Source organism: Pinus tabuliformis, chromosome 5_1 (genome assembly GCF_031772625.1).
Source record: "Pinus tabuliformis cultivar Carrire ecotype Pingquan chromosome 5_1, CPIR1, whole genome shotgun sequence".
NCBI classification, from domain to species: domain Eukaryota; kingdom Viridiplantae; phylum Streptophyta; class Pinopsida; order Pinales; family Pinaceae; genus Pinus; species Pinus tabuliformis.
This window is the reverse complement of record NC_142305.1, coordinates 924,189,868-924,334,046: the sequence shown is the minus strand read 5'-3', so window position 1 is coordinate 924,334,046 and position 144,179 is coordinate 924,189,868.

The following is a 144,179-nucleotide window of genomic DNA, read 5'->3' as shown; positions in this document are numbered from 1 at the left end:
CTCTACGTTGATCATCAATATAGCAGCATCAATAACAATAAAACATCAAGAGCATTCACACATTAACACAGTATGTAACCCGGGGAAAGCATCTCGCTAAAAACCCCACACTATCTGTATATTAATGATTGAGACCATGTAACATTACAAAGTACAATGCTTATCACAAGCAATCCAGTACCAACTCCACCTGTTACACACAATATAGCTAAGATCTGATCTCCAAATCTATTCCACTGCTTGCCTGCCTCTCCAGCTCAATCCCTGCTCAAGAACTGATGAGAATGGTTTACCAAACTCATATTTCACCTGCAAAGAATCACTCACACTGTGTTGGACGTGATCATAGGCTACAATTCTTGATATTGGCCAATTCATTGGCATACTCAATCGCTCTGATTGTGCAAATCATCATGCACAACTATAGTCACAACTGATAGCAATCTGATCCTCTAACACTTGTCCCTGTTGAACTGAACATGCACTGACATGCAACTGAGTTAACTGATGAATTCTATAGTTGCATTATGAGTTAATAACTTGTGAATTAATAACTAATTCACCCAACTCATCTCTAGTCTATTTGCCAGTTAGACTAAATACAACCAGTTTAAAAAAGCTAAACTGAACACAACTCCATCAACTGCACCTCTAGTCCACTAAACTCAACTCACTTGAGTTCTAACTGAATTCCTGCATGCAAATATTAGTCATCCCATAGGTAACCATGTATTTCCCTCTGGGATCTGCATGTACCACATCTGTAGCTCATCCTGAAGTGCTCCAAGAGAATAAGATCAAGTTTATAGTCCAAATATTATTATGAGACAATAATATTTGACTTTTCTATTTTTGACAGCCAGTCTAAAAATAGACTTTGATCACTCATACTGTGATCACCCACACTGTGGTCACCCACACTATGATCACTCATACTGTGATCACCCATACTGCGATCATCCCTGCTGGGATCAAAAATAGAACTTGCGCCATAATTTGCCTGCGGGCCCACTTAGTGAAGGCGACTCTTTTCACTAAGCTCCATCATCTTGTTGCAATCTCAACACTCCCTCTCGACAAGATATGGATTATCAGCAACCCCTATCATGCCTCGGTGGTACTCGAATTTGCTCCTGGTGAGAGCCTTCTTCAGAATATCAGCATCCTGATCCTCCGTTGGAATGTATGAAAGCAACATGATCCTCCGCTGCACACAATCTCTGATATGATGGTACTTGATGTCAATATGCTTAGATCTATCATGAAATACATGATTAGCCGAGAGTTTAATGCAACTCTGGTTATCATAGTAAATCATAGTAGGATCCAAATGAGAACCGAACAAACCAACCAGGATCTTCCTCATCCATATAGCCTCGCATGCAGCCAAACTTGCTGCCATATACTTGGCCTCCGCTAAACTGAGTGCCACGGATCTCTGCTTCCTGCTGTACCAAAAAACTACTGTCGATCCAATACTGAAGACCCCTACTGATGTGCTCTTTCTGTCCGTTGGGCTCCCTGCCCAATCTGCATCCGTGAAGCCACATAGCTTCACCTCATCCTCCTGTTTGTACCATAAACCATATCCCAATGTGCCTCTCAAGTAGCGTAATACATGCTTGCCTGCCTTCTAGAAGAGCTTGGTAGGTTTAACCATAGCTTGTGAAAGCTGGTTAACTGCATAGCATATATCGGGTCGTGTATTGACCAAATACATCAGCGACCCCACCAACTGTCGATAAACAGTGGCATCCACTTCTTCTCCTGAATCCTCCTTCCTCCAACCGCCAGAAAGAGGAGTATCAACAGGCTTGCAGCCATGCATGTTGAACTTCTCCAGTATCTCCCGAGCATACTTGCCTTGAGAAACAAACAGTCCACCACTGCGCTGCCATATTTCCAATTCTAGGAAATAGTGAAGGAGGTCCAAATCCTTCATCTCAAACTCTGTAGCAAGATCCTTCTTGCATGACAGTATCAACAGCTCATCACCCGTTAGAATCAAATCATCAACATACAGTACAATGATAAGCAGCTTACCCTCCACCACAATCTGGTATAGGTTAGGATCTGCCTCGCTCTTGGAGAATCCAAGTCCTGTGAAATAGTTGTCTATCCGTGTGTACCAAGCACGTGGTGCTTGCTTCAACCCATACAGCACTCTCTTGAGCCTGCACACATGCGACTCGCTGCTGAAGACCTCAAAGCCTTCGGGTTGCTCAATGTACACCTCCTCCTCAATGACTCCGTTGAGGAACGCAGTCTTCACATCCATCTGATGAATGTGCCATCCCATCTGTGCTGAGAGAGCAAGAATCATCCGTATGGAAGAATACCTTGCGATAGGTGCAAAGGTCTCCTCATAATCGATCCCCTCTATCTGTGAAAAGCCTCGGGCAACAAATCTTGCCTTGTACTTCTCCACACTCCCATCAGCTGCCTGCTTAACTTTGTAGATCCATCTCGAACCCACCACTGATTTCCCTTCCGGTCTAGGAACAATCTCCCATGCACTATTTCTGACAATAGAATCATACTCTTCCACCATGGCGTCTACCCATGCGGGATCCTCCACAACTTCCTCGAAAGAGGATGGCTCAGTCACAACACACTTGCTCATCAGAGCCATGTATCCAGTGTACCGATCAGGTGACTGTCTCTGCCTGCGTTGGGCTGTAGGTGGTCCTACAACTTTCTCTGCATCTTGAGCCAGTTGCTCAGCTTCTATCAAGCGCTTTCGCCCTCTGATGGTTGGTGCTGCATGAGTGGTCTCTTCCACTCCATGAACCTCATCCTGTGGCTAATCCACATCCTGAAGCTCATCCTTAGGAACTAATAGCTCCTCATCTGCATGCAAGTGTAGCTCCCTCTCAAGCGAACACTTCATGGCTTTCTCTTCCTGAAATTTTGTATCCCATCGCACAACAGTTTTACCACTGTCTGGAAAATACACATGATAGTTGTGGGGCGTATCAGTGTACCCCACAAATATCCCAACCTCTATGGTCGGTTCCAACTTCTTCCTGGCATCCTTCGTCACATGCATGTAAACGTTAGCACCAAAAATCCTCAGATGAGAAAGATCAGGCTTCTTACCAGAATAAGTCTCCTCGGGTGTACTCATGCCAAGTATCCTATGAGGACAACGGTTCTGCACATAAACTGTTGTATTGCATGCTTCCGCCCACAAGTGAAGGGGTAGGCCCTGATCATGCAACATTGCCTGTGCAGCACCCACAATCGTTCTATTCTTCCGCTCAGCTGCCCCGTTCTGTTGTGGGTTATGGGGAGCCATGAGCTCTCTACGAATCCCTTCTGCCTTGCAGAAATCCTTGAACTCGTCCGATATGTATTCACCACCATTATCGCTCCTAAGAGCCTTCACCTTCTTCTCCAACTCCTTCTCGACCAATGCTTTGAATTCACAGAACTTTGAATATGTCTCGCTCTTCTTCTGCATGAAGAAGATCCAGCACTTATGAGAGAAATCATCAACAAAAATCACATAATACTTGTGTTTTGTTGTCAAAGCAACTGAGAAAGGTCCACACACGTCTGTGTGAATTCTCTCAAGGATCGTCGTGGCACGACTATCCTTCTCGTGAAAGGTAGCTTTCACAAACTTCCCCAAAGTACACCCCTTGCACTGATCTGACTGCGCAAGTGTGCCTTTAGGAAGCCCTGTAGTGATCTGCTGCAGTAACTTTAAGGCTCCATGGTGAAGGTGACCCAATCTCCTGTGCCACAACTTACCATCATCCCGACTCACCAATCCTTCTGCCTTGCCCGCCATTACTGTGCATCCATCTACATGCAACTGATAAAGGTTCCTCACTCGAACCCCTATCTTTCGGGTCTCACCAGTTGTTTTGCTGCGTAGGAAAGCCTTTCCCTCGCTGAAAACAACATCATACCCCTTGTCTTCTAACATCGCCACTGAGATGAGATTCTTCTTCAATCCTGGAGCATGCATGACTTCCTTCAATACAAAGGGTTTACCAGACTCCCTCTCAAAGGAAATGGTACCGATACCGGTCGCACTGTATCTACCATCATCGCCCATCTCGATGTGCACTCCAAGATCTTTGTCCTCTAGATCAGAGAACAAATCTCTATCTCCCGTCATGTGAAAAGACGCACCACTGTCCAAGAACCACACCGATCCCATCACACTTGAAACCAAGCATGCGATCAATGAAAAATCAAGCTCAAACTGTGAGGCTAGAGCCTCTCCTGCTGAAGATCCAGCACCCTGCTTGTTCTTCTTCTTCTGCGGACAATTAGTGGCATAGTGTCCGTGCTGGTGACAGTGAAAACACTTCACCTTGGACATATCCTGCTTCTTACCTTTCGCACCAGACTGAGAAGCTTTCTTGCTCTTCCCTTTCTTTGCTTTGGCAGCCAAAGCACAATTCTCTTCATCAGCTCCCTTTGACGAAGATCCGTCCCTGGTACTCCGCCTTATCTCCTCCTGCACAAGATCTGACCATAGTCTTTCCCATCCTGGTAATTTCTCCCGACCATTGACATAGTCCTGATAGGAATGCCAACTCTTCGGAGACCAAGGAGAGCCAAGCTCACCAAGTCCTCATCATCGACAGTAACCCCCACACTTCCCAGCTCATCTTGACACTGAGTGAACTTCGTGAGATACTTGGGTATACTGTCACCCTTCTCGCATTTGATGTTTCTAAGTTTATCTTTGAGTGCCAGCTTCCTCTGATCACTCTTGCTTTGGAATAATTCTGTTAATGATTTCCACATCAATTATGGAGTAGCCTTTCCATGGAGGCTGGACACAATGTGATCCTTCACGCCCTCCAACAGAATCCTTCAACATTTTGCGGTCTTCTTTTGCCAAACTTCCACCTCAGCAGCATCAGTAGGCTTTGGGATATCCGTATCTATGAACTCCTTCAGCCCGTTATCATCCAATACTACCTCCATCCTGTCCTTCCATGCAATATAGTTTGAGCTTCCCTCAAGAGCATACTCCAATTGCAATCCGTTGAAAGACATTGTTGTGTTGTCACCAAGAAAACACTACTGCAAATTCGAATTCCACCAACAACCAACTCAACCGTCTCGGATCTAAGATTCGTGAGAACACAATATTTCTCGTACAGAGATTGACTGTATGGGCAGTCACCGGATATCTCACCTTCCAAAGGAAGAATGAATCCAGAGGCTACCTGGCCCAATTACAGACTCTGCCTGAAGAAATAGAATGTAAACACTTCCTGAATAGTAGATCTGATGATCAATCCTCACTTGATATCCTGTAAAAATCTCTTCTACAAATCAAGCAGCTCTGATACCATGTAGAAATTTTGAATAATTTAACACATATTCAACAGAGATTATCCTGATCATGTACTATTGCAGAATACATACACAATACATAAGCTCCTCTACGTTGATCATCAATATAGCAGCATCAATAACAATAAAACATCAAGAGCATTCACACATTAACACAGTATGTAACCCGGGGAAAGCATCCTTCTAAAAACCCCACACTATCTGTATATTAATGATTGAGACCATGTAACATTACAAAGTACAATGCTTATCACAAGAAATCCAGTACCAGCTCCACCTGTTACACACAATACAGCTAAGATCTGATCTCCAAATCTATTCCACTGCTTGCCTGCCTCTCTAGCGCAATCCCTGCTCAAGAACTAATGAGAATGGTTTACCAAACTCGTATTTCACCTACAAAGAATCACTCACACTGTGTTGGACGTGAGCACAGGCTACAATTCTTGATATTGGCCAATTCATTGGCATACTCAATCCCTCTGATTGTGCAAATCATCATGCACAACTATAGTCACAACTAATAGCAATCTGATCCTCTAACACATGTCCCTGCTGAACTGAACATGCACTGACATGCAACTGAGTTAACTGATGAATTCTATAGTTGCATTATGAGTTAATAACTTTTGAATTAATTAATAACTAATTCACCCAACTCATCTCTAGTCTATTTGCTAGTTAGACTAAATACAACCAGTTTAACAAAGCTAAACTGAACACAACTCCATCAACTGCACCTCCAGTCCACTAAACGCAACTCACTTGAGTTCTAACTAAAGTCCTGCATGCAAATATTAGTCATCCCATAGGTAACCACGTATTTCCCTCTGGGATCTGCATGTACCACATCCGTAGCTCATCTTGAAGTGCTCCAAGAGAATAAGATCAAGTTTATAGTCCAAATATTATTATGAGACAATAATATTTGACTTTTCTATTTTTTACAGCCAGTCTAAAAATAGACTTTGATCACTCATACTGTGATCACCCACACTATGGTCACCCACACTGTGGTCACCCACACTGTGATCACTCATACTGTGATCACCCATACTGTGATCATCCCTGCTGGGATCAAAAATAGAACTTGCGCCATAATTTGCCTGCGGGCCCACTTAGTGAAGGCGACTCTTTTCACTAAGCTCCATCATCTTGTTGCAATCTCAACAGTATCATTAATCAATTCAACCAAATTACTTGTGGTTAACTTGCATCTGGAAATTGCTCTCTCTGCCTTCATTAACTGGGACTGCCATTCCATAAATAGGATCTCTTTATGGGATTCTAATATTTTTGGCAAATTAGCTGCCTGTCCCTCATCAGTGTCTTGCCACTCAAGAAAATTGGTCAAGGTCTCATCGGCCTGCTCCAAGCCTGTTCTAGCATCAACCGATTTATCACTTATTGATGTTGTTAAGTCACATAAAGGTTCTGCTTGAGCAATTTTTTGACATAACAGCCTTATTTGTGTTACCAATGCTTTGTTAATCTGTAATGCTTCGGCTCTGAACTCTGCAGGTTGTGGAAGATTCTTGGACTTTTCTATTTGGGCTGATAATTGAGCGATTTGCTCATCTTTAGATTTCCCCATCAGTTCATGCACTGCTTTCAATTTTGCCAGCGCTTCCGACGGCTCCTTCTCCTTTTGAATGGCACTTGAATCAATTCTTTGTTTTTCTTCCTTCAATTGTTTATTCAGTTGATTGTTTATTTGTTGATGTGTAGACAACTGCTGTTCAAGTTTCTCTGCCTTCTGTTGTGCCTCCGATAACTGTACTTGTAGCGAGGCGATTGCTTGGTCCTTTTCTCTTAACAGATTAGTCACTTCTGATGCCTTGTCCATGGTGGCCGCCGAATAGGCTCCAGCATATTGGGACAATTTAGTAAGGTCATCAGAAGGATCAAATTCCTCTTCCAGACCACATTGGCTGTCACCGTTTGTTCAGGGAATAGGGAAGGTTGATCAGTCCTTCTCCTTTTCCACTATCATTTTACTACAGCCCTATGCTTTGGGCTATAAAAGACATCCAATGGAGGTATCTCCTCCACTTGTAAAACGATCTGATCCAAAGGATCCTTGGGAATTATCTATATTCTTCTAGAAAGGGGTAGGCCGCTAGTTCCACTTGGAACCTCTTTAGATGTTGTATCCTGTGTGTTAGCCGCTTTTGATGTATCGGCTTCCTTTTCCGCTGTCGTTTTACTAGAGCCCTGTGCTTTGGGCTGTAAAAGACATCCAATGGAGGTATCTCCTCCACTTGTAAAACGATCTGATTCGAAGGATCCTTGGGAATTACCTTTATTCCTGTAGAAAGGGGTAGGCCGCTGGTTCCACTTGGAACCTCTTTAGATGTTGTATCCTGTGTGTCAGCCGCTTTTGATGTATCGGCTTCCTTTGAGCTCTCAAGATTGCTTATGATTGATTCGAATTGCCGCCATTCCTGGAGCAATTTTGGGTCAATCTGGGCATCTACATTCACATCCGTGCTGCTCTGCTCCTGCTCTTTCCTCTGCACTTCCTCCTGCTCTTTCCTCTACACTTCCTCCTGCTCTCTTCTCTGCACTTCCTCCTACTCTTTTGTTTGGATTTCTCCAGCAATTTCTAATGTAGCAAGAGGTTCATTAGTGAGTCGCTGCTCAGGCTCACTTGATTGTGTCATCTGGGTCGTTGCTAACAGATCTAGAGGCAGAGTTTGCAACCTTTGTTCTCTAAGTCTATTAAATTCAACTAACCCGTCATCATTATATCTCATTCTGGCTAGTGATTTAACCTGGAATAGCGACTCGGCTGAGGAGAACAGGTCATCAAAATCATCATCTTTATGGTCAAATTTAGTTAATTTTGCCTGTTCAAGTGCATTGTAGGCGACTTTGTTTGGATCAAATTGCCTATTAGGAAGAGTAGCGAGATTCAGTGCCTTAATCTTATCTGCTTCTTTCTCTGCATGTTTAAAGTCATGCAGAGCGTAGACACCACATCTTAGGGGAAAAGAAGGCCAAACCTACTTCTTTTTATTCCTTAGAGTCTGTGTAACTCCTTCGGATGTAATCTGATATGCTACCTCTCGGGCTAACAGTTTTTCGGGTATATACAAAGGGAGGACATGAGGCTTGGCCTGGCTGCCGAAAACTCTTACATAGGTGAATTTTTCTTCTCTGAACCATCTCCCTACGGCTGTCAAGTCAATCTCCGCTTGTGAGTAAATCTTAGGAGCAGGTTTGTCAAAAATGGCATAGTGAATGGGTAACATAAAACCATTGCAAACTTGATATAAATGGTGTTTATAGTGGGCTTTCCATAACTTCTGGTGGTATATATGAATGGGAATGGGGTCTTGTGGATTCCATCTCCATCCAAGCACAGGAAATTCGAAATTAAAACAAAGGGTGTCCAGGATGTAGGCACTATAGTAAAATGGGGGAATGAACCTTTCAGTAATGCGGGATTTGTTTCTAAATTCAAGAACTGCGGTTGCTAACTTATCAGACAGTATATTTCCCCAATCCATTATTTCACTATTACATGCTGCCTCCATCAAAGGCACCATCTCTATAGTGAAGTTTGCGGAATCATGTAACCCCCACAATCTACACATCATTACTTCGGCATAACAATAAGGAGAACACAAGGAATCGACATAGTACTTACCCGAAGACTCATGCTTGTTTTTTGCTGGGTTTTGCCTCCAATCCCGTATAGGTTCTGATTCAATGTCATTTTCATTTCTGAATTTCTCCAGGAATGATTTGTTGTACTTCTTCTCCGGTGCAGGCAAATGGTACATTTGCCTCAAATCATCAAGTTGAAACGAGTCGAACACTCTTCCGTCCATGGTGCAAAATGTCCTATTTGTAATTGGGATTTCTTCAATTGCCCATCTCACCACATCTGTATATGGGAGAATTTGTTCTCGGGCCGCTATCCGATGAAGGTAAGAGTCGGCTAAATCCTTTAGAGTAGCATCAGACTTCCGAGTCGTGTCTACTGTGGCTTGCACTGTTGTTATCTCAGGTTCTTCGACCTCAATCAGAATGTAGATGCTCAACCAAGTAGTTTTACCGAGTCCTAGACATGTGGTGTCGGATATCAGTCCTTTTTTTCTTGCTCTTGGATCGGCAATGTGTTGTCCTGTAACTGCCGAAGCGGAAGCTGTTACAGTTTTCTTAGATTTCTTCCCCATTTGGCTTGAATTTGTTGCTTCAGAAGAGTTCTGCACAGGAGAGAAAATGAACGTAATGCGGAGAATTGGTAGCGCAAACCAAAGATGAATGAGATATATTAATCAATGAATAATGGAGGATTTAACTTAAGGTGGCCGCGGATACAATCTCTAAAGAGATTTTAGCCTTACTGTTTCATTAAATGGCCTTTTCAACCTGTCAATCCTTTAAATGCTCATCATATCGTTTATTGGCTAAATGATTCATTTAAGCATGGCTTTGATGTTTTGGCAGTTGAGTGTAAGTGAATCGTTATCGGGAAGAGAAAGGCCTTTAATACTAAATAACCATAATATATCCCGGCTCTATCAATCTTTTTCGAAATCTGCGCTTTAGCTTTATCGCAATCAGCGATCGGGGGAAAGTGTTATGCTCTTAACCTGCAAAATAATACCCAGATACAGAATATGCGAAGAAAAGATACCTAGAACACGGAATATGCGAAGAAAAGATACCCAGAACACAGAATAGCAATGATTTTATTATTCAAAGAGCAATGTTCACATGCCTCTTCGAATGGGTAACCTCCAATAGAGCAGAGCTCGATTACAAAATAAGACACGATGCTCCTCGCAGGGAGTCTCTATCCTTTATATATGACTCATACATGCAATACCATGGGTCAATACCGTGAGTTTTATTAATACCATCTATCTAATACTACGGCTACTGGCCATTTGCAACTAACTGTGGTCCCATCATTAATTTTGGGTTAACCACTTACAAAATATATGGGCTTTATTGACTCTTTGACTATGACGTGATCCCAAGACATAAATAAGGGGGTTAGGGTGGGACCCTAACATGCCCTCCCCCTTAAGACTAGCCTTGTCCTCAAGGCTGAAGCTGCAGAAACTGCTGAAGAATAGTAGCTGGTTCCCAAGTTGCATCTTCCGGAGAGGTGTCTTTCCATTTGACGAGGACTTCCTTAATCATGCGGCCGCGCAGGTGCTTGTCTCTTGTGGCGAGGACCTGTTCGGGTTGAAGCCAGATTGACCCTTCGTCGTCCAGTTCAGATAGACTGGTTTGAACTCGGCAATTGTTCCCAATTACTTTCTTGAGGCATGATACATGGAAAACTGGATGGATTTTTGTAGTAGGTGGCAAAGCCAACTTGTAAGCCACTTCTCCAATGCGCTGAAGTACTTGGTAGGGTCCGTAGAATTTTGGAGATAGCTTCTGACAACCCTTGTATTTTAGTGATGTTTGCTTATATGGTTGCAGCTTCAAAAAGACTTGGTCCCCTTCTTGAAACTGGCGCTCTGAGCGATGCTGGTCAACCTGTTGCTTCATGCGGTTCTGAGCTTGATGAAGATTCTCTCTAAGATGGGCGAGCATGGTGGCGCGGTGTTGTAGGAGTTGATCCACTGCTTGTACTTTGGAGCATCCCTGGAGATAAGAAATAGGGGAAGGAGGAAGTTGACCATATACTGCTTCATAAGGAGTCATTTTAGTAGTGGCATGATAGTTGGTGTTATACCACCATTTCGCCAGTGGTAACCACTGTACCCAAAGGTGTTGCTTTTCTGAAGTGAAACACCTGAGGTAGGTTTCTAGACATTTGTTGACGGCTTCGGTTTGACCATCCGTTTGCGGATGATAGTAAGTGCTGAGTTTGAGTTGAGTGCCCTGTATCCTGAAGAGTTCTTGCCAAAAATTACTGGTGAAGATTGGGTCGCGATCAGACACAATAGAAGTGGGCATGCCATGTAGTTTGAATATCTGATCCATGAAAGTTTGTGCAACCAAAGTTGGTGTAAACGGGTGGGGTAGGGCACAAAAATGAGCATACTTTGACAAACGGTCCACCACCACCATGATGACTGACTTGTTCCCTCATTTGGGAAGACCTGTAATGAAATCCATGGAAACCTCCATCCAAATTGATGTCAGAATGGGCAATGGTTGTAATGTGCCTGGTGTGTTGACGGTTTCTCCTTTGTGGCGTTGACAGACATCACATTCTGCGACAAAAGTAAGGATGTCCTTTTTCATGCCGGTCCAAAAAACTGATCTTCTGGTGTGAGCATAAGTTTTCTTAAAGCCCGAATGTCCTGCAATGGGAGATGAGTGCAATTCGGCCAATATGCGACTTTTGAGGGTTGATGTTGGTGATATTACTACTCTGTCCCGATAGCGAAGAATACCATCCTGCCAGGAGTAGCCCTTGATGGAATTTGGATCGACCTGCAATTGAGAAATGAGTTGGGATAGCCCTGGATGTGAAAACCATTCTCTGTGAGCTTCTTCAATCCATTCTGGAATGGGTAGGGAAATTGCTAGCAGAGTACTTTCTTCCTCAAATTGGCAAGATAATGCATCTGCTACCCTATTGTCTTTCCCTTTCTTGTAAATGATCTCATAATCATATCCCAGCATTTTAGCTAGCCATTTATTTTGTTGTGGGGAAGATAGGCGTTGCTCCAGAAAATATTTAAGACTGTGATGATCTGTGCGGATTTGGAAACGTCGCCCCAATAAGTAAGGGCGCCAGGTGTCGACTGCATGTAAGATGGCCATCATTTCTTTTTCATAGGTAGATTGGCCCAGATTCTTCCCACTTAGTTGTTGGCTTGTGAAGGCCAAGGGTCGCCCTTCCTGTATTAAGACTGCCCCAATACCTGTCCCTGAAGCATCACATTCAATGACAAAAGATTTGTTGAAGTCAGGTAGTGCTAAGACTGGAGTGGAACACATGGCATTTTTGAGGGCTGTAAATGCCTGTTGGGCTTCCTCATTCAGAAAGAAGGAATTTTTCTTTAGGAGTTGAGTGAGGGGCTTTGCTATGCGGCCATAGTTGCGGACAAATTTATGATAATAGCCGGTGAGTCCCAAAAATCCTCTCAAGCTCTTCAAGGTCTTAGGTTGAGGCCATTCTTGCATTGCCTGGATCTTTTTGGGGTCCACCTTGACACCTTCCCGCCCCACAATGTGGCCCAAATACTCAACTTCTTCCATGCCAAACGAACACTTGGACAATTTGACAAATAATTTATGTTGGCGGAGCAGTTGCAAGAGTAGATCTACATGGTGAAGATGTGCAGCCCAAGTGCCACTATAGATGAGGATGTCATTGAAGAAGACCAGGACAAATTTCCTGAGATATGGTTTAAGAAGGTGATTCATAAGGCTTTGAAAAGTAGAAGGGGCATTACAAAGACCAAATGGCATGACCAGGAACTCATAATGGCCTTCATGAGTTCGGAACGCCGTCTTGGGAATGTCGACTTCCTTCATGCGAATTTGGTGGTAGCCTGAGCGAAGATCCAACTTAGTGAAGAATTGAGCCCCATTGAGTTCGTCCAGCAAATCGTCAACCACCGGGATGGGAAATTTATCTTTGACTGTCAACTTATTGAGGGCCCTGAAGTCGGGACACATCCGCCACTCTCCGTCTTTCTTGAGCACCATGACCACTGGGGATGAATAAGGACTAACGCTGGGACGAATGACACCTGCTTCCAAAAGTTCCTTGATTATCTTTTCTATTTCATTCTTTTGGGTGAATGGATATCTGTATGGCCGCACGTTTGGGGGTTGGACCCCTGGAACCAATGTGATGCTATGATCATGTTCCCCTCGCGATGGTGGAAGCTCCTTAGGCTTGTCAAAGACCTGCCGATGTTTATTTAAAATTTGTTGCATCTCAGGATGAATTTGCAAGGACTAGGTTTCAACGACCTAGATGGCATTGAATTGAGCTACCACGCCATGATTGCCCTTTTTAAACAATTTTTCCATCCTATGCGAGCTAATGATCAAGGGGGCTCTCGCCTGGAGGCCACAGAGGGTATATGTGTAGTTGTTTTTCTTAAAACTCATATATAACTCCTGGAAATCCATTGTGATTGGCCCAAGAGTGCGAAGCCATTCAGCGCCGAGGACAATGTCACATCCGCCCATGTGGATGGCAAACATGTGTGTTTTCAACTGATAATCCCCCATTTGAAGTTTGACATTTTCGCAGCGGCCTTCACATTTCATTGTGCCCCATCCGCGATTTGGACTTGGAAGTTAGAGACTGCATGTACAAAACAATGCACTGCATCGGCGACTTTTTGATGGATGAAATTATGGGTACTTCCACTATCAATCAAGACTACTACCGGGCGATGTTTAAGAAAACCCCTGATTTTGAGAGTTTGAGGTGAAGAAATTCCTGCCAACGCATTTAGCGAAATAACTAGTTTGTCAGAGACAATCTCCTTTTGGTTGTCTTCTTCTATCGCCTCAGGTTCCTCAAGTGGTGGATCTTCCTCGGTTGAGCTGTAGTCGGTGGCATCTGTTTGAAAAAACTTGGGCTCCTTGCATTTATGACCAGGGGAATATTTTTCATCACAGTAGTAACATAGTCCTTGCTTCCTTCTTTCGGCCATTTCCTGAGGTGACACCTTTTGGACCTTAAGTGTCTGAGTCGTGTTGTGAGCTTGTGGGGGAGGACTTTTAGTGGGGAAATTGGGGCGGCTGTATTGGGCTGTTATGGCACGTTCCACCTTACGAGCTACCTGGCAAGCCTCCGTCCACGTGGGAGGGTGGTGGAGTAGAACTTGAGCTTTGATGGCTTCTTTAAGACCACTGATAAAACATTCCGTGTAGAACTCATCTGAGAGACTCTGAGTGCGGAAGGCTAAGGCTTCAAAAGCGGTGATATATTCATCCACTGTACCTGTCTGTCGGAGCTTAGTGAGACGTCCCAAAAAGGAGTCTCCCTGTTCATAGCGATCTCGAAGAGCTTTGGTAAATTGGACCCAACTCTGAAAAGGTCCATTACGACGTTGATGCCATTCCGCCCATTGCCATCGTTCATTTTCCAAGTACATGGTCCCCACCATAAGCTTAGTCCAATCATCTAGGAGACGATTCAATTTGAAATACTGGTCCATTTGTGCTAGCCATGCGGATGTGTGAGAACAGTCAAATTTCTGCATATCCAACTTGGGGGGTCGCTGACTGGGTGGTGAATGGGTGTGCCAGACGTGAGGAGAGTGGCTAGACTCACCCTCATGGTGTTCATGGCCATTATACGGTTCCTCGAGGGCTGGCTCCTTGCCCTTATCGAGTGCTTGCCGTACCTGGCTAGTTAGTCCGCTAATCATATTTTTGAGGTCGTTCATATCTGCTTCAATTTTGTCTAGCCTTTCATTGGCCATTGCTTGAGCTCTAGTTTCTACCATACACCAACTGGATGAAAAATTGGGACCGCCAAAAAAAAAATTCTAATAAATTGAATGGTACCACCGTGCTCAGCTCGTCGTCCTGATGCTGATGGGCTAGATCACAAATAAGCACTTCGGAAGATCTCAGACTTTTTTTTTTTTTTTTTTGGAAAACTCCTAACGGAGTTTTACTCCTTCTTCATCAATACTGCAGTCGCCAAATCCTCAAAATGTCAATGCTGCCAAAAGTCCTGCGAAAAGTATACCTCGGCAGAGGAACCCTTCACACAACTCTGATCTGGTGGATCTGAGAGATCTAAATGGTGGAACAACTGCTGCTGCGGATCTGATGGAGCTGCGGGACTGATGTCTGCTGCTGCGGCACGTCTTTGCACACACAGATCTGGAATAGATGATGTGTGATCCCCCAATAGAAAAGGGAACTATGGTCTAGAGGAGTGTCAGGTGCTATAGATCACAATATACATAAGGGTCTGACAGTAGTACTCGGCCCAATGTTTCAGGGCTCTAACTAAGGAGGATCGACCGTACCCTTAGCCGTACAACCCGACTACCCTATCGTACGGGCGAGTAATCTCTCCGAGTGTTGTTCTCGGTGTACTGTAGCCACAAGACGGCCGAAGGTTTATCTATGGCGAGGTTTCAAGGAGCCTAGGGGGCTTCCTATATACCCAGAGGATACGTGGAAGACAGTCCATGCGCGGTTCTGTCTAATGCGCTACTACTCGAAGGGGTACCCACAGGGGTTACAAGGGAGTCCAACAGACGTGACCACCTCTTGTATTTCCTGTGTGCATGCCTCCCAAAATCCGTAGGTTTATGCGCTTAACGACAGATCCCGTGGTTTAAAGACGCCGGAATACGTCTCTAGCCAAAAAAAAAATTTGCTAAAAATTGGAGATCCCACCGAGCCCTGGAAAGTGCTCTGATACCACTTGTTATGCTCTTATCCTGCAAAATAATACCTAGATACAGAATATGCGAAGAAAAGATACCCAGAACACAAAATAGCAATGATTTTATTATTCAAAGAGCAATGTTCACATGCCTCTTCGAGGGGGCAACCTCCAATAGAGCAGAGCTCGATTACAAAATAAGACACGATGCTCCTCGCAGGGAGTCTCTATCCTTTATATATGACTCATACATGCAATACCACGGGTCAATACCGTGAGTTTTATTAATACCATCTATCTAATACTACGGCTACTGCCCATTTGCAACTAACTGTGGTCCCGTCATTAATTTCGGGTTAACCACTTACAAAATATATGGGCTTTATTGACTCTTTGACTATGACGTGATCCCAAGACATAAATAAGGGGGTTAGGGTGGGACCCTAATAGAAAGCCTAAGTTGTTATATTGGTGTTCTTTTGGAATCCCCGATTGCCGATAGCGATATCGCCAATTCGCATCAGGAGTTTTGAACGAGGGCTTAAGACGCATGCATGGTACATCCCCAATCGCCGATAGCAATATCGCATCGGAGCGAGGAGGGGCCTTTTGTTATGATCACTTGCCTTCTCGATATCCGATAGCCATTTGTGCATTGTCGCATCGGGGAAAATCAATGGGTCTTTTAAGTCATGCATCCTTTGTCATTGCGATATGCAATCTTGCGATCGCTTTATCACAATAATAAAAGATTACTCATTCTTTATTATAAGACTGATTAAGTGATTTATCAAAAAGGTTTTATAATGTTTTATTTCTTTTTGGAGCTTTTTGAATAATCATAAGTTGATACCAATTTAAATGAAAAGGGACCCATTTCATATTATAGTTTTGAAAATAAAAATATGTATGAAATGGGGGGTTGTTGTAGAGCACAACACCCCCTTAGTGACAACTTCCTGAACTCCAACCATAAATCGAAGTTTAGTAAACTTCGCCTCTGTGAGAGCCTTTGTAAAGATGTCTGCAACTTGATCATCTGTTGAACAATATTGCACTTCAAGAACATGGTCGTGAATGAGCTTTCTGATGAAGTGCATGTGCAGTTCAATGTGTTTGTTGCACTGATGTTGGACTGGATCTTTGCATAGTTGAATGGCACTTTGATTATCACACCAAAGTGTAGTCGGATGTTGCTGCTGAAAGCCAAACTCTGATAGGATCTAACGGAGCCACAAGGCTTCCTTACTAGCTTCTACGGCACCACGATACTCTTCTTCTACTGAAGAAAGAGAAATGGCACCTTGTTTCTTGCAAGCCCATGTAATAGGTCATGAACCAGGAGTGAACACATAACCTGCAGTAGACTTTCGATCATCAGGGTCACTAGCCCAATCGGAATCAGTGAAACCAACCAATAGAGGAGCTGCTTCAGCACTGTAATGAATCCCAAACTGAACTGTACCTCGAACATAACGAAGTATTCTTTTAGCTGCTTTCCAATGACTTTCATGTGGGTTTTGCATAAACCAAGCAACAAGGCCAACAGCAAAGGAAAGGTCAGGACGAGTATGGGTTAGATACAAAAGTTTTCCTACAAGTTGACGGTATAAGGTAGCATCAACTTCAGGAGAAGTACAAGTGACTGAAAGTTTGACTCCGGACTGAAAGGGAGAAGGGGCTGGCTTACAGTCTTCCATGTGAAAATGGCGTAGAATATCACAGGCATACTTGGACTGGGAAAGGGAAATACCTTCCTTGGATTGCAAGACTTGAAGTCCAAGAAAATAATATAAGTTTCCTAAGTCTGTCATTTCAAACTTCCTTTTAAGGCTAGACTTCACATGGTTTATAAGGTTGGGATCACTACCAGTCAGGATAAGATCATCAACATAAAGAACAAGAATGATAAGTGACTTGCCCACTTTCTTGGTGTAGACAGTATTGTCAGAATGACACCTAGAAAAGCCATTTTCTAAAAGAAAGTTATCCATTTTGGCATACCAAGCTCGAGGAGCTTGCTTGAGACCATAAAGGGATTTCTTAAGCTGACATACAAGGCTGGAGTCTATTTGTATAAAGCCAATAGGTTGTTCCATATAGATTTCTTCATGCAAGTCCCCATGCAAGAAGGCAGATTTAACATCCATCTGATGGACTTCCCATTTGAAAGAGGCAGCAAGGGAAAGAACAAGGTGGATAGAGTTAATTTTGGCAACAGGGGAGAAGGTTTCAATGTAGTCAATGCCTTCAACATGTGAAAAACCCTTAGCAACAAGACGAGCTTTACGTTTATCAACTTTCCCATATGGTCCATACTTGGTTCTATAAACCCATTTGCATCTAACAAGTTTTCGTCCTTTGGTAGAGGAACAAGATCCCATGTATCATTCGCCAATAATGAATGATATTCTTCATTCATAGATCCTTCCCAATCTGGATGGCCTGAAGCTTCTGCAAAGGTGTCAGGATCATAATCCACTGAAGCTTGAGCCAGTAAAGAAGAGGCTCTATCAAACTGAGAACGTGTACGTCGCTGATCTGTAGGATCACCGGCAAGATCACCTGCTGCATCCCGAGTAGCACGGACCCATTTTGGAAGCTAAGGAGCTGAAGGAGGATCCTGAGAAGGTGGGGGAGGATTTTCATCCTCACTTTCATCATCTGAAGAAGAAATATTTTCAAAAGTAAAAGAGATAGGGAGAGGTGGCACATCCGCCAAACTAGGCTCATAGTCTAATATATTTTCAGCAAACTTTACATCTCTTCTAATGATAACATTTTTGGACTTAAGTGGAATAAGTCTATCCTTTGACATCTTCAGAATATCCAACAAAAATACATTTTTCACTCTTAGGTTCTAAATCTTTATGTTTCTCATCTGGAATATGGGCCCATGCTTCACTTCCAAAAACACGAAAGTGACTTACATCTGGTTTAATTGAGCTCCATGCTTCTTCTGGAGTGATATTCTTTAAAACCTTAGTAGGAGTGTGATTTATTATGTAATTTGCACAGTTAATTGCTTCTGCCCAATAATTAAGACTAAGTCCTTTAGACTGAAGCATACAATTAGCCATTTCCTTTAAGGTGCGATTCTTCCTTTCAGCTACACCATTTTGTTGTGGAGTATATGGAACAGTATGTTGCATTTTTCCATTCTCAGTGCAAAAGTTGATGAATTTGTTGTTAACATATTCTCTGCCATTATCAGATCTTAGCTTAAGAATTTGATGTCCAGATTGTTTTTCAACAAAGGCCTTAAAGGCCAAGAACATGTTAAATACTTCACTCTTGAGTTTTAAGAAGTATACCCAAGTGCGTCTGGAGAAATCATCAATGAAAGTTAAGAAATACTTGTAGCCAGAGAATGAAACAACTGGAAGTGGACCACATAAATCACTATGCACGAGCTGTAAAGGGGCTGAGGCATGCCAAGAGACACGTTTTTCAAAACTGTCCCAATGATGTTTTCCGAGTACACATCCGAAACAAACACCATCTCTGCAAGATACCATTGGAAGACCTGTCACCATATTTTCTTTACATAGATTCTAAAGAGAGCGATAGTTTAAGTGACCAAATCGCTCATGCCAAAGTTTGCTCACTTCATCATTATGAGCAACAAATACCGAGGGAAGATTTGATGACCCAAAGTTGTGAAACTTATACAACCTTGTAGAATCATCATCAATGCCAGTAGCTAAAATCTGTCTAGGATCTCTTAGGTCCTTAATTACAACATCGTGAGGTGAAAATTCAACGATTTTACCTTCACCTGAATGAGTTATCTGATCTATAGATAGAAGGTTGCAGGATAAGGTTGGAACACATAATACATCATTAAACTGACCATTGTTTATATGAACAGTTCTAGTCCCTACAACACTAAGAGATCTATCATCACCAACATATATATTTTTGGTGTTACAATCGTTTAAAGAAGAAAACATGGCTTTGTTTTTGGCCATGTGATAAGAAGCTCCAGAATCAATGAGCCACTCATGAGAATGAGAAGAAGAAGATACATTTAGTACATAGCCAGACCGAGATGCTTGACAACCACATGCAGAAAGTGCCATTCCTGAAGATGAAGTTGAAGTTGAAGAGTGCTCCAAATGGATGTTATGCTTCTTCATTGCTGCTTCCAAGGCTTCCATCTTCTTAAAGCATTTGGATTCTAAGTGGCCATCTCGATTACAAAAGTTGCAATGTCTATTAGTTTTCTTCCCTTTGTTTTTATTTGTCTTATCATTTTGTTGAAATGATTTTTCATTTTGAGGCTGAAATTGCTTAGGACCCTTGTTTGGTTTAGGACCATTCCTTTTAGGATACAACTTCTTAGGATTCTTTGGATTTGGTTGCTGTTGGGCAGCTAATGCTTTCTTAGAAGAGTTTCCAAGATTAAGAAGACCAAGGTGTAAGAGTTTTTCTTGTTCTCTTATTAAAGAATCACAAAAAGAATCAAAGGAATGGGACTTGTAGTCTTGTCCTTGAGAAATGAAGGCTTCTCTTGTAGAATGGAAGGTGGAAACAAACACAGAGTAGGCTGGTCCCAACTTAGTAAGAATGGAATAGATAAGGTTACTATCTTCTTTCTTAACCTTAACACCTTCCAAGAGAAGTTTAAGGGTCTTGAACTTGGACAAAAAATCTTCAATGCAAGAAAAATTATTGGGGTCCAATGTAAGCAACTCATTTTCAAGTTGATGGGCTCTAAGTTCATTTTTTATTCCAAAAACTTTAGTAATCTGTTTCAATGCTTCATCAGGAGTATCATTTTCTGCAATATGGAATCTAAGATCTGGAGAAATAGACATCCCTATCAACCCACGTGCTTGATCTTGCCTATTTTCCCATTTAGCTGCCTTATCTTCATCTTTCGGTTTGGTTTCTTGGCCTGAGGCTATTCTGTAGAGATCTTTACTTCTAAGTAAATCCACAATGTAGGACCACCATTGGAAGTAGTTGGTGCTGTCAAGAATAAGTTGGCATGGACTTTCCATTTTAATAGAAACTGAAGCTATAGATGCTAAAACTAAGTGTTCCAATGGAAAGATCTCGAAAAATTAGGCTGTTTCAGAAAAAACGGTTCTGAAAACGGCTTCCGGATGAAGAAGTTATGGCTTTTTGAAGAAAATTTGATGAAGATGCCGACGAAGTGCGGGAATGTGCGGAAATGAAAAATCCGCCCCCACAAAAAGGAGACTTGAACTCAAAACCTCTACTCTCATAAATTAGCTTTGGACCAAGTGAGCTATACAAAAAGTTTGAGAGAGAGAGAGAGGAGGGGGGAAGCTTTGGGTTGCGTGCTTGCTTTGAGAAAGCTCTTTTTCCCTACAAAACAAAAAACACAAAACCCAACACGGACATACAAAAAAAAATGAACCTTGCGGCTCGAAGTTAGCTTTAGCCGGAAACTAAATATTTTCCTCAATGTTTCTGATTTTCTGAGATCACACTAAGGCGCAGCGGAAAAGAGCATACGCATGAGAAAAATCATTCCTTTTTGTTTCTAATTTGCCCAGATCGCACAGAGTCGCAGGGCAAAGAGCATACGCAAAAATGAAAGGTATAGATCCGGTAATAAAAAAGGCTAAATAAACCGAAACCTAAATGAACAGAGAGAAAATAACTGTAAACTGCAAATAAACACTGTATACCTCCAGATCTTAAAAATGACGTAGCTAGGGCTACCGGAAACCTTTTCGCGTGAAACGAAAGGGGTTCCTCACTGGAACAGATGCTCCCAACACAACAGAGCAGTCCTCTTGGCCCGAAAGCAGTCAGAAACAATAGATCTAGGAAACGATAGTCGGATGCAATTCTACCGGCTTCATATTTGGATCACCAACGGACACGGCCCTCAAATAGATCTAATACCATGTAGGAATTTATAGGGTAAGTTCCTCAGACAGAACACCAAAGGACACCGCTCACACACAGATCACAGATCAATACACCAGTATTTTGACGTGGTTAAAACCCTCAAAGAGGGAAACATTCGACGGCCTGAGCCAACGCGGCCACTTCAGGCAATTTATTAATAAAAGAATGAAAATTTACATAAGCTTCTCTCATGAACCGGTTAACCTACAAATGACCCTCCATGCTCTTTAAATAGAGATCATGGACCAATCGGGTGTTAAGCCACGGATCAAGTGTCGGTAATACCGAGGAGAGAATGAACCGTCGGATTGTAAGTTACAAAATGTACATAGTAAAGAAACACACTTTACCTAACTCTATAGTAGACCAAGTTATACTTAACTATTTCCTATGTGTCGGAATATCCTAACACTGCATACTACAACTAGGCAATTCACACTACCTATGTCACTGCAACTACTTTTGCAGCTACCTCTCGGGTACTGAAATTGCTACAATGATATTGTGGGCCCCTATAGCAAAGGTGATGGTCTCACTGCAACAATCTGAAACTGATCTAATTGATCTCCTTGTTGCAACTTTATTGGACCCTACCCATCTCATACACTGGAGCCTCATACTCCTCCCCCGCTTGGATCTGGTGCCTTACTATCTCCTTTTGATCTTGGCCCCTTTCTGGGAAACTTCTTTGCTTTTCAACCCATAGTAGACAACTTGCACTTCCTCTGGGACCTCTCTCCGGCAACTGGAATTCGATCTATTTTCCAGATCAACATTCTGGCTAAGTTGCATGACCTTCTCTAGCAATCCCGTATGGCCATCTCTAGAAAGCTACAAATATGTAAAACTCAAAAATTGGAAAATAAACCCGAAAATATACCTCTTTCTTATTGATCGGTTGTTAGATCTGCTACTCACACTCCCTTATGGAGTGATAATATCTTCTCACAACTACTGCCAATCTGCAATTGGAAAAATTAGATCTCTAAAACTCGAGATCCCCTTAGATAAATTTTCCCTTTGCGTGTTCTTTTCTCTTCCACCCAACATGGATTTTTCTCTAGCAAACTGCTGCAAAACCCTTTGTGCCCAGACAAGAATTATGCTCAATGAAAACCTGAGTTGTTTTTGCTCCCTCTACCTATTGGAATCACTCAATTAGAAAGCCAAATTTTTCTGTCAACCTGCACTGAAAAAAAGAACTTCCCCAAGCAACTCAATTTTCCTGCCTTAGGCTTTGCACACCCTCCAGAAACTCGACATACCGCTCACTTTAAGCAACGAATTTTTTTCTTTGCTTCTGAACTTCCCCATATGATCAATCATTCTCTCATACCATGTGAAAACTTCAAGACTGAAATCCTATTGCAACACCTAGAATCTATTCTTTTAATTGTTAATTAATTTAACAATTTATTTCATACGAAAAATATCAAATTAATCACACTGCAACCTTCACAAATAAAATTTCGGAAATAAAATAGTGCTGGAAACTGAGAAAATACTAGCACACACACACATAAAATGACATCGTTATTTTTGGACAATTGTCCCTGGAAAAACCCAACTTGGGAAAATCGGTGCAATAGCTGAGGGTTTTAATAGTATGCAGCAGTGGGAAATTCTGAATAGACTAATTTGGATGCCAAAATCTAGCTATAAAAATTCTGGCAAAAATACTAAAGGGAAATTACCCTCACTCCGGGCAAATTCTGGCACTGAACTGCTTCTAAAAAGAAACTCATCCAACTGGGCCTGCACATGCTCTACATCAACCTGATGTTGTCTGCTACAAATGCCACCTGAATTGACTATTAGTCTAGTTTTCCTATTTTCTTTTTCCTGGAAAAAGGTCTCTTCAACACTCTGGGACTCCTTCTCGACCTCTAGAACTAAAAAATTCTACCCTCCTTAGCAAATCAAGTTTCCTTCTTCAGGCTTTGCACTGCCTCTGTGCAGCCTCCTAGAGAAATCTCAACCTCTCTACAAATGTACTCATTGGATATGGAAAAACTCCTCCATCCTCACTGTCCCTACCCCTCACTATCTCTACTTCGATCTCTCCCTCTCTGGCAACTGTTGTTGCTCTCTGGATATCGATATGCCAAGGAAATTGAACTCTCTGGTGTGTCCTCTCCAAGAGCCCATCAAATCATTCTTATAATCCTTTGTTGGAGCACGAACGACCAAGATTAAAACTTAATCAAGGGTTAGGACCATATTTGGGTCGATCTGTGTGAGTTTCTAGATGATTTTCACCTTGAATTAATTAATTTTGATTAATTAACCATTTTTCCTAAGTTTAGACTTAGGAAACATTAAAAAATGTGTTAACAATATAATTAACTTATCTCTAGGTGGAATTTAAAAGAAATTTTTGGGTCTTGGATATCTCATGTTTTCTAGCCTCTCCACCAAATTTCGTGGCTAGAACACATCCGAGGCTACAAAAGCTAACAATAGGGACCATACCCCTCAACCCGTCCACACAAAGATAGAACATGCTGAATGTGAAATTGTTGGGGAATGTCATTTTCTAACTGACACGTAGATCTTTATTCATGTGGGTGATTGGGTACCTAACAAGGGTCATACTTGTGGCACGTACAACCAGTATATGTATATTGTTGACATTTATTGACATACTAATATTCTGATGGGAAGAGCTTTACTGGACCACAATGAGAGAAAAGAAGAAATCTTGTTGATGTAGGATGACATGCAAATAACCATGTAGTCTCTAGATCACGGAATTGGCCACATGGAAGCACAATTAAGCATCCCTCTAGACTTTGGTTGCTTACCTCGAAGTAGAAAAAAGCACATTGTATTTGAGGCCTCAGAATTTCATCATTCTAAATGAAGGTCTTCCTTCAAATTCATTTTTTTTATTTTCTAGTTTAGTATATATCTTCCAATCAGATTATGGCCTTTATGGTCCAATTACACAAGCTAATTTATTTTGTAAACTTTTGGACATCAATAAACAAATTAAATGGTTTCTTTTAAAACTTTAGTTCTATATCTATTTTGGTTCCCATAATTATAGGCCAAAAAGGAAATTTTATTGTTTTATGAGCTTTTTCTAAATCAGAAATAGAGAATTTTACCTTACAAAAAGAAAAAGGAAAAAAACCTCTTGTTGAAGTCTTTTATGAACCAGTTCTTTTAATTCAAGGTGATATTTGAAGATATAATATCCTTTGCACATGTATACAAATAATTTAATATACTAACAAACCGGTTACTAAAAGAACTTCAATCATAAGAGGGGACTTGTAATGAATAAGAATTCTAGAAAGGAGTCTCTAGTATCAAACTCAGATTTGGCTTTATTTTAAATAAGAGGACAAAATTTTAACTTAAATGATATTTTCATTTGTATCAAATGTATATGCAACTTTTTAGTGTTGTACCCTATAGGCTAGATGAAGGATTTTTTTACATGGAGATGTAAATATTGCCTCCAAGGATTTAAAAGACTCTTTACAAGTAAAGATAGACTACAATAGAGATAGTTTGAATAAAAACCCTATGAAGGTTTATTTTTTGAGCCTAAAAAGGTAGTACAATGTATATTCCAATTTCACCTTAGAAATATCAAAAGAAAAACTAGAATCATTCTTCATACTGCCATTTGCAAAAATTAGAACATTATCGATAAACAATAGACAATTTTATGGCATTCCTCCAATTTTCACCCCATAAATTAAACATTGCCTTATATCATCCTTTAAATCTCTACCCAACCCTTCTTCTACTACTAGAAGAAAAATAAATGTGCAGAGATGGTATCCCTTCTAAGGTCTATCAAAGGCCTAAAAGAATTAGAAATAGAGTCATTAATAAGCACAACAAAGGACGTTAATGATATGCCCATAATTCATCTTGTCACTAAGATGTTTAATCCCACATGTAGAAGCATCAACCTTAAATATAACCAATTAACATGATCAATGATTGTTGGCCAATTTAACCTTAATACCATTGAATACTACCACTTTGAATTAATTGAACGTAAACCCTCCCACATTTCTCTTATTTCCTCAATTTTTTGTCTTGTAAGAAAACTAAAATGATCTCATGATAACCCTTATGGCTAGTACCTTTGAGATAATATTGTACACATAGTTACACAAATATATTTTCCTAGAATCATCAAAATAATTTGGCTTGTACTTGATGATATTAAACCCATAATATGAAATATACCCACCACAAATATCTTGGAGGAAGCCCACGAATTTTTTGAGTTTGTTTGATTAGTTCATTGTGGTATTTTCACAAACAATTTGCAGATAGTGTATTGTAGGTGATTTTGTGACAAGTTATAACAGAAATATCACAACAATGCTAAACATACATGACAGAAATACTTAGGAACAACTAATATCCACTTTGTGTTAAATTAAAGGACATTAATAGAACTGATAATACATACTCCAACATTAAAAGGAGGAATGAGATCACAAATATCAGTTAATAGAGTACATAAAATGGATGTAGAATATTGTTGTAATGTTGGAATACCACCAGCATTGCAAGATAATATTTCCATAGAGTAACAACATAAATATGTGCATACTCAGTCCCAGCTTTGCAGAGAATAACAAGAGGATTCTAAAGATAACCAACATCTCACATGTCGAACACAATGGTGAAACCCATGGCCCTTTTCCAACACACACATACATAACCTTTGAGAGAAGTTTGGTACATGTAAATATATAACACACAGCCCACATGTGCAATATGTAGATTTGAAGTTTAGAGGTGCAATACACATCCCAATAATGAGGTAACTAATGTCTATGCTTAGACTTCCATCCATAAGGAATAAAAGCAACCCAAAACTCCAGATAAAGGTCCTCTTTTCAATCTTTCAACCCAGTGACCGTGAACAAAACTCGACCGACTGATGAGTATGAAACACACCATCAAAATAATGGCTTTGACCCACAAAAGAGGAAAGGTGATTCGAACTTCTTGCAAAGAGACACTCATGCTACAAAGATTCCAGAACTTGTCCCTCCTCTCCCTTTCAAACTTAGCCTTTATATTAGTGAACTTCTCCATCAAAATGAGGGAGGAACTCGGCCTCTCTTCAACCATAATCTTAGCTCTATCTTTGGCTTGGAATTTCCACCTGTAAGAAGAAATATAGAATACCCAAAAATTAGAAGATAAAATCAATTGATAACACCTTTACCTACATCATCATTTGTAAATCTTCTTCTTTAGTTAAGAACAATGGTGAAATTTGAGTGATCTCACTCTCCAAACCAGCTAGGGTGTATGGTTTCAACATTGAAACTAGAAACTAGACTTAGCGTTTCTCAAACCCTAGACTCTTCTCCAAGAGATCTCCAAAAATATTTTTTCTAAAATGGAAAAAGACTAGAATGAGGAAAAGCTCCTCATTTTCCCCTTTTTACAACTTTCCCACCACTTTTTCCATCTTTTTACCTTTTTATTTTTATAAAGTCATTTTAGTGGATTTATAAATTTATAAATTAAAAGTGACTCTTCATTAGCCTATGACATGTCCCCCTTTTTGTCACTTTAGCATTTATAATGTTTTTCCTAGGCGAATCATGTTCCCTTAGTTGATTTTTCAATCGACCTAGTCTATGGGAACGTTATTAGACTAGAAAAAGTCTCCCATATGTCTCCTAAGCAGTTGGGAACATTATAGTTCTCTCCACCAAAGATTGCTTGTCCTCGAGCACCTTCAGCTAAACATGTTTGAGTACTTTCTCACCCTCCCAAGTTGCATCCTCAATCAGAAAATCCTTCCACTTCACCAAGTACTCCTTCACGGTCCTACTCCTCAACTTCTGCTCCCTTGTTTCCAGAATCGCATTTGGAACTAAGACTAGTTCTCCCTCCTCATCCAAGGGTAGAATCTCAGTAGAAGTAACAGCATGTTTCCCTAGAGCCTTTTTTAGGAACAAAACATGGAAGACATTATGAATTTTACACCCTTCTAAAAGCTTCATCTCGTAGGCCACTTCCTGTTACACAGTATTTTGTCACGCCTCTTGTACTTCCCTATGACATACCCCCAAGTGCCCAACACATGACCATAATGTAGTGTACTCATTCATATATGCAGTACGGATCCTTCCTAAAACATGGATTGGAAAATTCCTTGAGCTTCCCCTAAAGGAAATAGCTCTTAAACCCTAATTTGAGAATCATCGCTCTTATGAGGCTAAAAATTGTGATGGTCACCTGTTGCACTATACCAGACCCATGATGGCATCGTTCTGTTTGCTTGTATACTCACGATGATCCTAAAATGGAAATTTTTCCCAAAGAGGATGAGAAGCTTCCAGAGTGGCAAGTTGGAGGTTGTTCGGCATAGATGAGGTCAAATTCTCCCAACTTCGCCTCTTGGTCTTATCCCTATGAGCTACCTCCTTGAGATGAGGGCCTAATCTTATCTTTGGAGAGGTCCTAACTCCTTTTCCCAACCGATATATTCATCCTCTCCCATTCCCAAATAGTTGCTGGTTAGAGGTTATTTGGTTGGCTGGTCTATGTCTATTTGCACCCTTATTATTGTGCCTATATTCTACTCATTTGGCTTAGAGAAGGAGTGTTTGTAGAGCTTAGCTTGGACTTGGATATTCAATCAAGGAGAGCCTATCAACATCAAGGCTTGGTTGAATGCTTCCCCTTATTTTTTATTAATATACAACTGTTGACTCATTTTCCCTAAATGTGTATGCTCATATATCATTTAGCTTAACATTCCTTGATCATCTAAGTAGGTTGCTTTTAAAAATGATATTTGTATTTGCATGACTTATTGTGTTTTGATCTCTTGTGTGGGTGCATAAATGTTGATAGCAGCAGGAATGAGCCCGTGATGCAAGTGATTCAAGGTCTTCAACAAAGGAGATCGAGATAGCATCAAAACGAGGTAGCCCATCTTCTTTGTCTTTCTTTTCAATTGCAACTTAGGAAAGTGTCTAGTAGATTGTCACTTCAGTTGCTAGACCCGCTCATTGGGCTATCGGGATCTTCTTTTTCCACAGAGAGGATTAACCTAGATAACAGTTCCCTATAACAGCTCTGATTAAAAACTCATGTAAAATATATAAATACTACAGATGATGGGACACATATTCCAAGCTGAATGGTGGGAAATACATCTTAGTGTGTGTTCATTTGGTTGTTTATGTCTAAGTCAATTGGAAAAGGAAATGGCTAAGGCTTTGGAAAGGAAAAATGGCATTTTTGGCACATTTATTTATGAAAATAAAGGAAATTAGGAGAAAAGGAAGGCGAAAGGTCACAGGTTGCATGTGAGGAGAAAATTGAAGGAAAATAATGGAAAATGGAGAAATAGAGTCCTCATTAATAAAAAGGCTTCTGAGGATAGACTTTGTCAGTTTAGTGTTGGAGCTATTTCATTATTCCCTCTCTCTCATACGCTTGGAAACTTAGAGTTTTCTTGGAGCACTTTGGCGTTGGAGCAAGAATGCCAAAGAAGGAAAGAGGAAGCAAAGATCAAGCAGGGGAAGGTAGGATCAAGTAACTACATTAGGCTTGATTATAGGTATCGACTTGCATGTGTCTTTTCCTCACTAGATTTGGCATGCATGGGACTGCATGTGTTTCTTTTCTACCATGGCATGGGTTTTTCCAGGTGTGACAGTATTTTTAGCGTAGCCTTTCCATTTCCTAATATCTTTGATGAGATGGGTTCTCTCATTCAGTTTATGTGGGATGGCCACATTGGATTCGAAGTTGAGTGGGGTGGATCTCTAAATTGACAAACACATGGTGTGTAGTGGTTGTTTGGTCAATTTAGAGTGTCCTAAATTGCTATATTAATTGTCAATCCGGCAGTTGTAAACTGTTGAAGTGTGGCGCACTATATGTGCAAGATAACCTATTCCTTATGTTTTGTCATTTTTGATTTTCATTTTGTTTTATCTTCGTTGATTTCCTAATGTGAGATGGGAATTCTAAAAGTTAATTATGGAAATAAATGTTCAAGGCAATTATGTCCTTTGAAATAATTTCCAAAACTTCAAACTTCAAAAGATCTTAGAGCATGCAATGATGAAATTAACTTCTAAAAGAGAATGAAAATGTGCCACTATTCTAATCAAACAAACAGTGAACTATTGATCATGAAAACATTATACCTGTTGCTCTCTAAATACAAAAGAAACTGTACTCAAATAAATCCAAAAATTACAAGTAAAGTAGAGCTAAAATCAAATTACGTTAATTCATATTCTGACCCCTCACCATTAGTCCCGCTATGGCTTTTGGAGGTAATCATAAACAACTTGAGCAATCTGATATCTAATTTGCAGAAAATAAAACTAATATCAAATTACACACTCATATTTCAATCCCTCACCATTAGTCTCGCTATGGCTTTCGGAGGTAACTGATAATGACATGAGCAATTCAATAACTAACTTGCAGAAAAATAAACTAATATCAAATTACACACTCATACTTCAATCCCTCACCATTAGTCTCGCTATGGCTTTCAGAGGTAACTGATAATGACATGAGCAATTCAATAACTAACTTGCAGAAAAATAAACTAATATCAAATTACACACTCATACTTCAATCCCTCACCATTAGTCTCGCTATGGCTTTCGGAGGTAACTGATAATGACATGAGCAATTCAATATCTAATCTAACTAATAAAGCCAATGAACAGAACTGAAATAAACAAAACAGTGCTGGAATTAAAAACTAAGAAAAATAAATCAGCAGAAAGACAAGACTGATTCCATGTCATTAGTCATTGTGAAAAACTATATGCAAATGCCCGGGCTGCCTACTGTAATCTGGAACAAATACACTGATCAGCATTAGCAATGTAAAGCATGTAAAATCATGGACAAAAATAAAACGTTAGCACCATAAGAAATGCAATATATACAAGTGAATAATTATGGCATAATGAACATAAGAAACACAATGGGAAACTATACAGCAAATAAACAAAACCTCGGCATGTGCAGGGGCCCTCTGCACAACCTCGGGCAACAGCTATCAACCACGAATTGTGCTTATAAACAGAGTCTTCTCATGTATTCAAAACGCATTCATAACAATGAAATAGTGTCACAGCACAGTGGGCTTTCTTAACAGCAAAATTACATTACCAAGACTCACTACTATGCGTATGGAAACGCATTATTTATAGCAAACGTTTACATAACTGGTTTCCTAAAAACTGCGGTGACAAAGGACGCGTGAACAACAACGTCCAGGGATCTAGCATCATGGCTGCCATGATGATTAAATCTATTGAGGGTGGTTGTTGGATTCGCCTTATGGAGCAGTCCACAGGTGTTGATATGTCCCCAGAGATCTAGGAATGGCCACACAAGTCTTCACGTGTTGAAAAACGGAGTCCTGTTGCTGTAGGACTCTTATATTTGACCACCGATTGACCACCTTTGACCACGGCCTTCTTTGATGAATTCAGCTGAGCCAATAGGACTCGGTCCATGTCCACGTCATTTACAACTTGTCCATGTGGCTCGATTTGCCTGAAGACACCTGCAATATAGACTTTAACAAAAAAGCTGCGGAAAGTGACAAGATTCCGCAACTCAATGAGCAAAAATCTAATTCAAACAGTAGACACAGAACATAGTTAGAAAACCACTTTATGTGCTCTTTTAAACTCAATATGCAATGATGTTGATAGCTTAGGAGATCCAGGTAAATGGAAAAATTCTAGAAAGGTGTATAGGAAAGATGCAAGTTTGGGGCTCAACAGTGGTCCCTGAACTAGACTGAGGATGCATGAAGCCACTAGCCTAGTAACCCCTTAACTGGATTGTGGGTTGTGGTAAAGCCATATTATGTGTCTCGGTGGGCATAGGAATCCTTGTCGGTGAATGGCAGGATATACGGTAAAGCCAAGAGGTGATTTTCTTTCGATTTGGCCTAGTGATTATGGGATGGAATGCACAGTAAAGCTTGGAGAGTATGTCTTAGTGTAGGGCCTAGTGATCCCTAGATCGAACTACGGATGCACGTAAAGCCTGAGAGACTAGGAGGCACTCAAATTCCTCACGATGTAGGCAGAGAACTCCAATGGCATCTACATTATTTGGTGAATTTTATGTGTTCTATGAGTCCCACATTCATGCTTCGAATATGGCACGGGGGTGATTGGCTGAAGAGAGACTTGGCTCATCCAATCTATAGTCGAGTGGAACATGGTATTCCCATCTTCGGTTGGTTCATTACCTTGATTAATGAGAAATTCATTCCCTTGATTTTCATGTGCAAATGTACTGATGTATATATGGATTTTGATGGCTGATATGTTTATGGTATTTTTTTTCCTATTATGTTGGTTATATGTACATTTTGTGGCAGTAACTATGTATGGCTCTCAGCATGTTTTGACTTGTATATGAATGGATAATGTATCTATGACCTAATAGATGAATATATAGCAAATTACATGAGGGAATAATGGTTTATAGCGATTCTTAGATAAGTATGAGATCCCTACACTTAATTCTGTTGTTTATACCTGTAGGTTACATGTCGATGATATGTTTGATGAAATGCCCATCGTGGCTAGTAGGGGTCTGGTTAAGGCCTTATTGAGTTTATTGCTTTTGCTTCATTTTTTCCCTATACTTTTATGGATTTCAAGCTATCATTCCATTCTAGGCAGTTACCTAGGCTCTGAGCCTGAAAAAGTGGCTTAAATCTCAAGGTCGTTGGCACAGAACTGGCAACTTTAGTCCATAGTCGTTGGAAAGCAAGCCTATGAGAGCGAATTTAGGTCTTTGGTCATTCCCTTGAACATAGCATGAGAGTGACTATGGCCTCATAGGTCTAGAACAGTAGTAGGACCCAAGGAGAGGCTTTCTGAGTGGCTGACTTATCTTCTAGGGTTATATTGATGATGTTGGATGACTGTTCCATTGATTCCACTCCCTTAAGGTCATCTAGGAGGTCAAATTTGATCATAGTAGCCACTCGTCTCAAGTTTACCCTGGTTGGCATGGTTACTTGGGTGGATGTAGGAGGAGGGTGTTACATTCCCCAACTCACCTCACATTTTTTAAGGCCCATAGAATCTGGGTTTTAGTTTTTCTTGCCCTTTCATTTTGAGTGATGATTACTTATAGGGTTGTAGACGAAGGTGTATACTATGTCTCCCAATTCAAATCTATGCTCTATTTTGTTCATGTTTGCATAGACCTTATGTTGGTTCCACTAGTACAAATGGGGCAAAATCCAACGGCTATTACTCAGATATGTGACTTATTGGCTCAGTTATCCAACACATTGGTGCTTATCAAATCGTTGTTGGAATTTTGTCAAATAGTCAACAGTTTAGTTACTATCAGATAATCGAAGGCACGAATATCGATTATCTGACACATAAAAATTCCTAAATGGTCATTAAAAAATTGACATTTATAAGCTAGTTTTGCAATGCTACGAAGCATCCGATATTTGATAGAAAGAATGTTGAATATCTGGTAGGTCATGCACCAGTGTGCAGTTGGATATTCAACACATAGGTTATTTTGTCTGACATAAGAAACTGACGTTGAGACATTGGGTAATCAACGACATAAGTAAATTGTGTGACAAAAGTGTTGTCACTCCAACACTTTGAAGTCCACAGTGAAGCGTCAAATATAAGATAGATATTTGACACATAGGTCGATTTATCCGACAAAAAAAACCAACGTTGAGGCATTGGATAATCGACAACATATGTAAATTGTGTCATAAAATTTTTGTCACTTTGAAGCTTTCAACCCGATGGTGAAGCATCATATATGCAATGGATATTCGACACATAAGTCATTTTGTCCGATGGAACAAACCGATGTTGAGGCATCGAGAAATCAACGACATAAGTAAATTGTGCACCATAAGTGTTGTTGCTCTGATGCTTTCAAGTAGTTGGTGAAGCGTGGAATATGTGACAGACAGGAGTTTGGTCCAATGGGAGTGTTAAGGTACCAATTCTTCCATCTATCGATTCGGTCGTCGAGTATCCGACGAGTAGTCCGACCAGCAGTCGTCAAATATTCGACGACTTGTCTCTTCCATCAAATATTGGACAGAGATATGCATTTAAAACACAGATATATATATATATATATATATATATATATATATATAATACACAGTACCTTATCCTAGTCTTAGCCTTCCTATGTGTTAGGACTATCCTCTTTCTACTAAGCCACAGAAAGCAAGGATCAGGCTCAAAGCCTTGGTTAAGGGTTCGGGGAGGGCAAAGAAGTCGCAAATTAACCATATAAAAATAGGTCATGAGATAAAAATAAAAAAAATATCCAACATCCTCATAGTTTCAAAAATTGACCACATATCAATCAGATCATCCTTTCAAATACAAGCTCATATTATTATATACTATAGCCCTCCCAAAATGTTAGAAACTACAAATTGCTATCTCAAAAAATATGTAGTCTCTTTTTACCAAGGGTTGATGAATGCCTAGAGATATACATCATAAAAAAAAAAAAAAAAAAAAGATTTGAAAGTTCTCAAATCAAAGAGGACATATGGATCACAGTGCCTTCATGAAATTAATCCATCTTGAGTACACCTTCAACTACTTGTTTCCCCTCTTTGGAAATAAAATTTGCTTCTTGATTCAATTCCTTGAAAACATGGATGAAGGAGATATAGTCAAACGAAGAATAGAATTTCTTTATCAACTCCCCCGTGACCCTAAGATAAACCTTATGTAGATAAAAAACTTCATTCATCCAATTTATAACTGAAGAAGAGTCTTTGAAAACTTGATGTCAATGTATATTTTGTCCAAGGCGCTCTTTTGCAGGACCCTTAATGCAAGAAATTTAGCTTTATTATTTGTGTTTGGGCCTAATACTACCTTAAATTTTAAATTATAATGAGTTTATGAAAAAAATATAACCACCTTAGCACTTACTAGGATCTCATTACATGGAGCCATAAAAAAATACCTAACGATAAGATTTATCTATAGTCATCTCTCCCGCCTATCTAGGTGTTTTGGGTTTACTAGTCGGTTTGAAATTTGCAAGAACAACCCTTGCTTGAGAAATAGTATGAAAATGTGGAATAATATTATCAACAAAAAGTGTGGAGTTATAAAGAAGCCATATATCCTAGCATATTAAACATGGAAGGCCTTTAAGATCCTTTACATCATGATTGTTAAACCATTACTTCAAATATCTCTCAATTATCTCTGCATTCCAAATATTAGGTGTGCCTCTAATTTTTTCTTCTTCCTTCTCAACCTATTGTGAAATGAATAGAAAATAATTAAATGATAAAGATTATTTTCACTCATTTATGCATGAGCAACATATTCCTAGTCTCTGTCTACATCATTTTTAGGAAATATCCCAAGTGAATCACTTGCCCTTTAAGGCTAACCACATTGATAAGCCCTAGAAATGGGTAACTATATGGGCTCATTCTGCTTATTATTTTCATTTAATCCACCATTCTCCATAGTTTTGTGCATGTTTTGCATATATTTATGTCAATAGAGTGAATGGGGATAGTCACTTTGTCACATAGTCTAATGAGTGTTTATTGCAGATTTTTGGACATTTTTGGACAAAGACCAGGCATTTATGAGCAAATTGGCAGCCAAACTCAAGGAAACAAGGCTGAGGACTTATAGGAGGGGTGCCTCCTTCATTAATGACCCCTTCCTCGAGTTCTCCATCAGTAGCTAGGAGTACAAAGGCCCACAATGATGATTCCAAGGGGCAGCCGAGCAAGTCTAGTAAAGTTGTTTTTATCTTCAGTTTTAGGTAGTCAAGTTCCTTAAGTTTAGGAGGATTGTTGGGAGTCCCCACTTGTATAAATAAGAAGACTTCAAGCCTCAGTAGGTTAGCCATTTCATAGTAGATTTTCACACTTTTGTGCAGCTTTTACTCAGCTCATTTTTGAGCTCTTTTTGAAGATAGTTTTGTGATGTAACTGCTACTTTTTGATAAATGAAGATGAATAGTGTTTTGAACAAGCACTGATATTTCCTATAGGGTTGAAGCTCTTGGGTTAGGGCCCAACCCAAGCTGCCCAACACCTCCTTTGTTTATTTATATGCTTTTTCTTGCATTCATGAGATAATTTCTGTTGTTTAGGTTAAATCTTGCTTTGTTAATTACGTTTCTTTTGATGGTTAGAATAGTTGTTCTTTCTTCAGGTTGATTAGATAGTTTGTTGTAGTAACAGAAAAAGATCCAAAAATGCTACCAAGCAGGCCTTGATCTCCTTTAACCCTTCTTGGGACCATGATTTGAGATCAAGGCACTATTGCTGCCACCAAAAACATTATTTTTGCTTTCCCAATGCAATTGCTAGTGTGACATTTCAAGTTCGAGAAGTTGTTATCAGTTGGATTCACATGCTTAGATCCTTTCTTATTCATTTACCATGGCTTTCTTGCATAACTTTCTATCCATAAAGTTATGTTCAGCATTTCTCTGGTTTTAGGTTAGATTTTAGATCAAAATAGGCAAAACTCTGTTTTTCGGTTCTTGCTGGGTCAGTTTTGAAAAGTAAGTGTGTAGCTCACTTGTAGAACATTCCAGCTTATCATTCCTCCATAACACAGCCTGTACTAGTTCATATTTCACTATTTCCCCACTCCTAGCGAAGTTGGCTTAAGTTCCTAGCGAACTTGTGCCAGCTGATCAAGTGACAGCCTGCAGTAAGAGCTAGTACTTGTGCATATAGTACCGTCACTTCCAAGTTTGTTACAAACTACCGGGTTGATAAAAGTAAATTAGGTAGCCCCAGGAGTTGCAACATTATTGCTGCAATACTGGAGTTCACCACACATGCATATCATAATCTTCTTTGAAGTCGTGAATTTTTGTTATGAATTGAACTTAACAATTTCCATATCTTCTCCCACCACTAGTTGTTCTCTTATGGAGTCAAATCACACATAGACAAATAACACAATTGTGAAGTATTAATACCACTAGATTTATTGTATGCCCAAGATATTGTATCATTTTCATCCCTAACTCTTACATGGCCCCTTTTTAATTTTCTTATATAAGATCCCCACAACATTGCATGATCTCCAATCAATTTCAATTCTTGAGCTTATTTCCAATATTAAGTCCATAGGTCTACTCCATATTGGGCTCCCATCTAGTTTAATGTCGAAAATATCCTTTCCTATATGAGCTCAAGTCATATTAATAGGAAATATTAATCTCTCACCACATTAGAGCATAGCAACATTCCATATCCTCACCTACTCACCATTACCAACCCTTCATGCTAAATGTTGAACTATCATAGGGAAAGAAGATATAAGATTCTCACATTGATTTGGAAAAAAAATTAAAGTGTATTCATTCTCTAAATTCTTATTCAATCCATATAAGACCTTGGTTTAAAATACTTCTAATCAATTATATTAATCCATGGATTGTCATAAGAGATGACCTCCCATAGGATTTTAGCTATAAAGAACGAAAATATTTATAATTTTAGGCCTTGGCCCCCATACTCAAGCTTTGCAATCACTAGCAACTTCACCAATGGGAGATTTTATTTCTCCTTATTCCCTTGCTAAAGGAATTTGAAACAACTCTTCCCAATTTTCTCTAGCACACCCTTAGGAATATATAACATGTTGTAACAGAAAACTAAGAAAACTATTATAGCTTCAAGAACTAAATTGACAAGGTTCAACCTTCCACCTATTTGAAACCATATATAACACCATATCTTAATTCTACCCTTAATGTTTTCCATAAACCATCCCCAAACAACCTTTTTGTACCCATTGGGCTTCAAAAAAATATCCTAGACATTTAAAATCATCATTGAAATTAACTCCCAATATAAACTATGGAAATATAAAGAATATTTGAGGACATTTATTTCCTTGCAAGTGTCATGGCAATCCAATTTTAGAATTTCATGTAACTTAGAAGCATCCCTATCAGTTTCTTTTGTGGATTGGAAAGACGGAAAAATAAGGAAATTTTAAAATAAAATGGAATAAAGTGAAAAACTTGAAATAGGTAAGAGGTTGGGGACTAAAATTTGTACATTTATCTAATTAGACTCTTATTGCAAAAACTCTATGGAGACTTTTCTATAATGAAGTTTGTGGGGTAAGGTCATGAAATTCAAATAATTGAGAGGAAAGTATATAATAAAGTAGTTCAAACAAGAGAGGAATAATGCAAGTGTTCAGCCTATATTTTGGAAAGATTTAGTGAAATATTTTCCATTAGTAGGGAAATGGTCACCATGGATGCTTAGGTGAGTAAATATAAAAAGCTTAAGGGAGGACCCTTGCATTGGATGCAAAGGAAGCTTTAGATTGTCTAAATAGTTGCCGAGAGACCTTCACCTTCTAGGAATTTTTTCCTTGGAAGATTCAACATCAAATGATATCAAGAACATGTGGTCTCATGAATGGTAGAAAAATTAAATCTGCATGAGGAAAAATTTAAAGAGTGGAACCCATATGTGAGAAGCCTTTCATCCATTGCTATAAAACTCTTAAATTAGAAGTATATTATTATGTGGTAAAAAAAGGAGGGGGGAGCATGAGAATATACTACAAATTTAGGTTGCAAGGAATTAATGGAAGAGAGGTCTTCGTTGTGGTTCATAGTTTGGAATTCATAATGTCCTTTAAAGGGAAAAAAGTTTCTTTAATGGGCTTGTAGTCAATAAAATTCTAAGATGGGATAATTACCAAAATAGGAATACGCAAGAAGGTTTATTTTATGCAAATTTGATGAGGTCTCTATGGATCATCTATTTATTTGTTGTTCATTTTGTAGAGGTGTATGGTTAAAAATTCTACAGGTTACATGGGAGAGGAAAAATGACAACAACGTACTGGATATTAGATTTATTTTATTCAATTAAATTGCTAATAAGTCGATTAAAGTTTTTAGGGCCCTTACTTGCTATGTGATATAGGGTCTTTGGTTATCAAGAAGAAAAATTATCTTCCAAGGTATGGATTATACTCTAGCACATGTGGTCCATATTATTAGTGTTGGCAATGGGAATTGGTCTTCGAATAAAGAAAAGCTAGTCAAAGAATTAGAGGAACCTGAAATTGATTTTTGCTAGGCTTGGGGTTATTCTAATGGAGCCTATTAAGGTTATCAAGGATGTGTGGGGCTAGAGTAACTTTATTTACGAATCAATTATGGTTTTAAAGCTAAAGTTTGTAGCAAGGGAAAACAATAATAATCAAGCATAGCATTTTACCATGTGGTTGTTACTAAATACAAATTTTAACAAAAAATGTTTTAAAAAATCAAAAGCGTATGGGATTCGAAACTAATGATTGACTTGGAAAATCAGAGGTGTATATTAAATGACCTCTTGTTGAGTCGCCCAAATGGCGTAACAAATGAGGGATAGGTTGGGGGGTGGTTGCCTTGATGCCATCCCACCCTACAATTATGAGATAGGATGTGGCAAGACCACTCCCCACCCCCAAGTGTATTAAATGTTTCACCACCTTGAAACATGATATAAAATGACTACTCAACATTGTTCAACACCAGTTGGCTTGGGACATGGTACAAATTTAATGCATAAATGTTATTAGGTATCTAGAAAATCCATGGTTTGCACTAATACAAAGTTCTAGTTACAGGATAACCCTATCTTGGCCTCCCTCTCCATGCTCTATTATCATTTCATGAGTCTCTCAAAATTCAATTTGGCATAATGGATTCAGTACACATGTGGGATTCAAATTTCTCTCTCTCACATTTCACTCAAATTTTAATTATGAAATTATATGGAGCAATCAAACTTTGTTCGATGTGCTAATGGACATGTATTATTCTGGAAATTCTATCTATTTTTGCACCTCCCTAGGTCGTGTACTATTCATATCCCCACCCCCCAACTATCATCTTAGCTCACTCTTAGTTTTCTAGTTCTTTCCTTCATCCCTCAAAGCCTCTCCTCCCCCAATTTGAATTGTAGCCCCTACTTTCTATCTCTTATCCTCTCACTCCTCTACTTCCATTTTGGTCCCTTCTTGTCTCTCTCTTAAGTCTCTCTTAGTTATTTCTCCTAGTTAATGGTCTTACTCACTCCTTGAGCTCACCATGTTTTGATAACGAGCCTGCATTTGTCACGGTGTTGCTTATATATGTGAAAGGCTCTCTAGATCAAGTGAGAGCTACAAAATCTAACCAACATTATAGGTGTGAAAATTTCAATATTGAAATCCTATTGCAGCAATTGGAATTAATTCTTCTAATTGTTAATTAATTTAACAATTTATTTTCTACAACAAATATCAAATTCATCACACTGCAACCTTCACAATTAAAACCATGGAAATTAAATAGCACTAGAAACTGAGAAAATACTAGCACACACACACATAAAATGACACCATTATTTTCGAACAATTGTCCCTAGAAAAACCCAACCTTGTAAAACCGGTGCACCAGCTAAGAGTTTTATTATTATGTAGCAGTGAGAAATTCTTAGTACACTAATCTGGATCCTAAAAGCTGGCTATCGTATAGTGAAAAATATTGGCAAAAATACTAGAGGGAAATTACCCTCACTTTGGGAAAATTCTAGCACTGAACTACTTCTGAAAATCAAGTTGTCCAATTGGGCATGCGGAGGCTCTGCGTCAACCTAGTGTTGTCTGTTGCAACTGTTGCCCGAACTGACTACTAGTCTAGTCATTCTTCCTGTTGTTGGCTAAAAAAACATCTCTCTGGCACTCGAGGACTCCTTCTTGGCCTCTAGAACTAAAAATGTTTACCCTCTTCAACAAATCGAATTGCCTTCTTGAGTCTCTACACAGCCTCCTCAAGAAATCTTGGCCTCTCTACAAATGTACTCGCTGGAACTGGAAAACTTCCTCTACCCTCACTGTCCCTGCCCGTCACTTTCTCTGCTTCGATATTTGGCTCTATGGCAACTATTGTTGCTCTCTATAAATAGATCTACCAAGGAAATTGAACTCTCTGGTGTGTCCTCTCCAAGAGCCCATTGAGTTCTTCTTATAATCCTCTATTGGAGCACCAACGACCAAGATTAAAACTTAATCAAGGGCCAGGATCATATCAAAGTCGATCTGTGTGACTTTCTAGATGATTTGCACCTTGAATTAATTAATTCTGATTAATTAACTAGTCTTCCTACATTTAGACTCAGGAAACATTAAAAAATAGGTTAATAATATAATTAAGTCAGCTTGATCCAAGTGGATCTCGTCAGATCAGTTGCACAGGTTCATCGTCAGTGTTCAGTGTCATCGTCAACATTCAGTTCAGTGTTGTCAGTTTCGACAATGTTGTTTATGATTCAGGTTGTTCAGGTAATGTCTATGGTTGATATGGTTTAGCACATGGTTGTCGACATGAGTTTGTCGTCAATTCTGCCAGGATATGATTTTCGACGTGGGTTGATCATTCGCCTTTGCAGAGTTTTGTGTTGAGATGTGATTTTCATCTGCCTGTTTACAGGGTTTGGTTGTCATCATCATGAGACAAATGTTACTAATGTCACTTAGGCTTAAAACCCTAAAGCATACAACCCTAAGTCCTAAACCTATCAAACTAGATTACCACCCCTAAATACATTACATACATTACAAACTATGTGTTAAACCTAAGTCTAAACCTATTCGAACCTTATAACATTTCTAAACATATAAAAACATTGCAAAAACAATACCACAGTCCTAAACCACGAACAGATGACCACAGCAGAACCATTGTTCATGTGAACAAGCGGAGGTATCAACCACGACCGTAGTCTCTAACCGCAGGGAGTTAACCGCTCGGAATAGGAGTCATCGTAGACTATCAACTGTAACTGAGCAATGTTAACCATGTGAGCGAAGTAACAGCTACAGTAAGAGGTGGTCAGAGGTTATAGTTAACTACAACATCAACAGTCAACGAAACTATAACAATGTGAACGACTATGCAAACCATGGTGGGGAGACTACATCGAAAACACCAGGATAAGCCGCAACGGTCAGAGGAATGTGGGCACATGCAAACCATCAGAGCGATGTCTACACTGGAACCGCCAGAGATAACTACTAGGTGGCAGCCTATGGTTAGAGCACGGTTGGTCACATGTAACCATCAACCTCCTCCACCCGGTCAGCAAGCCACAACAGTTTTGATTTTAATATAAGGTTATATTTGGGTTTTGTTGTGAAGTTTGTTTAAAAACATTAATTCGAGGACCATGGTGTTATCCTAAGGAGTCAAGACCTAAATGGACCGAGGCCGAAGAACCCTAAAATAGGCCAAATGCATTCCTAAACTCATTGGAGGAAGTTCAAGTGCACCTGATGGGTTTTAAAAGGCATTTTGTTCATTGAAGAAAAGGATGAGTGGTTTTGGATTTTGTATGCAGATTTTGGAAGTGGGAGGTTGTTTTTCTTTCAATGTAACAGTGGCATCAGGAGTCGAAATTGGGAACCGTGACAGGCGTTGGAAATCTGGTTCAGAGAGATTCCTTATGATAGTGATCAGAAGTGCCTGTGTGCATATTCAATTTGGTAAATTCTCTGTGTAATCGACCTCGTTGGTTTCAATCCTAATAAAGCGGTTGCCCATCTTGAAAGCGAACCCGAAGATGTAGTCCATCAGGGAAAAACTCCGTAATCAATCTTGTTGTCTGGTATCACTATGTATTTTCTATTTTAATTACTGTTTTGCATCTTACTTGTGTTTTATCAGCTGTCGTAAATTCTTTCTTCTCAATCAGTTCTCTCAATTTCCGCACTTTCAGTTAACATTCAAATCATTAATGGCTAATCAATTCTACATCAATTTTAACTTATGATCATTTTAGATCATATAATTTGGTATCAGGGCAGGTTGTGTTTGTAGTATTTGACATTGAATGTTAACTAGGTCAAAGTCACAACATGGAGAAGGAATCCTTGAGCAGATTGATCCAGAGATTGGAAAGTGACAATTTGTTCATAAGTCGACCATGACAGGATCTAATGCAGGTGAAAATACTGAATTAAGATGAGTGATGAACAGTTTTAGCAAGCATTTTTTACTATGCAGCAAATGTTGGGAGAACTTTACGAAGACAAGAAGATGAGAGATGTAGCTTCTTCTTCAAAGACATCGAAGAAGGAAAAAGGTAAATGAAAGGTTGATAAACCACCTTCACCTCCATCATCTCCATCATCATCATCATCTTCTTCTTCTTCTTCTTCTTCTTCTTCCAGTGCAGAATCTGAAACAAAAAATAAACCTAAGAAAACATCTCTTTTGGAACTTAATGTAAAATTTGAGTTACCTATTTATGATGGCAAAATGAATCCTGGAAAGCTAGATAACTGGATTAAGCAGTTATAAGTGTATTGTTGTATTTAGAACATTTCTGGTGATAAAACGAAAATTCAACTAGCTACACTTAGAATGGGGGGAACAGCTTTAATCTGGTGGGAACGTAAAACTCAAATAGATGTAAAGCGAAAAGGGAAAGTCATCTCTTCATGGTCTAAGTTTTTAAAAGCTCTTAGGAAACAATTCTATCCTTTAGGATACATGCAACAAGTTGTTATTGATTGGCAGCATCTGAGGCAAGGTATAGGGCAGAGTGTTCAGGATTTTACTCAGGAGTTTAGAAAAAAAGAATTGGTGCTTGGTATTTAATTGGATAAACGTGAAACTTTATTAAAATACATCGGCAGTTTACATTCATATTTGCAGCATACATTATTGATGTTTAATCCTGATTATTTTGATGAAGTGTGTGTTCCAGCCATACATATTGAATCAGGTGGCAAAGAAAGAGTTGGAAATAAAAGATTCCAATGACAGTAAGGGAAGAATAATTTGAAGAGAAAGAAATCAGTGATAGCTTAGAAGGAAATACCTACTTGTTCTCATTGCCAAAGAAATGGTCATGATGAATCTAAGTGTTGGAAACTTCATCAGAACTTAAGCCCAAAATGTTCCTTAAGGAGAAGGATGAAAAGAAGGCAATTGCAGCAGTCCAACAAGATCTAGATTCAGATTCAAGTGATGAAAGGAGGATAACTGTTATGGTTACGACAAGTAAAAATTCTGACACTGGTTCAAGTTCAAATACTATTTCATCTTCATCAAACATAAATCCTTCAAATGAGGATAAAAGATTTGAATTGTTTAACATAAGTATAACTTCTAAGCACACAAAGATACATACAATGTTTGACAGTGGATCACAGGCCAATCTAATATATGAATATTTAGTTAAGATTTTGGGTTTGGAAACACAGAATCATCTAAGACCTTACCTATTAGGATGGCTAAATAAATCAACTCAAATAAAAGTCACCAAACAGTGTCAATTAAGATTTTCCATTACAGCTAAATACATTGATGAACTGGAATTAGATGTGGTTCTAGTAGACATATGTGGAGTTATCTTAGGAAGTCCTTATCTTTAAGATCGTGATGCAGTATTTTACAGAAGGGAGCATAAATATCACCTTAAGAAAGATGGAGTTGAATTTATCGTCAGGGCACATCAAAACAAAAATCACTTGAATATTGTTGCTAATCATATGAAGCAATTAATAAGTTCAAATAAAAGATTTGTAATCATGTGTGTAAAGGAACCACATAAGAAACAACATGATGTGTGTTCAGGTTATGAGACTCATCTTAAAGGTAGTTTGATCAAAGAGATAGAAACTATTACAGTTCTATGTAAAACCAAACATCTTACTCATAAGCAGGGAATACAACATGAATTAAAGTTTGTGCCTAAAGTTCCTCTTCCTAATGTGAGAATGAATCAATTCAGTCCAAGTTTGGAAATTAACAGTTACAGGGATGCAAGTCAATATTGGGGAAAGTCAGTGTTAAATTTCTCTTATATTGTGTCACCATTTCATGTTTCGGACAGTTTGGAAGCCTATTTTCAAGTGGAGAGGAAACATATTTTTTTTCGTATCAAAGCCTTTTCTAAAGCAGTGTCAAAGTATCTAATGGAAACTTATGCATCATGTGAAAGTGCTAATCAATGGAAACATCATTTAATAAAAAGGAAAATGATTCAAACAAATCAACAGCTAATTCAATACTTTCAAAATCAAACTAAGTGGCAACAGTTTTCACCATACAGTTTGATGGGTTTAATGCAGCAAGTTCACTTAGTAATCAGGTAGCAGGAAAGTATGTCAAATCAAGTAGTTAGTTTTATGTCAAAAATTTCTTTGATTACCTCTGTCTTTCCACAAAATAGATTGTTAATACATGTTAATGTTATTGAACAATATCCTGTAGAGATTGTTTTCAAAGATGATTATGAATCACTAAATCATGGTATTTCGTGGAAAGAAATCAATTGCCATGTTCATAACAGGTTGTTTGACCATCTCCGTAAGTTTTTCATACTACAGATGGATGGAACATGTCACCGACTCAAAATGTGCCAGGGTCGGCATCATCAAGGTCATCACTTTCAGGTGGTTGATTGAATGTATTGGTACATCATCAGGCAAGGTGAAAAGTGAGGGAGCTCTACCCCCCCCCCCCCCCCCCCCCCATCGACTCTTTGTTTAGTCAAACTTTTGTGGTCCAAAAGCTTTCAAGTGGAGAGGATTGATCTAGGAGGATCTCGTCAGATCAGTTTCATAGGTTCATCGTCAATGTTCAGTGTCATCATCAGCATTCAGTTCAGTGTCGTCAGTTTCGACAGTGTTGTTTATGATTCAGGTTGTTCAGGTAATGTCTATGGTTGATATGGCTTAGCACCTGGTTGTCAACATGATTTTGTTGTCAATTCCACCAGGATATGATTTTCAACGTGGGTTGATCATTCACCTTTGCATAGTTTTGCGTCGAGATGTGATTGTCATATGTCTTTTAACAGGGTTTGGTTGTCATCGTCATGAGACAAATGTTACTAATTTCGCTTTGTGACATTAGGTTGTAAAAGGGTATTTTAAAAGCCTAATGTAAAACCCTAAACCTAATGTACCTAGGCTTCAAAACCTAAAGCATACAACCTTAATTCTTAAACCTAAATCCTAAACCTATCGAACCATATTACCACCCCTAAATACATTACACACATTGAAAATTATGTGTTAAACCTAAGTCTAAACCTATTTAGACCTTATAACATTTCTAAACATATAAAAACATTGCAAAAACAATACCATAGTCCTAAACCACGGACATATGACCGTAGCAGAACTGTTTTTCATGTGAACAAGCGGAGGTATCAACCATGACCGTAGTCTCTAACCACAGGAAGTTAACTGCTCAGAACAGGAGTCACCATAGACCGTCAACCGTATCTGAGCGATGTTAACCATGTGAGTGGAGTAACAACTACGGTAAGAGGTGGTTGAAGGTTATAGTTAACTGCAACATCAACAATCAGCAGAACCTTAACCATGTGAATGACAATGCAAACCATGGTGGGGAGACCACTTCATAACAACTAGGGTAAGCCGCAACGGTCGGAGGAATGTGGGCACATGCAAACCATCAGAGTGATGTCTACACCGGGACTACTGGAGATAACCACTAGGTGGCATCATGCGATTAGACCATGGCTGGTCACATGTAACCGTCAACCTCCTCCACCCAGTCAGCAAACCGCAATGGTTTTGATTTTAACATAAGGTTATATTTGGGTTTTGTTGTGAAGTTTTTTTAAAAATATTAATTTGAGGACCATGGTGTTATCCTAAGGAGTCAAGACCTGAATGGACCGAGGCCCAAGAACCCTAAAATATAACTAATGCATTCCTAAACTCATTAGAGGAAGTTCAAGTGCACCTGATGGGTTTTAAAAGGTAGTTTGTTCATTGAAGAAAAGGATGAGTGGTTTTGGATTTTGTATGCAGATTCTGGAAGTGAGAGGTTGTTTTGTTTTCAATGTAACAGGAACATCGAGATTCAGAATTGGGAACCGTGATAGGTGTTGGAAAGATGGTTCATAGAGCTTCCTTATGACAGTGATCAAAAGTGCTTCCATGCACATTCATTCTGGTCAATTCTCTGTGTAATCGACCTCCTTGGTTTCAATCCTAATAAAGCGGTCACCCATCTTGAAAGCGAACCCAAAGACGTAGTCCAGCAGGGACGAACTTCGTAATCAATATTTTTGTCTGGTATCGATGTGTATTTGTTGTTTTCATTACTTTTCTGCATCTTACTTATGTTTTATCAGGTGTCATAAAGTCTTTCTTCTAAAGCAGTTCTCTCGGTTTCCGCACTTTCAGTTAACATTCAAATCATTAATGGTTAATCAATTCTACATCAGTTTTAACTTATGATCATTTCAAATCACATCTCTAGGTGGAATTTCGAGAAACGATTTCTAGGTCTTCTAGATCTCATGTATTCTAGTATCTCACCCAAATTTTGTTGCTAGAACACATCCAATGCTACAAAAAATAACACTCCCTCTTAGCAAGGATTGTGTTCTATTGTTGCACACGCTACCACAACACTTTGTCTTAGTATCATCTCTTTTCACATTGTTGATGTCTATCCATTCTGCCCACCAACCATTACAAAACTCTGATGCTACATATATCTTGATGCTGACACTGCCACATAATTTCCAACCCAACATCTGCAATGCAACTCCCTCTCATATGTTGTTTGATGATATTGAAACATCAGCAACTAAGAAGCATCCTAAATACTAAATCAACTATGTTTAGTATGATGCATCTATCTCCTGAGTCCTAACTACTACTAGCATTTGCACTTTCAATGAATAATTTGTGTTGTTGCCAACTCTTCACTAAACCACCCGCTCTATTGATCTGGATCTTGTGGGGGGGGGGGGAAGATCTAAAAAAAAATGAAATTCCAAAAGAAAAGAGGAGAACACACAATAAAGAAAAACCACAAGTTTTTTATTAAAATAGATAATAATTGTAAAAGCTACATTGTGGTGGACAATATGTCCTTTTACAAAATGTGACTTGTTACTTATAACATTTTTTGTTACAATACCACAAGAAAATTCCATGGGTGGGTAAATACCACGGGTGAATGAATACCATTGGTAGATATCATTTACAATACCATGGGTAAATTCCATGAGTGGATAAATACCATGGGAGGATGGATACCAAGAGTGGATGCCACTTACAATACCATAGGTGAATGAATACCACGGGTAGATGCCACTTACAATACCATGGGTAAATTCCATGGGTGGATAAATACCATGGGTGGATGAATACCATGGATGGATGTCACTTACAATACCATGGGTAAATTCCATGGGTGGGTGAATACCATGGGCGTATGCCATTTTCCATTCAGATCATTCCTCCCTCCTTAAGAAGCAATGGTCCCCATTGTGTGAAGTTCCCTCCTTAAAATACTTTGTTGAATATGAAGAGCCACTGAAGAGAAGGGTTTTGTGTGGTTAACTCATAACCATGATGAATGAAGATCCGAGGATAGAGATACCCTGTAATTCTTGTGAAAAACTATGATACTAACAATGCGCGGCCTAGCAAATGGACTTTGATGACAAGGGTTTTGTGTGATTGACCCATAACCTTGATGTTGATTGTTGATGAAGTAGCAGGTGCCTACATAGTCTAGGGTGGGAGGGAACATCTCTAAGGAACCCAAGTCAGATGTTGTTATGCTGAAACTGATGAATGTGAAGCAGGTGCCTTCTAAAACGGGGTGAGAGGGCACTTCTCCAAAGGGAACCCGCTCTGAATGTTGCTCCAGATATAAAAACTCATGGATTCTGGGTGGGGTAAAAAACCAGGCCACACCCGATATGTACATGAACTATAAATTTGTTGCACACTTGAAAAAAAAAAGTGGCCATGGGTGTTGTAGATTCTCCTATCCAATGAGAGGTTGTAAATGCTTCTCTTACATTGTAGACCTCTTTCTACAACTTTATTAATAACTTCTGCTATAGGTGATGACATCAAATTCTGTCAAATACCCATTTGAGGTACTGAAGAGATATTTCCATTCATATAAGACACTTGAAATTTCATGACGAGTGGAGTGAGAAAATGATTACAGAAACTCATTGTATGTGTGGTCACGAAACATTCCATACGTGTGTAACTTCAATTGCTTGTATCTCTCAAATCGGGAAATGAAATCAAATTATGTAAAAAACCCATTTCAGCTAACAGAAAATCATTTCAAATGAGATATTTTGCACCTTCTAAAATTCTTTGTGGAGGACATAGCACTGCCATGAAGTTTTTTGAAGATTGTTGCAAAATTTTGAAACTGAAATATGCTTCAAACCCTTATTCCCATGGAGTCCTAACTTGAATCGGATACCACTGACCTAGATCTTGGGGGCAGGCCACCAAGATCTAAAAGAAACCAAATTATAGAAGAAAAGAGGAGAACGCACAATAATAAAAAAAAACCACAAAGATTTATTTTATTAAAATAGAGAATAATTGTAAAAGCTACATTGTGGTGGATAATTTGTCCTTTTACAAAATGTGACTTGTAGTTGTTACTTATAACCTTTTTTGGTTACAATACCATAGGTAAATTCCATGGGTGCATAAATACCATGGGTGAATGAATACTATGGGTGGATGTTACTTACAATACCATGTGTAAATTCCATGAGTGGATAAATACCATGGGACGATGAATGTCAGGGGTGGATGCCACTTATAATACCATGGGAAAATACTATGGGTGAATGAATTTCATGGGTGGATGCCACTTACAATGCCATGGGTAAATGACATGGGTGCATAAATACCATGCGTGGATGTCACTTAAAATTCCATGTGTGGATGAATACCATGGGTGGATTCCATTTTCCATTTGGATCATCTGTTGTCAACACTACACTGCACTCCTAAGCCTCTGACTGCTACTAGTCTACAACTGTCACTCTGGTATTGAGTGCATCATCTTCTAGTGATCCATCCTGCTATTGAATATTTTGGGACCCCGTAGCTAGGTATTGATCCATGAGATGGACTCCTCAATGGACCCTACCCAATCTTTGTAGCTCTCTGGGGCTACAACTCCAAGTCACCCCACCTCACTCCTAGAGGTATGGATGCAAACATCATGAAATATGATCTACTCATACTACTACTGCTACTGATTTGTTGATGCTTCTGCACTGCTATTGCAACTACTCTAATAATGAGTTTGATCTACCCATATCCTTAAGTACTAGCTTCCATAGGGATTCTCCCTCTGAAACAAGACTCCCTGTGAGTCTATATCTCCCTATGGGAAATCTCTCTGCTCCCTTCTAAAAACTTGCATTGTCCTCCTGCACTAGACACTGGACTGCGAAGTTCTGCACTAGGAATCTTAAAACTAGAATTGCACCTACATACTACAACTGGGCAATTCACACTACCTATGTCACTGCAACTACTTAGGAAACATTAAAAAATGCGTTAATAATATAATTAACTTATCTCTAAGTGGAATTTCCAAAAACAATTTATGGGTCTTGGATATCTCATGTTTCCTAGCCTCTCCACCAAATTTTGTGGCTAGAACACATCCGCTGCTACAAAAGCTAACAATAGGGACCATACCCCTCAACCTGTCCATGCAAAGATAGAACAGGCTAAATGTGAGATTGTTGGGGAATGTCATTTTCTAACTGACATGTAGATCTTTATTCATGTGGGTGATTGAATACCTAACAAGGGTCATACTTGTGGCACGTACAACCAGTATATGTATATTGTTGACATTTATTGACATACTAATATTCTTATGGGAAGAGCTTTACTGGACCACAATGAGAGAAAAGAAGAAATCTTGTTGATGTAGGATGACATGCAAATAACCATGTAGTCTCTAGATCACGGAATTGGTCACGTGGAAGCACAATTGAGCATCCCTCTAGACTTTGGTTGCTCACCTCGGAGTATAAAAAAGCACATTGTATTTGAGGCCTCAGAATTTGATCATTCTAAATGAAGGTCTTCCTTCAAATTCATTTTTTTTTATTTTCTAGTTTAGTATATATCTTCCAATCAAATAATGGCCTTTATGGCCCAATTACACAAGCTAATTTCTTTTGTAAACTTTTGGACATCAATAAACAAATTAAATGGTTTCTTTTAAACTTTAGTTCTATATCTAGTTTGGTTCCCATAATTATAGGCCAAAAAGGAAAATTTATTGGTTTATAAGCTTTTTCTAAATCAGAAATAGAGAAGTTTACCTCACAAAAAGAAAAAAGAAAAAAACCTTTTGTTGAAGTCTTTTATGAACCAATTCTTCTAATTCAAGGTGATATTCGAAGATATAATATCATTTGCACATGTATACAAAGAATTTAATATACTAACAAACCGATTATTAAAAGAACTTCAATCATAAGAGGGGACTTGTAATGAATAAGAATTCTGGAAAGGAGTCTCTAGCATCAAACTCAGATTTGGCTTTGTTTTAAATAAGAGGACAAAATTTTAACTTAAATGATATTTTCATTTGTATCAAATGTATATGCAACTTTTTAGTGTTGTACCCTATAGGTTAGATGAAGGATTTTTTACATGGAGATGTAGACATTGCCTCCAAGGATTTAAAATATTCTTTCCAAGTAAAGATAGACTAGAATAGAGATAGTTTGAATAAAAACCCTATGAAGGTTTATTTTTTGAGCCTAAAAAGGTAGTACAATGTATATTCCAATTTCACCTTAGAAATATCAAAAGAAAAACTAGAATCATTCTTCATACCTCTATTTGCAAAAATTAGAACATTATCAATAAACAATAGACAATTTTATGGCATTCCTCCAATTTTCACCCCATAAATTAAACCTTGCCTTATATCATCCTTTAAATCTCTACCCAACCCTTCTTCTACTACTAGAAGAAAAATAAATGTGCAGAGAGGGTATCCCTTCTAAGGTCTATCGAAGGACTAAAAGAATTAGAAACAAAGTCATTAATAAGCACAACAAAGGACGTTAATGATATACAACCCATAATTCATCTTGTCACTAAAATGCTTAATCCCACATGTAGAAGCATCAACCTTAAATATAAAAAATTAACATGATCAATGATTGTTGGCCAATTTAACCTTAATACCATTGAATACTACCACTTTGAATTAATTGAATGTAAACCCTCCCACATTTCTATTATTGCCTCAATTTTTTGTCTTGTTAGAAAACTAAAATTCTCTCATGATAACCCTTATGGCTAGTACCTTTGAGATAATATTGTACACATAGTTACACAAATAGATTTTCCTAGATTCATCAAAATAATTTGGCTTGTACTTGATGATATTAAACCCATAATATGAAATATACCCACCACAAATATCTTGGAGGAAGCCTGCGAATTTTCTAAGTTTGTTTAATTAATTCATTGTGGTATTTTCACAAACAATTTGCAGATAGTGTATTGTAGGTGATTTTGTGACAAGTTATAACATAATATCACAACAATGCTAAACATACATGACATAGATACTTAGGAACAACTAATATCCACTTTGCATTAAATTAAAGGACATTAATACAACTAATAATAAATACTCCAACATTAAAAGGAGGAATGAGATCACAAATACCAGTTAATAGAGTACATAAAATGGATGTAGAATATTGTTGTAATGTTGGAATACCACCAGCATTGCAAGATAATATTTCCATAGAGTAACAACATAAATATGTGCATACTCAGTCCCAGCTTTGCAGAGAATAACAAGAGGATGCTAAAGATAACCAACATCTCACATGTTGAACACAATGGTGAAACCCATGGCCCTTTTCCAACACACACATACATAACCTTTGAGAGAAGTTTGGTACATGTAAATATATAACACACAGCCCACATGTGCAATATGTAGATTTGAAGTTTAGAGGTGCAATACACATCCCAATAATGAGGTAACTAATGTCTATGCTTAGACTTCCATCCATAAGGAATAAAAAAACCCAGAACTCCAGATAAAGGTCCTCCTCTCTTCAATCTTTCAACCTAGTGACCGTGAACAAAACTTGACCCATTGATGAGTATGAAACACACCATCAAAGTAATGGCTTTGACCCACAAAAGAGGAAAGGTGATTCGAACTTCTTGCAAAGAGACACTCATGCTACAAAGATTCCAGAACCTGTCCCTCCTCTCTCTTTCAAACTTAGCATTTATATTAGTGAACTTCTCCATCAAAATGAGGAGGAACTCGACCTCTCTTCAACCGTAATCTTAGCTCTAGCTTTGGCTTGGAATTTCCACCTGTAAGAAGAAATATAGAATACCCAAAAATCAGAAGATAAAATCAATTGATAACACCTTTACCTACATCATCATTTGTAAATCTTCTTCTTTAGTTAAGAAAAATGGTGAAATTTGAGTGATCTCACTCTCCAAACCAACTAGGGTGTATGGTTTCAACATTGAAACTAGAAACTAGACTTAGGGTTTCTCAAACCCTAGACTCTTCTCCAAGAGATCTCCAAAAATCTTTTTTCTAAAATGGAAAAAGACTACAATGAGGAAAAACTCCTCATTTTCCATTTTTATAACTTTCCCACCACTTTTTCCATCTTTTTACCTTTTTATTTTTGTAAAGTCACTTTAGTGGATTTTTAAATTTATAAATTAAAAGTGACTCTTCATTAGCCTATGACATGTCCCCCTTTTTGTCACTTTAGCATTTATAATGTTTTTCCTAGGTGAATCATGTTCCCTTAGTTGATTTTTAAATCAACCTAGTCTATGGGAACATTATTAGACTAGAAAAAGTATCCCATATGTCTCCTAAGCAGTTGGTAACATTATAGTTCTCTCCACCAAAGATTGCTTGTCCTCGAGCAACTTCAGCTAAACATGTTTCAGTACTTTCTCACCCTCCCAAGTTGCATCCTCAACCAGAAAATCCTTCCACTTCACCAAGTACTCCTTCACGGTCCTACTCCTCAACTTCTGCTCCCTTGTTTCCAGAATCGCCTTCGGAACTAAGACTATTTCTCCCTCCTCATCCAAGGGTAGAATCTCAGTAGAAGTAATTGCATGTTTCCCTAGAGCCTTTTTTAGGAACAAAACATGGAAGACACTATGAATTTTACACCCTTCTAAAAGCTTCATCTCGTAGGCCACTTCCTGTTACACAGTGTTTTGTCACGCCTCCTGCACTTCCCTATGACATACCCCGAACTGCCCAACACATGACCATAATGTAGTGTACTCATTCATATATGCAGTTCAGATCCTTCCTAAGACATTGATTGGAAAATTCCTTGAGCTTCCCCTAAAGGAAATAGCTCTTAAACCATAATTTGAGAATCATCGCTCTTATGAGGCTAAAAAATGTGATGGTCACCTGTTGCACTATACCAGACCTGTGATGGCATCGCTCTATTTGCTTGTATATTCACGATGATCCCAAAATGGAAATTTTTCCCAAAGAGGATGAGAAGCTTCCAGAGTGGCGAGTTGGAGGTTGTTCGGCATATATGAGTTTGAATTCTCCCAAATTCACCTCTTGGTCTTATCCCTATGAGCTACCTCCTTGAGATGAGGGCCTAATCTTATCTTTAGAGAGGTCCTAACTCCTTTTCCCAGCCGATATATTCATCCTCTCCCATTCCCAAATGGTTGCTGGTTAGAGGCTAGTTGGTTGGTTGGTCTATGTCTATTTGCACCCTTATGCTAAGATTGTGCCTATATTCTACTCATTTGGCTTAGAGAAGGAGTGCTTGTAGAGCTTAGCTTGGACTTGGATATTCATTCAAGGACAGCCTATCAATATCAAGGCTTGGTTGAATGCTTCCCCTTATTTTTTATTAATATACAACTGTTGATTCATTTTCCCTAAATGTGTATGCTCATATATCATTTAGCTTAACATTCCTTGATCATTTAAGTAGGTTGCTTTTGAAAATGCTATTTGTATTTGCATGCCTTGTTGTGTCTTGATCTCTTGTGCTGGTGCATAAACGTTGATAGCAGTAGGAATGAGCCCGTGACGCAAGTGATTCAAGGTCTTAAACAAAGGAGATCGAGATAGCATCAGAACGAGGTAGCCCATCTTATTTGTCTCTCTTTTCAATTGCAACTTAGGAATGTCTAGTAGATTGTCACTTCAGTTGCTAGACCCGCTCATTGGGCTAGAGGGATTGTCTCTGTCCATAGAGAGGATTTACCTAGATAACACTTCCCTATAACAGCTCTGGTTAAAAACTCATGTAAAATATATAAATACTACAGACGATGGGACACATGTTCCAAACTGAATGGTGGGAAATACATCTTAGTGTGTGTTCATTTGGTTGTTTATGGATAAGTAAATCGGAAAAGGAAATGGCTAAGGCTTTGGAAAGGAAAAATGGCATTTTTGGCACATTTATTTATGAAAATAAAGGAAATTAGGAGAAAAGTAAGGTGAAAGGTCACAGGTTGCATGTGAGGAGGAAATTGAAGGAAAATAATGGAAAATGAAGAAAATAGAGGCCTCATTAATAAAAAGGATTCTGAGGATAGACTTGGTCAGTTCAGTGTTAGATCTATTTCATTATTCTCTCTCTCTCATACCCTTAGACACTTAGATTTTTCTTGGAGCACTTTGGCATTGGAGCAAGAATGCCAAAGAAGGAAAGAGGAAGCAAAGATCAAGTAGGGGAAGGCAGGATCAAGTAACTACAGTAGGCTTGATTATAGGTATCGACTTGCATGTATATTTTCCTCACTAGATTTGGCATGCATGGGACTGCATGTGTTTCTTTTCTACCATGGCATGGGTTTCTCCAGGTGTGACAGTATTTTCAGCCTAGCCTTTCCATTTCCTAATAACTTTGATGAGATGGGTTCTCTCATTCAGTTTATGTGGGATGGCCACATTGGATTCGAAGCTGAGTGGGTTGGATCTCTGAATTGACAAACACATGGTGTGTAATGGTCCCTAAACTACACTGAGGATGCATGAAGCCATTGGCCTAGTAACCCCTTAACTGGACTCTGGGTTGTGGTAAAGCCAGATTGTGTGTCTCAGTTGGCATAGGAATCCTTGTCGGTGAATGGCGAGATATACGGTAAAGCCAAGAGGTGATTTTCTCTCCATTTGGCCTAGTGATTATGGGATGGAATGCACGGTAAAGCCTGGAGAGTGTGTCTCAGTGTAGGGCCTAGTGATCCCTGGATCGAAATACGGATGCACATAAAGCCTGAGAGACTAGGAGGCACTCAAATTCCTCACAGTGTAGGCGGAGAACTCAGGTGGCATCCACATTATTTGGTGATTTTTATGTGTTCTATGAATCCCATATTCATGCTTCGAATATGTAACGGGGGTGATTGGCTGAAGAGAGACTTCACTCATCCAATCTATAGTCGAGTGGAACGTGGTAGTCCCATCTCCGGTTGGTTCATTACCTTGATTAATGACAAATTCATTCCCTTGATTTTCATGTGTAAATGTACTGATGTATATATGGATTTTGATGGCTGATATGTTTATGGTATTTTTTTTCCTATTATGTTGGTTATATGTACATTTTGTGACAGCAACTATGTATGGCTCTCAACATGTTTTTACTTGTATATGAATGGATAATGTATCTATGACCTAATAGATGAATATGCAACAAATTACATGAGGGAACAATGGTTTATAGTGATTCTCAGATAAGTATGAGATCCCTACACTTAATTCTATTGTTTATACTTGTAGGTTACATGTCGATGATATGTTTGATGAAATGCCTATAATGGCTAGTAGGGGTCTGGTTAAGGTCTTATTGAGTTTATTGCTTTTGCTTCATTTTTCCCTATACTTTTATGGATTTCAAGCTATCATTCCATTCTAGGCAATTGCCTAGGCTCTGAGCCTGAAAAAGTAGCTTAAATCTCAAGGTCATTGGCACAGAACTGGCAACTTTAGTCCATAGTCGCTGGAAAGGAAGCCTATGAGAGCGAATTTAGGTCTTTGGTCATTCCCTTGAACATAGCATGAGAGTGACTATGGCCTCATATGTCTAGAACAGTAGTACGACCCAAGGAGAGGCTTTATGAGTGGCTAAATTATCTTCTGAGGGTTCTATTGATGATGTTTGATGACTGTTCTGTTGATTCCACTTCCTTAAGGTCATCTAGGAGGTCAAATTTGATCATAGTAGCCTCTCGTCTCAAGTTTACCCTGGTTGGCATGGTTACTTGGGTGGATGTAGGAGGAGGGTGTTACATTCCCCAACTCAGCTCACATTTTTTAAGGCCCATAGAATCTGGGTTTTAGTTTTTCTTCCCCTTTCATTTTGAGTGATGATTACTTATAGGGTTGTAGATGAAGGTGTATACTATGTCTCCCACTTCAAATCTAAGCTCTATTTTGTTCATGTTTGCGTAGACCTTATGCTGGTTCCACTAGTACAAATGGGGCCAAAATCCAACGGTTATTACTCAGATATGTGACTTACTGGCTCAGTTATCCAACACATTGGTGCTTATCAAATCGTTGTTGGAATTTTGTCGAATAGTCAACATTTTAGTTACTATCAGATAATCGAAGGCACGAATGTCGATTATCTAACACATAAAAATTCCTAAATGGTCATTAAAAAGCTGACGTTTATAAGCTAGTTTTGCAATGCTATGAAGCATCCGATATTTGATAGAAAGAACGTTGAATATCTGGTAGGTCATGCACCAGTGTGCAGTTGGATATTCAACACATAGGTTATTTTGTCCGACATAAGAAACTGACGTTGAGACGTCAGGTAATCGATGACATAAGTAAATTGTGCGACAAAAGTGTTGTCACTCCACTTTGAAGTCCACGATGAACCATCAAATATGAGACAGATTTTCGACACATAGGTCGATTTATCCAACAGAAAAAACCAACGTTGAGCCGTTGGATAATCGACAACATATGTAAATTGTGTCATAAAAGTTTTGTCACTTTGATGCTTTCAACCCAATGGTGAAGCATCATATATGCAATGGATATTCGACACATAGGTCATTTTGTCCGATGGAACAAACCGATGTTGAGGCATCAAGAAATCAACGACATAAGTAAATTGTGCACCATAAGTGTTGTTCCTCTGATGCTTTCAAGTCGTTGGTGAAGCGTCAAATATGTGACAGATAGGAGTTTGGTCCAATGGGAGTGTTAAGGTACCAATGCTTCCATCTGTCGATTCGGTCGTCGAGTATCCGATGAGTAGTCTAACCGGCAGTCATCAAATATTCGACGACTTGTCTCTTCCGTCAAATATTGGACAGAGATATGCATTTAAAACATATATATATATATATATATATATATATATATATATAATACAAAGTACCTTATCCCGGTCTTAGCCTTCCTATGTGTTAGGGCTATCCTCTTTCTACTAAGCCACTGAAAGCAAGGATCAGGCTCAAAGCCTTGGTTAAGGGTTCGGAGAGGGCATAGAAGTCGCAAACTAACCATATAAAAATAGGTCATGAGATAAAAATAAAAAAATTTCCAACATCCTCATAGTTTCAAAAATTGACCACATATCAATCAGATCATCCTTTCAAATACAAGCTCATATTATTATATACTATAGCCCTCCCAAAAAGTTAGAAACTACAAATTGTTATCTCAAAAAATATGTAGTCTCTTTTTACCAACGGTTGTTGAATGCCTAGAGATATACATCATAAACAAAAGAAAAGATTTGAAAGTTCTCAAATCAAAGAGGACATATGGATCACAGTGCCTTCATGGAATTAGTCCATCTTGAGTACACCTTCAACTACTTGTTTCCCCTCTTTGGAAATAGAATTTGCTTCTTGATTCAATTCCTTGAAAACATGGATGAAGGATATATAGTCAAATGAAGAATATACTTTCTTTATCAAATCCCCCATGACCCTAAGATAAACCTTATGTAGATCAAAAACTTCATTCATCTAATTTATAACTGAAGAATAGTCTTTGAAAACTTGACGTCAATGTATATTTTGTCCAAGACGCTCTTTTGTAGGACCCTTAATGCAAGAAATTTAGCTTTATTATTTGTGTTTTGGCCTAATACTACCTAAAATTTTAAATTAAAATGAGTTTATGAAAAAAATATAACCACCTTAGCACTTACTAGGATCTCATTACATGGAGGCCTATCTAGGTGTTTTGGGTTTACTAGTCAGTTTGAAATTTGTAAGAACAACCCTTGCTTGAGAAATAGTATGAAAATGTGGAATAATATTATCAAAAAAAAGTGTAGAGTTATAAACAAGCCATATATCCTAGCATATTAAACATGGAAGGCCTTTAAGATCCTTTACACCATGATTGTTAAACCATTACTTCAAATATCTCTCAATTATCTCTACATTCCAAATATTAAGTGTGCCTCTAATTTTTTCTTCTTCCTCCTTGACCTATTGTAAAATGCATAGAAAATAATTAGATGATAAGAGTATTTTCACTCATTTATGCATGAGCAACATATTCCTAGTCTCTGTCTACATCATTTTTAGGAAATATCCCAAGTGAATCACTTGCCCTTTAAGGCTAACCACATTGATGTGCCCCAGAAATGGGTAACTATATGGGCTCATTCTGCCTATTATTTTCATTTAATCCACCATTCTCCATATTTTTGTGCATGTTTTGAATATATTTATGTCAATAGAGTGAATGGGGATAGTCACTTTGCCACATAGTCTAATGAGTGTTTATTGCAGATTTTTGGACATTTTTGGACAAAGACCAAGCATTTATGAGCAGATTGGCAGCCAAACTCGAGGAAACAGGGCTGAGGACTTATAGGAGGGGTGTCTCCTTCATTAATGACCCCTTCCTCGAGTTCTCCATCAGCAGCTCAGAGTACAAAGGCCCACAATGATGATTCCAAGGGGCAGCCGAGCAAGTCTAGTAAAGTTGTTGTTATCTTCAGTTTTAGGTAGTCGAGTTCCTTAAGTTTAGGAGGACTATTGGGAGTCCCCACTTGTATAAAAGCCTCAGTAGGTTAGCCATTTCATAGTAGATTTTCGCACTTTTGTGCAGCTTTGTACTCAGCTCATTTTCGAGCTCTTTTTGAAGATAGTTTTGTGATGTAACTGCTACTTTTTGATAAATGAAGATGAATCAAGTTTTGAACCAGCACTGATCTTTCCTAGAGGGCTGAAGCTCTTGGCTTAGGGCCCAACCCAAGCTGCCCACCACCTCCTTTGTATATTTATATGCTTTTTCTTGCATTCATGAGATAATTTCTGTTGTTTAGGCTAAATCTTGCTTTGTTAATTAGGTTGCTTTTAATGGTTAGAATAGTTGTTCTTGCTTCAGGTTGATTAGATAGTTTGTTGCAGTAACAGAAAAAGATATAAAAAGGCTACCAAGCAGGCTTTGATCTCCTTTCTCCCTTCTTGGGACCATGATTTGAGATCAAGGCACTATTGTTGCCACCAAAAACATTGTTTTTGCTTTCCCAATGCAATTGCTAGTGTGAGATTTCGAGTTGGAGAAGTTGATATCAGTTGGATTCACATACTTAGATCCTTTCTTGTTCATTTACCATGGTGCTCTCACATAAATTTCTATCCATAAAGCTATGTTCAGCATTTCTATGGTTTTAGGTCAGATTTTAGGTCAAAATAGGCAAAACTTTGTTTTTCGGTTCTTTCTTGGGTTAGTTTTGAAAAGTAAGTGTGTAGCTCACTTGTAGAAAATTCCAGCTTATCATTCCTCCATAACACAGCCTGTACCAATTCATATCTCACTATTTCCCCACTCATTCGCCATACTTATCTGCCCTAATTTCTGCATTCTTCCACAAAGTTTCTTTCTTTACCTTTGAACAAATCCAACCATCTCCTTCATTTCTGATCTTCATTGACAGAGTCCTAGACCCCTAAACACCTCCATCAAGCCTTAATTTCCCTTTTTCCATCATTTTCCACCTTCAAACCTCCTCTAGATCCCCTGCAGCCTCCTGTAGAAGTTCATGTGAGTGATTTTTCGAAGTCTAATCACAATGGAAGTCTCCAGAAGGGTACTAGGGACTTCTTAATACCTCTCCATGCCTTCCTCACCTTCTAAAAAAGCCAACTCCATCTCCCTTCACCACTAAACCTCTGCACAGTCATAACTAGTTAAAACACAAGCATAATAATTCCACATAAAAACAATCAAAAGTACAAAAAGATGATTTCTTCTCATTTCTCTTCCGAAGTAGCTTGAATACATGCATTTTACCTTTCCAGTAGTCAATGGCACCCATTTCAATAGTTTCCATCTCTTTTCTTGCAAAAGTAGGGTTAGTGGGTAAACTAGGGTTTGCTAGGGTCTGCGTTTCATTTCAGTTTTAATTCTCTTTTTGCAAGTAGAATAGCCTCTTTCGAGTTAGATGTCTTCCATCACAGTTAAAAGCTTCCTCTAAGAACTCATAGAAGTTGGCTTAAGCTCCTAGCGAACTTGTGCCAGCTGATCAAGTGACAGCCTGCAATAAGAGCTAGTACTTGTGCATATAGCACCATCGCTTCCAAGTTTGTTACGAACTACCAAGTTGATAAAAGTAAAGTAGGGAGCCACAGGAGTTGCAGCATTATTGCTGCAATACTGGAGTTCACCATCTTTTTCGCGTCGTTTCCAGGGAAGTGTCAGAGTATTTTGTGATTATTGCTTTTCTTCTATTTTTTTACTGCAACATTCTGCTAAGTAGTTTATTTCAGCAAGAGTAGAGTAGTTGTTTCATTTCAATTCTGCAATTTCATTCCAGCAAGCGTAAATTAGACATTTCCTGCTTTCATTTCAATTCTGCAATTTCATTTTAGAAAGCGTAAATTAGACATTTCCTGCTTTCATTTTAATTTTGCAAATCATTTCAGCAAAATAGATTAGTCATTTCCTCCTTTCATTTCAATTCTGCAATTTCATTTCAACAAAATAGATTATTCATTTCTTACTTTCATTTCAATTCTACAATTTTCATTTTAACAAGGTTTATTTTAGTTAGTTGCAAAAATTTTTTCAATCCAGTTCAGTCTTTGCAGGTACAAGCAGAAAAGGGATCACAAAAAGATCACCCAAAAAAGATATTTCCTTTCACTCCTCATAGGAACAGAGACAATTCAAGAAAATTCCTACCCAACACCCCCACCACATCACTAAGTCACCCTTCTCTCTTCTTTGGTGGCAGTGATCCAGAAGAACCTATAGGTGAACCTCCATAGATATACGAAGATCCTATAATAGAAGAAGAGCAAGAAACCATTCCTCCTGAGACCATGGCTGAAAACAGAAGTGTTAGAGGAAATGGGGAAAGAATAGAAGGTGCCTTTCCTATCCGAGAGACCAATGGGGACACAAAGATGAAAAACATAAGTCCCTCAGCCTTACCTCACTTCCATGGATTGACTACCAAAGACCCTGATACCTTCTTGTTTGAGTTTGTTGTTCTCTGTCGAACCTATGACTATGCAGAAGACAAGCAGAAGTTGAAACTCTTTCCCTCTACCCTCAAGGATGCAGCATTATGCTGGTTCATGGGGTTACCTAGAAATAGTATCACAACTTGGGCTCAGATGCAGCAAGCCTTTAACAACAAGTATCGGGACTACTGTAGGTCAAAGGATACCAAGGAATAAATCTTCCGAATGACCATGGGAAGTGATGAATATTTAGAAGACTATGAAGAGAGGTTTCAACTCAGTTACAAAAGGGCCAGGTGCACACTTGACCCCGAATCTCTGAAGTTGGTTCTGCTCAGAGGAGTCCCTGAAGACCTTCTAGATACCCTCCATTTTCTGGCTAGGGGAGACATCTACAAGCTACGTTATGATGTCATAAAGACTATGTTTAGAAACCATTCTAGGGCAGCCAGAAAGAGAGGTAGGGGAAGTCAACCTTTAGCGATTACCCCCTTATTCAGTTCATCCCTTAAAAACGAACATGAGAATCAGATGGAAGATTTCAAGAGCGAGATGAGGCAGACTCTTGCCATGCAAATAGATACCTTGCGGATCCGAAGGAAGCAAGAGGAAGCCGAGAGGGCTTTGGCCATCTTTTGTCCCAGGTGCAATAGAAAGCATCCTAGGAACGAATGTCCATTTCACTCTGTAGAAGTGTGTTTTATCTGTGAAGAAGACCATCCTACAAATCAATGCCCTTCCTTACCTGAATTTAAAGCTATGTACCAAGGGGCTGAAGGGGCCACTAAACCACTCTATTTCATGAACCAAAGGAGGCCACAAGGACCCAGACCTTACCAGTAGGGAATGCAAGGGACATCCTAGACTTATTACAACCCCAATCAAGCCACTTCCATGCCTTCTTAGGGTCCCTCTGCTCATCCTTCCTAGTCCACACCCCCTCCTTGGTCGTATCCATATCAATATCATACTCAACCAGCTGCTCATTCGTTTCATTCTCATGCTCAGCCACAACCTCGGTGGAATGCACCTCATCAGGGGTGGAGGCCCCAATACAACTCTCCTCCCGCTCTTCTGCCTCCACCACCTGCTCAACCACACCCATTACCTCCTACTCCTCCAAGACAACCCCAAATACCTACTCAACCGAACCCGAACCCCAATAACAGACAGGCCCAGTAGGTATATATTGGAGAAACAACATTCCCTTCCTATGTTGTGGAGATTCAGGAGATCAAACTACGATCTGGGAAGGTTCTCCCAGATAGCCAACCTCCTCCTAAGGAGGATGAGGAAGAGAAATAGGAAAGTGAACCAAAAACCATTCCACCCTTTTTTGAGAGACTAACTGGAACCACACAACCGACCCCAAAAGAAACTGAACTTCTGGAAGAACTAAAATAGTTATGTGTAAAAATACCACTTCTCCAGGCCATAAAATATGTACCAATCTACAACAAGTTGATCAAAGAGAAGTGCTTCAGGCACCCAGGCAAGCGCAAGAGAGATGCCCAAACTATCAATGTGTCCGACTTGATGTTGGGGCAGGTAATCTATCCGAAATATCTGGACCCTCGAAGTCCTATAGTCGATGTCCACATCAATGGCACCATAATCCCCCACACCTTGATTGATCTAGGGGCTGCCATTAACGTGATGACCAGGGACGCTATGCTCAAACTCAACCTTTAGGGTTCCCTAAGAAAGATCTCAACAGTACTGCAATTGGCAGACCGCTCCACCGTGACCCCTGAGGGGATTGTGGAAGATGTAATGGTCTCTATTGACTCCTGGGAGTACCCTGCTGACTTTCTGGTTCTTCAGCCAAAGGCAAAGCTCACCGGGTATCCGATCATCCTGGGAAGACCTTGGTGGCTACTGCAGATGCCTACATCAGTTGTCGAGCTGGGAGCATGACCATCAAGAATGGGCATATGTCCAAACATCTAGTCCTATATCCTCTTACCCAACCTCTGCTAGAACATGACTTACCTCTCTGGTTGGAGGAGGAAGATGAGGGTGAAGTCTACTCCGCACCATTGTGCACAGTGGAAGCTACATGGGGAATCCACAAACCGAGGATGATCTTATTAAGAACTTGATTCTAAATCCACCCCCCAGTGTGTTTCCATTAGAAGAGTTGGAGGAAGAAACCCAAGCCAATGCTTTAGTTGATCTTTGTGTGGCTAATCCGACCTCTCTCGAGTTAAGAATGTGGAGTTCAGCCAAGAAAAAACTTTGAAGATCAACTCATCCCTATCCACCTCTCAGGAGAAAGAACTGTGTAGCTTATTGAACAACCACTTGGATTCTTTTGCTTGGAGCTATAAGGAGATGAAGGGAGTCCACCCTTCAGTTTGTACTCATCACATTTACATTAAAGAAGATTGTAACCCAGTCAGGCAACCTCAAAGGAGGATGAATCCAGCCCTTAAGGACATTATCAAAGAAGAACTGCAAAAGTTGCTAGATGCAGGATTCATCTACCCCATCTCTAACAGCGAATGGGTTTCTTCTTTGGTGCTAGTGCCAAAGAAAAACGGGAAGTGGAGAATCTGTGTATATTATCAAGAACTAAACAAGGCCACCAAGAAGTACCATTTCCATTTGCCTTCCATAGATCAAGTGTTAGATGGCCTGGCAGGGAAGAAGTTCTTTTACTTCCTAGATGAGTTTAGTGGGTACAACCAGGTCCAAATCAGCCTAGAAGACCAAGATAATACCACTTTCACTTGTCCATGGGGTACCTTTGCCTACCGAGTCCTTCCTTTTGGGTTGTGTAATGCTCCAACCACTTTCCAGAGAGCAGTACTGAGCATATTTGCTGAAATGGTTCATGCCTCGATGGAAATCTATATGGATGACTTTACCCCTTATGGTTCTAACTTCTAGGAAGCTTTGACTAACCTGAGGAAAGTTTTAGCCAAGTGTATTGAAATGGACCTGTCCCTCAATCCTGAAAAATTTGAATTCCTAATGACTGAAGGGATTGTGCTAGGTCATACAATTTCTCACCAAGGATTACAGGTGGATCCCAACAAGATGCTATCATCCAAAGGGTTCCACATCCTCAAAAGGTAAGAGATGTTCGGAGTTTTCTAGGTTTAGCAGGGTATTATAGAAGATTCATTAAGGATTTTAGTAAGCTAGCCTCTCCATTGTTTGGTCTTTTGGGAAAAGATACTGAGTTCATATGGACTGACAACTATCAAGAGGCTTTGGATGCCTTGAAAGGTAAGCTGGTAACTGCCCCAATCTTGAGAGGTCCAAACTGGGCCCTACCTTTCCACATTCACACAGATGCCTTGAACAAAGCTATAGGAGTAGCCTTAGGACAAGTTGAAGAGAAGCTACTATATGCCATATATTTTGTCAGTAAAAACCTGTCCAAGGCAGAATTAAACTACACAGTAACCGAAAAAGAGCTCCTAACTGTAGTCCATTCCCTAAACAAGTTCAGACACTACATCACCGGCTATCAAACATTCATACACACTAATCATGCTGCAATTAGGTATTTGATGAATAAACCGGATGTAAATGCTCATATCATTAGATGGTTACTTTTATTGCGGCAATTTGATTTGACCATTGTTGATAAGTCGGGTAAGGAAAATGTTGTTGCTGATTTTCTGTCTGGACTAGATCTACCTGCAGGTGAAGAAGGAAAGGTGGATGATCAAATGCCAAATGAACACCTATTTTCTATTTCAGTACTCTCTCCATGGTTTGCTGATATAGCAAATTATTTGGTTTTAGCACAGTTTCCGCCACACTTGTCCTCAAAAGAGGAGCAAGATCGTGAGGAAAAGTGCCCCATTCACTTGGATTGGGGGCAATCATTTTAAACTTGGCCGAGATCATATTTTGACACGATGTGTCAGGGAGGAGGAATTTTTTGACATCCTCCTAACCTATCATGATGGGCCCTATGGGGGCCACTTTGCAGCAAAGAGAACTGCCTTCAAAATTCTACAGGCAGGTTACTATTGGCCCACTCTTCTTCAAGATGTTAGGAGATACATCAGCCAATGTGACCGATGTCAAAGGATGGGGAAACCTACTCCAAGGGATGAGATGCCCCTGCAACCTCAAGTGACTTTCGAGCCATTTGAGAAGTGGGGCATGGACTTTGTGGATCCTATCAACCCTCCTTCAAAACAGAATTCTTACATCATTGTGTGTACGGATTACCTGACAAAATGGACAGAAACAAAGGTGATCAAGGTAGCAACGGAAGAAAAAGTAGCTAAGTTTTGAGGGAAAATATCTTCTACAAATTTGGCTATCCAAGAGAATTAGCCACAGATCAATGAAGTCAGTTTACCTCCAATCTGATTGAAGACCTGCTCACACATCACAAGAATAAGCATATAACTTCCACCCCTTATCATCCAAAAGCAAATGGACAGGTGGAAGTCACTAACAAGGCTTTGGAAGGGATTTTGACTAAGGTAGCAAGCAGTAGCAGAAAAGATTGGGCAGATCGAGTGGTTGAGGCCACCTGGGCCTATAACACTACTTGGAAAACCACCACATTTTCACACCCTATGAGCTGGTCTATGGGAAGAAGGCTTTGTTGTCCATAGAATTTGAATATAACACATTAAGGATGGCAGCTCAGCTGGACCTAGATCTCAGCCATGCACAAAAAGAAAGATTGCTTCAGTTAAATCGATTGGATGTACAAAGATTGTGGGCCCTTCTCCACTCCGAGGTAGTCCAACTTCAAAGAAAAACATGGCATGACAGACACCTCAAAGAAAAACAATTGCAGCAAGGGGATTGGGTGCTGCTGTATGATTCAAGATATAAGGATTTCAAGGGCAAACTGAAGACAAGATGGTTGGGACCATACATAGTAGAAAAATGCAATGACAATGGTTTAGTCCTTATTCAGACCATAGATGAAGAAGCCATCCCCATGCTCGTCAATGGGCATAGATTTAAGATCTACAGGAAGCCCATTTCCAAGCAAGAGTTCATTGAGAATCTGGGTAAAACAGTGTTGGTAGTGGAGCAGGTCCCTGTCTCCACTCCACCCACACCCTGAACACCAAAAAAAACAGAAAAAACAGAGAAAAAAAGGAAAAGGAATAAAAGATCCCTGGGTGAAAACCTCTTGGAGGCGCCCAGGGCAGGTAGTAGGGATGAAAATCTCCTCGAGGCACCCCAGCTATCTCAAAAAAAAAAAAGAGAGAGAGAAAAAAGAAAAAAGAAAAAAACCTAACTTCTTTTGAATAAATTGCAGGTTGCAGGAGGGTCACACAAAAGAAAAAGACATGGCCAGGCTGCATACACCCTTCATAGTCCATCCCTCCATCATCGTTATCCTTTCCCAAGCCTTGGTCTCATTTGTTCTGAAAATTTCGCATCCTATAGGAAACTCTGTGTGTTCTACAGGAGGCTCTTGTAGAAATCACAGAGAGGCCAAAATCAAGTTCAGAGAAGAACCTGAGGGCTGGAAATTTGTCTAGAAGGCCTATGAACCTGCCTGCCACCATCCATCCTCCTATTTCTCCATTCCATCCCTGAAAATCCACATCTCGACTCATTTTTTTCTTTCCCTGCACAGACAAATACAAAAATTATGTTTCTTTCATTCTGTAAACAGAAGAAAAAGGGTGACAAATAAAGTAGCAGCGTTCTTTTCTTATTCCTACCTGATACCTTCTAGCTACTATTTCTTTTCATCCAAGACCTTATATAGCAGTTTTTAGCCCCTACTCAAGCGTCAGCCTGAACTTCAGAAGCAGAAGCAGCTACAGTAAATCCCACAGGATCCCTGTAGCAGTTGATCCCTTTGAAAAACAAACTTCAGAGACAGGGTCAGCGCAACAGGACGTATGAAGCATGCAATGAGCAAAGTTTGATTGAGAAATCATCAACATAAAACAAGGACCGAGCATGCAGAGCACCAGCAGCAACAGCAATGAGGAAGTAAAGTGCCAAAGTCCGAAGCATGAAGAACACAGTAGCACAGGTAAGTGGCTAAACCTATTCCTTGATTGCATGAATATTATTTACAAACTACATGAACTATGGGAACAGTCATGATTAAATGGAATTGGTGGCCAGCTAACTGGCCACCCTAGTTCATTTCACACACCCTCGTGGAGTTCAAATGATCCTCATCCAAATTCAAACCACAGATCAGATACACAGTCAGCACATGTGGCACGTCAACTCGAGAAGAAAGAGCTCATAACCGGTAGTGGTGGCGGCATATAACAGGATTGAGGGAGGTGATGGTGGTTAGATGACGTGAAGAACCATAATGACACTAGCATAGGACCAATGGTCTGGATGGGGATAACGTACCCATCCGGCCACCTCACCTCCTCACCGCAGATTATGCCAACAGTTAAGTACAGTGTGGTCTAAGCCTCCACCACCCTTTGTTTCATTTTCATTTACGAAGTTCTCGACTGCAGTACTCACCTACCACCTTCAGAACAACGAACTAGTCGTTTTCTGCCAGTTTTTGCCAGTCTTGCAAAACCCTCCCACCTATCGGGCTCTACAGGAGCACTACTGCATTCTATAGGAGCAGGAACACCGTCTACAGGAGGTTTTCTACAGGAAGGGCAGAGAGCAACTCTGCAGAAGGAAAATCCGAGATTTTTGTCAATTTCAAGCTTGAAAAGAGGTAGGCTCGGGAAACCGCTCTGCATATGATATATTTATATAAGGTGGTGGATTGAAAACACGGTATTGGGTAAAAAAAAAAAAAAAAAGTGAAGCTTAAAAGCCTGCTTGTATTTTTTTTGAGTTCTACACAGTCTCCTCATTTTCTTCTTTGCATTCAAAGTCTGTCTTCTTCTTCCTCACATTCTTCTGTAAATAAAAATATGGATGCAACCATAGAAACCAACCTGTGAAAAAACCGAATTTGCAAGTCTTTCTACTCTCTGAAAAAAAAAAACCCAGTGTTATTTATTCTCTATTCTGTCAAAAAATTGATCTTTTCCAAAAACCGAGAATCAAATTCAGGTTAAAAACAGTTTGAAAAAGGGGATAAACTGCAAGTTGATGTTGTGAAGAAGAAGCACACGGGAAAATTCCCTCTCTGGTCAGAAAAAGACAAAACTCAGCTATCCCTCTGTTTTCGGTTTTGCCTTCCTCCTCACTTGAGCATTCTCAAAAACCACTAAACACCATGCCAGGAGGTTTTATGAGAAAGGAGCCTTTGAACTCCAACAAATTGCATGAGCACCCCGAAGTGGTGGCCCTCTTCACCAGGGCAAACTAGATGTCTTTCTTTGAGAGAATTCATGGACATGATGAGGAGGTGATTGAAGAATTTTTTATGTCCTTAAGACCCCATTTGAAAACACATGCTACAGCCAGTTTCATGGGTTTGACCCTAGCGCTTACACCAGATTTTATTAGCAGAATCACTGGTCTTCCACTTGGGCTCCCTTGGAGAAAAGAGGAAAAACAATTGGGATAGGTTGCTAAAAAGACATTCTTTCAGCCTAATGAACATCCTATAGAGGATAAGAATGGGGTCAGAAGGACAAGCTTACCTCCTCCATGGAGTGAAGTCAGCTACCAAATCATGAAATACATCACTTGTGAAGGGAGGTTCAGTATCGTTTATGGTTATCACTTCAGATTATTGCATGAATTAAGATATGGGATGGACCTACCTGCAGCTAGGAAACTCAGTCTCCCATATTTCCTCCTCCAGTCTTTGATAGAATGTGGCACCAAGTTAAATGCAGGGGTTCCAGACCAGCTAGCCCACCATGGCCTCATTAAACTATTGGTGGAAGATGCCATACACACATACACCATCCCCATAGCTTGGGAAATTTTCAGGAATATGCTTAGCGAAGATGACATCAAAACTTTGACTGAGGACATTAGCCCATCTGGCAGTGAAGAGGAGGAGTAGAAAGAGGAAACAGAGAAGGAAATTCCTGAGGAGGCACAAGATATTCAAATAGAAGGAAAAACAGAGAATAAATAGAAAGAAAAAGAGAAAACACCACCGGAGGTAGTAGAGGCAAAAGAAAAAACAGCAGACACAGGAAAAATTGCAAGAGATGAAGGAGAAGAACAACAGGAAGAAACATCCCCTGAAACACTGGCAAGGGAAGCAACAACTGTGCTTGCTAAATTAAGCACTCCAGTAAAACAAAAGGGAAAAATAAAAAGGCAAACATCTATGTATTTCAAAGCCAGGAGGAGCACCAGGATTAAGGTGGGCAAGCCCGAGCCACCATCAAAAGAACCAATTATCATTGAGGATGCACCTACTGAGAAGAAGGAGGAATCTCCCTCCAAGATCTCTATCACCTACGAGAGAGGGAGTCCCAAAACCTCCACCTGGAAGGAAAGAATCAAACTGATGGACTCCAAAGAAGTCCTACAGGAAGCTCAAAAATCTCTATAGGAGACGCTGGCCAAACTTAAAGAAACTGAGAAATTGGAAAAGCAGGCAAAAGAACAGTCATAAGAGGAAGGAAAGGAAAAAGAAATACCTGAGCCAAGCCCTCAGCCTAATTTAGGCTCCTATTACAATCTTCTAGAAGGTGGGAAGATCATCACACAAAAATTCGTTGTGCCTCTTTTCTTTGAATTAGAAAAAGAGAGGGTCAGAACCCACACCTGGATGCAGATCGCTAAATCTAAAGGAGTTGAAGATATAGGGAACATGGAAGATAAGTTGAGAGAGTTGAAAAGGGAGTTGGGCATGGTAAGGCACATAGAGAGCATTAGAAGAACCCAACTACAGGAAGAAAATGAACTGCTGAAAAAGCAGTTACAGGATCGGGAACCTCAAGGGGGAGACAAGTTGCCAATTTTGGAAGGACAGCAACAGCAAGAAGGTCCTCTAGCAGATAATCAAGCAACAGAGAAACAGCAGCAAGAGGAAGAGCCACAGACTGACGTGGAAATGCTAATGAAATAGCAGCAAGAAAAAGAATCTCAGGCAGCAACTGAAGTGCAGATTTTGAAACAGCAGTTGTAGGAAAAGGAATCCCAAATGGCTTGCATGGCCAGCTGCAATGGAGGCCTTGCAGTGCAGACAACTAGCTATATCCTATGCACTATATCTCAAAGACCAGTGGCTCCAATTCCAAATTAAAACATTGGCCCAAAGGGGCACAATCCCATTCCAAAATTATGGCCAGTTTATGCATTTATGCGATAGTAGTTCAGCCGAAGATAAAGCCAAGCTAGCAGAATTTTATCTACACAACATGGCACTTCCTAACATGAATCTATGGGATCCAAACGCTGCATTAGGATACTTACAGCTCATGGATATGGCTTCTTGGTTGAGCCATGAAGAAAAGAGAGCAGTGGAAATTCAGAAGATTATGGCCAAGGAGCTAAGTGAGCCCATCATGATAAGGGCAAAACCAGCAGAACCATTAGCTCTCATTTATGCCCACCAACACCTAACAGCCAATCCTCAAGTTCTTCCTGATTATGTTGACAAGCAAGCACAGGCTATCGCCCATTTTGAAGATATGGAGAGATTATTTGGTGATGACTACCTTCATGCTTGCATGAGAAGGTGGAATACATTGTCCCTGTTACACAAAAATATCATCATCATGATTATTTGCAGTCAGTATGGGTCTATCATCGCTTGTATTGTCCTCCTAAGCAAGTCTCAAACCTCAACTCTTCAAATCAAGCTTTGGAAATGAGAGAAAGACATTAAAAATCAATGTAACTCTGGTTCCGCACTTTCTCTCATGGTCACCTGCGGTCCCGCACCTTCTGTGTACAAAAGCTGCGGACCTGCCCGCTCTGTCCCTAACGGTGTAGGTGCGGACCCCTGTGAAAGTCAAAAGGCGCAATTTTTATCTTAAAAAACTCACTTTGGGTTAATTCTAGAGGTTTCTAGAAGGAATTTTGACGTGGATTGTTCGCTCTGAGGTGGTTCATGCATCCCAAAAGAGAAGGAGCTAATCCCTTGATGAGAGGAGCTATCCCTTTGAAGGAGGGCTTTATCCCTTTGAAGGAGGACCTAGTAACCTCCCTCCATTGCACTATAAATACAGGCATTGGGCTGGCTGCTAGGGAGGTTAGAAGCTGAATATTTTTTAGGGTAAATGCTGGTGAAATCAAGACTTCCTAGTTAAGCCTAAAGAGGAGAGATCACATACCTTTTTGGTTTCATTGGGGAGTGAGTGAAACTTGTCAAAGTAGAGGAGACTTCTTGCTGGACCCTGGGAGGAGCTTGTACAGTGTCAAGGCAAAGGTTGTAAGGTTCTTCTTCTTTTGAATTAATACAATCAAACTCATTTTTCTCAACAAGTATCTTATGTTATTTGTTTCATGGACTCCTTGACTTTTATGTTAAATATGTTTTATGCAATTGGCTTTTCAGGTGCTATTTAATTTGTTTGCCTTGTTTGTGTTTGTAGATTCGCGAAAAGGAGCTCATTTGGATCGAAGGAGCGAGGGCATCCACAAGCTAGCGTTGGACCTAAGGTAGGCCCTAAAAACACTTGTTTGCTATTGTTCATTAAAGCATATTTAGAGAAAGATAGTGTCTGGTTGGTTTGCTTGTCATTAGGTCTTCTTTAGATTCTAGGAAGGTCTATCTTGTCCGCAAGATCGACTTATTCCGTGTGACAGTCCCATAGCCTGAAGATCTAGGAGTATCACTCCCCAACCAAAATGAGAGAAGCTATGAGGAGAGTGCCCCTATATAAACAATTAATGCAAAACTTGAAAGCCAACTGGATTGCTCTTAAATACACTCCGCCACTACTGCTAGGACTGTTGGAAGGGGTTAAAGAGGAGGAAGAACATAAACAATGGGAGGAAGTGGACAGAAAAGTAGGTTTCCATGACAGAGAAGAAGACATCACATCAGAATCCTGGGATGCCAGGGAAACTGTTAAAGCTATTAAAGATGAAGAATTGGATTAGTTGCTCAGAGGATGAGCAACCCATTTAGCAGGGGGTGATGATGAGCCCCAAAAATGGGTAACTATATGGGCTCATTCCACCTATTATTTTCATTTAATCCACCATTATCCATAGTTTTGTGCATGTTTTGAATATATTTATGTCAATAGATTGAATGGGGATAGTCACTTGCCACATAGTCTAATGAGTGTTTATAGCATATTTTTGGACATTTTTGGACAAAGACCAGGCATTTATGAGTAGATTGGAAGCCAAACTCAAGGAAATAGGGCTGATGACTTATAGGATGGGTGTCTCCTTCATTAATGACCCCTTCCTCGAGTTCTCCATCAGCAGCTCGGAGTACAAAGGCCCACAATGATGATTCCAAGGGGCAACCGAGCAAGTCTAGTAAAGTTGTTGTTATCTTCAGTTTTAGGCAGTTGGGTTCCTTAAGTTTAGGAGGACTGTTGGGAGTCCCCACTTGTATAAATAAGAAGGCTTCAAGCCTCAGTAGCTTAGCCATTTCATGGTAGATTTTCGCATTTTTGTGCAGCTTTGTACTCAGCTCATTTTCGAGCTCTTTTTGAAGATAATTTTGTGATGTAACTGCTACATTTTGATAAATGAAGATGAATCAAGTTTTCAACCAGCACTGATCTTTCCTAGAGGGCTAATTCTCTTGGGCTAGGGCCCAACCCAAGCTTCCCAGCACCTCCTTTGTGTATTTATATGCATTTTCTTGCATTCATGAGATAATTTCTGTTGTTTAGGTTAAATCTTGCTTTGTTAATTAGGTTGCTTTTGATGGTTAGAATAGTTGTTATTGCTTCAGGTTGATTAGATAGTTTGCTGCAGTAATAGAAAAAGATACAAAAAGGCTACCAAGTAGGCCTTGATCTCCTTTCTCTCTTCTTGGGACCATGATATGAGATCAAGGCACTATTGCTGGCACCAAAAACATTGTTTTTGCTTTCCCAATGCAATTGCTACTGTGAGAATTCGAGTTGGAGATGTTGATATCAGTTGGATTCACATGCTTAGATCCTTTCTTATTCATTTACCATGGCTTTCTCGCATAAATTTCTGTCAATAAAGTTATGTTCAGCATTTCTCTAGTTTTAGGTCAGATTTTAGGTCAAAATAGGCAAAACTCTGTTTTTCAGTTCTTGCTTGGGTCAGTTTTGAAAAGTAAGTGTGCAGCTCATTGTAGAACATTCTAGATTATCATTCCTCCATAACATAGCCTGTACCAGTTCATCTCTCACTATTTCCCCACTCATTTTCCATACTTCTCCAATCTACCCTAATTTTTGCATTCTTCCACAAAGTTGCTTTCTTGACCTTTGAACAAATCCAACCGTCTCCTTCATTTCTGATCTTCATTGACAGAATCCTATACCCCTCAACACCTCCATCCAGCCTTCATTTCCCTTTTTCCATCATTTTTCCACCTTCAAACCTCCCAAAACCACTTTCGGCCTCCTCCTGTAGATCCTCCTGTAGAACCTCCTGTAGATCCCCTGCAGCCTCCTATAGAAGTTCATGCGAGTGATTTTTCGAAATCTAATTGAAATGGAAGTCTCCAGAAGGGTACTAGGGACTTCTTAATACCTCTCCACACCTTCCTCACCTCCTAAAAAAGCCAACTCTATCTCCCTTCGCCACCAAACCTCTGCACAGTCACAACTAGTTCAAACACAAGCATAATAATTCCACATAAAAATAATCAAAATTACAAAAAGATGATTTCTTCTCATTTCTCTTCCGAAGTAGCTTGAATACATGCATTTTACCTTTTTAATAGTCAATGCCACCCATTTTAGTAGTTTTCATCTCTTTTCTTGCAAAAGTAGGGTTAGTGGGTAAACTAGGGTTTGCTAGGGTCTGCGTTTCATTTCAATTTTCATTCTCTTTCTGCAAGTAGAATAGCCTCTTTTGAGTTAGCTTTCTTCCATGGCAGTTAAAATATTCTTATGAGAACTCAAAGAAGTTGGCTTAAGCTCCTAACGAACTTGTGCCAACTGATCAAGTGACAGCCTCCAGTAAGAGCTAGTACTTGTGCATATAGCACCGTCGCTTCCAAGTTTGTTATGAACTACCGGGTTGATAAAAGTAAAGTAGGGAGCCCCAAGAGTTGCAGAATTATTGCTATATGGGCTCATTCTGCCTATTATTTTCATTTGATCCACCATTCTCCATAGTTTTGTGCATGTTTTGAACATATTTATGTCAATAGAGTGAATGGGGATAGTCACTTTGCCACATAATCTAATGAGTGCTTATTGCAGATTTTTGGACCTTTTTGGACAAAGACCAGGCATTTATGAGTAGATTAGCAGCCAAACTCGAGGAAACAGGGCTAAGTACTTATAGGAGGGGTGTCTCCTTCATTAATGATCCCTTCCTCAAGTTCTCCATCAGCAACTCGAAGTACAAAGGCCCACAATGATGATTCCAAGGGGCAGCCGAGCAAGTCTAGTAAAGTTGTTGTTATCTTCAGTTTTAGGCGGCCTAGTTCCTTAAGTTTAGGAGGACTGTTGGGAGTCCCCACTTATATAAATAATAAGGCTTCAAGCCTCAGTAGCTTAGCCATTTCATAGTAGATTTTTGCACTTTTGTGCAGCTTTGTACTCAGCTCATTTTCGAGCTCTTTTTGAAGATAGTTTTGTGATGTAACTGCTACTTTTTGATAAATGAAGATGAATCAAGTTTTGAACCAGCATTGATCTTTCCTAGAGGGATGAAGCTCTTGGTTTAGGGCCCAAACCAAGCTGCCCAACACCTCCTTTGTGTATTTATATGTGTTTTCTTGCATTCATGAGATAATTTATGTTGTTTAAATTAAATCTTGCTTTGTTAATTAGGTTGCTTTTGATGGTTAGAATAGTTGTTCTTGCTTCAGGTTGATTAGATAGTTTGATGTAGTAATAGAAAAAGATCCAAAAAGGCTACCAAGTAGGCCTTGATCTCCTTTCTCCCTTCTTGGGACCATGATTTGAGATCAAGGCACTATTGTTGCCACCAAAAACATTGTTTTTGCTTTCCCAATGCAATTGCTACTGTGAGATTTCAAGTTGGAGAAGTTGATATCAGTTGGATTCACATGCTTAGATCTTTTCTTGTTCATTTACCATGGATTTCTCACATAAATTTCTGTCCATAAAGTTATGTTCAGCATTTCTCTGGTTTTAGGTCAGATTTTAGGTCAAAATAGGCAAAACTCTTTTTTTCGGTTCTTGCTTGGGTCAGTTTTGAAAAGTAAGTGTGCAGCTCACTTATAGAACATTCCAGCTTATCATTCCTCCATAACATAGCCTATACCAGTTCATCTCTCACTATTTCCCCACTCATTCGCCATACTTCTCTAATTTGCCCTAATTTCTGCATTCTTCCACAAAGTTTCTTTCTTGACCGTTGAACAAATCCAACCGTCTCCTTCATTTCTGATCTTCATTGACAGATTCCTAGACCCCTCAACACCTCCATCTAGCCTTCATTTCCATTTTTCCATCATTTTCCACCTTCAAACCTCCCAAAACCACTTTCGGCCTCCTCCTGTAGATCCTCTTGTAGAACCTCCTGTAGATCCCCTGCAGCCTCCCGTAAAATTTCATGCGAATGATTTTTCGAAGTCTGATCGCAATGGAAGTCTCCAGAAGGGTACTAGGGACTTCTTAATACCTCTCCACACCTTCCTCACCTCTTGAAAAAGCCAACTCCATCTCCCTTCGCCACCAAACCTCTGCACAATCACAACTAGTTAAAAGACAAGCATAATAATTCCACATAAAAATGCTCAAAAGTACAAAAATATGATTTCTTCTCATTTCTCTTCTGAAGTAGCTTCAATGCATGCATTTTACCTTTCCAGTAGTCAATGGTAGCCATTTCAGTAGTTTCCATCTCTTTTCTTGCAAAAGTAGGGTTAGTGGGTAAACTAGGGTTTGTTAGGGTTTGAATTTCATTTCAGCTTTCATTCTCTTTCTGCAAGTAGAATAGCCTCTTTTGAGTTAGCTTTCTTCCATCACGATTAAAATCTTCTTCTGAGAACTCATAGAAGTTGGCTTAAGCTCCTAACAAACTTCTGCCAACTAATCAAGTGACAACCTGCAGTAAGAGCTAGTACTTGTGCATATATCACCGTCGCTTCCAAGTTCGTTACGAACTACCGGGTTGATAAAAGTAAAGTAGGCAGCCCCAGGAGTTGCAGCATTATTGCTACAATACTGGAGTTCACCACACATGCATATCATAATCTTCTTTGAAGTCGTGAATTTTTCTTATGAATTGAACTTAACAATCTCCATATCTTCTCCCACCACTAGTTGTTCTCTTATGGAGTGAAATCACAAATAGACAAATAACACAATTGTGAAGTATTAATACCACTAGATTTATTGTATGCCCAAGATATTGTATCATTTTCATCCCTAACTCTTACATGACCCCTTTTTAATTTTCTTATATAAGATCCCCACAACATTGCATGATCTCCAATCAATTTCAATTCTTGAGTTTATTTCCAATATTAAGTCCATAGGTCTACTCCATATTGGGCTCCCATCTAGCTTAATGTCGAAAATATCCTTTCCTATATGAGCTCAAGTCATATTAATAGAAAATATTAATCTCTCACCACATTAGAGCATAGCAACATTCCATATCCTCACTTTCTCACCATTACCAACCCTTCATGCTAAATGTTGAACTATCATAGGGAAAGAACATATAAGATTCTCACATTGTTTTGGAAAAAAAAAATGAAGTGTATTCATTCTCTAAATTCTTATTCAATCCATATAAGACCTTGGTTTAAAATCCTTCTAATCAATTATATTAATCCATGGATTGTCATAAGAGATGACCTCCCATAGGATTTTAGCTATAAAGAACGAAAATATTTATAATTTTAGGACTTGGCCCCCATACTCAAGCTTTGCAATCACTAGCAACTTCACCAATGGGAGATTTTATTTCTCCTTATTCCCTTACTAAAGGAATTTGAAACAACTCTTCCCAATTTTCTCTAGCACACCCTTAGGAATATATAACATATTGCGCCAAAAAACTATTATAGCTTCAAGAACTAAACTGACAAGGTTCAACCTTCCACCTATTTGAAACCATCTATTACACAATATCTTAACTCTACCCTTAATGTTTTCCATAAACCATCCCCAAACAACCTTTTTGTACCCATTGGGCTTCAAAAAAATATCCTAGACATTTAAAATCATCATTGAAATTAACTCCCAATATAAACTATGGAAATATAAAGAATATTTGAGGACGTTTATTTCCTTGCAAGTGTCATGGCAATCCAATTTTAGAATTTCATGTAACTTAGAAGCATCCCTGTCAGTTTCTTTTGTGGATTGGAAAGACAGAAAAATAAGGAATTTTAAAAATAAAATGGAATAAAGTGAAAAACTTGAAAGAGGTAAGAGGTTGGGGACTAAAATTTGTACATTTATTTAATTAGACTCTTATTGCAAAAACTCTATGGAGACTTTTCTATAATGAATTTTGTGGGGTAAGGTCATGAAATTCAAATAATTGAGAGGAAATTATATAATAGAGTGGTTCAAACAAGAGAGGAATAATGCAAGTGTTTATTCTATATTTTGGAAAGATTTAGTGAAATCTTTTCCATTAGTATGGGAATGGTCACCATGGATGCTTAGGTGAGTAAATATAAGAAGCTTAAGGGAGGACCCTTGCATTGGATGCAAAGGAAACTTTAGATTGTCTAAACAGTTGTCGAGAGACCTTCACCTTCTAGGAATTTTTTCCTTGGAAGATTCAACGTCAAATGATATCAAGAACATGTGGTCTCATGAATGGTAGAAATATTAAATCTGCATGAGGAAAAATTTAAAGAATGGAACCCATATGCGAGAAGCCTTTCATCCATTGCTATAAAACTCTTAAATTAGGAATATATTATTATGTGGTAAAAAAAGGAGGGAGGAGCATGAGAATATACTACAAATTTAGGTTGCAAGGAAATAATGGAAGAGAGGTCTTCGTTGTGGTCCATAGTTTGGAATTCATAATGTCCTTTAAATGGAAAAAAGTTTTTGTAGTGGGCATGTCGTCAATAAAATTCTAAGATGGGATAATTGCCAAAAAAGGAATACACAAGAAGGTTTATTTTATGCAAATTTGATGAGGAATCTATGGATCATCTATTTGTTTGTTGTTCGTTTTGTAGAGGTGTATGGTTAAAAATTCTACAGGTTACACGGGAGAGGAAAAATGACAAAAACGTACTGGATATTAGATTTATTTTATTCAATTAAATTGCTAATATGTTGATTAAAGTTTTTAGGGCCCTTACTTGCTATGTGATATAGGGCCTTTGGTTATCAAGAAGAAAAATTATCTTCCAAGGTTTGGATTATATTCTAGCACATGTGGTCCATATTATTGGTGTTGGCAATGGGAATTGGTCTTCGAATAAAGAAAAGCTAGTCAAAGAATTAGAGGAACTTGAAATTGATTTTTGCTAGGCTTGGGGTTATTCTGATGGAGCTTATTAAGGTTACCAAGGATGTGTGGGGCTAGAGTAACTTTATTTACGAATCAATAATGGTTTTTAAGCTAAAGTTTGTAGCAAGGGAAAACAATAATAATAAAGCATAGCATTTTACCATGTGGTTGTTACTAAATATAAATTTTAACAAAAAAGTTTTAAAAAATCAAAAGCGTATGGGATTCGAAGCTAATGATTGACTTGGAAAATCAGAGGTGTATATTAAATGACCTCTTGTTGAGTCCCCTAAATGGGGTAACAAATTAGGGATAGGTTGGGGGGTGGTTGCCTTGATGCCATCCCACCCTACAATTATGAGATAGGATGTGGCAAGACCACTCCCCACCCCCAAGTGTATTAAATGTTTCACCACCTTGAAACATGATATAAAATGACTACTCAACATTGTTCGACACCAGTTGGCTTGGGACATGGTACAAATTTAATGCATAAATGTTATTAGGTATATGAAAAATCCATGGTTTGCACTAATACAAAGTTCTAGTTACAGGATAACCCTATCTTGGCCTCCCTCTCCATGCTCTTTTATCATTTCATGAGGCTCTCAAAATTCAATTTGGCATAATGGATTCAGTACACATGTGGGATGAAAATTTCTCTCTCTCACATTTCACTCAAATGTTAATTATGAAATTATATGGAGCAATCAAACTTTGTTCGATGTGCTTATGGACATGCATTATTATGGAATTTCTATCTATTTTTGCACCTCCCTAGGTCGTGTACTATTCAGATCCCCACCCCCCAACTATCATCTTAGCTCACTCTCAATTTTCTAGTTCTTTACTTCATCCCTCAAAGCCTCTCCTCCCCCAATTTGAATTGTAGCCCCTACATTCTATCTCTTATCCTCTCACTCCTCTACTTCCATTTTGGTCCCTTCCTGTCTCTCTCTTAAGTCTCTCTTAGTTCTTTCTTCTAGTTCATGGTCTTACTCACTCCTTGAGCTCACCATGCCTTGATAACGAGCCTACATTTGTCACGGTGTTGCTTATATATGTGAAAGGCTCTCCAGATCAAGTAAGAGCTACAAAATCTACCCAACACTATAGGTGTGAAAATTTCAATATTGAAATCCTATTGCAGCAATTGGAATTAATTCTTCTAATTGTTAATTAATTTAACAATTTATTTTCTACAACAAATATCAAGTTCATCACACTGCAACCTTCACAATTAAAACTATGGAAATTAAATAGCACTAGAAACTGAGAAAATACTAGCACACACACACATAAAATGACACCGTTATTTTCAAACAATTGTCCCCAGAAAAACCCAACCTTGTAAAACCAGTGCACCAGCTAAGAGTTTTATTATTATGCAACAGTGAGAAATTCTGAGTACACTAATCTGGATCCTAAAATCTGGCTATCCTATACAGAAAAACATTGGAAAAAATACTAGAGGGAAATTACCCCTCACTTTGGGCAAATTCTAGCACTGAACTACTTCTGAAAATCAAGTTGTTCAATTGGGTCTGCGGAGGCTTTGCGTCAGCCTAGTGTTGTCAGTTGCAACTGCTGCTCGAACTGACTGCTATTCTAGTCATTCTTCCTATTGTTGGCTAAAAAAACATCTCTCTAGCACTCGAGGACTCCTTCTCAGCCTCTGGAACTGAAAATGTCTACCCTCTTCAAAAAATCGAATTGCCTTCTTGAGTCTCTACGCATCCTCCTCGAGAAATCTCGACCTCTCTACAATTGTACTCGCTGGAACTGGAAAACTTCCTCTACCCTCACTGTCCCTACCCCTCACTTTCTCTGCTTCAATATTTGGCTCTATGGAAATTGTTGTTGCTCTCTAGAAATAGATCCGCCAAGGAAATTGAACTCTCTGGTGTGTCCTCTCCAAGAGCCCATTAAGTTCTTCTTATAATCCTCTGTTGGAGCACCAATGACCAAGATTAAAACTTAATCAAGGGCTAGGATCATATCAAAGTCGATCCGTGTGACTTTCTAGATGATTTTCACCTTATTAATTAATTATGATTAATTAACTAGTATTCCTACGTTTAGACTTAGGAAACATTAAAAAATAGGTTAATAATATAATTAAGTCAGCTTGACCTAGGAGGATCTCGTCAAATCAGTTGCATAGGTTCATTTTCAGTGTTCAGTGTCATCGTCAACATTCAGTTCAGTGTTGTCAGTTTCGACAATGTTGTTTATGATTCAGGTTGTTCAGGTAATGTCTATGGTTGATATGGTTTAGCACATGGTTTTCGACATGAGTTTGTCATCAATTCTATCAAGACATGATTTTTGACGTGGGTTGATCATTCTCCTTTGCATAGTTTTGTGTTGAGATGTGATTTTCATCCACCTGTTTATAGGGTTTGGTTATTGTCGTCATGAGACAAATGTTACTAATGTCGCTTAGGCTTAAAACCCTAAAGCATACAACCCTAAGTCCTAAACCTAAATCCTAAACCTATCAAACCATATTACCACCCCTAAATACATTACACACATTACAAACTATGTGTTAAACCTAAGTCTAAACCTATTCGGACCTTATAACATTTCTAAACATATAAAAACATTGCAAAAACAATACCACAGTCCTAAACCACGGATCGATGACCACATCAGAACCATTGTTCATGTCAACAAGCAGAGGTGTCAACCATGACTGTAGTCTCTAACCGCGAGGAGTTAACCGCTCGGAATAGGAGTCATCATAGACTGTCAACTGTAACCGAGCAATGTTAACCATGTGAGCGAAGTAACAGCAATAGTAAGAGGTGGTCAGAGGTTATGGTTAACTACAGCATCAACAATCAGCAGAGTTGTAACCATGTGAACGACTATGCAAACCACAGTGGGGAGACCACATCGAAACCACCAGGGTAAGCTGCAACAGTCGGAGGAATGTGGGCACATGCAAACCGTTCTACACTGGAACCACTGGAGTAACCACTAGGTGACAGCCTACGGTTAGACCACGGTTGGTCACACGTAACCATCAACCTCCTCCACCCGGTTAGCAAGCCACAACGGTTTTGATTATAATATAAGGTTATATTTGGGTTTTGTTGTGAAGTTTGTTTAAAAACATTAATTCGAGGACCATGGTGTTATCCTAAGGAGTCAAGACCTGAATGGACCAAGGCCCAAGAACTCTAAAATAGACCAAATGCATTCCTAAACTCATTGGAGGAAGTTCAAGTGCACCTAGTGGGTTTTAAAAGGCAGTTTGTTCATTGAAGAAAAGGATGAGTGGTTTTGGATTTTGTATGCAGATTTTGGAAGTGGGAGGTTGTTTTGTTTTCAATGTAACAACAGCATCAGGAGTTGGAATTGGGAACCGTGACAGGTGTTGGAAAGCTGGTTTAGAGAGATTCCTTATGACAGTGATCAGAAGTGCTTGTGTGCATATTCAATTTGGTCAATTCTCTGTGTAATCGACCTCCTTGGTTTCAATCCTAATAAAGCAATTGCCCATCTTGAAAGCAAACCCGGAGATATAGTCCATCAGGGACGAACTCCATAATCAATCTTGTTGTCTGGTATCACTGTGTATTTTCTATTTTCATTACTGTTTTGCATCTTACTTATGTTTTATCAGCTATCGTAAAGTCTTTCTTCTCAAGCAATTCTCTCGATTTCCGCACTTTCAGTTAACATTCAAATCATTAATGGTTAATCAATTCTACATTAGTTTTAACTTATGATCATTTTAGATCATATAATTTGGTATCAGGGCAGGTTGCGTTTGTAGTATTTAACATTGAATGTTAACCAGGTCAAAGTCACAACATGGAGAAGGAATCCTTGAGTATATTGATCCAGAGATTGGAAAGTGACGAGTCTTTCATAAGTCGACCATGACAGGATCTAATGCAGGTGAAAATATTGAAACTAAGATGAGTGATGAACAGTTTCAGCAAGCATTTTTTACTATGCAGCAGATGTTGGGAGAACTTTACGAAGACAAGAGGACGAGAGATGCAGCTTCTTCTTCAAAGACATCGAGGAAGGACAAAGGTAAATGAAAGGTTGAGAAACCACCTTCACCTCCATCATCTCCATCATCATCTTCTTCTTCTTATTCTTCTTCTTCCTCTTCCAGTGCAAAATCTGAAACAGAAAATAAACCTAAGAAAACATATCTTTTGAAACTTAATGTAAAAATTGAGTTACCTATTTATGATGGCGAAATGAATCCTGGAAATTTAGATAACTAGATTAAGCAGTCATAAGTGTATTGTTGTATTCAGAACATTTCTAGTGATAAAACAAAAATTCAATTAGCTACACTTAGAATGGGGGGAATAGCTTTAATCTAGTGGAAAAGTAAAACTCAAATAGATGTAAAGTGAAAAGGGAAAGTCATCTCTTCATGGTCTAAGTTTTTAAAAGCTCTTAGGAAATAATTTTATCCTTTAGGATACATGCAACAAGTTGTTATTGATTGGCAGCATCTGAGGCAAGGTAAAGGGCAGAGTGTTCAGGATTTTACTCAGGAGTTCAGAAACAAAGAATTGGCGCTTGGTATTTAATTGGATACATGTGAAACTTTATTAAAATACATTGGCAGTATACATTCATATTTGCAGCATACATTATTGATGTTTAATCCTGATGATTTGATGAAGTGTGTGTTCAAGCCATACATATTGAATCAGGTGGCAAACCATTCAAGTTTTCATCACAATCATCGAAAGAGTTGGAAATAAAAGATTCCAATGACAGTAAGGGGAAGAATAATTCAAAGAGAAATAAATCAGTGATAGCTCAGAAGGAAATACCTACTTGTTCTCATTGCCAAAGAATCGGTCATGATGAATCTAAGTGTTGGAAACTTCATCCAGAACTTAAGCCCAAAAAGTTCCTTAAGGAGAAGGATGAAAAGAAGGAAATTGCAGCAGTCCAACAAGATCTAGGTTCAGATTCAGGTGATGAAAGGAGGATAACTACTATGGTTACGACAGGTAAAACTTCTGACACTGGTTCAAGTTCGAATACTATTGCATCTTCATCAAACATAAATCCTTCAAATGAGGATAAAAGAGTTGAATTGTTTAACATAAGGATAACTTGTAAGCACACAAAGATAGATACAATGTTTGACATTGGATCACAGGCCAATCTAATATATGAATATTTAGTTAAGAGTTTGGGTTTGGAAACACGGAATCATCTAAGACCTTACCCATTAGGATGGCTAAATAAATCAACTCAGATAATTTTGTGGTCCAAAAGCTTTCAAGTCGAGAGGATTGATCCAGGAGGATCTCGACAGATCAGTTTCATAGGTTCATCGTCAATGTTCAGTGTCATCGTCAACATTTAGTTCAGTGTCGTCAGTTTCGATAGTGTTTTTTATGATTCAGGTTGCTCAGGTAATGTCTATGGTTGATATGGCTTAGCACCTGGTTGTCGACATGAGTTTGTTGTCAATTCTGCCAGGATATGATTTTCGACGTGAGTTGATCATTCACCTTTCTAGAGTTTTGTGTCGAGATGTGATTTTCATCTGTCTTTTTACAGGGTTTGGTTGTCGTCATCATGAGACAAATGTTACTAATGTCGCTTTGTGACATTAGGTTGTAAAAGGGTATTTTAAAAACCTAATGTAAAACCCTAAACCTAATGTACCTAGGTTTCAAAACCTAAAGCATACAACCCTAATTCTTAAACCTAAATCCTAAACCTATCGAACCATATTACCACCACTAAATACATTACAAATTATGTGTTAAACCTAAGTATAGACCTATTCATACCTTATAACATTTCTAAACATATAAAAACATTGCAAAAATAATACCACAGTCCTAAACCACGGACATATGACCATAGTAGAACCATTTTTCATGTGAATAAGCAGAGGTATCAACCGTGACCATAGTCTCTAACCGTGGGGAGTTAACCACTCAGAACAGCAGTCACCGTAGACCGTCAACCGTATCCAAGCGATGTTAAGCATGTGACTGGAGTAACAACTATGGTAAGAGGTGGTTGAAGGTTATAGTTAACTGCAACATCAACAGTCAGCGGAACCTTAACCATGTGAATGACTATGCAAACCATGGTGGGGAGACTGCTTCAGAACCACTAGGGTAAGTTGCAATGGTCGGAGGAATGTGGGCACATGCAAACCGTCAAAGTGATGTCTATGCCGTAACTACTAGAGATAACCACTAGGTGGCAGCCTGCGATTAGACCACGGTTGGCCACACGTAACCGTCAGCCTCCTCCACCCAGTCAGCAAGCCACAACAGTTTTGATTTTAATATAAGGTTATATTTGGGTTTTGTTTTGAAGTTTATTTAAAAACATTAATTTGAGGACCATGGTGTTATCCTAAGGAGTCAAGACCTGAATGGACCGAGGCCCAAGAACCCTAAAATAGAACAAATGCATTCTTAAACTCATTAGAGGAATTTCAAGTGCACCTAGTGGATTTTAAAAGGAAGCTTTTTCATTGAAGAAAAGGATGAGTGGTTTTGGATTTTGTATGCAGATTCTAGAAGTGAGAGGTTGTTTTGTTTTCAGTGTAACAAGAGCATCAAGATTCAGAATTGGGAACCATGATAGGCGTTGGAAAGATGGTTCAGAGAGCTTCCTTATGACAGTGATCAGAAGTGCCTGCATGCACATTCATTCTGGTCAATTCTCTGTGTAATCAACCTCCTTGGTTTCAATCCTAATAAAGCAGTCACCCATATTGAAAGCAGACCCAAAGACGTATTCCATCAGGGATGAACTCCGTAATCAATCTTGTTATCTGGTATCACTGTGTATTTTTTGTTTTCATTACTTTTTTGCATCTTAGTTATGTTTTATCATCTATCATAAAGTCTTTCTTCTGAAGCATTTCTCTCGGTTTCCACACTTTCAGTTAACATTCAAATCATTAATGGTTAATCAATTCTACATCAGTTTTAACATATGATCATTTCAGATCACATCTCTAGCTGGAATTTCGAGGATCAATTTCTAGGTCTTGTAGATCTCATGTATTCTAGTATCTCACCCAAATTTTGTTTCTAGAACACATCTGATGCTACAAAAAATAACACTCCCTCTTAGCAAGGATTGTGTTCTATTGTTGCACACCCTACCACAACACTTTTTCTCAGTATCATCTCTTATCACATTGTTGATGTCTATCCATTCTGCCCACCAACCATTGCAAAACTCTGATGCTACATCTGTGTTGATGCTGATGCTACCACATAGTTTCCAACCCTACATCTGCAGTGCAACTCCCTCTCATATGTTGTTTGATGATACTACAACATCAGCAACTAAGAAGCATCCTAAATACTGAATCAACTATGTTTAGTATGATGCATCCATCTCCTGAGTCCTGACTGCTACTAGCATTTGCACTTTCAGTGAATAATTTGTGTTGTTGCCAACTCTACACTGAACCACCTACTCTATTGATCTGGATCTGGGGGGGGGCAAGATCTAAAAAAACTGAAATTCCAAAATAAAAGAGGAGAACACACAATAAAAAAAAACCACAATTTTTTTTATTAAAATAGATAATAATTGTAAAAGCTACATTGTGGTGGACAATCTGTCCTTTAAAAAAATGTGACATGTTACTTATAACATTTTTTTGTTACAATACCACAGGAAAATTCCATGGGTGGGTAAATACCATGGGTGAATGAATACCATTGGTGGATATCATTTAAAATACCATGGGTAAATTCCATGAATGGATAAATAGCATGGGAGGATGGATACCAAGAGTGGATGCCACTTACAATACCATAGGTGAATGAATACCATGGGTAGATGCCACTTACAATACCATGGGTAAATTCCATGAGTGGATAAATACCATGGGTGGATGAATACCATGGGAGTATGCCATTTTCCATTCAGATCATTCCTCCCTCCTTAAGAAGCAATGGTCCCCATTATGTGAAGTTCCCTCCTTAAAATCCTTTGTTGAATATGAAGAGCCACTGAAGAGAAGGGCTTTGTGTGCTTAACTCATAACCATGATGAATGAAGATCCGAGGATAGAGATACCCTGTAATTCTTGTGACCAACTATGATACTAACAATGCGCGGCCTAGCAAATGGACTTTGATGACAAGGGTTTTGTGCGATTGACCCATAACCTTGATGTTGATTGTTGATGAAATAGCAGGTGCCTACATAGTCTAGGGTGGGAGGGCACATCTCTAAGGAACCCAAGTCGAATGTTGTTATGCTGAAACTGATGAATTTGAAGCAGGTGCCTACTAAAACAGGGTGAGAGGGCACGTCTCCAAAGGGAACCCGCTATGAATGTTGCTCCAGATATAAAAAATCATGGATTCTAGGTGGGGTACAGAACCAGGCCACACCAGATATGTACATGAACTATAAATTTGTTGCATACTTGAAAAAAAAAGTGGCCATGGGTGTTGTAGATTCTCCTATCCAATGAGAGGTTGTAAATGCTTCTCTTACATTATAGACCTCTTTCTACAACTTTATTAATAACTTCTGCTATAGGTGATGACATCAAATTCTGTCAAATACCCATTTGAGGTACTGAAGAGATATTTCCATTTATATAAGACACTTGAAATTTCATGACCTGTGGAGTGAGAAAATGATTACAGAAACTCATTGTATGTGTGGTCACGAAACATTCCATACATGTGTAACTTCAATTGCTTGTATCTCTCAAATCGGGAAATGAAATCAAATTATGTAAAAAACCCATTTGAGCGAACAGAAAATCATTTCAAATGAGATATTTTGCACCTTCTAAAATTCTTTGTGGAGGTCATAGCACTGCCATGAAGTTTTTTTGAAGATTGTTGCAAAATTTTGAAACTGAAATATGCTTCAAACCCTTATTCCCATGGAGTCATAACTTGAATCTGATACCGCTGATCCAGATCTTGGGGGCAGGCCACCAAGATCTAAAAGAAACCAAATTATATAAGAAAAGAGGAGAACACACAATAATAATAAAAAACCACAAAGATTTTTTTTATTAAAATAGAGAATAATTGTAAAAGCTACATTGTGGTGGACAATTTGTCCTTTTACAAAATGTGACTTGTTACTTATAACCTTTTTTGGTTACAATACCATAGGTAAATTCCATGGGTGCGTAAATACCATGGGTGAATGAATACTATGGGTGGATGTTACTTACAATACCATGGGTAAATTCCATGAGTGGATAAATACCATGTGAGGATGAATGTCAAGGGTGGATGCCACTTATAATACCATGGGAAAATACTGTGGGTGAATGAATTTCATGGGTGGATGTCACTTACAATGCCATGGGTAAATGACATGGGTGCATAAATACCATGCGTGGATGTCACTTACAATTCCATGGGTAAATTCCATGTGTGGATGAATACCATGGGTGGATTCCATTTTCCATTCGGAACATCTGTTGTCAACACTACACTACACTCCTTAGCCTCTGACTGCTACTAGTCTACAACTGTCACTCTAGTATTGTGTGCATTATCTTCCATTGATCCATCCTACTATTGAATATTGCAGGACCCCGTAGCCAGGTATTGATCCATGAGATGGAATCCTTAATGGACTCTACCCAATCTATGTAGCTCTCTGGGGCTACAACTCCAAATCACCCCACCTCACTCCTAGAGGTATGGATGCAAACATCGTGAAATATGATCTACTCATACTACTTCTACTGATTTGTTGATGCTTCTGCACTGCTACTGCAACTACTCTAATAATGAGTTTGATCTACCCATATACTTAAGTACTAGCTTCCATAGGGATTCTCCCTCTGAAACAAGACTCCTTGTGAGTCTATATCTTTATATGGGAAATCTCTCTGCTCCCTTCTGGAAACTTCCATTTTCCTCCTGCACTGGAAACTAGACTGCGAAGTTCTGCATTAGAAATCTTAAAACTGGAATTGCACCTCCATATTACAACTGGGGAATTCACGTTACCTATGTCACTACAACTACTTCTGCAGCTACCTCTCGGGTATTGAAATTGCTACAATGATATTGTGGGCCCCTATAGCAAAGGTGATGGTCTCACTGCAAAAATCTGAAACTGATCTAATTGATCTCCTTGTTGCAACTTTATTGGACCCTACCCATCTCATACACTGGAGCCTCATACTCCTCCCCTGCTTGGATCTAGTGCCTCACTATCTCCTTTTGATCTTAGTCCCTTTCTGGGACACTTCTTTGATTTGCAGCCTATAGTAGACAACTTGCACTTCCTCTAGGACCTACCTCTGGCAACTGGAATTCGATCTGTTGTCCAGATAAACATTCTGGCTAAGTCGCATGACCTTCTCTAGCAATCCCGTATGGCCATCTCTAGAAAGCTACAAATATGCAAAACTCAAAAACTGGAAAATAAACCCGAAAATATACCTCTTTCTTATTGATTGGTTGTTGGATATGCTACTCGCACTCCCTTATGGAGTGATAATATCTTCTCAAAACTACTGCTAATATGCAACTGGAAAAATTAGATCTCTAAAACTCGAGATCCCCTGAGATAAATTTTCCCTTTGCGTGTTATTTTCTCTTCCACCCAACATGGATTTTTCTCTAGCAAACTGTTGCAAAACCCTTTGTGCCCAGACAAGAATTATACTCAATGAAAACCTGAGTTTTTTTTGCTCCCTCTGCTTGTTGGAATCACTCAATTAGAAAACCAAATTTTTCTGTCAACCTGGACTGAAAAAATGAACTTCCCCAAGCAACTCAATTTGCCTGGCTCAGGCTCTGCACACCCTCTAGAAACTCGACCTACTGCTCCCTTTGAGCAACGAATTTTTTTCTTTGCTTCTGAACTTCCCCATATGATCAATCACACTCTCATACCATGTGAAAACTTCAAGACTAAAATCCTATTACAACACCTAGAATCTATTCTTTTAATTGTTAATTAATTTAACAATTTATTTGATACAAAAAATATCAAATTAATCACACTGCAACTTTCACAAATAAAATTTCGGAAATAAAATAGCGCTGGAAACTGAGAAAATACTAGCACACACACACACACATAAAATGACATCGTTATTTTTGGACAATTGTCCCTGGAAAAACCCAACTTGGGAAAATCAGTGTAGTAGTTGAGGGGCTTAATAGTATGCAGCAGTGGGAAATTCTTAGTAGACTAATTTGGATGCCAAAATCTAGCTATCCTACAGAGAAAAATTCTGGCAAAAATACTAAAGGGAAATTACCCTCACTCCCGGGAAATTCTGGCACTGAACTGCTTCTGAAAAGAAATTCATCCAACTTGGCCTGCACATGCTCTACGTTAACCTGATGTTGTCTACTACAAATGCTACCTGAATTGACTATTACTCTAGCTGCCCTATCTTCTTTTTCCTGGAAAAAGGTCTCTTCAACACTCTGAGACTCCTTCTCAACCTCTAGAACTAAAAAATTCTACCCTCCTCAGCAAATCAAGTTTCCTTCTTGAGGATTTGCGCTGCCCCTGTGCATCCTCCTAGAGAAATCTCAACCTCTCTACAAATGTACTCATTGGATATGGAAAAACTCCTCCATCCTCACTGTACCTACCCCTCACTATCTCTGCTTCGATCTCTCCCTCTCCGGCAACTATTGTTGCTCTCTGGAAATCGATATGCCAAGGAAATTGAACTCTCTGGTGTGTCCTCTCCAAGAGCCCATCGAATCATTCTTATAATCCTTTTTTGGAGCACCAACGACCAAGATTAAAACTTAATCAAGGGTTAGGACCATATTTGGGTTGATTTTTGTGGGTTTCTAGATGATTGGCACCTTGAATTAATTAAATTTGATTAATTAATCATTTTTCCTAAGTTTAGACTTAGGAAACATTAAAAAATGTGTTAATAATAATTAACTTATCTCTAGGTGGAATTTCCAAAAACAATTTATGGGTCTTGGATATCTCATGTTTTCTAGCCTCTCCACCAAATTTCGTGGCTAGAACACATCCAATGCTACAAAAGCTAACAAAAGGGACCATACCCCTCAACCCGTCCACGCAAAGATAGAACAGGCTGAATGTGAGATTGTTGGGGAATGTCATTTTCTAAATGACACGTAGATCTTTATTCATGTGGGTGATTGGGTACCTAACAAGGGTCATACTTGTGGCACGTACAACCAGTATATGTATATTGTTGACATTTATTGACATACTAATATTCTAATGGGAAGAGCTTTATTGGACTGCAATGAGACAAAAGAATAAATCTTGTAGATGTAGGATGACATGCACATAACCATGTAGTCTCTAGATCACGGAATTGGTCACATGGAAGCACAATTGAGCATCCCTCTAGACTTTGGTTGCTCACCTCAGAGTAGAAAAAAGCACATTGTATTTGAGGTCTCAGAATTTGATCATTCTAAATGAAGGTCTTCCTTCAAATTCATTTTTTTTATTTTCTAGTTTAGTATATATCTTCCAATCAGATTATGGCCTTTATGGCCCAATTACACAAGCTAATTTATTTTGTAAATTTTTGGACATCAATAAACAAATTAAATGGTTTCTTTTTAAACTTCAGTTCTATATCTAGTTTGTTTCCCATAATTACGGGCCAAAAAGGAAATTTTATTGTTTTATAAGCTTTTTCTAAATCAGAAATAGAGAAGTTTACCTCACAAAAAGAAAAAAGAAAAAAACCTCTTGTTGAAGTCTTTTATGAACTAGTTCTTCTAATTCAAGGTGATATTTGAAGATATAATATCCTTTGCACATGTATACAAAGAATTTAATATGCTAACAAACCGGTTATTAAAAGAACTTCAATCATAAGAGGGGACTTGTAATGAATAAGAATTCTGGAAAGGTGGCTCTAGCATCAAACTCAGATTTGGCTTTGTTTTAAATAAGCGGACAAAATTTTAACTTAAATGATATTTTCATTTGTATCAAATGTATATGCAACTTTTTATTGTTGTACCCTATAGGCTAGATGAAGGATTTTTTTACATGGAGATGTAAACATTGCCTCCAAGGATTTAAAAGACTCTTTACAAGTAAAGATAGACTACAATAGAGATAGTTTGAATAAAACCCTATGAAGGTTTATTTTCTGAGCCTAAAAAGGTAGTACAATGTATATTCCAATTTCACCTTAGAAATATCAAAAGAAAAACTAGAATCATTCTTCGTACTGCCATTTGCAAAAATTAGAACATTATCGATAAACAATAGACAATTTTATGGCATTCCTCCAATTTTCACCCCATAAATTAAACCTTGCCTTATATCATCCTTTAAATCTCTACCCAACCCTTCTTCTACTACTAGAAGAAAAATAAATGTGCAAAGAGGGTATCCCTTCTAGGGTCTATCAAAGGCCTAAGAGAATTAGAAACAGAGTCATTAATAAGCACAACAAAGGACGTTAATGATATACAACCCATAATTCATCTTGTCACTAAAATGTTTAATCCCACACGTAGAAGCATCAACCTTAAATATAACCAATTAACATGATCAATGATTGTTGGCCAATTTAACCTTAATACCATTGAATACTACCACTTTGAATTAATTGAACGTAAACCCTCCCACATTTCTCTTATTGCCTCAATTTTTTGCTTGTTAGAAAACTAAAATGCTCTCATGATAACCCTTATGGCTAGTACCTTTGAGTTAATATTGTGCACATAGTTACACAAATAGATTTTCCTAGAATCATCAAAATAATTTGGCTTGTACTTGATGATATTAAACCCATAATATGAAATATACCCACCACAAATATCTTGGAGGAAGCCCGCGAATTTTCTGAGTTTGTTTGATTAGTTCATTGTGGTATTTTCACGAACAATTTGCAGATAGTGTATTGTAGGTGATTTTGTGACAAGTTATAACAGAAATATCACAACAATGCTAAACATACATGACAGAAATACTTAGGAACAACTAATATCCACTTTTCATTAAATTAAAGGACATTAATACAACTAATAATACATACTCCAACATTAAAAGGAGGAATGAGATCACAAATACCAGTTAATAGAGTACATAAAATGGATGTAGAATATTGTTGTAATGTTGGAATACCACCAACATTGCAAGATAATATTTCCATAGAGTAACAACATAAATATGTGCATACTTAGTCCCAGCGTTGCAGAGAATAACAAGAGGATGCTAAAGATAACCAACATCTCACATGTCGAACACAATGGTGAAACCCATGGCCCTTTTCCAACACACATACACACACACATACATAACCTTTGAGAGAATTCTGGTACATGTAAATATATAACACACAGCCCACATGTGCAATATGTAGATTTGAAGTTTAGAGGTGCGATACACATCCCAATAATGAGGTAACTAATGTCTATGCTTAGACTCCCATCCATAAGGAATGAAAACAACCCAGAACTCGAGATAAAGGTCCTCCTCTCTTCAATCTTTCAACCCAGTGACCGTGAACAAAACTCGACCCACTGATGAGTATGAAACACACCATCAAAGTAATGGCTTTGACCCACAAAAGAGGAAAGCTGATTTGAACTTCTTGCAAAGAGACACTCATGCTACAAATATTCTAGAACTTGTCCCTCCTTTCTCTTTTGAACTTGTCCAACAAAATGAGGGAGGAACTCGGCCTCTCTTCAACCATAATCTTAGCTCTAGATTTGGCATGGAATTTCCACCTGTAAGAAGAAATATAGAATACCCAAAAATTAGAAGATAAAATCAATTGATAACATCTTTACCTACATCATCATTTGTAAATCTTCTTCTTTAGTTAAGAACAATGGTGAAATTTGAGTGATCTCACTCTCCAAACTAGCTAGGGTGTATGGTTTCAACATTGAAACTAGAAACTAGACTTAGCGTTTCTCAAACCCTAGACTCTTCTCCAAGAGATCTCCAAAAATCTTTTTTCTAAAATGGAAAAAGACTAGAATGAGGAAAGACTCCTCATTTTCCCCTTTTTATAACTTTCCCACCACTTTTTCCATATTTTTACCTTTTTATTTTTATAAAGTCACTTTAGTGGATTTTTAAATTTATAAATTAAAAGTGACTCTTCATTAGCCTATGCCACGTCCCCCTTTTTGTCACTTTAGCATTTATAACGTTTTTCCTAGGCAAATCATGTTCCCTTAGTTGATTTTTCAATCGACCTAGTCTATGGGAACGTTATTAAACTAGAAAAAATCTCCCATAGGTCTCCTAAGTAGTTGGGAACATTATAGTTCTCTCCACCAAAGATTTCTTGTCCTCGAGCAACTTCAGCTAAACATGTTTGAGTACTTTCTCACCCTCTCAAGTTGCATCCTCAATTAGAAAATCCTTCCACTTCACCAAGTACTCCTTCACAGTCCTACTCCTCAACTTTTGCTCCCTTGTTTCCAAAATCGCCTTTGGAACTAAGACTAGTTCTGCCCCCTCATCCAAGGGTAGAATCTCAGTAGAAGTAACTACATGTTTCCCTAGAGCCTTTTTTAGGAACAAAACATGGAAGACACTTTGAATTTTACACCCTTCTAAAATCTTCATCTCGTAGGCCACTTCCTGTTACACAATATTTTGTCACGCCTCCTGCACTTCCCTGTGACATACCCCAAAGTGCCCAACACATGACCATAATGTAGTGCACTCATTCATATATGCAGTTCAGATCCTTCCTAAGACATTGATTGGTAAATTCCTTGAGCTTCCCCTAAAGGAAATAGCTCTTAAACCCTAATTTTAGAATCATCGCTCTTATGAGGCTAAAAACTGTGATGGTCACCTGTTGCACTATACCAGACCCACAATGGCATCGCTCTATTTGCTTGTATACTCACGATGATCCCAAAATGGAAATTTTTCCCAAAGAGGATGAGAAGCTTCCAGAGCGGCGAGTTGAAGGTTGTTCAGCAGAGAAATACAGTAAGCAAATACAAGAACACAAGAAATTAATAAGGAGTTCACCCTATCCTCCAGGGCTACATCTTCGGTCCAGCTCTCAGTGGTGGCCTTATTTTATTGTGTCTTAAGCAGAGAATTTACAATGCAGGAGCTCAATATGAGTCACCTGAAACATATTTGCTTGGTAGGGTGGTTTTTGTATTCCCCAAGCCACATGAGTGCACAGTCTCTATTGCCTACCAGCTCTTTGACCTCTCTAGTCTGACAGATCCTCTCGGAGATGGCTTGAATCTCTCAAGCTCTTTGGTGCTCGACACTGTCTTTGGTCAGCTGGGCCCTCTGTCTTCTTTCTGCTTTTGCTTCACTGTCTTCTTTCTTCCTCTTTGTGTTTTTCCCTCCTCTCGGGGTTCTCTGTTCTCTGTGTGTTTTCTGTCTCTATTCATGGCTTTAAGGCCATTCGTTCCCATGTCTATTTAGTTCCTCTTCAGCCTCCATCGAATCGCCTTCCATAGTTGCACTTGGAGTTCCCTGTTCGGTGTCATCATCAAGCTCATAAGGAGTGGCCACATGTCCTCCTGTAACGCGCCAGCCTGCTCCGTCGGTTCAATTCTTCGGTTACGTCGTGGAATGAGTCTTCTTCCACAGTGGCAATCAAATTAGACCTCAAAAATTTACAAAATGCGGCTTATTCCCTCGTTAAATCTAGTCTGGTCATCCGGCGCAATGTCAACCATCCGATTTGGGTCCCCCAGATCCAACGCCATCCGCTCATTTCGCGCAGTTGACTTGCTCAACTGTTAGCGTGAGATGAGAAACGATTTTCTCTCTCCTCCACTTGCCACACATCGATCGCTGAGTGGAATCACTCCGCTTTCATCCAAAACTGCTTACCGTTCAAGGAGCCCCCGATCAATACCGTCGGTTTTTCGGAGCGCGAGTCCTGCCTTGTCCTTTAGCTCTTTTCGCTTTTTGTTCTTCGATTCTCCGGCTCTCCACACGACCAAGCGCTTCGGGCTCCTCCATTTCAAGCCTTTTTTCCCAGCGAGTGCTAATCGCGCATTAAAAACCTCCTCTGTTTCCCGATTTGGGCCTCCCAAGAGCTAATTTCACCTCCCGCGTGGTCTCCATGGGCCTTCGTCAGCTCGTTTTGACCGAGGTCCCTGTCGTTCCACGTTGGCTGCCATTGCCATTGGTTTAGGGTGTTTTTGATTGCTGTTTTGAATTATTTAATGTTTGTCCCGACCTGATACAGTCATGGTCCTTCTGACAGTTCTTCATGGATCCAATTCAGATCAAAAATATGCTCCGAAAAAAAATAGTGTATTATGCATCACCACTTTTCAAAATCAGTTGACTTTTTTGCTACCTCAACGAAACGGGTAATCATATCAGTTCCCGTTTCAAAGTTTACATTGTTTGAAAGCTTCCAGGTGATGGCTATTCAAACTATAACCCTCATAAGATGCATCTCCATCCCTTTCCTCATGGTAACCTAATCCTTCATGAAAGGAGGTTCATCCTCTTCTTAGGCATGTGAAACTTCCCCCTCTTTGATCTATAAAAGGACTAGAGGGTTGAGGGATGGAGGTCAGAATTTAGAGAATGAAATCTTATGATTTTAGTTTGAGATTGGAGAGCTTGTTATCTAAGGAGGAGATTGAAGGCATTTGGGAGGGACCTCATGGCATCAAGGTGAAGGTTGTAAGGCTCCTCTTATCTTCTAATTAATACAAATGAGCACTTTCTCCCATTGATTTTGTCTTTTATGGATGATGAATAGTTTGCAATTGTTTATTATGTTCATTAAGGCAAGTTCAATCCCTAATTTCCTTGATCATTAGGCTAAGTTGTTTGAATTATTATATCACATGTGCTTTTGATCATTTTTATGGTTTATGTTTGCAGGTCCTATCAAGCATTGAAGAGTTGCATCAAGTCACAACCAGGGATCTTCATCAGGCATTTCGTGAAACCGGTAAGAGGTCTATCCATTAGTTAGATTGCTTGTAATTCGAATAAGTTCAACTTAGGGAAAGATTCAGTTCATTTGTCATGATTGTTTCTAGTTTCCATTTAGGATCTAGGGAGATTGCTCTTGTCCGCAAGAGGGATTGTCTAGTGTAACAAACTGGCGACCATACTGGGGAAAGATCCATCCAACCATGTCATGACCTATCATATTTGGTGCGCGTCCAACTCATTAAATGATGATTCTATTAGATTACGACTTTTCCAACGAACCCTAATCGGTTCGACAACCAAATGGTATGTAGAATTGTTGCGCACTTCCTTCAACATATTTAATGCCCTTTCTACAGCCTTTTTGACCCATTTTCAGTTACCCATTTGGCATGACAATGGAACTGAACTTTTGACTTTGTTAAAGTAGTCAACGTCTACCCATATCTCAGATCACATTCACGAATGGAGATGAAGACGTCGCGTAGTTAAATTTTACATTCCAAACCAGATTTTGGTCGAATGGTTCATAAAGTTTCTTTTACCAGTAATAACTAAAGATGTGGCCAAAGGGGGTGTTGTAACTGAAGAGCGGGTAATTTCCCTTTCTCAATATCTCGATCTTGTTTATACTCATTCTGGAACTTTGTATGAAAAGATCCCAGATTTGCCCTGATCTACTCCAAATAATCCACCTCTTCCAGGATCACATGCTGCAGATGGCATGATTGGTTCTGTGAGCCAAAAGTCTAATAACAAAAAGAAAAATTCTAACAATATTCAAGTTTCAGCTCTATCTAATTCACCTGATGAAGGTCCTTCTCCTAGAATTACTTCCGAAATCAATGCCATAGATTCATCTACTGGCAAGGCTAAGTCATCTGGAAATAAGAAAAAGGGAAAAGGAAAAACTAAACAAGAAAACCACTCTAAGGAGAAATCAAACAAGAACGAAATATCTAACGAAAATAGGAAACCTAAATATCCTTGCTTGATTTTTGAGGAAGATCATGACACTAAGAAGTGCCCTCATCGGGTCGAAGTTTCCAAATTCGTCAAAATTTCACCTACACCCACTGTTTTGAAGGATCCTTTTCCTAAAGACAGTAAAATGGTCTCTCACAACCAATCCTCCTCATCCCCATCGACAGATATCATGATGATGTCTTCCAAAGTTATGGTAGCAATGAGACCCAAATATTACGCATCAAAGAGTCATGTTGAGAATGGAGATGACTCCAGTTCATCTGGTCAAATTTCTGCATCTACTCCTCCTTCTTTTGAACCATTACATATTGAAAAATCAAATCCTGATATGGTAATTTGTTCGCCTCCTAAGGGTATCCTTCATAAGTCATCCTTTAATCCTCATACGAGAGCTGCCCAAAATTATAACATCATCGAAGATCTGGCTATGTCACCTTCGACCATGCCTACCCTTGAAGTGTTGCAAACTTTTCCAGCACAAAGGAAATTATTATTATCAGCCATAGGAGTTGTAGATCCTCAAAACTCCCATTTGATTGTTTTCAATCTCGAGAATCATGTCCCGTGTCTCCCACACCAACTGGATTTTCAAATACCATTTCACACCGAAAATCGATGAGTTTTTCAAACAATGATTGGCGAAGGAGCGTTGACATGTATTATGTCCATTGCCTCTTGGAAAACCTTGGGTTCTCCAACAATCAATCAATCTCCCACGACTTTGAAAGCCTTCAATGGAAGAGGTTTTAATTTATATGGACTTTTAAATTATTTTCCAATTGAGTTAGAGGGAAGAACAGTTGTAATAGACGTTGAGGTTGTTGATGCTCAACTTGATTACAACCTTTTTCTTGGTCGAAGCTGGACTTATGCCATGGCAGCAGTAGTCTCATCGTATTTTAGGATGATTATGTTTCTTCACAAAGGAAGAATTGTGAAAGTAGATCAATTGTCCTACTATACCTCTGACCCTAATTCTATCGGAAGTATCCCATTTGTTGGAAAATCCACCGCTCCATATGAATAAGTTGGTGTTGGCATGCTCAAAGACTCATCTTTGATGGGAAATTTCACATTCCCTCCACTCTTTCTTCTTCAAAATGAAGAACATATCAAAATGATTACATCAAGTACTTTCGAAATGGGAGATCCATGGAAAGTACCGTCAGAATCAGAAATGATCTTATATGGCGATGAAATTCCTCGTAGTCCTTTTGAGTTAGCCTATGAGGCCATTCAGTCTTTTTCCAACCCATCAACATCTGATGATGATCAAATGAATATGATCATTGATGAATATTCTCATTTGTCACGCTTGGAACCAATCTCTATGCCTGATCCTTTTAACAAATATTTTTTAACAAATGAAGGGATTATGGAAGTTATGACCTTGGATGAAATGCCATGGAACGATACTCATCATTGTTCAACTTTCTTACCATCTTTTGATAAAATTGAGAATAATTTTTCATCTAAGACCCTTAGTGATCCTCAAAATCCAATATCTACCCTTTTTTCCAGTTCTGAATGGAATTTAGGGAACATATTGGCAATAGTACCTATCAATATCTCAATAAAACCATAAATAATTGAAAATATTCATATAGGAGCCTCTTGTTCGTTAGAAGAAATTTCAACTTACAAAGCCCAACTTCAGGAATTGCATGACATTTTTGCTTGGTCCTATGAAGAGATGCTAGGAATCAACCCTAGCATTGTTGTACATGAAATAAAAACTTATCTAGATGTTAAGTCAATTAGACAACTATTACGTCCTATACATCCATGAAAATTTGCTACTATCAAAACTGAGGTTGAGAAATTGCTAAAAGCAGGATTCATTTACCTTGTTCCTTTAACCAATCGGGTATCAAATATTGTGCCTGTTAATAAAAAGCAAGGAACTATTCGAGTATGTGTTGATTACCGAGATATCAATAAATCTTGTCCCAATGACAATTATCCAACTCCATATATCAACCAAATTGTCGACCATTGTGCCGGAAATGAAATTTTTTCCTTTATGGATGGATTTTCTAGCTACAATCAAATAAACATACTCCCTGACACTCAATATAAAACCGTATTTATATCCCCATGGGGAACTTTTTCTTATCGTAAACTCCCATTTGGCCTAAAAATTGTTGGCGCAACTTTTCAATGAGAAATGTCTTATGCATTCCACGATATCAAGCATATTGTTTAGCCTTATTTATATGACCTCTCGGCTCATTCCATGAAACATCGGGATCACCCAATACACTTAAAAGCGATTTTCATTAGGTGTAGGCATTATAATATTCACTTGAATCCACAAAAATATGTTTTTGTGTGCAATCTGCTCGCCTTCTAGGTTTCATTGTTTCAAAGGAATGCATTTGTGTTGATCCCCTCAAGGTAGAGGAAATTTTGAATTTGCCTACTCCTTCTAGCCTTACTGAACTCCAAATTTTGCAAGGGAAGGCAAAATTTTTGCATAGATTCATCCACAATTATGTTGAACTAACACAAGATTTTACTCAACTATTGAAAAAGGGTACTCCATTTTTCTGGGATGAGCTTGTTGATAAATCTTTTGAAGCATTAAAGCATGCACTGACTAATGCACCTTTACTGCATCCACCTAGTTACCATTGAGACTAATTTTTGTACTTAGTTGCATCTGATGCCACCATTAGCATGGTGTTAGTCCAAGAGGATGATTCTAGCAGCAAACATGTGATTTACTATTTGAATAGGAGTCTCACTAAAACTGAGATTAAATACACACATATGGAGAATCAAGCCTTGGCAGTTGTGCAAGTTTTTCAACGATTCCATCAATATATACTTCTCTGAAAAATGACTGCCTTTTCAAATTGCAACCCTATGATGCATATTCTCATGAAGAAACAGCTAGGGGTAAAATACTCAAAGTAGATAGTTATTTTACAATAATTTGATCTGGAATTTGAAAAATCCAAATCAAATAAATCCTTGGTTTTCGCCAAACTATTGTGTGACTTCCCCCATACTGATATAGAAATTGTAGTAGAAGATTCTTTTGATGGAGAATATCTCTTCCTTATTAGTGTATTAGATCCGTGGTATTCAAACATCATTATATATCTCCAAACACAAAATTTTAGGCCTGAGTTATCCAAAACTGATCGTCGGTGAATCCGATACCAATCCCAACAATACAACATTATTGGTGACACACTTTATTGACGTTGTTTAACTCTTCAAGACGCTAAAAAAAACTTTAAATGACTGACACTCTGGATCATGTGGCAGTCATATGTCTAGGTACGCTACTTCCCAAAATATATTACATGCTAGCTATTTTTGGTCGTCAATGTTTAAAGACTACATCATAATAATCTGAAAAATCCATAATTTCCAAATTTATGATCACAAAATGTGAGCACCTCCTACTCCTCTTCATCCAATCATATTTGTTGGACCTTTTGCTAAATGGGGCATCGACTTCATCACTTGTAATCCTCACTCAGTCGAGGGGCATGGCATTTTAGAGAATTTAGCATCTACAGATAAATACTAATTCCCTAGATAAGTAGTTGTATCTAGAACAACAATTTAAAGTGTTTTAGACTTTTCATATAAGAAATAGATAATATGAGAAGATAGAAGGCCTACCTATAGTTCCGCTTTCCTCTCGTCTCCCTTGTATCGATTCTGTCACTCCTTCCCGTACTTAATCCGCTTGAGAAGTACCCTGTAAACACAACATAAGACAAAAACCGATCGAAGCATATGATCTATTAAATATAAGTGAAAGGAATCATATATAATTCACACGCATAAGCATTATGAAACAATACAAACATATGGGAAAAAGGTTCAAACACTTTATTAGATAGAAGAAGGAATTACAACCATTGGTGTCTAATTCAAGCCATTCCTCCAACTTGGATCTCATCCACATCACATCAAAAGCATGACAAACTTGTAGCATCACAATACTTGCTTCAAAGCCAAATCTCATAGCATCATTATCTCCTTACAATTCAACATAATCCAGCCCCTGATCACTTAGATGAGTGGTCAAGTTATAGGAAGATGAAGGAGGTTTTATCATTAATGGTGGCATTGAATGGCCTTCCATACTTAGAATTAATTCCATGGAGGAAGGGATGAGAGGATAAGATGCACCTTAACTCATTCCTCATCCATTTTCGAGCTCATAGGAGTTGATAAGTGAGGGAACCTTCTAGATGACTCCAAAAGATAAGAATATTCCCCAAACCCTATGTGAATTTCGATCATTCTCGCCCAACGCAGGTGAAAGGAAGCCTAAGTGCTCTATAGAGCACCTTGGCAATGGACTTAACTGCTCTGCAGTGCACCTTCATAAGGGATTACCTGCACTAGTCCCTCTAGAGGCTATTTCTGGATGTCTTCAAGTCATGAAATTGTCTGGGAAGGAGGCATTCAAAGGGTTGACTTGTTTAGGGCATGAAGCAACTGAAATTAGGGTTTGATGAGCCCTAGAACACTGATTTGGATGTTGTGATGTGCCCAAATGGATCTGTAACAGCTGCCCCCTAAAGCATGAAGTCTAAAAAATTCCAATGTCGAATGAAATGCTTTATGATGTGATGAGGAGGTATCAAAGTGGAAGGTGACCTGCATCAATTACAATACATATATCATGATATTTGATTTTACCTGAATTGCTGAGGGAAGGCATACCCATGCTCAGCTTATAAACTTTCATTACATGCACATAAACAGTCGTCTACAGATATAGACTCATGATCGGAATGACCATCAATGTAAAGCCATCGTACATATGATTTAGTACTCCTGAAATCACAACCCAGATGGATGAAACTAGATCCAGGTCTTCAATCTCATTCAACCATTCACTCAAGTACAAGTCTAACCATATGAATATGTGATCTAAAGTCGAACATGGGAAGACACCATTTGATTATCAGCCAATGATATAAGTTGTTAACAGAAGCGAGAGAAATCACCGTTAATGATAATGATCCTCAAGGTACTGCAGTACATTTTGCATGGTGTGAATGGATGATTTGATGTCGAACACCATACAAAGTCTTTCAGTCGAATGCCATTGATGTGTGCCTATTGCCAGAAGTGAGAAACTTGTCATTGATGTATGCAAGCCTCAAGGTACTGAATGGGTGTTTATAAGTCAACTTCTTGGATAATGTGCTGATGTCGACAAGAAGCGACTCGTCACAGGAGGGCCTTGATGTATCCCACATCAACGACATGAAATGAGTGTAGTGATTTTAGAGATGGAATTTGACTGACGACACAAGATTTAGGAATGGCAGTCATGAAAATGAAGGTTTATGGTATTGCAAAAGATGAATTTTGACTGAATGACTTCTCTTGAACATGTCGACGACACTAAAGTGAATTGGTAGAATTGACCCAAAACAAAGTGATGGATGGTATGATAGACCAATAGTGTGATAACCATCAAGCTAATAACCAAACCCAAATAGTCACGGCGATGGAGTGAAAGTGTCATGTTCAAGAGCGTCCTGCTACCATAAAGTGGTTTTCCCATTTTCCCATTTTCCCAAGTCATTGTTGACCAGTACCTGTTTACTTTTATCAATCTTGAGGAGGATAACATATGCTTGTTGTATAATTTCACCCTTCAGGTGAATCCATCGCTATTTGATGTTTTAATGAGTCTAGCGAAGGTGAAACTCGGTCTTGTCTAGATGGACAAGTTTGTCGCTATTTGATGTTTTTAACAAGTTTAATGACAAAGATAACTCGGTCCTTTTCATGTTTAGAGAGTTTGAAAGGGACAAAAAGAAAACTCCACAAGTTATTTTTCGTAAATTAATCTCTCAAGCTCGAAAAAGCGTAAAATAATACAAGAGAGATATCATTTCCAATCCATTAACGAGCTGAAAAGGACAAGCGCTCGGCAATATTTTCATATTTAGAGAGTCTGAAAAGAGCTTAAAGAGGACTCCATTTTGAGGAACGAGTGGTGTCTAGGGTAGAAACTGGTTCTGGTGATGTTGGAACTTCTCAAAACATGTTTATTTATGTGAATAGGCTGGCTAATAAGACCACTCATTGCAACTGTTCCTTAAAAAGGGTAAAACAACCAAGTGAAAGCGTATGATTGGCCAACGGGATGGTGGCGATGGGATGAAAACAACCAAGGCTCATTTGACAAAAGAGGCTGATAAAATGGAAATCACAAGGGTTAAAAATGGAAATGGGTTCATTTTTACACAAGCTTGAAACAAGGAAAAACTTTTCTTGAAACTAGTTTCATTTTTACACAAGCTTGAAATGAGGAAAAGCTATGCTTGAAATTGGTTTACACGCCCCCAACATAATGAAAGGAAGAGTCTCCTATAACCAGATGGAAGTCGTTGTGGTGAAGCAGGAGGGTTATCCAACACCTTTTTACCTTCGTCCAGATAGGGACAAAGGTGAATGGGGTGATTCCCTTCACATAACCTACAAGGAAACTTAACTTTACCACTAGGTGCATGCCCCCCAAGCTTCATTACATTCACCTAAGTAGACTACTCGTGGATATCAGGTGAATGGAATGAAGGTTCATATACGAGATCAAGTGAAAGAATTGACTGGGATTTTACAAGATCTAATCAAAGACTCGACTTGGAACTTGGTACCTCATTTCATTTTTTAATGAGCTTAACACAAGACAAGGAACTCTACTCAGAGACCCTTGTTTCATTTTTTAATGAGGTTAACACAAGACTAGGAACTGTCCTCATATCCTTGGTTTCATTTTTTAATGAGGTTGACGCAACACAAGGAACTGTCCTCATATCATTGGTTTCATTTTTTAACGAGGTTGACACAAGACAAGGAACTATCCTCGTATCCTTGATTTCATTTTTTAATGAGGTTGACACAAGACAAGGAACTATCCTCGTACTCCTTGTTTCATTTTTTAACGAGGTTGACACAAGACCAGGAACTATCCTCATATTCCTTTGTTTTATTTTTTAATGAGGTTGACACAAGACTAGGAACTATCCTCGTGGGAGTCGTTTCATTTTTTAATGAGGTTGACACAGTAAAAGAACTATCCTCATATTCCTTGTTTCATTTTTTAACGAGGTTGACACAAGACAAGGAACTATCCTCATGGACCTATTTCATTTTTTAACGAGGTTGACACAAGACAAGGAACTATCCTCATGGACCTATTTCATTTTTTAACAAGGTTGACACAGTGAAAGAACTATCCTCATTGGCCTGTTTCATTTTTAACGAGGTTGACAGAGTAAAATAACTATCCTCATGGGTCGATCACAACTCATAAGATTTCATGAAGGAGAGATCTGGTTCCAATGCTTCTAGTACATAACGTACAACATCATTGAATTGATCGTCGGTTGATGTAGGTATGGAATGGGTTACCACATATTTAACGTGTGGCAAGGATGATACCATTGGTACAAAAGGACCACTTAGGGAAGATGGTTGACTGTAAGCCATATTTGGACTGGAAATGAAAGCTGGTCAACGGTGACAATTTTGCCTTCATCCGGGAAACACATCACTTGAAAGAGTGTGGAAACAATAGCTCCCATGTTATAAACATAGTCGCGCCCAAGAAGTAAATTGTGATCTAAAGGGCCTATTGGAACTTCTCAAAACATGTTGATTTATGTGAAGAGGCTGGCTGATAAGACCTCTCATTACAACTGTTCCTCAAAAAGGGTAAAACAACCAAGTGAAAGCATATGATCGGCCAAGGGGATGGTGGCGATGGGATGAAAACAACCAAGGCTCATTTGACGAAAGAGGCTGATGGAATGGCAATCACGAGAGTTAAAAATGGAAATGGGTTCATTTTTACACAAGCTTGAACCATAGGGAACTATGCTTGGATTCAGTTTCATGTTTGCACAAGCTTGAAACGAAAAAACTATGCTTGGAACTAGTTTCATTTTTACACAAGCTTGAAACGAGGAAAAACTTTGCTTGAAATTGGTTTCATTTTTACACAAACTTGAAATGAGGAAAATCTATGCTTGAAATTGGTTTACATACCCCCAGCATGATGAAAGGAAGAGTCTCTTTTAACCAGATGAAAGTCGCTACGGTGAAGCAGGATGGTAATCCAACACCTTTTTGGCTTCGTCCAGATAGGGACAAAGGTGAATGGGGTGATTCCCTTCACATAAACTACAGGAAAACTTAAATTTACCACTAGGTGCATGCCCCCCAAGCTTCATTACATTCACCTAAGTAGACTACTTGTGGCTATCAAGTGGATGGAATGAAGGTTCATATACGAGATCAAGTGAAAGACTCGACTAGGATTTTACGAGATCTAATCAAAGACTCGACTTGGAACTTGGGACCTGGTTTCATTTTTTAATGAGCTTAACACAAGACAAGGAACTCTTCTCAGAGACCCTTGTTTCATTTTTAACGAGGTTGACACAAGACCAGGAACTATCCTCATATCCTTGGTTTCATTTTTTAACGAGTTTGACGCAAGACAAGGAACTATCCTCATATCCTTGGTTTCATTTTTTAATGAGGTTGACACAAGACAAGGAACTATCCTTGTATCCTTGGTTTCACTTTTTAACGAGGTTGACACAAGACAAGGAACTATCCTCGTACTCCTTGTATCATTTTTTAACAAGGTTGACACAAGACCAGGAACTATCCTCATATTCCTTTGTTTCATTTTTTAACGAGGTTGACACAAGACTAGGAACTATCCTCATGGGAGCTGTTTCATTTTTTAATGAGGTTGACACAGTAAAAGAACTATCCTCATATTCCTTGTTTCATTTTTTAATGAGGTTGACACAAGACAAGGAACTATCCTCATGGACCTGTTTTGTTTTTTAACGAGGTTGACACAGTAAAAGAACTATCCTAATTGGCCTATTTCATTTTTTAATGAGGTTGACACAGTAAAAGAACTATCCTCATGGGTCGATCACAACTCATAAGAGGTCATGAAGGAGAGATTGGGTTCCAATGCTTCTAGTACATAGTGTACAACACCATTGAATTGATCGTCAGTTGATGTAGGTATGGAACGGGTTGCCACATAATTAATCCGTGGCGAGGATGATACCATTGGTATAAAAGGACCACTTAGGGAAGATGGTTGACTAGAAGCCATATTTGGACCAGGAAATGAAAGCTGGTCAACAATGACAATTTTTCCTTCATGCAGGAAACACATCACTCGAAAGAGTGTGGAAACAATAGGTCCCATGTCATAAACATAGTCGCGCTCAAGAAGTAAATTGTAATCTAAAGGGCCTGGGACTACTATCACATTTAGATAAATGATTTTTCCTGCCAAAGTAATTGGTAACTGAGGGAGGATCCCTAATGGTTGATTGGTTCCTCTATTAAAACCCAACAGATTCTGGGTAACAGGCACAAGCGACAGCGAACCAAGTGCTTGCCAAGCAGTTGAGGAAAGGATACTCACAAATGCACCTTCATCTATAATAGTGTTAGATACAATCATATTACAAACGTGTATTATGATCTGGAAAGTCACATAAGAAGGAAGACGGAATCCTGCCAGTTGATTCCAATCAAAGGAAATGACTAGACTACTTGGAGGGGGTACCATAGAAATGGGAGAATTAACCCCTTGAGTTGCGAGAGCGGGAGGATTTTCCTCCTGTCTTGATGGAACAAGATGACTGCCCCCAAGCTCATTAGAATCTCAAGAAACGAAAAGAACCTAAGTGGTATCATATTCACTCTCTTCGGGAAAGGTACGATTTACTGAAAGTGAAATCAGGTCAACTGTTACCTCAACCTATTGATTTGGGTCGGGTATAGACTCATAGGATTCACTTTCAGAGAGATTGGGTTTGACCGATGGTTGATTTTGGTCAGTAAATTCATCAACTAGTGAAGGATTAAGGCATAGTCTCCTATAACCAGATGGAAGTTGCTGCGGTGAAGCAGGAGAGTTATCCAACACTTTTTTGGCTTCATCTAGATAGGGACAAAGGTGAATGGGGTGATTCCCTTCACATAACCTATAGGGAAACTTAACTTTACCCTTCTTTCCATGAACTTTACTACCACTAGTTGATGGTGTGTCACCAGCATGACCTCTAGAAGTTGATGACATAGCATGATGTGCATGGGAAGACCATTCTTCTAATTTCCGAGGAATATCAGGACAATTTCGAAGAAGATGGTCTCCCACACAAAGTTTGCATGGATTTCAAACTTTGTGAGGCTTAATGGACAGTTTCTCATCACATATTGCATTCAAAGCAATGGTTGCCTGGTTTCCCCTCTGCTGAATTTGCTTCTTCTTCTTATTCTTCCCTTTCTTCTTCTTCTTAGCCACCTGGTTACTAGTACCAATACTTTCACCAGCCGAAGAGGAAGAAGGGGAGGAAGAAACAACTGAGGAAGAAGGCAAAGGGTCAACTTTAGGATCAACTGGAGCTTGATTTTGTCCAGTTGGAGGTGTACTCAATTGCGGAGAAATCACGACATTTTGAACCAAGGAGGTTGAAAATAACCATACTTGCAAGACAATGGTAAATCCTGGAAGGGACAATGTAGCTATATAAGGAGCACCAATATTTCCGAAAAGAGGAAAAGGACTAGGATTCCCATCAAAAGGAATTCCTTGATCGGTGGACTTTGGATTTGTCACCATATGTTTCAACCTAAGATCAACTAAGGAGCGAGTGAGGAGGATGTTATCCGTGGTCAATTAATTTTATTTTAATCAAAGTAACATAACAAAACAAAAAATGGATAATCTAGGCAAAAGGTTTACCAAGCAACTGTGAACTGCAGAATACCTCCCGACGAACCAAGAAGTACGAGCAGGAAATCTCCCCGAATGTTGTGTTCAGTGTATTACAGTGTACAAGGCAGCCAACTCGATTACCTAAGGATGGATAGCAACCTAGTGTTGTCCTCCTATATATACCCGAAAGTACGTGGAGGCCCAATCTGTATAAGTGTTGTCTAATGCAAAACTGCACAGTGAGAGCATTCCCATATACTTTATGTACTGTAACACCGCCCTATATACCTGAAGGTACATGGATGAGCTACGATATACTCACGTACATGGAATGAGTTATCAGACTCGAGATGTATTGCAGACAAGTTAGCGACAGCTGCTTTGTTTTACAACACCGAAACACGTCTCTAGCCTAGACCTCTAAATGTTTTTCGTTAGTGACAATGCTCCATTAGGTAAATTCAGATAAATTTTAAGTTGATCTTCTTTAGAATTTTCCTTTCAAGGTTCACTACGTGATGTATGTTTTCAATTCCTAAAATGCAACTAATATGATAATCATTATTCCATTCAATTTAATGATGAAAATCCTAGCTACTTAGGGATAGAGCAATCAGATTTCTTTCGATCAAATAGAAAAGAGCACAATCTAAATGAAATTTCCCTACACTATTCCTATCAACACACACAAACTTTTTCAATGTAACATGCATGTATTTCTTTTCGATTTTCTTAATGTGAATATGAACAAAATGAAATATGCACATACAATCAATCAATCTTTCATAAGAACGAAGATTTTTATGACAGTTCTAATTTGAAGGAAGAGAAAACTTTATGACACTTTCTTTCTAATGAAGATTAATCAATTATATCCCAACTTTGACTATCGATCGATAATGACAAAGAAAACATTAAGAAACATTAATCAATCCAATCAAAGTTGGGCTAGACCAGGAGATAGAGACTCATTTTCTGAGACATAGCATCCATTGATCAATCAGCAAACAATCAAACAGAGAAAAGTTGGCAAAAACTCTTTCCAAAGGTGGGAAATTGATCCTAGGAGGATCAGCATAGCCCAGAGTGGGAGACAGTGCACTTCAGAGCAATGTCCCTAAGCCATGGGTGCTCTGCAGTGCACTGTGTCCCTCACAAGCCTGTGCTGGTGACAGTAAGTCATTTCAAGAGGCAATTTGAAACAATTTTGACCAATTTTTCAATGTAAAGAGTTGAATTACAATCTATGAACACAAATAAGGTCTACAAGGATGTCTTAGGAGGTGGATAAGCTACTAGGAAAGAGGATTCTCTCCCCATCGGAGTCGCCAATTTGTTTTGGAGAATTTAGCATCTACAGATAAATACTAATTCCCTAGATAAGTAGTTGTATCTAGAATAACAATTTAAAGTGTTTTACACTTTTCCTATAAGCAATAGATAAGATGAGAAGATAGAAGGCCTACCTGTAGTTCCGCTTTCCTCTCGTCTCCCTTGTATCGATTCTATCGCTCCTTCCCATACTTAATCCGCTTGAGAAGTACCCTGTAAACACAACATAAGACAAAAAATGATCAAAGCATACAATCTATTGAATATAAGTGATAGGAATCATATACAATTCACACACATAAGCATTATGAAACAATAAAAACATATGGGAAAAAGGTTCAAATGCTTTATTAGATAGAAGAAGGAATTACAACCATTGGTGTCTGATTCAAAGCCATTCCTCCAACTTGGATCTCATCCATATCACATCAAAAGCATGACAAACTTGTAGCATCACAATACTTGCTTCAAAGCCAAATCTCATAGCAGCATTATCTCCTTACAATTCAAAACAATCTAGCCCCTGATCACTTAGATGAGTGGTCAATTTATAGGAAGATGAAGGAGTTTTTGTCATTAATGGTGGCATTGAATGGCCTTCCATACTTAGAATTAGTTCTACGGAGCAAGGGATGAGATGATAGGATGCACCTTAACTCATTCCTCATCCATTTTTGAGCTCATAGGAGTTGATAAGTGAGGGAACATTCTAGATGACTCCAAAAGATAAGAATATTCCCCAAACCCTATGTGAATTTCGCTCATTCTCACCCAGCATAGGTGAAAGGAAGCCTAAGTGCTATGTAGAGCACCTTGGCAATGGACTTAACTGCTCTGCAACGCACCTTCATAAGGGCTTACCTGCGCTGGTCCCTCTAGATGCTATTTCTAGATGTCTTCAGGTCATGAAACTGTCTAGGAAGGAGGCATTCAAAGGGGTGACTTGTTTAGGGCATGAAGCAACTGAAATTAGGGTTTGATGAGCCTTAGAACATTGATCTGGATGTTGTGACGTGCCCAAATGGATCTGTAACACATGGATATATCATCCTTGTAGTCAGTTACTTTACAAAATGGGCTGAGACGATGCCTACATATAGAGAAGACGGCGAAGTTGCAGCTATTTTCATTTTCAATCATGTGATTGCTCAGTTTGGCATCCCACAAGCTATTTTTATAGACCACTGTAGTCATTTTTGTAACTTTAGGATGGTCAAACTTTCCGCGCAACTTGGCCTCTGCCATGATAGCTCTTTCCGTATTATCCACAAGCTAATAGTCAGGTCAAAGCTATCAATAAAGTTTTAACCAATATGATTAAATGGGTAGTTGGTATCCATAAAGGAAACTGGCACTCTATGCTCTTTTCAGCACTTTGGGCTTACCGCACTACTGTAAAAGCATCGACTGGTTTTACCCCTTTTCAACTCGTTTATGGTTTGGAAGTCGTGTTACCTAGTGAATGTGAAATCCCATCTCTTAAATTAGCTATCAAATTATTACCTGCTACCTTTGCAAACGAAGAACGCTTTGTACACTTAGCCCATCTAGATGAAAATCACTGTAATGTTGTATTGGCTAGCGAATCTCACCAAAAACATGTCAAAGCCCAGTATGATCGAAACGTTAATCCTTGTACATATTTAGAAGGTGACCTAGTCTTGGTATATGATCAAGCTCATGACAAGCTAGGTGCAAGGAAATTTAAGCCCATGTGGCATGGCCCTTACATCATAAAACACGTATTAGCTAAAGGTGCCTATGATCTGATTGATTATGATGGTGTTCCTTTGGGAAAGCCCAAAAATGGTCTTTACCTAAAGAAATATTTTGCATAAATTTTTGGTGAATATTTGTACATTATTTACCATTTTTAGGTATGTGTGATAAATTAGTGTTTTTTACTGCTTCTCCTGCTTATCTCGTTTTTACACTTGATTTGCATATGTCGACATTTTCTCCGACTTACATTGGCTTTGTTGATGGCACTAGTCATAGTACTTGGAATTTATCTTCCGTTGCCTGGGTTATCTATTCACCCAATAATGAGCTAGTCTCTATTCATGGAATATGTCTCGGTCAAACAACGAACAACATAGTGGAATATAGTGTAGTCATTGAGCTATTGGTTGATGCCATTACATTTGGTATTCGGCGTTTTATCATTAGGTTAGATTCACAGCTCGTATTATTACATTTAAACGGTGTCTATTCAGTAATGAGTTCAACCATGTTAAGGATGTTTTTACGAGTCCATCTCTTGCAAACACAATTTGATTATATCGAATATCAACACATTCCGAGATATTTAAACACGTTGACAGATGCATTAACAAATCATGTGTTAAATAGACATTTGCAGCATTTTTAAATTTAAAAAAAAAAATATTCATTCATACATTGATCGAGATAAACATAGATAAAAGTAACAGATTTTTCATTAAAATAGAGTTTGGGTGTGTCTACAAAATATGTCATTCGAGGACATAAGGCCATGTGGCCTTTTGTTTTCCAAATACTGTTGACACCAAAAAGTCAAAAATGGTCCTAGAAACTAGAACAGCTATGCATGGTGATGCTCATGATAACACACATAGCATGAGCAACTCAACGTAGCAAACATCTGAGATGCCCGGGAACCCCATCTACATTCCTATGATAGGCACATGGAATTTCATCAACTCCAGTCTCTGGGATGTTGGTAGTCAACCTCTCAAGGTTGTGCTCCAACTCTGTCAGGATGTCATCTGCCTCTAGGTTCATTACCGCAGCAACCATAGGCTACTAGTCTTGTCTATCGTATCGTCTCATCCTGGCTGGTCAGGTTAGACCCACATTTGCACATACATTTCGGACAATTAGCCTCTGAAGACAAAAACATTTAAAAATTAAAAAACTTTGAAAATATGCCAAAAAGAGAAATTCTTACCTAGATCACCCCACTGAGCTCCGATTGGAAGTGGGATATCAGGGTCACCTCTTTAATCTATCACGGCATACAGAAAGTCCTTGATCTTAACAATCAGTTGGCTCATCTAGTCAAAAAACTTTGACGTATACCTCACTACAACACCATCACCGTCATGGCGTGCCATGAGTGCAACCCACCTCATCAAGCGTGGATCCCTCGAACCCCCCTCATCTTCCTGAATCTGTTGTGGTCGAAGAATAGGAACCCTTTATAGGGAAAAAGCAACTAGAATGGCACCATAACCAAAAATTTGCAGTTTACCATTCTTGCACCTAGTCAGCTAGCCCTTCATACTCACCACTACTACCTCGCACCAATTGTATACTGTGGACTCCCAGCTTTCCATGTTCGTCTGCATCTATGCCCGGGTGGCTAGATGGAGGGCAGCACTACCACACAGTTTTGCAAATAATGAAAGTAATGGTCCTCAACAGTAAAAGTTTGATGGATTGAATGTCAATCTATCCATCTTTGGGTGGTATACCGCTGCAAAATTGTCGTAAGTATCCATCAGCAGTGTCTTCCCCTATCTTGATCCAAATAGTGAAAGATCATCTCCCCGATGAGATAACCCAGTCAAGAAATATATGTCATCAGCATCAATGGTGAGGCGATGATCAGCAATCACAAAGCACTGTTTCTGGACATTCCAGGTCCTCACCAACGATGTCATCAAATCTACCTGGGCTTTCATCCCTTGGATTAGCCAGTATTTCAGGAGGTCGTAATTCTTGAGAGCATGCAAAGTGGTCGAATGCACCAAAGTAGCCACATCATTGGCTTCGTGCTCTCTTTCCCTCCATTCCATTTTTGAGCAAGCAAATGACCTGAAATGACCATTTTAAAGCAGTTATAAGCTTTTTTGAAACTCATTTCATGTTTTTTTTACCTCAAATTTTGTTTTAAAAATATCCCACAGTGCCTGCGCGGCCGCCCTTTTATGGACAGGGTGCAGCTGCGAAAAAATTTCCAGCAGAATTTCGCGCAGGTCAAGAATTTCCATATGGAAAATTTTATTGACCTGCGCGGGCCCGATTGAGCGAAATCCGCACAGGGTCGAGGGCACATTTTTGGAAAAATCTTTGTCCCAAAAAACCAAATGCAAGCTTAAAAAAAAAAAAATGGATAGAAAGCTAATTTATGGAGAGATCTCTACCTGGAGGAAACGACACGTGATTTTTTCCACCAGTTGGCTCGAAACCAATCTTGGAAGTTTTACGGTAAAAACCCTCTCTCTGCTCTGAACAGGTGAAAATGAAAATGGTAAAAATAAATTACTTTTTCCCACTTTTATAAGCTTTTCAGCTTAAAAAATATTATTTTTTATATTTTAAATCTTTTAAAGAGGGAAAGCATATTTTTGAGTAGTTTTGACGGGTTATTGAGCTTAAATGTGCAGGATCGTTTAAAGAGTCCATATGAATCATTTTTGACATTTCAGCAAACTTTTATCACTTTTATGCTCTTTAAAATTTATGAAAAGTGAAAAATCATGGAGTCCTCTTTTAAGCCCTCTTCGGATTTTTTCAAAAACGAAAATATTTCTGAGTGCTTGCTTGTTCGAGCTCGTAAAATTAAATGAACAACCATCCACTCAGTATAAGTTTACCCCTTTTACAGACTGAGCCAGGACTTTTACAAAAAATGTATCCATTGATCAAACATGGTCAATAGAGTTCTCTCTTGTATTATTTTATCATTTTTGGGACTTGAGAGGCTAAACTGGCGAAAAAGAACCTAATGGAGTCTAATTGTGTTTTTCTTCTAACTCTCTAAAAATGAAAAACGTTGAGCTTTACTTTCTCCGGCCTCATTAAAATTTTACAGTTAAAGAGCTGAATGAGTTTTATTTTTGTGTATTTTTCAAACTCTTAAAAGAAAACAACATCGAGTTACAGCTTTATTGGACTCGTAAAGATTAAATTTTATAGGACTCGTTAAGCATGATGAGACCGAACCATTCCTTCTTAAGGTTCGTTAAAAATACTTCGGTGGACTCATCCGAAGGATGAATCCAAGCATATGTTATCCTCCTCAAGCTTGTAAAAAACAAAGAGGTACTTGCCAGTAATGGTGGGGGGGAATTGGGGAAGGTGTCCATTTTTACATCATCAGTTAAAAGGTAGCATGTCGCTCTTGAACACGGAACTCCGTCACATTCATGTTCGGGTTTGGTAAATCCATTTTCCTTACAGTTAATCAAACATCATTGTAAGTCTTCATGGTTTTGGGTATTATTGTTGAGTCAAATGCTGTCAAATTATTATAGTGTCGTTATGTGTTCAAGAGAAGTTCAACCTTGGTTCAAATCCTTTTGCAAAATCTTTTCCTTCATTCGCATTGGCCATCCTTGAGTTAGTCCTTGCAATTATTTTCAAAAACTTGATATCATGTTTCGTGTCATGGGATTTCCTACGACGAATCACTTCCTGTCGACTTCAGCTCATCATTTAGGAAGCTAATTTAGAAACCTTCAGTACCTTGAAGCCTACATGCCTTAATGGCAGGCTTTTCACTTTCGATGACAAGTTCTCATCATTGGCCTTTGATCGAACAATTATATGAGTGTTCGACTTCAGATCACACATTCGCATTTCATAGATTGTACTGGGAGTACCTTGAGAACCATTGTCATTATTGGTGGTTTCTCTCATGCCTGTTAACGCTTCACGTCATCGACTGTTAATCAAGTGGTTTCTACCATGTTTGACTTCGAGACATTCACTCACATGGTTATAATCGCACTGTGGATGGAGAGATGGAGATCAAGACCCTGGATCTAATTTCATCAATCCAGGGTGCGAGGAGATTTTATATTCATGATTATGTAGACAGATGGTTGTGTCCATGCTTTGTCTACCATCTATATGATCTTAATTTTTCCGTGTGTTCACTTTACTCTGAGTATCGGAATGCCTACCTCAAAGATGATTTTTGATACAAATTTTGCATTTTGTTCCCTTGAATGTTCCTTGCAGGTTTCCGACCATTGCCTCTGATCCGATCCTTGGAATGATAAAGCACTTCAATAATTTAAACTTATTTTTCAAACTTTGCACTTTAGTGGGCAATCTATTACAAGTCAAATTTTCTCCATGACACTTGATCAGTTTATGGATATTATTACCATCCGTGAACATGTTGAAACCATCTCCCTTAGAAGTCAAAGACCTCAAAATATGTTAAAGCCCATGAGAAATTTGGGTCAAATAGCTCTCACACCTTGTTTAGTTTCACCTGTGCTTATTTCTCTAGCGTTTCCCGCATATGTGCTAAAATTGACCCTGAGAACATCGCAGAGTTGCGCTCTATCTATAAATATAAACCTGCATAGGTGAATTCTAGAAAGTAAAAATAAAAAGTACATTCTAGAAACATAGTTGGTCGAATATTTCCCAACTAAAAGCTTCCAAGTGATGATTATTCGAACTATAACCCTCATAAGATGCATCTCCATCCCTTTTCTCATGGTAACCTAATCCTTCATTAAAGGAGGTTCGTCTTCTTCTTAGGGATCTGAAACTTCACCCTCTTTGATATATAAAAGGACTAGAGGGTTAAGGGATAAAGGAGATCAGAATTCAGAGGATACAAACTTATGTTGTTAGTTTGAGATTGGACAGCTTGTTATCTAAGGAGGATATTGAAGGCATTTTGGAGGGACCTCATGGCATCAAGGCGAAGGTTGTAAGGCCCCTATTATCTTCTTATTAATACAAATGAGCATTTTCTCCCATTGATTTTGTTTTTTGTGGATGATGAATAGTTTGCAATTGTTTATTGTGTTCATTAAGGAAATTTCAATCCCTAATTTCCTTGATCATTAGGCTAATTTGTTTGAATTATTATCACATGTACTTTTGATCCTTTTTATGGTTTATGTTTGCAGGTCCTATCAAGCATTGAAGAGTTGCATCAAGTCACAACCATGGATATTCATCAAGCATTTCATGAAACCGGTAAGAGGTCTATCCATTAGTTAGATTTCTTGTAATTCGAATAAGTTCAACTTAGGGAAAGAGTCAATTTATTTGTCATGATTGTTTCTAGTTTCCATTTAGGATCTAGGGAGATCGCTCTTGCCTGCAAGAGGATTGTTCGGTGTAATCATCGGGAGGTTGAGAATGCTAGGAGAAAGATTGAAGATCTGTACTCAAATTCAAAGGTCTTGTAACACATTTCAAAGATCTAAAAATCATAAGGCTATGTGAAATTCTGTGAAGGTGATCAAGTTACTAGTTAAACTCATCTTTTGTGGACTAGAGGTAGTCCTAATAGGCAGCAAGGAAACTACTTTTAAGAAGGACCAGGACCAAACTGTATAGAGGCATTGTAGGCTCATTTGGAAGGTCTGATCCAAATCTCAGTCACCCTAAAGGACTACATTTATCTTAAAAAATTATGAGATTTATACAAGTCTTTCCAAATAGAAACCTCTCACTCCATCAAGTTGTGACACTTTGAAGGAAGATCGATTTCGCATCCTTTTGGGACTATCGAAAGCCCTAAAGGGACAAAATTGCACAGAACGCTACAAATATCTCAAGGGACTAGACATATTGTTAAAGGTAGCAAAAGGAGAAATTATATGTAAGTGTTTAGCAACTACAAAACTTTGACCTGATCTCAAGAACAAGATTAGTCTATTACCTTGAGTAGAGCTTCTTGATTTAGCACCTTGGAAGCTTCTATTGTAGACAATATTATAAGAAGTATGAAGCTTGTGAAAGAAGATATCATTAGCATCAGAAGGGAAATAACAGTCCACTGTAATGCATGTTTAAAAGGCATATTATGGATATATTTAAGGGACAAGTGCATAGATATAGTTCTTTGTGTCAGTTAGAAGAAGATTCCTAGAAGAGGATCTAGGCTGACTTGAACAAATAGCCTTATAGGTCTGTTCTATAATGATATATTAACCCCAAGCTAGCCGGCCTGGCTTAAGGAGCCTTGCTACTAGATATTTTGATTGGAGTTGAGGAGACCGACATATCTTGTAGGTCATAGCTCATAGCCTTACCTTAGATCTTTTCTTATCAAACTAGGACTGCCATTGAATCAGGACTGAATAGCCTCATAACTTTCCATACAAGAAGGATACTTAGCGCTAATAAGCCCATAACTAGTAAATATTAATAAATAATTTCATCTCCTTGACATTTATAGATGTTATAATTTTGTCGTTTGATTATAAAATTATTTTTGTGAGTCCTATTTGACTCTCAAAACCCTCACATATCGTTAATGGATGCATCTACCATAACCATGTCAATTTTCAATTCATACGAGCACAAACTGAAAAAATTTCAACATTGGCCCCATTCTTAAGTCATGGGAAGTCATGGGACGAGATTACTTCTTTTGTGTGGTTACCCCATGCCAAGTTAGGTCGACCCACAAAATTGTCACATGGGCACCCTACCGTGCCCAACACGCGACGTCCCCATGGGCACCTGGGTGCCTCACCTTTGTGCGGGCGTACCTCAAGTGTGGGCATTTGCCTTGCTTTGCAAATCAGCGAACACAAATAATTGTCTCATTAATGAAAACAAAATATTATCATTTGTTATTTCCATGTTGTATGATAATTATTCAATTATAAACCAACTTCTAACACCTAAACATTAATTTAATTGATTTTCTAAAATTCATTATGAGACCCCCTTGTGGGAACTCAGTTCATGGGAAGTCATGGGCCGAAATTACTTCTTTTGTGTGGTTTCCCCTTGCCAAGTCGGGTCAACCCACCAAATCTTCGCACGGGCGCCTTAGCATGCCCAGAATGTGTCGCCCCCATGGGCGCCTGGGTGCCAGGCCTTCATTCGCTCATCAATGACAACAAAATATTATAATTTTTTAGTACCATGTTGCATAATCAATCAATTATAAACTAACTTTTAACACCCAAACATTACCTTAGTGAATTTTCAAAAAATCATTACGAAACCCTTTGGTGGGAACTTTGTGCATGCGCAGTCATGGACCAACCTTACTTATTTTATGCAGGCACCTTGGCATGCCCAACACGTGATGTCCCCATGGGTGTCAGGCACCCTAGCATGCCCAACACGCAGCACCCCCATGGGAGCTCAGGCGCCCCGCCTTCATGCATGTGCGCCCAAGGTGAGGGAATTCGACCTATTATGCAAATCAGTGAACACAAATCATTAGCTCATCAATAAAAACAAAATGTTATCATTCGTTATTTCCATGTTTCATGATAAATATTCAATTATAAACTATATTTTAACACCTAAACATTAATTTACATAATTTTCTAAAAATAAATATGAGACCCCCTTGTTGGAACTCTGCTCATGGGCAATCATGGGCTGACATTACCTCTTTTGTGCGAGAACCCCTTGCAAAGTTAGGTTTCCCACCAAATCATCGCACAGGCACCCCTATCAGGTGGGTACCCTGGCTTGCCCAACACGCGACTCCCCCATGGGCATCGGGCGCCCTGGCATACCAAGCACACAACTTCCCTATGGGCACCCAAGCGCCCCGCCTTCATTCGCTCATCAATGACAACAAAGTATTATAATTTGTCAGTACCATGTTGTATAATCAATTAATAATAAGCCTACTTTTAACACCCAAGCATTACTTTAGTGAATTTTCTAAAAATCATTATGAGACCCCTTGGTGGGAACTCTATTCATGGGTAGTCATGAGACGACCTCACTTCTTTTATGTGGGCGCCCCTTACAAAGTTGGGCCGACCCACCAACTTGCCGCATAGGTGCCCCTACAGGAAGGGTGCACTAGGTGCCCAACACTTGATGCCCCATGGGCGTCGGGTGCCGTGGCATGCCCAACACGCGATGCCCCCATGGGTGCTCAAGCACCCCGTCTTTATGTAGGTGTGCCCAGGGCATGGGTGTTCACCCTACTATTCAAATCAGTGAACACAAATAATTAGCTCATCAATGAAAACAAAATATTATCATTTGTTATTTCCATGCTGCATGATCAATATTCAATTATAAACCAACTTTTAACACCTAAACATTAATTTACTTAATTTTCTAAAAATCATTATGACACCCCTTTGCGGTAACTTTATTCATGGGTAGTCATGGGCTGAAATACTTATTTTGTGTGAGCACCCCTTTCCAATTCAAGCCGACCCACCAACTCATCGCACTGGCACCCCTGCCAGGTGGGTGCCCTAGCGTGCCTAGCACGCGACACCCCCATGGGCATCGGGTGCCCTGGCGTGTCCAGCCCACGACACCCCCATGGGTGCCAGATGACTTGGCATGCCTAGCGCACGACTCCCCCATGGGCGCCCCGCCTTTTTTCTCTCATCAATGACAAAAAAATATTGTAATTTTTTAGTACCATTTTGCATAATAAATCAATTATAAACCAACTTTTAACACCAAAACATTACTTTAGTGAATTTTATAAAAATCATTATGAGACCCCTTGGTGGGAACTCTATTCATGGGAAGTCATGGGATGACCTTACTTCTTTTATGCAAGTGCCCCTTTCCAAGTTGGGCTGACCCACCAACTCGTTGCACAGGCACCCCTACTAGGTGGGTGCCCTAGGGTACCCAGCATGCGACGCCCCCATGGATGCCCAAGCACGCCATCTCCTTGCGGGTGTTTTCCCTGCTATGAAAATAAATGAACACAAATCATTAGCTCATTAATGAAAACAAATTACTATCATTCATTTTTTCCATGCTGCATGATCAATATTAAATTATAAACTAGCTTTTAACACATAAACATTAATTTACTTAATTTTCTAAAAATCATTATGAGACCCTTGAGGGAACTTTTTTCATGGGCAATCATGGGCTGACATTACTTCTTTTGTGTAGACACCCCTTACCAAGTTGGGCCAACCCACCAACTTGTCGCTCAGGCGTCTTGACATGCCTAGCACGCGATGCCCACATGGGTGTTGAGGGCCCTGGCGTGCCCAACACGCGATGCCCCCATGGGCGCCCGGGCGCCTTGTTTATTTTTATAGCATCAAATGTGTTCTAGCCTTGATTTTTTTTGGAGAGGCTAGAATACATTATATATCCAAAACCCAGAAATAGTTTATCTAAATTCCACCCTTGAAATGACTTAATTATATTATTAATTGGGTTTTAAATATTTCATAAGTCTGAACTTAGGGAATATGGATAATTAATCATTATGAATTAAGTCAAGGTGTGAACGATCTAGAAACTCACACAAATCGATCCAGAGATGATCCTAACCATTGATTAAGTTTTAATCTTGGTTGTTGGTGCTCCAACTTAGGATTAACAGAGGAGATCGATGTGGCAATGGAGAATACACTTGAGCAATTCAATTTCTGAGCAAATCGATTTCCAAAGTAGCAGCAGTCAGTTGCTGGAGAGAGAGAGATAGAGACTGAATCATTGTGCGAGACACAGGGACAGTGAGTCCGGAGGAAAGATTTCCATATCCAGAGAAGTAGAAACAAGAGGGTTGAGTTATCCCAGAGAGGCAGTGCAAAGGCTTTGAGCAGTAGATTCAGCAAAGGCAGATCGATTTGTTGGTGAGAAAAATCATTCTTACATACAGAGGCCAGGCAGAGGTTCCAAAAGGCTAGAGAGAAGATTTCCTCAGCAGTTGGAGGTAGAACAACTTCATCAAAGGCAGTTTCGACCCACGTGTGTGGGAGACAACGCAGAAGGGCTCACCTTGGAGTTTGGACGACCAATTTGTTGAAGGCGGGTCGTGTCAAAGATTGCCTGTGTGAGAAGGGAAATTCCCTTTAGTATTTTTCCCAGATTTTCTTGTTGTGGATTTCCAGTTTCTGACATCCAGATTGTACTCATATTTTTCACTGTTGCATAATATTAAAACCCTCATCTATTGCACTGATTTTCCCAAGTTGGGTTTTCCTGGGGACTTTTGTCCAAAAACAACTGTTTTATTTTTATGTGTGTGTGTTAGCATTTATTCCAACGTTTATTCTTTGACAATTTTATTTTTGTAGATTGCAGTGTGATTTATTCAATATTTGTTGTAGCAAACAACAAATAAATTATTAAATTAAATTAACAATTAGGAGAATAATTTCCAAGTGTTGCAATAGGATTCTAGTTTGGAATTAAAACATGGTATCAGAGTGCAATTGGTCAGCCGGAGAGCTCAGAGGTGAAGATAGAAGGAATTTCACGGGTCATAGTGAGCAGCAGGCTGAAAATCCCAAGGGAAATAGGCCGAAAATCCCAAGGGCAGCGCAGTCATTCTTCCAGGAGGCTAAGTTACTTGTGGAGGTTTGATTTTTCTGAGTGGGGCAAAAAAATTTGATCTCTCTGAATCAAGTGATTCCAGAGGCAGAGGGTGTTAACTCTCGATTTTCACCCTTTTTTATCATACCTATTCCATCATTTTACCATCCTTTATCACTATATTCTTATTATACTTACCACATTTTACCTCTTTTTGCACACCAAGGTAAATTAATTATGTCTTTTGATTTTTAAAGTTTTTAGTAAAAATTGAGCATATTTTTGGCAAAAACAAAATTTCTCGTAATGGCTTTATTAAAGTCGTATGTGCAGGACACTTGGGCATGAATTGAATGCATATTCAAAAACTACAAGAACCAAGGATGGAGGGACACCTATTGGCTTGCTCCAAATAAGTTAGAAAAGGCCCGGTCAATGTTGGTCAAACTTGACCAATAACGTTTGTGTAAGCAAAATCCTAGCCCTCAGCTCTGCTAACCCCTGAGATCCGCTCTTCACACGTCCTGCAGACAACGCGTGTTCCCGCACTCCGTCGCCCAGCTCACTGCGGGCGTGTCCGCGCGGAGCTCCTCTCCACCCTGCGGTCGGCCTGATCCATGGAGGTTTGAGCTGCTCCCTGATTGCTTTTGGCAGGCTCCCCTTTGGGCTTGCATCCATGGAGGTGTTGGGCACTCCCCAGGTGCCTATTTCCCCTCCCCCTCCGCCGATCTCATCAGCTGAGGCTTTTAACCGGCTCTTGGAAGGACTCCCAAAGAAGAAGAATGTTGAAGCTGCGAAATTCGTCAAGAAACTGGATGATATTCCAGAGATCTCTCTTCCTCCGGAAACCCCGATTCAGGTTGCATTGTCTTTGTCCGAGCGAGCTCTCATCGGCCAGTTCACTGGACTATGGCCATCCCCCAAAACCACTGAGAGCTGGGTCAACAGAAATTGGGCGCTGTTGATCAAAGAAAGTGTGACCTCTTACTTTCTGGGGTGAGGATTCTTCCTCTTCGAATTCACTTCAAAGGACGACAAAGATCTGATCTTTCGAAATGGCCCCTACTTCATGGGCCCTCAGGGTCTGTACCTGAATAAATGGACTCCGGACTTCGATCCAGCAGTAGATGTACCCAAAGCTGTCCCGGTGTGGGTTAGGCTTCCAAATCTCCCAGTGCATTGCTGGAATTGGGACTCTTTGATGCACATTGGAAATGCCCTGGGGAAATTCATAGATCGAGCGAATAACAAGGATCAATATGATTGTGCCAGGATCTGAGTGGAGGTGGGACTTCCAGAGGCCATCAAAATCAAGGTAGGAAGCTGGGCGCATGTGCAGAAACTAGACTATGAACAGTTTCCCTTCAAATGCCAGAAATGCCATGTTTATGGCCACTTCGCCAGAAGTTGCCCGTCCAATAATGAAGTTGTGCAAGGGAAGGAGGACGGCTGGAACCAAGTCAAACGATCTAAAACTTCTCTCAAGACACAGAAGGCGGGAGGCACTAATGGCAAAGGTCCTCATCAAGCCCCTGCTCAGCAGATCCCGCCTAAGACTGCCCCAGAAAACAGGTTCGATCCTCTTAGCTCACAGCCAGAGGACACCCATGAAGTCGTGGTCCAAAAAACAGTGACTCTAGAAAAAGGTAATCTGCCCAACCTTTCCAAGGATACAAGCATTGTAGAAAGCTCAAAAGGAACCCCCGTCGAAGTTGAGGAAGAGGATCAAGAATCGGAAGACTCGGAGGAGGAAGGAGAAATAGGCGATTCCCAAGCCTCTGTAAGGAGATCTACAAGAGGGCGCAAAACAGATCGGGAGAAAAGAGAGTACGAAACGTACAAGGACAAGTTGCAGGGCAGCCAACCAACTCTGGAGAGGTTGTTAGCAAAAAAGCCGAAGATGGCAAGAAACCAGCATCAAGGCTCCAAGGGAGCCCAGCAAAGCAAAGGTAAATAATGAAAATAATCTCCTGGAACTGTAGGGGTATGGGGAGAAAAATCAAAGAAGAGGCTATAAGAAATTTAATAAGAATAGAAGCCCCAGACATACTCCTTCTCCAGGAGACTAAGATGGAGGATTCAGACTTCCTTCATTCAAGTAAAAAACTCTGGAATAAGAGCAAAGCAACAGCTGTCTCAGCCCGAGGAGCCTCTGGAGGGTTGGGTACTCTTTGGAATGATAGCAGGTTCTCGCTAGTATCTGAGATTTCAAATACTCACTGGTTGATGCTAAAGATGCAGCATCTAGTTACTAAAGAAACTTTTTGCCTCTTCAATGTTTATGTACCGGTTAATGCTGGAGAAAAAAAGACCTGCTGGGATTCAATAAGAAACCAAGCAGATCTGGGCAATCTAGAAAACGTCATCATTGCAGGAGACCTAAACCTCACGCTGCATTCTTCAGAAAAGCGAGGAGGCTGCATTGTGCGAGATCCGGCAAGGGAATGGGCAGAGGATCTCCTTCAAGATTGGGATCTGTTAGATATCAAGCCTGTTTCTGGTAAGTACACGTGGTCAAATAAAAGAATAGGCCCTGGACACATTGCAGCAAGGCTGGATAGATTCTTTGTTCAAAGTTCCTTCCTTTTGCTTGGTTTAGACGCTAGTATGCATATCCTACCATGTAGCACCTCTGATCACAATCCTATCAAGCTTGATCTCTGGGCTCACTCTGATCTTGGCCCCATCCCCTTCAAGTTCAGCCCTCTTTGGATCAAGGAACCCAGCTTTTTGCAGATAGTCAAGGAAAGTTGGTCCCAGCTAGTCAATGAATCTCCATTCTACATATGGGAAGAAAAACTCAAAAGAGTGAAATCTGCCCTAAAGTGCTGGGCCAAAACTCTTCCTAACCCAGCAGCTGAAAGGAAAAAGCTCCAAAGTCAGCTAGATGCCCATCATCTACTCTCGGAAGAGGCATACGTGTCTAAAGAAATTCTTGACAAAGAGGTCCAACTCCAACAGCAATATCATAAAGCCTGCCTGGACGAAGAGGAAACATGGAGGATTAAATCTCGCTGCCTTTGGCTCAAAGCAGGAGACAGAAACTCTTCATATTTCCACAAGAAAACTCAAGCCAGAAAAAGTTTCAACTTCATAGCTGAAATTAAAGAAGAATCTATCATTCACAAAGACTTTACAAGCATCAAACAAGCAGCCTTTCTCCACTTCAAAAATCTGTACAGCGAAGAGGTGAATGTGACTCAGAACTCTTGTCTTCTGGACGGGGTTCCCCCTTCAATCTCAGCTGAGATGAATCACCAACTAGAAGCCAAAGTCACCATGGACGAGGTCAAAAGCGCTCTCTTTGCCATGGACCCAGATAAAGCCCCAGGTCCTGATGGTTTCTCCGCCAGATTTCTCCATACCTGCTGGCACATTGTGGGAAAAGATCTTTATAAAATGGTCCAAAAATCGCAAGCCTGTCAGAAAATTGGAGGAAGCACAAATTCCTCGTTCCTTGCACTCATCCCCAAGGAGAAGGGCGCCAACTCCTTCAATAGATTTCGTCCCATATCTCTTTGCAACACTGGCTATAAACTGATCACCAAAATAATTGCTAACAGGCTGAAGCATATTCTCCCTAAAATCATTCCAGAGAATCAAGGGGGCTTCATCCATGGAAGACAACTGGTGGACAACTTCATTTTAGTTCAAGAGGCAATCCTTTCAAGCCAGCAGCGCAAGGAAAAAGGTATGGCTATCAAACTGGATTTAGCAAATGCTTTTGATCGTGTTAGACATAGCTTTCTCTTGAATGTTTTGCAAAAATTTGGATTTGGGGAGAGCTTTATAAACTGGATCCGGGCTTGCATCTCGGAGCCATGGATTGCTCCTCTAGTTAACGGCAGAGCTGTTGGTTTCTTTAAAGCTTCAAGAGGACTAAGGCAGGGCTGCCCCCTGTCCCCTCTTCTGTTTGTTATTCAAGCCTCCATTCTCAGTTTCCACTTAAATAAAAAAATGCAAGAGCAGGAGATTTCAGGGATTTGCATTGCGAGGGGAGTCCAAAACATCAACCATGCCCTATTTGCAGACGATACCCTGCTTCTTGGGGCTGCTTCGATCCACTCTGCCAATAGATTCAAAGAGGCTCTTGATGAGTTTTGCATGGCGTCCGAAAGTAGTCTCAACAAGGGAAAGTGCCACATCTACTGCTGGAATACCACGCCCACTCTGCTTAGTTCCATTGCCAGATGCTTAGGATTTGCTGCCTCCTCAGTATGGACCTCGTTTAAGTATCTTGGGCTCCCTATCTTTCTCAAACGTGCCTATAGCAGGGATTGGCTTCCTCAAATAGAAAAATTCAAGATCAAACTCCAGGCATGGGGATTTAACTGGCTAAATATTGCAGGCAAGTCAGTTCTTATCAAAGCCGTTCTCAGCAGTCTCCCCTTATTTCAGTTCTCAGTGCTCCTAGCTCCAGTCGACATTCTTCAGAAAATGGACCAGCACATTCGAAATTTCTTTTGGAAGGGAGGCAAACAAAATGAGAGGAAAATCCCTCTTGTTAATTGGGAGACTGTCCTCAAGCCTCAGATGGAGGGAGGTCTAAACTTCAAGAAACTACCCCTGCAGAACATTGCCATGGGAGCCAAGCTCCTCTGGAAAATTATCGCGCCCAAGCCTGGCTGGGCCCAGCTAGCGCTTTGGAGGAAATACTTCAAAGGCGAGAGGATAAGATGTCTGGATGGGCCTCTCCCCCAAGGCACCTCTCCATTTGCTAGACTCTGCTCCAAAGCTGCCCCTTTGATCCGCTCCAAGGCTTACTGGATCCCTGGAAATGGGAAAAAAATTAATATTTGGACCGATCGCATCATGGATCACGATCCGATTGGTGACTTCCCCTCCGTGAAGGCACTGAGAGATTGGCTGACTGCTTCAGGAAAATCCACGCTGTGGGATATTTCCACGTGGGAAGGGATGCGTTGGGCTGGCTGGAGCTTGTTCGACTTACCTTCGGATCTCCTTCAGGACTCCATCTGCCTCCGCGCTATGCTGAATGGAGTTGCCCCCTCGCACATCCGCAGAAAAGACAGGTGTGGCTGGGGGACTTCAACTGCAGGTTTCACTGTTGCCCAAGGCTACGCGAATCTCGCCTCAATTCCAAACGTCCCTCCTGATCCGGCTCCGTGGAAGGCAGTTTGGGGCATCCCCTCGCTGCCCAAAATCGACATGTTTTGTTGGCTCCTATGCCACAGAAAAATACTCACTGATGACAATCTGCAGAGGCGTGGATTCTATGGCCCGTCCAGGTGCTCCCTGTGCAGAGAGAAGGCGGAATGTGCCACGCACCTCGTTTTAAAATGCAACTTCGCTGTGCAGGTCTGGAGAGAGCTGATGGACCATTGGAACCCCAATTTCGATCTTCCTGCCTCCATAACTGATCTTTTCGCTAATTGGCAGAACAGTTATCCCGGTCCCCCCCCCCCCCCCACAAAAAAAACAAAGTGATTAAAGTGGCTTGGTCTTCTCTCCTCAAAATTTGTTGCTGGCAGATCTGGCTAGAGCGAAACAGCAGAATTTTCAGAAGCATCCAGCACGATGTCAAGGTGGTAGCGGCTAAGATAAAGTTACAGTTAAAAGAATGCCTGGGAGATCAAAAAGACGACTCGATATCAATCAGCTAGATACTGTTTGGGGGACCTCCTTAAATCTGCAATTTCGCCAAGCCGACAGAAACATTTTCTCTCCTGAGGAATGGCAAATAAGGGGAAAAAATAAGGAAGAATTTCAAGATTGGATCTCCAACCAAAAGGTGCACTCTCTCTTCTTTGATGGGGCAGCAAAAGGAAATCCTGGCAAGGCTGGGGCAGGAGGAACTATTAAAAACACTGAAGGCATATCGATCCACAGTTTTTCCTGGGGTCTGGGATCAACTCCAGCATTCAATCTGAAGCATTGGCCCTCTACCAAGGTCTCAAGCTGCTCTTGAAACTGGAAATTAAGGAGGCAAACATTCTTGGGGACTCCCAAGTGATTATAAAACTCATGGTGACCAATACTACCCCCCGGGACTTAAGATTATCAAGGCTAATACATAGAATCAGAAGTTTGGGGAAGCTGTTCCAAAACCTGAAATACTTTCATGTTCTGAGAGACAACAACAAAGAAGCAAATCTTGAAGCTAATAAAGCTGCTCTTCTCTCTGTCGGGGCAATGGTAAGAGACGGGGATGAAACATGGGATCCAATTCCATAATCATTTCAGCTGATATGTTTTATTGTTTGATACTAAATCAGTTTGTTTGTATATTCAAGCTTGGGAAAATCACAGAAATCAACTCCATTGTTGAACCCAAAAAGAGCTGGAAGCGGAATACAAGCCCCACAGTACTTCAGGAGGTCGATTCTATTTGGATCTGGCTCACTCCCATTGTAATCAGAAGTCTGGCATTTAGGCCAATCAATTAATACAATCCATAACCGTTCCTGTGAGAAAAAAAATCTTGGTCAAACTTGACTAGTCACACAGGAAATCCCCTAATTCATGGGCAGTTTTGGGATTTTGTGGGATTTTTCCATATTTTGTGTAACAGAGGGATGAGCTCAACTTTATGAGATGGAATAAGACTCTTGTTAGTTGTTACAACAAGTATAGCTGATATTGTTAATTTTTTTAACCTATTTAAGCAAAATTACCAACAAGCTATGGATTGTGACTATTATTTTTTGAATACAATTGGAAACTTGTGTTCTATTTCTTGTGCATACATTTTTGTGTGATGTGAATGGTGATTTGTTGTAAATGATTGTCTTAAGGTGTACCAAGAAAAAGTGGAGGGTCCCCATTCTAAGCTAAGTACACTATTGTTAAATTATGTGCATAAATGTATGTTAGCATTTTTATTTTATGTGTTAATATTGTGAATATTTCTTGTATAAACTAACTTTCTTGTCATGGTTATTGAGATAGTGGAAATTATTTCTCTCAAATGATTAGTTTCAATAAGGAAGGACAAACCAGGTCTCTAAGTTAGAGCCTCTTCTTTGTTAACTAAGATTGAATTGAAATCAGTATTTATGCATTCATTTCTTCCTACTTTCTTGAATTAAATGTTTTATGCTTTGGTAACTTAGATGAGTGAAATTGGTTTTGTTGAATGAATAGAAACAATAAGGAAGGACAACCAGGACCTCTGAGACAAGAGCCTCTTCCTTGTTAACTAAAATTGAATAAAATCACTATTCACTTTTTCATATACTTCATAGATTAGATTTTCTATGCTTTCTTCATATTCAACAATTCACACTTGTAGCTTTACATTTTCAGGTTGTAATATGCATTTCTTCATTTTGCGTATCTAAGCAATTACTTTCTAAATTAATTACATCTAATATCCATATACTTTGGGTGTGTTTCTAATTTTACCAACCCGAATTGATATTAAAATACATGCTCTAATTTACCTCAATAAAAAGGACTCACATTTTTGGCGTCGTTGTTGGAGAAGCACGCTTAGATATAGCTAGTTGGAAGCTTGTTTAGAAAACATTTAGGATTTTTCATTATGATTATTCATGCCTAGACAAAGAGATGAAAAAGGTAGATATATAAAACAAAACCCCCAACCACTCAACCATTGGTGGGAGAAGGACCATCTACATTCGAACTAACTACACCAATTGCTAGAAAACCAACTTTGGAAGAGTTAGAGGAAAAACAACGTTCAGGGAAAAGGTTAACCCTTGTTGAAAGACAAACTTTGTTGGCTTATCAATTAAAGAGAAAACAAACACAAGCATAAACATTTTCTATAAGAAAACAAAAAGAAACAAGAAAATCAATTGTTCAACCTATCCTTGAACAACTAGAGAAACCAATTGAGAAACTTCTCCTTGAACAACTAGAGAAAGTTGAAGAAGTACAAACTTAGATTTTTACTGAAACATTTGAAACAACTGAAAAAGAAATGGCAGAAGAAGGACAAGGATCCAATATTCTAGGACTAACTGCAAAACAACAACTACAATATGAAAGGCAACGAAAAGAATGGGAAAGGAAAAGAGAAGAAGAGAGAAAAAGAGAAGAGGCTACCAAAAGAGAAAATGAAAACAAGAGAAGAGAGGATGAAAGAGTAGAAGATGACCAAGAGGCTACTTTTGGATTTCCAATCTTAGACACTAGAGCAATTTTGGGAGAAGAGGTAAAAATGAAAAATATTCCACCTTTTGTTTTACCAAATTTCTATGGTATGTCTTCTTAATATCCTGACTCATTCTTGTTTGAATTTGATATTCTATGTCGTACCTATGGTTATACTGATGATACACATAAGCTTCATCTTTTCCCTGCTACTCTTAAATCATATGCATTAAAATGGTTCATGGGATTAGGTGAACATACTATTACCAGTTGGGAAGACATGAGAAAAAATTTCCTTAAGAAATATCAAGCATACTGTAGGCCTAGAGATTCAAAGGATGATATTTTTAGAATGTCTCAACAAGAAGATGAAAGTTTAGAGGAATATTTAGAACGATTTCTCTATAACTTACAAAAATCTAAACATCATTCTTTAAACTCTGAAACTATTCGAACAATCTTTTTAAAAGGAATATGAGATGAGTATCTTGATATTTTTAATGTGATGATAAAAGGAGATATTTCATATTTATCATTTGATGAAATTGCAGAGTTATGTCAAAAATACTCAAGAGGTAGAGCTAAAACTGGAAAAAGAGATGCAAATTCTAAAGTTATTAAATTAGCAACAGGAAGTATAACAAGAGATGAACTAGGAAACTTGTTTGAAGATTTAAAAATTGATCTCTTAAGTACACTAGGAAAACAAGTTTATGTACTATAAACAAGAAAGAAAGAATAAGAACAAAATCAAGTATTATAAATTTTCTGTCCTAAGTGTAGAAAGAAGCATCCATTGAGAGAATGTCCTTTAGACAATATTCATGTTTGTGGACTTTGTACTAAAAATCATGCAACTGATGATTGTCCAAAGTTAAAGGAATTGCAGGCAACCCAAATAAAAGAAAGTCAAGGAATGGAATCTCTTTATTATTTAGCACCAAGAAGACCTTGGCAACCATGATTTGTAGGTATGCCTCAAAATCCTACTCAACAATTTGCTCAACAATTTCCTCAAAATTATTAGTATCATGTTCATAATTTATGGAATACTCCTATGCCTTGGCAAGCTTGGCCTCCACAGCAAACCCAAAACCAATATTCTCAAGGTTGGCGAGGATATGCTTATGGAAACCAACTTCCTCAACAATTCTATTCTTAGCCATATCAACAAACCTATCAATCCTATCCTCAACAATCTTTTCCATATCAACAATTCCAACAACCCCAACAACCAAATCCATTTCCTCAACAATCATTACTTGCACCACCATTAACCCAACCTCAGCAGCTTCAGTTTCCATCTAACCAACCACCACCCAGACCAACTCAATTACCAGCCCAACTAGTGGCAACTACGAGTAACAAAATAGAAAGACCAATATATAGTACTGAGGAAGGAAATTCATATTCCATCCTTCCTATTCAAAATATTCACTTAATGTCTGGAAAATTTTTACAAAATGACTCTCCTATCATCATAGAAGAATAAGCAGAGGAGGAGAGGAATCCTAAAAAATCCAACACAGAGCATATAATTAAATATAATCAAATTCAAAAGAGTAAAACAATAATGACTCAAACACCTCCTTTTCCAGAAAGGTTAGTTGAGAAAAAACCTCTAATTTCTCTTCCTGAATTTGATATCTTAGATGAATTAAAAAATGCTTATGTTAAAATTCCTTTATTGCAATCTATTAAGGATATTCCAATCTATACAAAAGAAATTAAGGAATTGCGCATAAATAAAATTGGCAAAAGAAAGAAGGATCCACCAACAATACATGTAATGGGAAAGCTAGCTAGCCTCATGTCAACAAATACTACAACTGAAAACTATGTTGATCCTGGAATTCCAACAATAACAATTTCCATTAACAATTTTTCGGTTTCTAAAACTTTAATTGACTTGGGAGCTGTTATAAATGTGATGACAATAGAAACAATGAAATATCTGAATTTTCCAAATATTCGACCAACCACTACAATTTTGGAACTAGTTGATAGATCTAAAGTAGTTCCAGAAGGTGTGCTTGAAGATATCATAGTCTCTTTAGATTCTTGGGAGTATCTAGTAGACTTCTTAGTTCTTCAACCAAAGTCAAATTTAGGAGGGCACCCATTAATTCTTGGCAGACCTTGGTTAGCCACAACTGATGCCTTCATTGGTTGTAGATCAGGAAGTATGATTATTTCACATGGAAATGAAAGGAAACATATAACACTTTATCCTCCTGCTCAATCACCTTCTTTGGTATCATGGATGATGAAATAAAACAACAAAAGAAATAAATTCAACATATTTTAAGCATTAATCAAGCTTTTGATTTCAGAGAAGAGGATAACGAGGATTTAATAGAGTATTTCATTTCAGAACCGAATATTTCAGAGCAATTAAGAACTATGCAATATAATGCTACAAGTCAAATTCTAGAACAATATTTTCAGGAAAATTGCACAATCAATTCTCTACAAACATCATTTGATGCTATCTTTCATGTTAATTCAATCACAAATTCCCAAAGAAAAATAATTGAAATCAGTCTTGCAAAATGTCTTAACATTGGTAACAATTTGAAAACATCACAAGAAGAACAATTGATTGCATTATTAAATAAATATTCAAAGGAATTTGCTTGGGACTACAATGATATGCAAGGAATTCATCATGAAACATGTACTCACCATATTTACATAGATGATAGTGTCAAACATGTAAGGAAACCACAATGGAGGATGAACCCAATGATGAAAGAGATAGTTAAGGAAGAATTGCAAAAAAAATTACAAGTAGGATTTATCTACCCTATCTCAGACAGTCAATGGGTTTCTCCTTTAGTAGTGGTTCCAAAGAAAAATGAGAAGTGGAGAGTTTGTGTACATTATAGGGAATTGAACAAAACAACTCTTAAAGATCATTTTCCATTACCATTCATAGATCAAGTCCTAGATTCACTAGCTGGGAAAAAGTTTTTCTCCTTTCTAGATGGATTTAGTGGATATAATCAAATCAAAATAACATTAGAAGACCAGGACAAAACTACTTTTACATGTCCTTGGGGTACATATGCTTATAATGTATTACCCTTCGTATTATGTAATGCACCAGCTACTTTTCAAAGAGCAGTTCTGGCCATTTTTGTTGATTTGATACATGAATGTGTAGAAGTTTATATGGATGATTTCACTGTGTATGGAAATACCTTTGATGATTGTTTGAAAATTTTGGAAAAGGTTTTAAAGAGATGCATTGAAACAATTTTCTCTCAGTAATGAAAAAATTTTCATGATTTTAACAGAAGGGGTAGTGTTGGGTCATCATATTTCCTCTTCTGGTATAAAAGTAGATCTAGAAAAAATCCAAATCATTGTAAATTTATCAGCACCAATAAACCAAAAATATGTAAGGCATTTTCTTGGATATGCAAGCTATTATCGAAGATTTATTGAAAATTTTAGTAAAATGCACTTGCCTTTATTCAAATTACTTGCAAAATATGTACCATTTCATTGGAATGAAAATTATCAAGTTGCATTTGAAAAACTCAAACAAAAACTATCCACAAAACAAATTTTGAGAGGACCCAATTGGGCATTGTCATTTCACATTTCTACTGATGCATCAAATACTGCAATAGGGGCATCTCTAGGTCAAAAATAGAATCATACGACTTACGCTATCTAAATTATTAGTAGAATTTTGACCCCTGCAGAGTTTAACTACACAGTTATTGAGAAGGAATGTTGACAGTAATTCATGTTGTAAATAAATTTCGACATTACATCACAGGTTATGAAGTTTTCATCCATATAGATCATTCTGCCATCAGGTATTTGATGAATAAACCCATTACAAATGGAAGAATGGTTGTTATTGATGTAGGAATTCAACATTATTGTCCTAGATAGGCCTGGAAAGGAAAATCAAGTGGCATATTTTCTATCTTGACTACATACATCTAGTGAGATTGTTCCTGTTTCAGATAACTTTCTTGATGAAAATTTATTTGCAATATCAGTTATAACTCCATGGTATGCTAATATAGCTAATTACTTATCAACAGGAAAATTACCTCCCCATTTTACATCAAAAGAGAAAAGAAAAGTGATTAGAGAAAGTGCTAGATATACATGGCTTAATGGAGATATTTTCTATATTGGTTCTAACCTTATTATAAGACAATGTGTAAGACAAGATGAAATATTAGAAATTTTAAAAGCTTGTCATGATGAACCTTGTGGTGGACATTTTGCAGATAAAAGGACGACATACAAAGTACTGAATCTAGGCTATTATTGGCCATCCATATTCAAAGATTCAAAAAGTTATGTCAAGAAATGTGATAGTTGTCAAAGGATAGGCAGACCTGTACCTTCTGATGAAATTCCATTGAAGCCACAAGTTCTTATAGAGCCATTTGAACAATGAGCTCTTGATTTTGTGGGTCCTATCAATCCACCATCTAATGGAAAGAAGTACATCTTGGTGTGTACTGACTATGTCACAAAATGGGTGGAGGCAAAGGCAACAGAAAATGTAGCAATATATTTTCTCTTTTGAAGAGATATTTGTTATATTTGGAGTACCAAGACAAATTGTCACAGATCAAGGAGCACAATTCACTTCAAATCTTGTCAGAGATCTTACAGAAAAGTACAAAATCAAGCACAAGAAATCAACTCCATATCACCCACAGGCAAATGGACAGGTGGAGTCAACAAACAAAGTTCTTGAAAATATCATGACAAAGACAGTAAAGATGCATAGAAAGGACTAGTCAAAAAAGTTAAATGAAGCACTATGGGCCTACAAAATAACATGGAAAAACACTACTGGATTCAACCCTTATCAACTTGTGTATGGAAAATAAGTTCTTCTACCTATTGAATTTCAAATCCAAACATGTAGACTTGTAGTTGAACTAGGATTGGACCTATCAGAGGCACAACAACAAAGAATCATGTAGTTAAATGAATTAGATGAAATCATAAAAGAAGTTGTGGAACATACATCATTGATTCAACAATAGAGGAAAAAATGGCATGACAAGTTCATTAAAAAGAAAGACTTTCATGCAAGAGACTAGGCATTGTTATTTGATTCAAAATATAAAGACTTCAAGGAAAAATTAACTACTCATTGGTTAGGGCCTTATGAAATTGAAGAAATCTATGATAATGGATCAGTCAAAATAAAAACTATAGATGAAGCAACCAAATCATTTTTTATTAATGGACATAGGCTGAAAAATTATAACAAGTCTGTAAATAAATAAGATATTCTCAAGAAACTATCAACAGAAGAAGATTTGGAAAAGCATAGTGATGTGCCTTCCCTACCTTCAAATTAAAAAAAAAAAAAAAAAATGGTCAAAAATAATGAAGGGGTTTGGCTATGAAAATCCATATTTCTTGCATAGTACAAACCTGAATTCATATTGGAAAACCAAGTTACATGGCTAGTATGAATTCTAAAAAATAAAATGGTTCTAATTCATTTCATTGTTTTTTATTTTCAACTTTATGTTGGAAAGAAGCTAGGATATTTTATTTTCTCCAAAATCCTCCAATTCGAAGGCTCGAGGACAAATCTTAGAATAAGAAAGGGGGAAGAAAGAGGAAAACAAGTGCATTACTAAAATTCCTTCTTATCCTTTTCAAATACAGGTTGGAAAAGTATTCATTCAACATGGAAGACATTGTGATTTTGAAGCTCAAAAATGTCAGAAGGGACCTAAATATGAGAATTTCTTACTCCAAAGAGGGACCTGAAGTCCAAGTTTGAAAAATATCAAAAGGACCCTGAAAATGAGAATAGTCTACTTCACAGAGGGACCTGAAGCTCAAGTTTGAAAAATATCAAAAGGGACCTAAATACAAAGAAAAGAAGATTTCATCTCAAGTATCAACTACATGAGCTCAAATATCAACTACAGGAGCTATTGGAAAACCCACTTCATTGCATAAATTGATCAAAGGAATTGTTGAAAAGTATTGTAAGTAAAAAAAAATATTTTAATGCTTTTGATTTTGAAAAAAAAACTCTTGTAATTAGAAGACTAGTCAACCTTGGTGTATAGAGTGTAAAACCTTCATTTCAAAAACCCTGCATACAATATTTTACCTTACCATTTATCCTTTTTACCCTTCATTTCAAAAGCCCTACACACAATCTTTTACCTTACCATTTATCCCTTTTACCCTTCATTTCCAGAACCTCGTTTTCTGCAAAGAGAATTTCAACATGATTGTAAAAACAAAGAGGAAAGTCTTTTCTGCAAACTTGGGTTAGTATCAAAAATAGAGTGAGTTGTAATAAGGATTGAAGAATATTATTATTTGAAGGAAAGTAGCTACAGTGCACTTATCACTTATGAGCTAATGCACTTATCACTAAGGCAAGCTATGAAATCAAGGAAACAAACAGGGTACAAGAAGAAAGAATGCTCTGAAATGACCTTGAAATGGTCATTTCAAAGACAATCATCAAAGAAAACATATGAAAGATGTAATCTTGATGATTGTACAGTGAGATTTAGGAGAAGGTCAAACAAATCATGAAACCTTCAAACCTTTCAAAAAGTGATATGACAAAGAAATAATATGAAAATTCATTTGAATAAGGTGCAATCGAATATGTTCAAGACTTGTACAAACAAATGATGCATAAAAATGAAATCCTAAAAGGTTGAAATCATGACTTATAAAGCCTACAACAAGTGATTGAAATCTACATGAGGGTGATAGGTGTATTCAACAAGGTTGTATGGAGTGATAAGTATATTCAATAGGGCATCACCTCTGGAGTAAACTCAATCAAAAATTATTTGATATGAAAAGGCAAGAAGAGACGAAATGTTGAAAAATAAAACAAGAAAAAATGTAGCTACAACAAATATAACGAAATCAAAAGAGAGTGAGTTATAATAAATAGAGAGTGAGTTCTAACAAAACGCTAAAGGAGCAAGGCTCGACGCTAAAAGGAATTGGAAGGGAAGCTTAGAGCTACAGTTAGGAGGTGATGTAAGAAGGGAAAACCCAAGATAAAATCGATTTTATAGTCGTTAAAAGAAAAAAAAATCATTGAATGAGTTGGCTGTGAAGTAAAAAAATTAGGGCATACGTTCAGAAAAAGATCCTGAAGACATCAGTAAGAGATCCAAAATACTTCAAGTTCCCATAAGAAAATACCGCAAATATCGAAGTTTCTATGGAGATTGAGATGAGTTGAGATTGAAATAATGTGCTTAAGTGGAGTTAACGGGTCAAACAGTGGGTTGGCAGCATATGCAAGTAAAAACTCCAACCTAAACTCTAGATTGCATGTGAATTATTTAACACTTGTCATGCATGAGGTTAGATGGGTAAATTGTGACTGACAGCTTCCATTTCAGGGGCGTAAAGCAAAGCATTGATATGCAATGGCATAATAATTTTTATTCTCAGCGTATGCATGGGTGTAAGGCAAGGCATAAAAAAACAATGATACAACACAAGTGATACATAGGACATAGAAAGAAAAAAGACAGTGTCATCATGGAACACAAACTAGAACCAAAATGGTTTCACCCTGAAAAATGGACCAAGGAAACTGTGGAAAAGCTTCACCAGACCAGTTTACTAGAATTTTTGAGAAAATTTGATGGTTACAATACCAAGGTGACAGAAGCATTTGTATCAAATTATCATGATGAAGAGACAAATGTAGGGGATGTAACTATTCCAATTATAGAGGAATACCTTGCTAATGCTACAGGTTTACCATTAACAAGAGAGAAATACCACAAAGGGAAGCATTTTAAAGAAAAAGGTTGGAATTATTTCCTGGAAAGACTAAGAAAAAGAACATTTGATAGGTCAAAAGGAATTCCAAGAGAATGGCTCAAGGAACCATGGGCTGAATTAACCCTTATTATTCAGAAATATTTCACTTGTGATGGTAGATATAGTGTAGTACATTTGTATCACATAAAGCTTCTCCAACACATCAAAGGGGATAGTAAGATCAATCTTCCTTATTTCTTTTCAAAGAGTTTATTGAAGATGATTGATGGAGTAAAGAACAAGAATGAAAATAAAGAGATTAGCTATTATCATCATGGGTTGATCAAGGTTCTTATTGAACATCAGTTAAGAAACAAAGAGGAGACTTGGAAATTTTTTCTTGGGAGAAACAATCTCGTGGAATTTCAGGAAGAGGAGGAGCTATTCAAAGATGTGGGAGCCATTGAATAGTTACAACTTTCCAAAGAAATTATGCAGTCTCCATCTTATCCAATGACAAGATCAAAGAAGAAACATGAAGGGATAAGTATCAAAAGAGAGAAGTCCTTCACATCCTTTCCTAGAAAGTCAAGGAAAAGGGTGTCAAAAGAACCTTCTAAAGAGGACCAAAACATTGTTGAAGAAGAAATTCCAGAAGAACTGCCTCTTGATAGGGCTCAGCAGTTACATCATGATCTTATTGAGAAATTGGAAAAACAAGCACAGGAAAAACTCAAAGAAATAGAGAGAGATCCTTGGTATGAAGAAAGTGAGAAAGAGGAATCATCCTCTTATTCAACATATGCAAAGATAACTAAGAAAATCAAAAAGATCTCTGAGGAGACTCGTGGAGAAACATCAAAGAGTCATAAGGAGGAAGATGCCAAGGCAAAGGAGTTAGAAGAGTTAAAGACAAAGCTTCAAGTCATTGAAATAATGGAAAGGCATTTGAAAAAGGAGAATGAGATGTACAGGAAACAAAATAACAAAATTGTCAAGGAGAACAAGAAGCTCAAGAAGAAAACTAAGTATGAAAAAACAAAAGGTAAGAAGTGAAATTTATAAAAGAGAAGAAAAGGAGCAAGAGGGAATTGACATACTCTGTAAGCAGCATAGATTTAAGCATTGACATTAGCAGGTAGATCAATAGGCAGGGAGATCAACAAGCAAGGGAAGAAGGTCCAAGAGATCCAGACAAGCATGAGGACATGCTTTCAAATCAAGGGGGAGTGTTAACTCTTGATTTTTATCATACCTATTCCATCATTTTACCATCCTTTATCACTATATTCTTATCATATTTACCACATGTTACCTCTTTTTTCACACCAAGGTAAATTAATTATGTCTTTTGGTTTTTAGAGTTTTTAGTAAAAATTGAGCACTAAAATTAATTTTTGGCAAACACAGAATTTCTGTAATGGTTTTATTAAAGTCGTATGTGCAAGACACCTGGGCACGAATTGAAGGCATATTCGAAAACTATAGAAACCAAGGATGGACGGAAACATATTGGATCGCTCCAAATAAGTTAGAACAGTCCTGGTCAACGCTGGTCAAACTTGACCAATCACATAGGAAATCCCCTAATTCAGGGGTAGTTTTGGGATTTTGTGGGATTTTTCCATATTTTGTGTAATAAAGGGATGAGCTCGACCTTATGAGATGGAATAGGACTCTTGTAAGTTGTTACAACAAGTATAGCTAATATTTTTATATTTTTAGCCTATTTAAGCAAAGCTACCAAGCAGTTATGGATTGTGACTATTATTTTTTGAATACAATTGGAGACTTGTGTTCTATTTCTTTTCCATACATTTCTATGTGATGTGAATGGTGATTTGTTGTAGCTGATTGTCTTAATGTGTACCAGGGAAAGGTGGAGAGCCCCCATTATAAGTTAATTACACTATTGTTAAATTATGTTTGTAAATGTATGGTAACATTTTTATTTTTTGTGTTAATATTGTGAATATTTATTGTATAAACTAACTTGCTTGTCATGGTTATTGAGATAGTGGAAATGATTTATCTCAAATGATTAGTTTCAATAAGAAAGCACAAAACAAGTCTCCAAGTTTGAGCCTCTTCTTTGTTAACTAAGATTGAAATCAGTATTTATGCATTCATTTCTTCCTGCTTTCTTGAATTAAATGTTTTATGCTTTGGTAAATTAGATGAGTGAAATTGGTTTTGTTGAATGAATAGAAATGATAAGGAAGGGCAACCAGGACCTCTCAGACAAGAGCCTCTTCCTTGTTAACTAAAATTGAATAAAATCACTATTCATTTTTTCATATACTTCACATATTAGACTTTCTATGTTTTCTTCATATTCAACAATTCACACTTGTAGCTTTCCATTTTCAGGTTGTAATATGCATTTCTTCATTTTTGGGTATCTAAGCAATTACTTCCTAAACTAGTTAGATATAAGATCCATATACTTTGGGTGTGTTTCTAAGTTTACCAACTCGGATTGATATTAAAATACATGCTCTAATTTACCTCAATAAAAAGGACTCATAGGGAGCAACCCAGATTTTTCGTTGGGCAGATCTCTAGCTGGATGTAGTGGTTTTTGTAGCAGTTCACTAGAGCAAAGCTAATGTCAAGGTGGAAGAGAGAAGAGCACACACAGAGGGAAAATTTTCCTCAGGGAACTTCTAGTATCAAGAAGTTTGTTTTTCCTTGCAGATTGACAATAGTTGTGAGAAAATATTCTCACTCCATAGAGGAGTGCAAATAGCAGTTCCAGTAGCTGAGCAAAGGGAAAGAGGGATATATTCAAGGTTTATTTCTCCATTTTCGAGTTTTTAGATTTTGCAGCTCTACAAGGATGACCATATGAGATTTCCAAAGGAGGTCGTGCGAGTCATCCAGAATGGAGATCTAGGCAACAGATCGACTAACAGTTGCAAAGTGATTAGGTGCTCAAAATTATGCTCAAAAATCAAAGTTGTCATAATGGTATGGAACTGCTAGATTTAGGATGACAAGCACTACACGGTCATAATGGTGTGGAACCTGAATGACCGTGTAGTGCTTGTCATCCTAAATCTAGCACAACTATATTCCCGCGAAACGGACGCCATATGCTCCCAGAAATGTGATCTGTTCACTTTGTCAAACAGGTAAAAAATGATAGAGGAAATTACATGGCAGAGCCTTCATAGAATGTGGAAGCGCCAAGTGGAAGGTTGCCATTGGTCCCGCATTTCGCAAAAGGAAGAGGTCCGCGGTTAAGGAAATTATCCCCCAGCACTACCGGGTTGTGATTTGTGATATCACAATCGCAAATCAAAGGTAGGTCGATGATAAAGAATCGACCCCAGACCGAAGTCGGAGTGCGATGCGATAAATCACAATCACACATCACATGGATCAAGTGTGTTTATAGAATCGGCCCTGACAGAGTCAGGTCGCAATTGCGATATCGCACAACACAGTGGCCCGCTATGGAGAATCACCCTTGCTACGACCAACTGCGATTTGCGATGGAACTATCAGCAGCGATAGTTTATGGCCATCACGTGTCCTCCTAATGGTCGGCTAAAAATTTTGTTGGCAAGACAAGTCAGAGGCTAGGGTCAAACCATGACCTCCCATACAACAGTGCCAAGGTTTATCATTGAGCCCGCAGCATGTGACATAACAAAGTATGGTCGCAGATTATATTTTAAATTATGTTGACCGTCAGGTTGGGGGGAGACCGCGAGCATAACCGTCGGTGGCCCTCCCATGTGAACAACTCATTCGCAGCCCGTAGTAGTTATGTTTCTGCCATGGTAACTGCACCACCAACCGCTAGTCCAAACACCCATGTGACCACCTTATTTACAGGTCGTGACATTTTTTTATAACCGTCGGTGGGGTTATGGGCAGAATTAGCCGTCTTACAATTTTTCTTGTTGCGCGGTGAAATCTTCGCCCATTTAGCGCTTTTTGGGGCCAAATTGGAGGATCATGTTGGATTTGGAGCAATTTGTGGAGCAAATAGTGGGCTAACTAGGAGAGGTCATAACTTCTTCAGTTTTTTACTAAATTGGATGCAAAAAGAGGCTAAATAGAAATTTTTGGATATTATGGACTCATTGGAGCAGGTTTCAGAAGAATTTTGAGCATTGTAAACACATATTTTTACACTTTTTGAGCATAATAGAGAGGCCCAAGCCATTGGAAGCCGGAATAAGGAAACGTAGCCCAGGAGGGGTGACATCCTTTATCATGTTCCTGTTGTAATGTGTTTTTTCTGATGTTCTTTACATTTTTATGTTGTTGTTTAGTCTCTTATTTATGTTAAATAGCTCATAAAATTAACATAAAAACTCATCATTTCACTTGCAATAATTCATGAATCCTTAAGCACAATGAAAGAATTTTGTTTCTAATCTGAGGAAGATCTTAGCACAACATTCTAATATTCTAAATCAGAGCACAGAGGTAGATGCCAGAGGAAGCGCGAGTTGTCTAGTGCGAGTTGCAGAGAAAGGAAAGGTCCCAGTAAGGGACGAGGCTCAAAAGAAGACAGTGACACAACAGGTCCAGAAGGAGGAGTATGAGACTCCAATGTGCCATATGAGCAGGTTCCTTGAGGAGCCCACCTCATGGATTATTAACTTGTTATGGGGTGCCACATTATTTAGTATTAGGATGGATCAATGACAGTTGATGTAGTCATATGCCAGAGTGACAGTTGCAGACACTAGTAGCAGTCAGATGTTGGGGAGCACAATGCAATGTTCGCAGCAGTGCAGTTGGCACAGTGTAGAGTCAATAGCAACGCAAATTATTCAGTGATAGTGCAAATACTAGCAGTAGTCAAAGACTCGGGTGACAGATGCATTATACTTATCATAGTTGATTCATTATTTTGGATGATTTTCATTTTCAGATGTTGTAGTTGCAACAACAAAAAATGAGAGAAAGTTGCAGTTCAGATGCAGTGTTGGTAGAAGTTCAACAGGGTCAGAAACGACACAGATGTAGTGTATATCAAAGTTACAAAGTGGTTGGTTGGAAATATGTCCAGACATCAGCAGATTGACAGGATATGATACAAAGACAAGGTGTTGCTATAGGGTGCGCAATAGCACTAGAGCACATTCCTTGCTAAGAGGAAGTGTTAGTTTTTGTAGAATTGGATGTGTCCTAGCCTCAAAATTTTGTGAGGCAAAAATACATGAGATCTCCAAAATCCAGAAACCGTTTTTTTAATTCTGCCTAGAAATGACTTAATTAGATTATTAACTAGTTTTTAAATATTTCCTAAGTCTAATATTAGGGAATATAGTTAATTAATCAGCATTAATTAAGTCAAGGTGTGAATGATCTACAAACTCATACAGATCGATCCAGAGATGATCCTAACCATTGATTAAGTTTTAATATTGGTCGTTGGTGCTCCAACAGAAGATTATGAGAGGAGATCGATGTGGTCATAGAGAATACACTTGAGCAGTTCGACTTCTAAGCAGATCGATTTCCAGAGTAGCAACAGTTAGTTTCCAGAGAGAGTTAGAGATAGAAACAGGGTGAGAGGGGAAGGAATAGTGAGTTCAAAGGAAATATTTCCAAATTCAGATTGGCAGCAGCAAGAGGGCCGAGTTATCCTAGAGAGGCAGTGTAGAGGCTCTACGTAGTAGCTTCAGCAAGGTAGATCAATTTTCTGGTGAAAAAAACCGTTCTCGGATCTGGAGGCCAGGAAGAGGTTCTAGAAGGCCAAAGACATGATTTCCTCCACAAATAGAGGTAGAATGAATTCATCAAAGGAGGTTTCAAGCCACACATGTGGGAGACATCGCAGAAGGGCTCACACTAGGTTTTGGATGGCTAGTTTGTTGAAGGCAAGTCATGCCAGAGATTGACTGTGGGAGAAGGGGAATTCCCTTCAGTATTTTGCCTAGTTTTTCTTGTTGTGGATTGTTAGTTTCAGGCATCCAAATTGTACTCAAATTTTTCACTATTACATAATATTAAAACCCTCATCTGC